Here is a 126,208-nt window from a genome sequence, read left to right on the forward strand (position 1 = left end):
GGGCTCCTTCCCAAGTACCTTAGCTGGGGTTTACCGGTTGCCATCAAGTCAATTCTGATTCATAGTGATCCTATAGGACAGAGTAGAACTGTCCCATAGTGTTTCCAGGAAGCGCCTGGTGAATTTGAACTGCCGACCTTTTGGTTAGCAGCTATAGATCTTAACCACTGTGTCACCAGGGCTCCTAGCCAGGGTTTGTTGACCCCAAATTCCACTGTTCCTATTGCTTTAGGAAATAATTTGGGACACAAATATTCTGTCTCTGGTTCCCAGCCTTTTTAATACCAATGACCTCTTTTAATTCCCCCTCCCAGCCATCCCGTTCCAAATGTTTTTGTTTGTTAAATAAAGTGCATCTATTATTAATCAATAGTATTCGTAGCATTATCTCAGATAAATATATAATTTCTGTTTGAAATATTAAAAATACGTTGAGAACCACCCCCATCACCCCATTTTTCCCTGAGGCCCTTTGAGGGGTCCCAGAACCTAGGCTGAGAACCACTGCTGGTGTGTGTGGGATGGGGAGAGCCCCAGGTGTGGTGGAGGTGGTTGTTGAACTTGTTGGGCACCATTGAGTCGATTTTCGACTTGTAGTGACCCCATGTGACAGAGTAGAACTGCCCCATGGGGTTTTCTTGGTTGAAATCTTTATGGAGGCAAGTTGCCAGGCCTTTTTTCCCACGGAGAGGCTGGGTGAGTTTGAATCACCAACCTTTCAGTTAGCGGCCAAGCGCTTAATCCTGCTGCAGGTTAATGGCTGGTAATAGCACTTTCCAGCCAACATCTGTGGATTAACAGTGATCTTTGATGCCGTAAATTACCTGAAGATATGATTAATGGTGGGGATGCCTGGGCTAGTGAGGGAAACATTTTTAAGCAAATATGAGGCCCTCTCTGAAGCAGTATGAGATAGGACAAAAAATGCTGGGTTCTTTAGCTATGTGATGTTGGGCTATTGCTTAACCTCCCCTGCCTCAGTTTCCTTGGCTGTAATATGATAAAGTTCTGTCCAACTCTAAAATGTTATGACTCAGGGTGATTGAGTTTATCAGATTACTTCCTGAGAGCAAGTTTTCTGATGAAGGAGACAACAATGAGAAGGAGCAATGCAGATCACTGTTAGGCAAGAAGGCAGGCTAGGGGAATCAGTGTCTGGAAATACCATTAAATGCCTTCTTTTTTTTTTTTTAAGGGTGAGGGCACATATCTCCTCAGCTTCCAATAATTTCACACAGTCCGCACCAGCGAGGGTACCCGAACGTCAGGGTGAACTATGCAGAATAAGGAGAAGTGGCTCCAGAGCATTGCGTGCCTATGGTTTTATACAATGCTAGACCTCGCAGGGATCCTGAAAGGAGTAACACCCTGTCCTTTTTCTTAGGAAAGGGCATAGTCGAATAGGGAATGGCACAAAAACAAAACAAAACAAAAAACTACAAGGAAAACATACAAGTTGGGAAGGACTCACAAAGACGCTTAAAAAAGCAAAGTACAACGGAAGCTTGAATGAATGAGAGATTTGCTTGAATTAGGTGGGATCAGGAGAGACACCATGGAGGAGAAAGCATGTTTCTACCCAACCACAATAGAACCAAGGAGTCCTGGCGGTGCAATGGTTAAGAGCTCAGCTGCTAATCAAAAGATCTGTGGTTTGAATCCGCCACCATCTTAAACCCACCAGTGGCTCCACGAGAGAAAAGGCCTGGTAATCTGCTCCCGTAAAGATTACAGCTTAGGAAACCCTATGGGGCAGTTCTACTCTGTTCTGTAGGGTAGCTAAGAGTCAGAATTGACTTGAAGGCACACAACAAGGATAGAGCCAGGGCTGACTTATCTCCGATGACAATCCCGTGCTTCTTTTATTTTTTCAGGCGTGGAGAGAGAACAGCAGTCTATGGGTCTGGCGTCATCAAGATTTGCTTGGCCTTCTCTGGGTGGATACTCTGACTCCTGGAGTGGGTGAAAAAAGTAGAAATCGGGCAACTTGTCTCCACAGTGGGGACCCCCCCTCCTGGTTACCTTCAAGGTGGACAGCCCTTTGACAAATGGTTCCTGAGCATGGAATCCGGTCAGACAGAAGTCTGGGGGTTTTGTCCCTTCTTTGCCATTGAAAAAAATGGCTTGGACAAAGTTTCTGAGCTTCAGCGTCCTACCTACAAATAGGAATAATAATAATATACCTGTGTTACCTTGCTCATGGGTTTGCTATCAAGATAAAACACGTGAAAGTACCTTGAAGAGCCAGTGTTGTGTTCTAGTTAAAAACAAAGACCACGGAGCTAAGTTGCCTGGATTTAAATCCCAGTTCTGTTACATACTTGTTGTGTGACCCTGGGCAAGTTGCTTTACCTCTCTGTGCCTTGGTTTCTTCACCTACAAAATAGAGATAACACTAGGATCTTCAAAGGGTTGTTGAGGATTAAAATGAGTTAAATGTAAAGCACTTACCATAGGACCCAGCCCAAGGTTAATAACATACTATAGGAATTGATAAGGAGCCCTGGTGATGCAGTGGTTAAGTGCTTAGCTGCTAACTGCAAGGTTGGCGGTTTGAACCCACCAGCCGCTCCATGGGAGAAGGATGTGGCAGCCTGCCTTCGCGAAGATTATAGTTCTACCCTGTCCTATAGGGTTGCTATGAGTCAGAACTGGCTTGACAGCAACGGGTATAAATTGATCTATCATTATCATCGCTGTAAGAACTGTCATGATTATTAAGATTTCTGCTGTGTCTATATGGAGAGAAGCAAGCAGGAAGTGTTGAGTTCTGCTCTGAACTCTGAGTCCAAGCTTTTTAAAAGAGCCGTAAAAATGCCATCTAACTGACGAAGGTGTGTAGCGAGGGAGGCACGCCCCTTGACCATCCTAGGAAAACATCATCTCCACCCTGCCAATATGTATATCTTTGTCTTGCTTCTGGCCAAAGGTCCACACGTGGCATGATCCTACTGCATCCAGAGCTTGGCCGTTGACATCCCTGTACTGAGGTGCTCTGGCTGGATGGGATGGGTTATGAGAGGCAGCTGTGATGCTGCCTATTGGCAGAGTGGAACTGGCTTGTAGAGGGCAATACAACAGGCTGGGCTGACTGTAGATATAGACATATCTGACCTTTGTATGAGAAAGTCCCTCGGTGGTGCAAAGGGTTAAGCACTGGGCTACTAACTGAAGGGTTGGTGGTTCGAATCCATGTAGAGGTGCCTTGAAAGAAAGGCCTGGTGACCTGCCTCCAAAAGGACACAGCCTTGAAAACTCTGTGGAACGAATGGGGTCTGCGACGCACTCTGCAATGTATGGGGTTGCCATGAGTCAGAAATGACTCCATGGCAATTTTTTTTTAACCTCTATGTGAAGAATCAGATTCCAGGATCAGGAGGGAAGATTGTAGAACTTTTAAGTAGAATGAGATTCTTTCTTCTTCCACGTTCCCGATATGTTATACCATCTCGTCATATAACAGCCTGAACTATTTCAGTGATTTGAGGTATTAGAGGTTGTCATGAGGTCCTATTGGATCCTTGCCACCACTCTGTGTGGCAGGTATTGGTATCAATGTCCTGTTGTTTCTGTTGTTAGTTGCCATCAATTCCAACTCAAGGCGGCCCCACGTGTTACAGAGTAGAACTGCCTCTATAGGTTTTTTTTTTTCTTGTTCATGTCCTTTCTTTTAAATTATATGTTATTTTTTTATATTGTGCTTTGGGTGAAAATTTACAGCTTAGGTTAATTTCTCATTCAAAAACACTTATTGTTTTGTGACGTTGGTTGCATTCCACAGGGTTTTGTTGGCTGTAATGTTAACTGAAGCAGAACACTAGGACTTTTCTTTGGCAGAGCTGCTAGATGGATTAGAATCCCCAACCTCTAAGTCAACAGTGAGAGTAAACAATTTGTGCCATGTAGAGACCTATATCAATGTCCTCAGAAGAGAAGACTGAGACAGAGAAGTTAGGTGACTTTCTGGAGGCCACACGGCTTAGTCAAAGAGGGAACCAGCATTCTAACCAATGTTTCTGATCTCCTAGCCTAGTGCTAGGAGCCCTGGTGGCACAGTGGTTAAAGCACTTGGTTGCTAACCAGAAAGACCTGGTGACCTGCTCCTGTAAAGATTACAGCTTAGGAAACCCTATGGGGCAGTTCTACTCTGTCATATAGGGTTGCTATAAGTTGTGATCAACTCGATGGCACACAATAACAGTCTGGTGCTCTTCCTGATATAAGACGACTGACTCATTACCCACTCAAAGCAAGCTGAGTAAGGAGATATACTGAGTACACTGCTAAATGGAAGGGTGAAGGCCAAGTTCCAGAGCTTGGGGAGGGTTTGGGGATAGGTCATAATGGGGATACTGGTGTTGCTTGGACTTTACTAGTTTTCCAAAATGAAATGATTCCAACAACACGAATATGAATATGTATAAGGGCCAGGCCTTATACACCTGTGAGAACTGCCTTTATTTCTACTCCTTTTATCTCAAGGATTGGAAAATGAGGGTAGGATAGGTGGTTTCAAAACTTGCATCATGAACCCTGAGTCAGAGAGAAGGTGGCTGGTGAGGTATACCTATCCCTGTTCACTCACTCTCCCATGGAATGAATTCTCTTTTGTTTAGGATTGCTTTGTCTTAGCTTGAGAAATTCTGGATATGTTCAGACAAAGGGGAGGTGGTGGAGTGTCACAGGGTATGTATGTTGAGCAACAGGAAGGCTATGGGATAAAGGTTAAGTGTTGACATAACCACCATGAGGCCTTATAGAGTTGAAAATTGGGTGACTCACAGAAATTGAACATAACCATATTTATATGTGATTTTTAGCTCCTGCAGGTATATCCTCTCCCCTCCCCTCCACCAATCCTATCTTGACCTCATTCTGGCTGCCATACCACAATGTAGGCAAATTTTTCTGGCAAACCTGCTTCTTTCAAGGCTGTACTGCCCTCTCCTGGAAACATTTGAAATAACAAGAAACATTTTAGGGATTAAGAAAGAGGACTTTTCCGGAAAGCAATCACTTGGAGGTGATACTCCTGGAACTGATGTGGTTGTTCCCGTCTCAACTCACCTTGACTTGGTCAGGCCTATTTTCTGCTGCTTCTAGTGCTTCCCTGATTTTTCAGGGTAGACTTCTAAACTCATTTCCAAGAAACAGCTGATATATGTGTATATATATAAATATATAAAATTTTACTTTATTGTTGTTGAGAATATACATGGCAAACTATACACCAATTCAACAGTTTCTACATGTTCTATTTTGTGACATTGATTGCATTTTTTGAGTTGTACAACCATTGTCACTCTCCTCTTCTGAGTTGTTCTTCTCTTATTAGCATAAGCTCACTGCCCCCTAAGGTTCCTATTTAATCTTTCAATTTGCTGTTGTCAGTTTGATCCCATACAGATAGTTCTTAAAAGAGCATAATGCTCAAGACAGACATTTTTTACTAGTTACGCTAAACTGTTGTTTGGTTTTAAGAAGACTTCAGGGAATATTTTTGGTTAAAGTTTTAAAGATTATCTCAGGGCCATAGTTTCAGGGTTTTATCTAAACTTCATGGCTCCGGGAAGTCTGAAGTCCATGAGAATTTGAAATTCTGTTTTGCATTTTTTCCCTTTTGATCAGGATTCTTCTATGAACTCTTTGATTAAAATGTTCAGTAATGGTAGCTGGGCACCATCCAGTTCTTCTGGTCTCATGGCAAAAGAGGCAGTTGTTCATGGAGGTATACAGCCACATATTCCATTTCCTCCTCCTGTTCCTGACTCTCCTTCTTCCTCTGTTGCTCCAGGTGCGTAGAGACCAACTGTTGTGTCTTGGATGGCTGCTTGCAAGCTTTCAAGACCCCAGGCACTATACATTGAACTAGAAGGTACAACAGAGGTACTAAACATTTATTAGGCCAGTTATGACCTATGATCCTAAAACTCCAAACCAAGAAACCAAATGCTATGAAGTTTTTGGTTGTACATTATCAGCCTCAAAAGCTAGTCTTTCTTTTTTTCAGTCGTTGTAGATATATCTATCACACAACTTTTGTCAATTCAACTTTTTACACGTGTACAACTTAATGATAGCAATTACAGCAATCGGCTATGCACCCCATCCTTAATCAATGTGATTATTTCTATCACTACAACTCTCCTGCTTTCCTCCTCTCTCCCACCCCTGGTAACCACTAATAAACTTTGGCCTCTATACATTTGTCTTTTTATATAAGTGAGGTCATACAATATTTGTCCTTTTGTGGCTGACTGATTTCACACAGCATAATGTCTTCTAGTACCATCCATACTAAAGCATGTGTCAAGACTTCATTTCACTTATGGCTAACTAGTATTTTTTTAAATTGATATTTCATTATAAAAAAATTAATTTTATAGGGATCTTAAGGTTTTTTTTTTTGACACAGCTGTTATAAAAATTTTTTATTGTGGTAAAATATACAGAACAAAATCATTTGCCATTTTAGCCATTTTTAAGTGTACATTTCAGTGGCATTAATTACATTCACCATGTTGTGCAACCATCAGCACTATTTCCAAAACTTTTTTTAATTGTACTTTAAGTGAAAGTGTACAGCTCAAGTTAGTTTCTCATACAAAATTTTATATACACATTGTTGTGTAACCCTAGTTGCTCTCTCTATATTGTGACAGCACACTCCTTTCCACCCCAAATTCCCCCTGCCCATTCAACCAGCTCTTATTGCTTTCCGCTTTCACATCTTGCCTCCGGACAGGAGCTGCCCAGGAGCACACTCTTCACAAGTATCGTTTTATGTCTTACAGCCCAGTCTAATCTTTGTCTGAGGAGTTGGCTTTGGGAATCGTTTTAGTTCTGGGTTAACAGAGAGTCCAGGGGCCACGTCTTCCAGGGTTCTTGCAGTCTCAGTCAGACCAGTAAGTCTGGTCTTTTTACTAGAATTTGAGTTCTGCACCCCACTTTTCTCCTGCTCCGTCAAGGACTCTCTGTTGTGTTGCCTGTCAAGGCAGTCATTGGTGATAGCCAGGAACCATCTAGTTCTTCTGGTCTCAGGCTGATGGAGTCCCTGGTTTATGTGGCCCTTTCTGTCTCTTGAGCTAATATTTTCCTCGTGTCTTTGGTGTTCTTCATTCTCCTTTGCTCCACGTGGGTTGGAACCAGTTGATGCATCTTAAATGGCCGCTTGCTAGCTTTTAAGACCCCAGACGCCACTCACCATAGTGGGATGCAGAACATTTTCTTAATAAACTTAATGAACTTTGTCATGCCAATTGACCTAGATGTCCCCTGAAAACTCCAGAACTTTTTAATCACCCTAAACAGAAAATCAGTACCCGTTAAGCAATAACTCCCCATTACCTCCCCCACCTCAGCCCTGGTAACCACAAATTTATTTTCTGTCTTTTTGCACTTGCATTTTCTAGATATTTCACATAAGCGGGATCGTACAATGTTTGTCATCTTGTGTCTGACTTATTTTGCGTAGCATAATTTTTTTTTTTTTTTTAATGTTTTCAAGGTTCATCCATATTGTAACATGTATCAGGACTTCATTTCTCTTTATGGCTGAATAACATTCCATTGTATATATATATATATACTAAATTTTGTTTATCCATTCATCTGTCGAGGTACACTTGGGTTGTTCATTCCTTTTGGCTATTGTGAATAATGCTGCAGTCAACATTGGCATACAAGTGTCTGTTTGAATTCCTGCTTTCAAGTCTTTTGGGTATATACTTAGGAGTGGAATTGCTGAGTCATATGTTAATTCTATGTTTAACTTTCTGAGGAAACACTAAACTGTTTTCCACAGCAACTGTCCCATCTTGCATTCCCACCAGCAGTGCACAAGCATTGTAATTTGTCCATATCCTGGTCAACGCTCTTTTTTTTCCCATTTTTCTGATAATAACCATTCCAATAGGTGTGAAGTGATATCTCATCGTGGTTTCGATTTCCCTAGTGACTAACGAATAGAACCCTGGTAGTGCGGTTGTTAAAGGCTCAGCTACTAACCAAAAGGTCAGTGGTTTGAACCTACTAGCCGCTCTGTGGGAGAAAGATGTAGCAGTCTGCTTCATAAAGATTTGCAGCCCTGGAAACTCTATGGATCCAGTTCTACCCCGTCCTACAGGGTCACTATGAGTTGAATGACAGCAACGGGTCAACGACTAATGATGGTGAGCATGCCTTCATGTACTTATTGACCATTTATATATCTTCTTTGGAGAAATGTAACTGCTGTTTTTTTCTTTCAGTCCGATAATTATATTATTACTGATGATCTTCACTATCTAATGTTAAATCTGAGGCAGAGCTAATTAAACATTTTGGTAACCTTATTCTGAAGACTGACTCATACCTTCTAGGGATCTCTGCTTTGCTCCAGAGTTGCTGTGGGGAATGAGAGTGAAGACAAGGGATGTAGGATGGAGCTCCTCAGGAGTGACCCTGAGAATATGTTAGTCCCAATGGCAATGTTCCAAAATGAATAGTGACCCCATGAACTGGGGCTAGTCCTGAGCACCAGGGCCACGTTTTCTCTCTGCTCTGCCCCAACCCTGAATTTGCTGCTAGAAAACAAAGTTTAACGCCTCCCTCCCTCCATTATTGCCACTTCCAATTTCTGTTCTCTATATAATTTGATTTCTCCTTACCTTTTATCACTATCTGACATGTTATACCTTTTACTTGTTTACTTTTTTTTTCTAACAAAAGCTCTCAGATATTTATTACTGAACCAACCTACTAATGCAGAAGCATAAAAACAAAGGAAAAAACCAGAGTTTTCCCAATGCAACACGTTCACTTGTTCAGATGGTGGAGAAATTTTCAGCTTGATGTGGTATGATAATGTTATGTCAACATGGCTAGCCTGTGATTCTCAGTGTTGTGTAATTATCCTCCATTTTGTGATCTGATGTAAACCTCTAGTTTGTGATATGATGTAATCACTTCCATGATTTGATCTGATGTGATCAGCCGATCAGTTGTGAGAGGAGTTTCCGCAGGGGTTGGGCCTCCATATATATATATATATGGAGTTCTGGCAAAGCTTGGTTGCTTGCTCTGGATCCTGTTTCTGGCTTATCATATCTGACCTCTAGTTCTCGGGACTTGAGCCAGCAGCATGTCGCCTGATCTGCTGACTTTGGGATTTGCCAGCTCTGCAGCCCTATGAGCCAGCAGCCTGTCATCTGAGCAGCTGACTTTGGCATTTGCTGGCTTTTGCAGCCCTGTGAGCCAGCAGCCTGCCATCTGATCTGCTCATTCTGGGTTTGTAAGTATCTGCATCCATGTGAATCAGGAGAAGCTTCCAGCCAACGCCTGACCCACACACAGACTTTGGGACTTGCCAGCCTCCACAGGTGTGAGCGATTTCCTTGAGATAAATCTCTCTCTCTCTAAACATATATACGTATGCTTTACTGGTTTTGCTTCTCTAGAGAACTCAGCCTAAGACATATGGTAAGATGCTAGTAAACTTGATAGTGCAAAAATATGTGTGTAACTCTTTATAAACCTAGCTTGGTTCTTCTCCAATGTCTCCTCTTGTAGTTGTACCTGATTTTATTACTAGTTTTCATCAAATCCATTGAGGAATGAGATGATTCTGCTTTTGTTTCTTGGCTGGAATCTCGATCCCAAAAGTTTTGTGAGAAGACATAGTGAGGGTGGAAGTTGGCTACACAAACTGCGATGGCAGAGAAGGGGAGAGAGAGCTATGTGCTTACTTCTTATTGTCTTGTTTCCCTCCACCAAAATGCAAGCTCCACAAGCGCAGGACTTTTTGCCTCTTTTGTTCACTGTAGAATCCCCAGTGCCTAGAACAGTGCCTGGCACCAAGTAGATGTTTAAAAAGTATTGTGGAATAAGGGAAGTTCAGTCCCGGCTTTATCACCTTCTATCGTTATAGGGCCTATACTTCTCTTTCCTCAGAGCCTGATGGATTTGACGTTTCTGCCTCAGCTTTTCGTGAAGATTTTCTGGAGAGAGCTGAAAGCCTAGCAGATGAGTATGTCTATGCCTGATGTCGGGGAAAGGGGATCTGTGATGTGAGTAGGTACATACCCTTTGCTTGGCCTGTCTAATCGAATCACTAAGGTAGCAAAGGAGTCTAGGGAAGCTTTGGAAAGAGCTCAGAAGGTAGGGAAATGGGGAGAACGTAAAGCTGAGAGGGCCTAGGATAAACTTTGGAAGCAAAGCCTGAGACAAGCACAGGATATAATAATAAATGTAATATATATATGTATGTATCACAGATTGAATTGTGTCCCCCCAAAAATGTTTGAATTAACTTGGTTAGGCCATGATTCCCAGTATTCTGTGGTGGTCCTCCATCTTGTGATCGTAATTTTATGTTAAAAGGATTAGGGTGGGATTGTAAGGCCCTTACCAGGTCACATTCTTGATCCAGTGTAAAGGGAGTTTCCCTGGGGTGTGGCCTGCACCACCTTTTATCTCTCAAGAGATAAAAGGAAAGCAAAGTAAGCAGAGAGTTGGGGACCTCATACCACCAAGAAAGCAGCACCAGAAGTAGAGCGTGTCTTTTGGACACTGGGTCCCGGCACTTGCAAAGTTCCTTGACTAGGGGAAGATTGAGGACAAGGACCTTCCTCCAGAGCCAACACAGAGAGAAAGCCTTCCCCTTGAGCCGATGCACTGAATTTGGACTTGTAACGTACTAGACTGTGAGAAAATAAATTTCTCTTTGTTAAAGTCATCCACTTGTGGTATTTCTGTTATGGCAGCACTAGATAACCAAGACAGTATGTATGTAAAATTAAGTAGTTACTATTATGGTTACAATTTATAGAATACCTAATCTGTTCCAGTACTTTATTAATTGCATTACACACAGCATGACTATTTTTCACCATGTCCCTATTTTATATGAGCCAATGAAGGCTCAATGAGCTTATGTAACTTGCTTTGTGATGATTGTGCATTCCCTGAATGGGAAGCACAGACTTATTCCTGTCCCTGCAAAGCAGTATAGGGATTGAATACATGAGCCTTTGAGCCAAAAACGACTAGGTTTGACTTTGTTTTTGTCATTTACTAGTTGTGTGATCTTCAGCAAATTATTTAAATAAGCCCCATTATTTAAATAAGCTCCAATTTCCTCACCTATAAAATGAGGACAATGCACAGGGCTGAAGATTGCATATGAAGTGCTTAGCACAATGCCAAGCCCTGTAAGAGCCAGCAATCCCAAATGGTTAATACCCTGGGCTGCTACCTGAAGGGTTGGAGGTGCCTTGGAAGAAAGGCCTGGCAATCTACATCCAAAAAATCAGTCGATGAAACCCTATAAAGCACAGTTCTACTCTGGCACACATAGGATCACCATGAGTCAGAACTGACTCCAGAGCAATTGTTATTTTTATTTTTTTAATGTGAGCCAGGTCTAGGAAGGCGGACATACTCAGGAAAAGAGGCCAGCTCTGCTGTTTTCTTTCAGTACCTTTCCTGGTCTGCCCACCTTAAGTCCTAACCGCCACTCCAACAGAAGCTCAGAATTAGAAGTTGCAGGTAGTCCACCCCCATTACTGGAATTTCTTCTGTCTGATCTCTGCTGAAGCCGGTTAGTCAGGGGGCCACCCCATCTCACAAAACAGCCTCGGTTTTGTTAAACGTCCATGTGTTCCTATTTCCCGATTCCGAAGTGGCTGTTCCAGTTTATTTTCTCCCTGAACAGTGAAAATTCCAGGGGCGCGGCATGTTACGGGTCATAGTTTGAAATCCTCCTTCCGCGTCTCGAAGGCAGTTGAGTCGAGTGCCTCGGAACTACAACTCCCAGAGTCCTCTGCGCCTCCAGGAAGCAGCGTGTCTGCGGCGGAAAAGATGGCCGTCCGGCTCCTGCCGTGAAGGGTTGTTGGTCGTGATCGTAAAAAGTAGTCTGGACCTGCACTTAACTGGGTTATGGTGTTCCGGCACATGCACTGGGGCCAGAGAAGCTAGGGCCAGGTATACCAAGGATGCAGCAATTCTGCAGATCCAAGGTGTGAGCTCGTTGCCCAGGTGCCAAGGCATTTTTGAGGCTGGAGCAGCCAGCACGCAAGCCCGGCGTTTGCCTTAGATGTAGCTGTAGCCTTGGAGTCGATTCCGACTCCTAGCGAGCCCTTCCTTTTCCTTCTGCAGGGATCAACCTGGGGAAGTTTGTGGGCTGGGATATGAGGACTCTTCCTCTTCTCCCAAGCCCACTCTGAGTAGACTGTCCTGAGCCCAGGCTGGCTATGAAGACTGACTCCTCGACATCTGCAGCCCCCCTCAGGGGCCTCGGGGGGCCCCTCCGGAGCAGCGAGCCGGTGCACGCCGCCCCAGCCCCGTCGCCTGCTGTGGTTCTACTGGAGGAGGCGGCCGACCTCTTGGTGGTGCACCTGGACTTTCAGGCGGCGTTGGAGACCTGTGAGCGGGCCTGGCGGAGCCTGGCTTCGGATGTCCAGGCCGAGGAGCACGCCGGCACGTACGTGCTAGGCTCTGTTCATTTTGGGGTACTCTTGGGGGTTCTTAGAAATCTCAGGGTTTTTGTCATTCCCATATTGTTCACAGGGACCGTTACATCTTTTATCATTAATGGTTCCTTTCTGAAAGGTGGGTTGCTTGTCATGTACCCATTTCACAGAAGAGGAAACCGAGGCACTGCACAATGAGGAAGAAGTGCTTAAGTCTGTAACAGAGCTTATTGGGACTCCACAGCCAATTCTTTGCTCCCTGGGGAGCTCCATGTTCCAGTGGCAGAATGTGTATTGTTAAGTTATATCAGTAAGCAGGGGTTCAGTTAGCAGGTGACAAAGTCCTCTCCTGGATACCCCCCAAAATGTTCACTCTTGACCTTTGCTGATGATGGGAAATAGGAGTCAGGGCAGGATTGATGTTCTGGTCCCGTTGAAGGACTCGATTAAAGAATTCATCTAGAGAAAACTTTGGGTCCTGCATAGCAGCCTCTTCTGACAGTTGAGGACACCATTTCTCTATGGATGGTAGTGTTGGTTTAGACCACACTGGAGAAGTGGTGGGGAGAATAGTGAAAGATGAACCCAGAGAAGGATGAACTGGGGAGCCCAGACCTGAGTTTGGGGTTTGTGTGCGGAGCTTGTCACAGTGAATGCTAAAGGCTGTGATGCTGAGTGCTGGGAAGTCCCTCACTAGGTGGTGCTAAAAAGCTGCTGTGGAGTTCCACATTCAGCCTTGCTCAGTGCCCATTTCTTCACTAAAGCAAAGCCTTAGCTCCAACTCTCTTTCTACCCACACACTTCTGCTGCATGCTGGATTACCCTGTCTGGTCATTGAAACTCAGTTTTACTTGAATACAAAGATGTGTGTTGAGCAAGTTGATTTGCCCTCGGAAGTTTACAGGAAGCTTTTTTTTTTTTTTAAATTGTGAATGTATGTGTAACAAAATATTTGCCATTTCAACATTCTTCACATGTATAATTCAGTGCAAGAACTTTTAACTCCGTTAGGTCATAAGACCAATAGCGAGGCTCCCCTGAGTACTACTGGAAAGGAGAGAGATGAAGGCTGCTGACCTGGAGGCTGGAAAAGAACAGTCCCAGGGTGGCAGTGTAAACAGACATGGACGGGAACCACTTCTAAACCTTAATTGGTTTTTCTACTGACAGCTCCCTGGAGGTGAAATGCTCGCTGTGTGTTGTGGGGATCCAAGCCCTGGCAGAAATGAACCGGTGGCAGGAAGTTCTCTCCTGGGTCCTTCAGTATTACCAGGTCCCTGAAAAGCTACCCCCCAAAGTCCTGGAGCTGTGGTAGGTCCTTGTTGCTGGCTCATTGGATCAGTTTGGGAACAAGAGAGTTTTCATGTCGTCTCATGGATCAGTGCCTGATATCTCTTCTTTCCCCCTTCCCTACCATTTCTCTCCAGATCTAATTATTTCCCATCTTTTTTAAAGACCTCAAAGCAGCAATAGAGGATGAGGAAAGAGGAATTCAGGGGTAGGGTGGAGGAAAAGCGGACAAGAGGGGCATGGATATAGGATGAGTGAAGTAGGATGACAGAAGTGGGGTATGCCAGAGTTGAGAGAGCTCCTTTTTGTTGTTGTTGTTGTTAAATAATTGTATTTATTTTGTTGTTGAAAATATACACAGCAAAATATACATCAATTCAAGTTTCTACGTATACCATTTAGTGACATTGATTGCATTCTTTGAGTGGTGTAACCATTCTCATCCTTCTTTTCTGAGTTGTTCTTCCCCCATTAACATAAATTCACTGTCCCCTACTTTTTCTGTCTAATCTTTTGAGTTGCTGTTATCAATCTGATCCCATGTAGATAGTCCTTAAGAGCACAAGGCAGACATTTTTTTTTACTAGTTAAGCTAAATTATTGTTTGGTTTTAAGAAGACTTCAGGGGATCTTTTTGGTTTAATGTTTAATAATTATCTCAGGGCCATAGTTTTAGGGATTCATCCAACCTTCATGACTCCAGGAAGTCTGGAGTCCCTGAGAATTTGAAATGTCGTTCTGCATTTTCTCCCTTTTGATCAGGTCTCTTCTGTGGAATCTTTGATCAGAATGTTCAGTAATGGTAGCTGGGCACCATCCAGTTCTTCTGGTCTCATGGCAGAGGAGGGCAATTGTTCATGGAGGCAATTAGCCATATGTTCCATATCCTCCTCCTATTCCTGAGAGAGCTTCTTTTTTTTGTTGGGAGTTTTTTGATTACCTTTTCAACCTCTTCTTTTGTTATGGGTCTATTTAGTTGTTCTCCTTCTGTTTGTGTTAGTTTAGGTAGGTCGTGTGTTTCTAGGAATTCATCCATTTCTTCTAGGTTTTCAAATTTGTTAGAGCACAATTTTTCGTAGTAATCTGATATGATTTCTTTTAATTTCAGTTGGGTCTGTTGTGATATGGGCCCATGTCATTTCTTATTCAGGTTATTTGTTTCCTTTCCTGTATTTCTGTAGTCAGTCTAGCCAACGGTTTATCAATTTTGTTCATTTTTTCAACGAACCAGCTTTTGGTTTTGTTAACTCTTTCAGTTGTTTTTCTGTTATCTAATTCATTCTGCTCTAATTTTTATTATTTGTTTTGGTGCCTGATGGTTTCTTTCGTTGCTCTCTTTCTATTTGTTCAAGTTGTAGGGACAGTTCTTTGATTTTGGCTCTTTCTTCTTTTTGTATGTGTGCATTGATATAAATTGACCTCTGAGCACTGTTTTCGCTGTGTCGCAAAGGTTCTGATAGGAAGTATTTTCATTCTCATTGGATTCTATGAATTTCTTTATTCCCTCCTTAATGTTTTCTATAACCCAGTCTTTTTTGAGCAGGGTATTGTTCAGTTTCCAATTATTTGATTTATTTTTCCTGGTTTTTCTGTTATTGATTTCTACTTTTATGGCTTTATGGTCTGAGAAGATGCTTTGTAATATTTTGATGTTTCGGATTCTGCAAAGGCTTGCTTTATGACCTGATACGTGGTCTATTCTGGAGAATGTTTTGTGCGCACTAGAAAAGAAAGTATACTTTGCAGCTGTCAGGTGGAGTGTTCTGTATAAGCCTATGAGGTCAAGTTGGTTGATTGTGGCAATTAGACTTTCTGTGTCTTTATTGAGCTTATTACTGGATGTCCTGTCCTTCACCGAAAGTGGTGTGTTGAAGTCTCCTACTGTAATTGTGGAGCTGTCTATCTCACTTTTCAATGCTGTTAGAGTTTATGTATCTTACAGCCCTGTCATTGGGTGCATAAGTATTTAATATGATTATATCTTCCTGGTAAATTGTCCCTTTAATCATTATATAGTGTGTTTCTTTATCCTTTGTGGTGGATTTAACTTTAAAGTCTATTTTGTCAGAAATTAATAATGCCACTCCTGCTCTCTTTTGATTGTTGTTTGCTTGATATATTTTTTTCCATCCTTTGAGTTTTAGTTTGTTTGTGTCTCTAAGTCTAAGGTGTGTCACTTGTAGGCAGCATATAGCTGGATTATGTTTTTTTATCCAATCTGCAACTCTCTGTCTCTTTATTGGTGCATTTAGTCCATTTACATTCAGTGTAATTATAGATAAGTATGAGTTTAGTGCTGTCATTTTGATGCCTTTTTTTGTGTGTTGTTGAAAATTTCATTTTTCTACTTACTTTTTTGTGCTCAGAAGTTTTTCTTTGTAAATTGTGTGTTCCTCATTTTCATTGTAGTTGAATTTTTTTTTTTTTTGCTGAGTCGTTAAGTTTATCTTGGTTTTTATTTTGAAGTATGGAATTGTTAGACCTCTTTGTGGTTACCTTAATATTTACCCCTATTTTTTTAAGTAAAAACGTAACTGTAATTGCCCTATATCACCTTGATTTCCTCTCCATATGGAAGATCTGTGCCTCTTGTATTTAGTCCCTCTTTATTGATTATTTTAATCTTTTACATAATGACATAAATGATTCCCTGTTTTGAGCATTTTTTTTTAATTAATCTTATTTTGTTTTTGTCATTTCCCTATCTGAGTTGATATCAGGATGTTCTGTTCTGTGTCCTTGTGTTGATATCTGATATTATTGATTTTCTGACCAAAGAATTTCCTTTAGTAATTCTTGTAGCTTTGGTTCAGTTTTTGCAAATTCCCTAAGCTTGTGTTTATCTGTAAATGACTTAATTTCACCTTCATATTTGAGATAGATATATGATTCTTGGCTGGCAATTTTTCTCCTTCAGTGCTCTATATGTGTCATCCCATTGCCTTCTTGCCTGCATGGTTTCTGCCAAGTAGTCCGAACTTAATTCTTATTGATTCTCCTTTGTAGGTGACTTTTTGTTTATCCCTGGCTGCTTTTAAAATTTTCTCTTTATCTTTGGTTTTGGCAAGTTTGATGATAATATGTCTTGGTGATTTTCTTCTGGGATCTATCTTGTATGGGGTTCGATGAGCATCTTGGATAGATATCCTTTCATCTTTCACGATGCCAGGGAAGTTTTCTGCCCACAGATCTTCAGCCATTCGCTCTGTATTTTCTGTTATCCCTTCCTGTTCTGGAACTCCAATCACATGCAAGTTATTCTTGATAGAGTCCCACATGATTCTTAGAGTTTCTTCATTTTTTTAAATTCTTTTATCTGATTTCTCTTCGAATATATTGGTGTCAATTGTCTTATCCTCCATCTCCCCAATTCTGCATCCCAATTCCTCAATTCTGCTCCTCTGACTTCCTATTGAGTTGTCTAATTCTGTAATTTTATTGTTAATCTTTTGAATTTCTGAATGCTTTCTCTATGGATCCTTGCAGCTTATTAAATTTTTCACTATGTTCTTGAATAATCTTTTTGATTTCTTCAATTGCTTTATCTGTGTGTTCCTTGGCTTTTTCTGTACATTGCCTTATTTCATTTCTGAGGTCATGCCTGATGTCTTGAATCATTCTGTATATTAGTTTTTTATATTCTACATCTGGCAGTCCCATGAATGTATCTTCATCTGGGAAGGGTTTTGATTCTCTGATTTGGGGGTTTGTAGAAGCAATCATGGTCTGCTTCTTCATGTGATTTGATATCAACTGCTGTCTCCGAGCCATCTATAAGTTATTGTAATGATTTATCTGATATTTGCTCACTGAGTCTTATCTTCTTGTTTTGTTCTGTTTCAATACACCCAGCTGGGCTACTAGAGTGTGCTAACTTGATTGTTGGAGCCTTTGAATCACTTATGTTGTGTTACCAGCTGGTTTGAGCTGTTACCAGGTATATGAGCCTATGAGTCCATTCACTATTCTTGAATAGAATCAGCTCAGGTGTCCTGATAGTGGGTCACCTAGTGTGTGGTGTAGGCTCTCACCTACTATCTTAGAGGAGTAGCGGTGATGGTTGTATGCAACGGTTTCTAGTAGCGGCAGGGGGGTCACACTCCGAGGAGGGCAGGCTGCTGATAGCTTTCCCCCAAGTGCCTGTGAAGAAGGAGTGTCTCTGTTCTCTAGAGCGGTCTGGTGGGTGGGCTCTGCAGCTGTACCTTAGGCACCCAGTGCTTGTACCTCTAAAGATTGGTAGGTGTCACTATCCTCAGACCCCTTTAGCAGGTGGCTATGTGGTGTGGATGGAGCCTCAGCCTTCAGTTCCCTGCTGGGGATCAGTGAGGGCTCTGTTTAATAGGTAGAGTGGTATTAGACCTCCAAAACTTGACTCTTCACTGCTCAGCTAAAACAATTACAGTCAGATCTCTAACAGAATTGCCTTTGCATTATAATAGCCACCTGGTTCCACGTAGGGGTGAAAGCCAAAGACTGTGGATCTCTTATGCCTGGATGGAGCTGGTTCTGTACTATTATTCCAGTTTAGGGAAGTCAGGAAAGGATTTTTCCCCTGATTGTTAATTGCTGCTTTTCCCAGGCCGGGAGAATGGGTTAGAGAAAACAAAACAAAACAAAAAATGCAGAGCTCTTCTCTCTCTGGCCCAGGGAATTCCAATGTTAATGAAGCCAGCTGGGGCAGGGAGGGGAGGGAGAGAGCTTCTTGATACTTCCTAAAATTTGTAATTCTTACCAGTGTTGGTGTCCCATAGGGAAGGGTTGAAGGACACAGGGAGGATTTGGGTAGGAGACATGTAGGGGTTATGAGAGATGATGAACCAGCTGTGGAGGACTGACTGTTTTTCTTTGGGGTTGGATTATTTGGGGTTACAGTGTTCTTTTATACAGCAAAATGCAAGAGCCTGGAGCCATGCTGGATGTGGTCAGTGCCTGGCTCAAAGACCCAGATAATCGGAGCCTTCCAGAATACAGAGCCTTGGCAGATCTTCACCTGCAACGTGTGCTGCTGCCCCTGGGCCGCTTGTCGGAGGCTGAGGAGCTAGTGGCAGACTCTGTGGCCTTTTGTGAGGAGCAGTGGCTAGATGCACTCCAGGCCATTCGCATGGCCAGGCAACAGCAGAAACACGAACACCCAGGTTCTGAGGAGGCCCAGAAGCCAAACCAGGCAGGTAGGACATTATCCCTCTGTGGTCTCTGTAAAGGGGAGTTGTGGGCTTTCCCTGGACCTTGGGGTCCATTATGACATTCCTGAGAGCTTGGGAGCCATGAGTAACTATGAGTAACTCCCAAATCACAGAATAAGAAACCTGTCCAGTTGCTCACTCAATCCAAGCCCAGACTCTGAACTTGTCAATGGAAGAAGAATTTCCGTATGGGGAGGTGTTGCTTGGTCTCAGAACCTTGACTCTTATCTCTCCAAAGCCATCTTCCCTTTGGGGTCTTATCAGTTGCCTTTTCCTTGAGGTTCTCTCACTAGATCGCCTGCCTCCACCATGCTGGCTTGGGTGGGATGTTACTCCTCCTTTAAATACTACCCTGAATATAGACCCAGCTGAGATATGGTTGGGGGTAACCAAGGGAAAAATAAGAAACCAAGATGCTGACTTGACTTATGAGATAAAAGTTACTTGTCTTCAGCTTGGGGTCCCTCTGCCCAGCATCCTTTACTTAGTAAAACTCTTCAGTGTCTTCTTCAGTGACTGCTACCTACCACCTTCAGGGGCAGCCCACTCCTGCCCATTAGGATGCAGTTTTACAATATGGATTCTATAGGAAAACCACTTCAAGACTCAACATCATATGCCTAGCAAGCTAGCATTGAACAAGGGGTACGCACACAGGTTTGAGTGTGGGTGTGGGGGTTGGTTTGTTACAGAGGGACTTTAAAGGTCCTCTGCTCTGGACCCCTTTTCTGATTCTTGAATCCTTTTCAGCTCTTTTTCCTCAAGTGATCATGTAGCCTATGCTTGAATACTTACAAGGACAGAAAATTTACTCTTTCTTGAAGCAGTTCCTTTCATCTATGGACAGTTTTTAAGGAAAGTTCTTATTTATGTTGAGTTTACATTTTTCTCCTGGTAGTTTTTACCCTACTGATCCTTGTTTTTTCTCTTGGTAAAATATAAAACCAGACCAAACCAGTTGCCATCAAGTTGATTTTGACTCATGGAGACCCCATGTGCATCAGAGTAGAACTGTGCTCCATAGGGTTTTCAATGGCTGATTTTTTGGAAGTAGATAGCCAGGTCTTTCTTCCAAGGTGCCTCTGGGTGGACTAGAACCTCCAACCGTTTGGTTAGCAGCTGAGTGCATTAACTGTTTGCACCACCCAGGGACTTCTGGTAACATATAGCATTGGCCCAATTCCTTTTTTACATGAAAGTCCTTCAGCTATTAGGAGACTGTAATCCTGTTCAGTACCGTTCAAACCTACCAGCTGCTCCATGGGAGAAAGATGTGGCAGTCTGCTTCTGTAAAACATTACAGCTTTGGAAACCCTACGGGGCACTTCTACTGTGTCCTGTAGGGTCGCTATAAGTTGGAATCGAGTTGATGGCAGCTAGTTTGGTTTTTGCGGCCCAATGGTTAAGCCCTTGGCTGCTAACTAAAAGGTTGGTAGTTCAAACCCACCCAATAGCTCTACGGGCGAAAGACCTGGTGATCTATTCCCATAAAGATTACAGCCTAGAAAACCCTATGGGACATTTCTGTTTTGTCTCATAGGGCTGCTATGAGTCAGAATCAACTTGATGGTGTCTAACAACAACAATGGTGTTCATGTTTATAGTCACAGTTCAAGACTTTTGAATTCTTCCCTATATGTATTAGGTGTCTTTCTCTTCTCTGCATTTGCATGATGGTCTAGAGCTGGTGCTCTGTGTAACTCTATGCATATATCGGACCTTAGGCCAAAGATATAAGAATAAAAAGAATGACTGTCATATAATGAGGCCATTAATATAGAACAAAACCCCACCAAATATGCCAGGTTTACCCCAGCTGAGTAGATGTTATTTGTCAAAGTCATCTCTTAAAGACATGATATTCTAGGAATGTAGTCTGTCCTTAAAACATTTTTGAAGCTTCTGGAATTCCCTTTAGAATTACGTTGTTAGCTACATGAGAAAATGCGTCTCATTACCTTTTTTTTTTCCCCAAGTTTTTAAAAATAATATTGTGTTTTTGGTGAAGGTGTACGCAGCAGTTTAGGTTCCCATTCAACAGTTCCTACAGAAGTTGTTCGATGGTATTGGTTACATTCTTCACAAGACATGAACCTTCTGGTTGTTCCATTTGAGCCTCGTAGGGCTTTCAACTGGTTAGAACTGGTTCAGTCATGGCCAACAAAGCAAAATCAGAACAGATGTGAATTTTAAAAATTTGAGTGATCCAGTACCAGAACCAGAATGGGAAAAATTTTGTGTCAAAGCTCTGGAGTGGGAGACTTGGAAGAGGCATAACGAGACCTTTCAGGGACATGATGTGTGAGATTGGATTTTTGCTGGAACTGAGGAGAGCCACATTCAAACGGTGCTTTCGGCTGCCATCTTTGAGTGGGGCACCACTGTTTCCAATTCTGCACAAAATCCAATGGACTAGAGTTTTGGTTGCTACGCAATGCGTATTTTGCCCTTCTTTTCTAAGAGGGAGATTAAGTTTCTAGCAAGGCTTTGACCTGTACATTTTTCTCATTCAAGTTATGATTCCAGTTCACCCAAATTTTAAAAATTTGGGTCCGTTCAAGCGTCGTTTCCTCGGCCACAACTGAACCAGGAAGAACTGGTTCGAAGCCCTGGTCTCTTTACCTTTTGCACAAATCTTATAATCAGGCTGAAATCTCAGAGTCAGGAGAGCTGATTCTTGTGACTTACCCTGAAATTAAGCTCTATCTTTCTGCCCAGACTCCTTCTCCCCCAAGTTTCTGTCACTACTGATGTTGCTTCGACGGCTTTGGGATTGTGCAGTGAGCCACGTCTTTTCATTGCCCTTCAAAAGAAGCCTCCTGGCTGCCATGATTTTCTGCCTCTTGGTGGTGAGGTTTGACCCAGGTAAGTTATAGTGCCTGTTCCCCTCCTGTGCTTCCTTGGGGAGGGACAGTTAACAGGCGCTGGCCTGTGGGAGCAGGTGCTTTTCAGAGCTCCCATCAGAGAGCCTTACAGGGGATGGAGGTCCTCCTGTGCCACTTCTCTCTGAGTCTCTTCTACAAGGAGGAATTATTGGATCCAGGTGGGAGTCAACTTGACTTGGAAGGGAAGACCAGGCCTAGAACCCGTCAGAGCAGTCCATGAGTCTGAAGAAAATCCACTCTACCCTATTGACCCCTGAACATTGAGTCACTTAGCTGCTTTATCCAGGGGTGAACGCTGACTATCAAACCAGTTGCTGTTGAATCAATTCCGACTCATGACGATCCCATGTGTTGAAGAGTAGAACTGTCCTCCATTGGGTTTTCAATGGCTGTGACTTTTTGGATATAGATTGCGAGGGCTTTCTTCTGAGGTGCCCCGGGTGGATTCAAACTGCTAACTTTTTGGTTAGTAGCCAAGTATTTAACTGTTTGTGTCTAGAACTCTGGAATTAAAAACAAAAAACTTTCATATCATGACGTTTGAGGAACCCCAGTGGTGCAGTGGTTAAGTGCTCAGCTGCTAACCAAAAGGTTGGTGAGTTCAAACTCACCAGCCGCTCTGTGGGAGAAAGATGTGGCAATCTGCTCCCATAAAGATTTACAGCCTTGAAACCTCTATGGGGCAGTTCTGCTCTGTACTATAGGGTTGTTATGAGTTGGAATTCAACTCAGTGGCAGTTGGTTTGGTTTTGGTTTGGGACCATGGTGTTTAAAAGAACTAAGTGCTAATTTAAGATAAAATTTAAATGAAATACTCATACATTCTGAAAGTGTGGAAAATAAGACACATATAAAGAAAAAAACATAAATGACCTGTGAGTCTGTCGCTGTGTTATTGTTGTTAGGTGCCATCGAGTCGGCTCCGGCTCATAGCGACCCTATGCACAACAGAACGAAACACTGCCCAGTCCCGTGCCATCCTTATAATTGTGGTTATGCTTGAGCTCATTGTTGCAGCCACTGTGTCAATCCACCTTGTTGAGGGTCTTCCTCTTTTCTGCTGACCCTGTACTCTGCCAAGCATGATGTCCTTCTCCAGGGACTGATCCCTCCTGACAACATGTCCAAAGTATGTAAGACGCAGTTTCGCCATCCTTGCCTCTAAGGAGCATTCTGGCTGCACTTCTTCCAAGACAGATTTGTTCATTCTTTTGGCGGTCCATGGTATATTCAATATTCTTCGCCAACACCACAATTCAAAAGCGTCAACTCTTCTTCAGTCTTCCTTATTCATTGTCCAGCTTTGACATGCATATGATGTGATTGAAAATACCATGGCTTGGGTCAGGCGCACCTTAGTCCTCAGGGTGATACCTTTGCTCTTCAACACTTTGAAGACGTCCTTTGCAGCAGATTTGCCCAGTGCAACGCGTCTTTTGATTTCTTGACTGCTGCTTCCATGGCTGTTGATTGTGGATCCAAGTAAAATGAAATCCTGGACAACTTTAGTCTTTTCTCCGTTTATCATGATGTTGCTCATTGGTCCAGTTGTGAGGATTTTCCTTTTCTTTATGTTGAGGTGTAATCCATACTGAAGGCTGTGGTCTTTGATCTTCATTAGTAAGTGCTTCAAGTCCTCTTCACTTTTAGCAAGCAAGGTTGTGTTATCTGCATAACACAGGTTGTTAATGAGTCTTCCTCCAATCCTGATGCCCCATTCTTCTTCATATAGTCCAGCTTCTTGGATTATTTGCTCAGCATACAGATTAAATAGGTATGGTGAAAGAATACAACCCTGACGCACACCTTTCCTGACTTTAAACCAATCAGTATCCTCTTGTTTTGTCTGAACAAGTGCCTCTTGTCTGTTGCTGTATTGGTTGTATTTTCACCTATATCCATGGATATAGATATTGTAGCAGTTTTGCATATGATATATATTCTTTAAAACATGGCTTTAAATGACCAAATAATATTCCAGTTTACAGGAACTTCCATGATTGATTTAACAACCCCCTCTGGTTGAAACATCTTGATTATATCTGATTCTGTTTTCTGCCTCACTGTGTAACACTGAAGTGATCTCCCTAAGTGATGTATGAGGGCAACCTGATATTCCTTGAGGGTTAATCCCTAAAGGTAAGCACTGGGCCAAAGGTTAGGAGCTCACACTTTAGATTATTTTTGTATTATACTATGTGGATTATGATCTAATTTCTGTACTTCTTATGAAGTTAGAATTGTATAACTTTCATTTTCTTTTTCTTTCTTCCTCTTTCTTTATGGTTGAGAAGCCTAAGACCAAGGAGGGAAAGTAACTAGCCCGAGGTCACACAATTTGTCTATTTGAAAACTGCTACATTTCTCCCTGATGCCTTAATTAAAAAAAAAAAAAAATTTGTTTTTGTTGTTGTTGCTGAGAATATATAGCGGAACTTGCACCAATTCAATCATTTTTACGTGTACAGTTCAGTGACATTGATTACCTTCTTCGAGTTGTGCAACCATTCTCACCCTCTTCTAAGTTGATCCTCCCCCATTAACGTAAACTCACTGCCCCATAAGGTTCTTATCTAATCTTTCAAGTTGCTGTTGTCAGTTTGATCCCATATAGGTAGATCTTAAAAGAGCATAATGGTCAGAGCAGACGCCAGATACCTATTAGAAGATTCAGAAAAAAGTATCTTTATCTTCATGTGCAAGCAAAGATGGAAACCCTGGTGGGATAGTGGTTAAGTGCTACGGCTGCTAACCAAAGGGTCGACAGTTCAAATCTGCCAGGCGCTCCTTGGAAACTCTATGGGGCAGTTCTTCTCTATCCTGTAGGGTCGCTATGAGTCGGAATTGACTCGACGGCACGGGGTTTTGTTGTGGCAAGCAAAGACGGCAATATTAGGGAGTAAGATTCAAAATATGTGTGTACTTTTCAGATTAAAAAATGGAACTTCAAAGAACCTGCCCAGCTGAGCTGTGCTCCCCTCCAGCAGGGGCTTGGGAAGTCTGAGCAGAGGCAGGAGCACCCTGCTGAGAGGGTAGCAGAGGTCTTTGGTCTCTTTTGGCTCTGGGCAAGTGATCTCTACTTTAGGCCCAAGTCTCCAGGCCCCACTAAAACTGCAATTTCCTGATTTAATCTTTAGATCTTCCATACTTCCCCTATTTTCTTTTATTCAACCGGCTTTTTTTTTTTTTTTTGGCATAGCTGAAAGTTGTCTGTTTAATCCCCTCACTGAACACTGAGGAGGAATTCCCTCTGAACCACTTGGCTTTAAGCAAGAGTCACTAGCTAGCTTTCAGGAAAGCTAAGGATAGTTTGTGTTCATTCTTTTTCACTTCTGACTTTTTACTTTGTTCCAGAGACTTGATAAACATTTAGAAATCTTTTACGGTTCTTATAAGGAACCCCGGTGGTAAAATGGGTAAGTGCTTAGCCGCTAACCAAAAGGTCAGCAGGTTGAGCCCACGAACCTCTCCAAGGGAGAAAGATGTGGCAGTCTACTTTTGTGAAGATTACGGTCTTGCAAATCCTATGGGGGCAGTTCTACTCTGTTCTATAGGGTCTCTATGAGTTGGCGTCAACTTGACGGCAGTGGCCTTGGTATGGTTCCTACAAACGCTTTAGTCTCATAAATACTAGTCTCCTCAGAGGGTAAGGCATGAGACCATTTGAACTTGCTGTTGCCAAGGCTGCTCAGAGCTTCATCAGAAGTGCCCTGGCCTGACAGGTCCTGAGCCTCAATGGTAGTCTTGACTCATCACAGTGGTGGTGTGGTAGAAGAGGATGACCTGCAGCAGGCAGCAATTGGAATTCAGTGGGAAAGATAAATATGATAGATTGTCATTCTCTTTCTTTAAAAATAAAACATTTTTTTTCTTTCTGAGAAAGGATATATGTCCCCAGTTTAAAAAAAAAAAAAATCAGTAATTCAAGTAAGAAAAAACCCAGCTCCAATTTCAGAGAAATTGCTTTATTTTCACTATAACTAATTCATGTTAAAAATGAGGAGCCCTGGTGGCTCAGTGGTTAAGTGCTTGGCTGTTAACCAAAAGGTTAGCATTTGCAACCTACCCAGTGGCTCCAAAGGAGAAAGAAACTGAAAGGAGAATTTATATTCCAGTCCTTTCATTTTCTTTTTCTTCTTTCCCCTTTCTCTTTCTTTTTTGGTTGAGAAACCTAAGACCCAGAGAGGAAAAGTGGCAGTCTACTCCTATAAAGATTATAGCAAAGAAAATGCTACGGGGCAGTAGTACTCCGTTACATGGGGCCACTATGAGTTGAAATCGACTCAATGGCACACAACAACAACATGTCAAAATAGGTAATACGGTCACATGGTTCAAAATTTAAAAGGTGTAAAAAGGAACGTAGTGAAACATCTGTCCCCAAGCTTATCTCCCTAGAGGTTGCCACTGTTAGTAGTTTTTTTTGGCATATCAAAAAGTTAGATTAAAACATAATAAATTTGTATCTTTTTCTCAGCAAATTTAAGGTCACTGCAATTCAAGTGAAGACAGCATACCCCAGAGAATATCCTAGAGAAAGTGAAATTCCTTATTGTTGGGGACAGGAGGAGGAGCAAATAACATTAAGCATAAAAATATCTTTTAAAAAATCATACATAATCCCTGGTTTCCAAGGGATGGAAGATGGGGCTAAGTGAGGAGGAGGGGAGTGAGGGAGGGACATTCACGACAGCCTTCCCTTCTCCTGCAGCTTCTCCTTCTTCCCTGCCCTTCCTCTACAAGCTGGCTCAGATCTTCCATCGGATCCGGGATGCCATGTTTTCTTCTCTCTACCGGCTCCCTGTCCAGGACTGAGTGGTCTGCCGCATTCACCTCAACCCCCCCACCCCCCGTTCCCTGCTCTGCCACAACAAAAGCGGAGTAACTCATCCACGGTGGCCTCTTCCCTGTTGCAGTCCAGACCCCAGTGCAAGTGGGGCCAGCCGAATTCTGGAAAGACCTGATCCCTCAGTTGAGCTGTGGCTTGCTGCCTGAATGTCCTCTCCTGTGCATCCAACTTTGCCTGGCCTTGGTGGGTAATGTGGAAACAAAGTGGGACCAGAAGGCACAAATCCTCCAAAACAGGCCCTCTGACACCCAGAGCGCCCTTGGAAAGAGAGGCTTGGGAAGGGGGAGTGCATCCATGAGAAACATTCCATCCTCTTGGCAAAGTCAAGGAGTGGATTTTTCAGGTCAGGGTGTTAATGAAGTTGGAAGTTCAGAAAAACCCTGATAGAGTAACCTTTTGGCCTTTTACTTCCTTGAAAAACCCATCTCTGAAAATCAGGCCGTTAATTAGCCAGAGTGAGACCTGAGGGGGCCTCTTTTTTCTCCCCTACACTGCTCTCCGCAGATTTGGTCTAGTTATGTATCAGTGCACCATTCCCATGGTCATGCAGCTGCTCGGGCCTCTCAATGTTCAGACCAGGGCATGGCTTCCAGAGCCACCCAGGTGACTGTGGAAAACAAAGTGAGACTGCTCAGCTCTTATCTCTGGGTAAAGTGAGCTGGCTTAGTGCCTCTTGGTCTTCAGTTCAGTGTTCCAGGTTGTCGGTGGCCAAGCCCTGCTCTATTACATTCAGTATCTCTGCCTACGCTTTCCTTCCTGCCAACCCCTTGCCCCACCCAGTAGCAGTGTTTCTGTACTTTGTCCATGGCTGTGTCACAACTTCCACCTGTACTCTTGCCTCCTTAGTACACACCGGTGCATGCTCCTTCTTCTGTGCCCTGTTGTCCTAGTTATATGCTATTGTTTGTATAATGCACACGTTTTTCCACTTGTGTGGCCTTGAGAAGTAGGCCAGCCTCACAGGCTAAGGAGCTGAAAATGGAACTGGGTAATGAGGTGAGCTGGAAGGGATGCCTGGAGGGGGAGGGCTTACTTTGGGCAGAGGGGAGACATGCGATTTAAAGGCAATGAACAACAAAACCTGAGGGGGAAGAGGCATCGGGCCTTTGCATTCGAGCAGCTCAAGGGTTTCTGTGCTTTCTGTCACCTGGCACAGAATCTTACGTGCTTCTGTGCACGTGCATGTGGTAAAGCACCACTGTGCTGTCAGGATGGCGGAAGGCTCCAGCACGGGCTGGCCTTTCTGCAGCTGAAGGCCAAGCCAGCCCCCATCAGGTTGCGACTTCAGTCAGTGCGGATGCCAAGAATATAGAAGGCCTTTTCCTTGGTTACTTTTCAGGGGTAGCAGGTGAACAACTTCTCTTTAGAAAAATGGATAAAGAGTAAATAAACCTTACAGGTCCTTGGGATAATTCGATGCCCAGAAAGTGGTCCAACTCTGCTTTTAGACATGGGCTTTTAAATAGAGCCTAGAACTCTGGGGAGAGAAAGGGAGGCAGTTAAGCTTTTGAGATTCCTTTTAGAATGACTTCTTTAAAATGAAACTCTATTCCTGTTCAGGACCCTAGATAAAACTCTTGAATGTTCGAAATGTTCCACAGGATAAAGTTCAGATCCTGCCTTGTGGGACTTAGGGCCTTGAGGCACAGGTTTCAGCCAACACCTCAACTTTCACCTGAGCCTCCCTTCCTTAATGCATGCTGCCCTCCAGTTGCACAGCTAATTGCAGTTTTCTAAACACCACCTGCCGCCTCACACCTCTGTGCTCTGGGTTGCCCAGCCCCCTTTCTGCCAGATGAGCTCTCAACCTTTAAGATTTTCTCAAGGGTTACCTCTGGGAATCCTTCCCCAATACCCTCAGTTTCCGGGTTCCCGCTTCATGTCCTTTCTGTGGTAGTGACCCCATGGCCTTATCATTGTGAAATTCTTTGTTGCCCCCAGTAACCACGAGCTCTTTGAAGCTGGGGGAGTGTGGCTTATTGTAGTGGCTATGAGCATAGGCTTAAGAGTCAGGCTGGGATATCTGAGTTCAGATCTCTATCACTCATTAGGTGTGTGACTTGGCAAGTGACTAAACCTCTCTTGTCTCAGTGTTCTCATCCATAAATTTGTGCTTATGTCATAGGGATTTTTTGATGAGTAAATGAGATCATGCTTACGAAGTGCTTAGCATGTTACCCCTGCCCCAAGCAAAGCTCTCGTGGATGGTAGCTGCTGCCAGTCAGTCCTAGCTGCATCCCCATGCCCAGAAGAGTGACAGGGAGTTAGGTGTGCAGAGGTGTTTGAATGATCAATACAGTTGACACAAGGTCTGTGCCCTTTTGGTGAGTATGTGCAGATTTGTGTTGTGAAAACCCTGAATATAAAGAAGATTTTAGTTATGCCCAACTTATTTTTCTGTCTCCCCTGAAGTTCTCCAGTATTGTTCCACCTGCAGACCTCTAGGGTCTCAGTTTTCTGTTTGTCTGGAATGACACAGTGCTGTCTGGCAGCCAGGCCAGTGACCTGTCTAGTCAGGTGAGGAACTCAGAACCCAGACTGCTCAGATGATCTTGACCTTTTCTAAGGATGCAGGCTGGTGCTCACATCAGCCTTCAACTCTGGGCCCAACGGGCAGAAGTGAAGGGAGGCTTCCTTAAGTGAGGTTAGACCGGCAAGTGGAGTAGCTGTTAGCCATATGTGGCTTTTAAACACTTGAAATGTGGCCAGTTCAAATTGAGATGTTCTGTAAATATTAGATACACACCGGATTTCAGGCACCTAGTAGTAAACAAAGAATGTAAACTCAGCAATATTTTTATGTTGATTACATGTTGAAATGGTAATATTTTGGATATGTTGGGTTAAATAAAATATACTATTAAACTTAATTTTACCTGTTTCTTTTTACTTTTTTAAATTTGACTACTGGAATAAAATTATACACGTGGCTTGCATCTGTGGCTTGCTTTTCTATCGACAGTGCTATTCAATATATACCCGTTGAATGGCTTCAAAATGGCCCCCAGGATAAAGTCCAGATTCTGCTTCATGGCACTTAAGGCCCTTGAGGCACTGGTCTCAGCCAACACTTCCACTTTGACCTGAGCCTCTGTGCTTTATGCGTGCTGCCCTCCAACTGCACAGCTAATTACAGTTTTACAGCTAATTACACATCAGCATGTTCGGAGGGAGTTGGAAGTCAAGAGAAACCACCCTGCATGGAGAAATTGGGTGAGATGTCAGAGCCAGAAAGGTCATAGATTACAGATCATGTATTAAAAAAAAGCAGTTGCTGTCAAGTCGATTCTGACTCATGGTGACCCCATGTCTCTCAGAGTGGAACTGAGCTCCACTCAGTGGGTTTTCAATGGCTGATTTTTATAGGTAGATTACCAGATCTTTCTTCTGAGGTGCCTCTGGGTAGACTCAAACCTCCAACCTTTCACTTAACAGCCAAGCGTGTTAACTCTACCACCCAGGAACTCCAGAATTGCTATGTGACCCAGCAATTCCACTCCTAGGTGTATACCTGAAAGAAATGAAAACAGGGACTCAAAGAGGTACCTGTACACTAGTGTTCATTGTAGCAATATCCACAGTAGCCAAAAGGTGGAAATAACTTGTGTCCCTCAACAGACGAATGGATAAGCAAAATGTGGTACATACATATAATGGAATACTATCCAGCCATAAGGAGAAATGAAGTTCTGATACATGTTAGACGTGGATGAACCTTGAAAACACGCTAAGTGAAATAAGCCTGAGACAAAAGGCCCCATATTGTATGGTCCCACTGATATGAAATATCTAGAATAGACAATTGCGTAAAGACAGAAAGTAGATTAGAGGTTACCAGGGACTGGGGGGTGGAGGAGGGGAGTGAAAAATTTTTGCTTCATGGGTACAGAGTTTCTGTTTGGGGTGATGAAGAACATCTGGAAATGAATAGTGGTGAAGGTCGCACAGCGTGGTGAATAGAATGTCACTGAGTTATACTCTTAAAATGGCAAATTTTATGTTATACGTATTTTAAAAAACGATAAAATTAAAAACAAACAACCAAAAAAAAAAAAAAAAAAGGGCCAGAAGAAAATGGCAGACAGAGAAAGGCCTGACATGAGTTGCACTTGGGCACCTGTCTACAGCCTGACCCTCTCCTTTCCCTTCTGTGGAAAAGCCGCAGGGTTACTGGTTAATGGCACACACAGGTGGGGCCTGTTGTGATGCTGCAGCTTTGCCTCTGGCTTGGCCAGCAGCTGCAGCCCGGCCAAAGTCTCCCTGCCCCTCCGCCAGAGCACCTCTTTGGAACTTCATAAATGGAGTGTAGAAAATGTAGAGTCATTTTGCTTTTCTCCCCCTGGAAACCTTTGTACCAAAAAACCAGAACCAAACCCGGTGCCGTCAAGTTGATTCCGACTCATAGCGACCCTGTAGGACAGGATAGAACTGCCCCATAGAGTTTCCAAGAAGTGCCTGGCGGATTCGAACTGCCAACCCTTTGGTTCGTAGCCATAGCACTTAACCACTACACCACCAGGGTTTCCCCCTAGACTGTAAGGAAGCTAAATTAAAGGTACTGGGCACAACACTTGGCCTTTAGCAGCCTATGAAACCTCTCCCTTTGCCCTTTGTCCAACCTTAAATAGAAATCTAGATACTGTTTGCCAGCCTCTTAAAAAACAAAACATAACAAGAAGCAAACACAAAAATATTTTTCTTGTCTTAGAGCAATGCATATATATTTTCAAAAATTTAAACATTAAAAATGTAGAAGAAAAGACACGACTCATTATTCCACCACTCAGAGATGTCACTGTTTGCTGCTGTCACTCAACCCTGACTCATGGCAGCTCCACATAGAACAGAACAAAATGCTGCCTGGTCCTGCACCATCCTCATGATCAGTTGTGGACTGGACCTTTGTGATCCACAGGGTTTTCCTTGGCTGATTTTGTGATATAGATCACCAGGCCTTTCTTCCTAGTCTGTCTGAGTCTGGAAGCTCTGCTGAAACCTGTTCAGTATCATAGCAACATGCACGTCTCCACTGACAGATGGCTGGTGGCTGGCTACACATGAGGCACCTTGACCGGGAATTGATCCGAGGCCTCGCTCATGGAAGAGGAGAGCCCTATTACTGAACCACCACTGCCCTGCCCACTCAGAGACAACTGCTGTTAAAAAATTGGTCGATTTTCTTTTTTTTTTTATAATCCACCCTCCCCCCCCTTCCCCGCCCCACCACCCAGGCACTTGAGAACCTGTGAAAATTGCACTTTTCAGAGCGAATCACTTGCAAATGGGGAGGGAGCAAGGGTGCAGCTGGGTGTCCTTCCCTGAAGCAAGTGGAAGTGATCTAGGAAAGTGTGGGCTGAGGGAGAAGGGGTGTGCAGCAAGCCATTCTTCTTCCATGGTGGCTGAACAGCTTAAGGGTACAGATGGGGTCATGGAGTGCCCACTCTCGCCAGCAGAGGGCCAGGTCTGACTAGAGCAATGGTGGAATTGGGATTTTATGATCCACTTCTCATTTTAATGGAAACCCTGGTGCCATAGTGGTTAAATGCTGCAGCTGCTAACCAAGAGGCCAGCAGTTCAAATCTACCAGGCGCTCCTTGGAAACTATATGGGGCAGTTCTCCTTTGTCCTATAGGGTCCCTGTGAGTCAGAATCAACTCGACAGCAATGGGTTTGGTTTTTTTTCCTCATTTTAATAGTAACCCACAGTCATATTTAACACTGTTTCCCAGCTCATGTTTTCCAACATCCTCTTTGAAATTTTTTTAAACTCCCCCTGATACTTTTGCACTATCTGAGGTGGGGTATCAGTGCTTTAGATTAGGTGGCAACTGGCAAGAGAATAAAATGATATTTCAGGTGGTAGTTGTACAATATTGTAAATGTACTAGATGCTACTGGTTTGTTCATTTTAAAGTGGTTAATTTTACGTTATGTGAATTCCACCTTAATAAAGAAAAAAAAATTTGAAAAGATAGGTTGGAGACTTGGTTGAAAAAAAAGATTTTTGTAGAAGTATGTCAGTACAGAAAAAAGCCACTATAACAACATCAACATCATCTATGTGGAAAGGCTTCTTAGGCAGAAAACCGAATTGTATGCTCCTGAGAATGTAACCAATAGGTTCTCACCCTCAGAGATAGTCAGATATTAAACCCCTCCCTTTGGCATTTCTCCAAACATGAAGTACGGATCCGGATATTGTTTGCCAGCCTCTAAGCCTCTTCAAAAACAAAACCAAAACAAAAAACCAACCAACCAACCAAACAAAAAACACAAATATTTCTCTTGTCTTAAAGCAATGCATTATAGATTTTAGAAAAATTAGAAAATATTAAAAATTATATAGAAGAAAATATGTAAAAGACTCATTTTCTAAATACAATAAAACACCATCCCTTTCTTGGCACTTTGCTCCATCTCCAACCTCACTGACTGCTCCTTCTCTTTCCTTAGCTGGTTTCTCTTTTTCTTCTGGCCTCCAGAGTTGGAGTGAGTGTGCTCTCAGGGCTCTGCTTACCACTCTTCTCTTTCTTGGTGAGTTTTTCTATTCTCATGGATTCCACTTTCCTGAATGGCCCCCACTCTTCAGCTTTACCTTTGACCTTTCAGGGTTTGTCTAACTATATTTCCAACTGCAGATAAAACTTGGACCCACATTCCTTCCATCCTCCCTATCCCTGATGGCCCTATCCAGACTCTTAGCCATTGTTCTTATCGCTGGTCGGTCTCATTCCCAAATCCACTCAGGCCCATTGCTCTTCCCTGTACTTCATCTTCTCATAGTCCAGTTATCCTTCAGATCTCAACTTACTACTTAGCCGGATCTTTCCTTCTATGAAGCCTTCACTGACCACGCCCACTAAAAAAAAAAACGTTGCTGACAAGTCAGTTCTGACTCATAATGACCCTATGATGACCACATCCACTAGTATAATAATATCCTCTTTTTGGTCATTCTCTGGCACTTAATAGCCATACCATTCATTCCACCAAGTCAATAAATACTTGTATTGTTCTTTAGCTGTTTTGGGGGTCATATTTTGTCTAAGTGGATGAAAGCCTTGTGTGTGGCAGGGCAATAATAACAGCTAACATTTATATATGAGTCTCTGGGTGGTGCAGATGGTTAAGTGCTCAAATACTAGCCAAAAGCTTGGCAGTTCGAATCCACCAGGAGGCACCTGAGAAGACAGACCTGGCTATCTGCTTCTGAAAGGTCACAGCCTTGAAAACCTTATGGAGTAGTTTTACTCCGCACACATGGGGGCACCATGAGTCAAATTGACTGGATGGAGCTCACAACATTTGTAAGGTACTTATTATCATGGATTGAATTATGTCTCCCCAAAAATGTGTGTATCAACTTGGTTAGGCCTTGATTCCCAGTATTCTGTGGTGGTCCTCCATTTTGTGATTGTAATTTTATGTTAAAAGGATTAGGGTGGGATTGTAACATCCTTACCAGGTCACATCCCAGGAAAGGGAATCTCCCTGGGGGTGTGGACTGCACCAGCTTTTCTCTCAAGAGATAAAAGGAAAGGGAAACAAGCAGAAAATTGGGGACCTCGTACCACCAAGAATGCAGTGCTGGGAGCAGGACGCGTCCTTTGGTCCTGAGGTTCCTTCGCTGAGATGCCCCTGCACCAAGGAAGACCGATGACAAGGACCTTCCTCCAGGGTCGACAGAGAGAAGAAAGCCTTCCCCTGGAGCTGACACCCTGAATTCGGGCTTGTAGCCTACTGGACTCTGAGAGAATAAACTTCTCTTTTTTAAAGCCATCCACTTATGGTATTTCTGTTATAGCAGCACTAGATGACTAAGACACTATGTGCTAGGCACTGTTCTAAGCTCTTTATGTATATTAACTAATTGGACCTCATAGTAACCCAGTGAGGAAGGTATCATCTCTATTTTAGAGATGGCAAAATAAACACAGCAAGGTTAAGTAACTTGCCCAGTATCCCGCAGCTATTAAGTGGTGGAGCTGAGATTTGAACCAGGCAGACTGGCTCTAGAGTTTATGTTCTTATATACCCTGTAGCCCCTAGAATGAGGCCATGCAATAAAGATTTATTGAATAAACTTTGGCCTGGGAATTGGAGGAAGGAAGAAAACAGTAGCAGCAAAAGCTGGAGAGTACTAAAGGAGAGCATTAGGGCTGGAGGGAGGTGGGGGGAGGAGGAAGGACCAAGTGCCTTTGGCACTTGTTTTAGGGGTATCATTGCTTGGTTTGCTGCAAGCAGGAGGTGTTCCTTTTCAAATGTACCAGCAATGACAAAGACAGCCTGGCAGGCGTCCTTCGGTGTAGATATAAATACAAGCTGGTGGTTGTTGCATCAGATGACTCACACGGATAAGCTGAGCTCTTGGTTACCAGCCGCCTCAGCTGGATCCCAAGGTCTGGGTTGTTTTCTCTGAAAGGAAACCACTCTGTCTTTGATCTCCTCTGAAATGTTGTGTGAGAGTTTTGCTCACCCTCCCTAGTCCGTTGCCAAGATGGGAGAAAGTAAAATTGCTTTGTTACCCTACAAGAGCCACCCTTCCATTCCCAATCTCCCTGAGCCTTTGGGTTCTGACTGTGAATGCGACAGCCATTGCTCAAGAACCTTCTGGGGGTCCTACCTCCTCCTCTAATAGTACTCATTAGTGTTCTGTCCCCGGGGGTTTCATGGTTGCCTAGGTGACAGCTGTTTTTAGAGGAGCTAAAAAAGGATCCCTGTTGGTGCAATGGTTAAACGCTTACTGCTAACTAAAAGGCCGGTGGTTTGAACCCACCAGCTGCTCCGCGGGAGAAAAAAGACCTGGTGATCTACTTCCATAAAGACTATTGCCTCAGAAACTCTTTGGGGCAGTTCTATTCTGTCGTATAGGGTCACTATGATTTGAAATCAACTGGACAGTACATAACAACAGAGTGCTAAAGCCCATAGCTACAAAGCATGCCCTGTTAATCCTTCCAGGAAACACACATGAATTTTTACAAGGCTTTTTTTTTTTTTTTTTTGGAGAAACAGCATAAACCCAATGGAATGATTTTGTTGCTGTGTGACTGAGAGGCAGTGTGGGGCAGTGTTTAAGAGTGTGGACCCTGGAATCATAATGTCAGAGCTCATATCTTGGCTCCCTTATCTTGACCTTGGACAAATTAGCTTTCTGTGCCTCAGTTTTTTTTAACAGGGTTTGTTGCCAGGATGAAATGTTAATAAAAGATGTAGACCACGTAAAAAGTGCATGACATGTACTGAGCTAATACTCAAGCAGTGCCAGTCATTATTATTATTGGTGTTAATTAAGTGTGACATGGGCAGCAGGGGAAAGTTGGGACTAATAGCACCGAGTATCACACGTGCATCATACCAAAGATAGGTAGCCTTCATTGATTGCTGGAATAAGCCTGGCAGATGGCTCTAACTACTTAAAGAAGTGCTCAGCCTTTTTTTTTTTTTTTTTAATATGTTCACTTAAGAACACATTTAATTTTCTGAATAGGTAAGTACATTCATATAGTTCAAGTTAAGAAATATGAAAAGGTCTAATGTGAAAAGTCTCCCATCCCTGCCCTCCATCTAGCAAGTTCTCCACACCCCCCAGAGACAGCCACTACTATTAGTTATTTATCCTTCCAGGGTTTCTTTGTACATATACAAAACAAATAAGGATATAGATTCTATTTTCTCCTTTTATTTGTACAATAGTAGCATATTATGCACACTTTTCATACCTTGCTTTCCTTTTCAAAGGAGCGGCATAATTTTGAGGAATATAAAGAAAAACCTATAATTGTAATACGGCATTTTGGAAACAGGACCGGGCTGGTTTTGATTCTGGCTCTGCTACTAACTTGCTGTATAACCCTGTGAAAAATTATTTAATCTTCTTGAGTCTCAATTTTCTCACTTCTAAGATAGGGATAAGGAGCCCTGGTGGTACAGTGGTTAAAGCGCTCAGCTGCTAACAGGTTGGCAGTTTGAAGCCACCAGCTGCTCCACAGGAGAAAGATGTGGCAGTCTGCTTCTGCAAAGATTACAGCCTTGGAAGCCCTATGGGGCCAGTTCTACTCTGTCCTGTAGGGTCTCTGTGAGTCAGAATCGACTGGACAGCGGTGGGTTTGGTTTGGTTTTGGTTTAAGATAAGAGTAACAATTACCTGCCTTGTTTACCTTATAATATTGTTGAGTCAAATGAGAAAAAGTTCTATAAAAAAACTTTGAAAAGTATTAAGTGATACACACACACATACATATGTATATATGAAATGGAGTAATGAAAACATTACACGATACCATAAAATAGGATGTCTAAAGCCTTTTAATCAAAATACACTAATATCTGAAATAGATGCATGAAATAGAAAGTTTAAATAGATTCTGACTTTTGTATACAAGCACATTTAGCTAGATTGTTAAATTTAAATAATCCACTAGACACCTGTGTATACAGTTACCTGGGCAATTGCAAATTAACAATTTCTCTGGGCTGTTTAAAATAATCAGAAATTAGGCCCCAAAATAATTATGCTCTATGACTTATCTTTTAGTTAGGTCTTGTGGGAAGGGCCACCACCTGTCTGTTAGATTGTTGTACTGTGGTGGCTTGTGTGTTACTGTGATGCGGGCAGCTGTGCCACCAGTATTTCCACTGGTATTTCAAATATCAACAGAGTCATCCATGGTGGATAGGTTTCGGTGGAGCTTCCAGACTAAAACAGACTAGGAAGAAAAACCTGGATATCGCCTTCTGAAAATTAGCCAATGAAAACCTTCTGGATCACAACAGAACACTGTCCAACTTGCTTGCTTTGGACACGTTATCATGAGGGATCAATTGCTGGAGAAGGACACCATGTTTGGTGAAGTGGAGGGCCAGTAAGGGCAAGGGAGACCCTGGGGGAGATCAATTGGCACGATAGCCCAAGGATGGCCTTGAACATGCTGTTAATTGTGAGGATGACACAGGACTGGGCAACGTTTTGTTCTGTTGCACGTAAGGTTGCCATGAGTTGGAGTAGACTCAACATCAGATTGATCTATCTATGTATGTATTGGAAGAGGAGGGTGGGGGTTGGTGAGTGGGAGGTAATAGAGTTTGTGAGTGAACATTTGTTTGGCTAAAGGCAAAGGCTGGACATATGTGAACCAGGAAGGTGAATCTATTCTGAAAGGCAGGCAAGAGTCCATGACCTGAAACAGGTACAAGTAAGTCTTTGGCGAGCACTTGGATTTTAAAAATGGATTTGTGAGGCAATATTGTTAGGATCAAACACCAAAACAAAACGAAATCAAATTGACCAGCGTGAAAAATTGCCTGGGTTCTAGCCTGGCTCTACTCCCACATGGCAGGTTGTTGTTGTTGTCAGATGCCGCCATGTCAGCTCCAACTCATGCCACACCATGTCCTACAGAATGAAATGCTGCCTGGTCCTGCGCCATCCTCACAATCATTGTTATGTTTGAGCCTACTGTTGCAGCCACTGTGTCAATCCATCTCACTGAGGGTCTTCCTCTTTTTTGCTGACCTGCTTTACCAACCATGTCCTTCTCCAGGGACTGGTCTCTCCTGATAAGATGTCAAAAGTACATGAGATGAAGTCTCACCATCCTCACTTCTAAGGAGCATTCTGGCTGTACTTCTTCCAAGACATAAGTGTTTGTTCTTCTGGCAGTCCATGGTATACTTAATATTCTTTGACAATACCATAATTCAAATGCATCAATTCTTCTCTGGTCTTCCTTATTAATTGCCCAGCTTTCACATGCATATGAGGTGACTGAAAATACCATGGCCTGGGTCAGGCACATTTTAGTCCTTAAACTGACATCCTTGCTTTTTAACACTTTAAAGAGGTCTTTTGCAGCAGATTTGCTCAATGCAATATGTCACTTGATTTCTTGACTGCTGCTTTCATGAGTGTTGATTGTGGATGCAAGTAAATGAAACCCTTGACAACTCGGACACATGGCATGACTGCACCCTATTTTCAGATTCATTTAACATTCCACATTACTTGTATTTGTAAAACACAAAATGCTTATTCATTGAACCAACCTTACTTAAAAAATCCTATGAAACTAAAATAGCCTACATATCTGATTTCCAATACACATTCATTTTCGTTTATTATCAGCACATATCTACAACTTTGAATTCTGCATTTTTTTCCATTTAACAATATCATCTATTGAGCTTCCAGCATTATCACTTCCTTACAGTATTCGTAGCCATGCACTGGTCCTTCTTATTAGGATGTTGGCCAATATAGTTCTTTCCATCTTTTTGCCAGTATGGATAACACAGCTCTGAATAGCTCTACGCGAACTGCATATGAAAATGCTGTGAAGCCAGTAATTGCTGGATAAACCAATTAAGATGTTGTTGTGTGCTGTCAAGTTGAGTTTTGACTCATAGCGACCCCATGTGACAGAGTAGAACTGTCCCATAGGGTTTCCTAGACTGTAATCTTTATAGGAGCACATTGACAGGTCTTTCTCCCTCAGAGCCACTGGGTGGCTTCAAACTGCCAACCCTTCAGTTAGCATCCAAGTGCTTGAACTGTTGCTCCACCAGCACTCCTGAGAGTACTATTATTTTCCTTTTGAGTCATTTTCTTGGGATAATTTTCCAAAATGAGTTTACAACATCACTGGGCAGAACAACTTCCAGCTCTTGTAACATACTGCCAGGGTGTGATCCAGAAAGATTGGACCATTTTGCAATACCGGTAGCAATATATGAAATAAGTGAAAACATCAGACAATTCAACTAATTGCTGTAGTATCCAATAGGAAGGAAATACACAGCAAGGTGAAGAATTAACTATGTATAGAATACCAAGGCCTCAGTGAGAAAGAGATAATGACCCGACTGCCTTATCTTTTCTGTGGTGCCACTTTATCCCACACAGACCTTTTAGTGCTTTTTTAGGGGCCGGCAGCTGAAGAAGGTGGTTACCTGATCCGTAATAGAGCCTTAGGGCAGTGAGGGTGAGATCTGCGCTGCTTGTCTCTAATCAGGCTTAGAGTCAATTTGCGAAGAAGGTGAATTTTCTCTTAGGCCTCACCTCACTGTTCCCTGCTCTTAGCTAGTCTGTGTTTGACCCTGGCTGCAGGTGCCCAATGCCCTCAAGTTCTCAGGGCTTTCATTCCTGCTGAGTTCTACGTACTGACTGATGTCCACTTGATAAAGGGCTACTTCCTCTTAGCGGAGGTCAGCTTAACGCGGATCAAAAGCTAAAGCTAAAGAGATGCTGCTTTCAAATGTACAGTTTTTTTTTCTTTCTTTTTAATATTTTATTGTGTTTTAGGTGAAAGTTTATACAGCAAATTGAGTTCCTGTTTAACAACTTTTATACAAATTGTTCTGTAACACTGGTTACAATTTTCACAACATCTCAGCTTTCTCCTTTTTTGGATTCTGCTTGTTCTGTTTCCATTGATCTAGCTTCCTCTTCTCTCCTTGCCTTGTCATCTTTGCTTTTGGGTGAATGTTGACTGTTTGGTCTCATACAGTTGATTGTTCAAGGGAGCACATTACTCATGGGTGATATTGTTTGTTTTATAAACTGTCATGGATTGAATTGTGTCCCCCCTAAATATGTATCAACTTTGTTAGGCCATGATTCCCAGTACTGTGTGGTTGTCCTCCATTTTGTGATTTTCCTATGTGTTATAAATCATAATCTCTGCCTGTGGTTAAAGCGGATTAGGGTGGGATGTAACACCCTTGCTCAGGTCACATCCCTGATCCAATGTGAAGGGAGTTTCCCTTGGGGTGTTGCTGTACCACCTTTTATCTTACAAGAGATAAAAGGAAAGGGAAGCAAGCAGAGAGTCGGGGACCACCTACCACCAAAAAAGCAGTGCTGGGAGCAGAGTACGCCCTTTGGACCCAGGGTTCCTCGCGAAGAAGCTCCTAGTCCGGGGGAAGATTGATGACGAGGAGCTTCCTCCAGAGCCGACAGAGAGAGAAAGCCTTTCCCTGGAGCTGGTGCCCTGAATTTGGGCTTCTAGCCTACTAGGCTGTGAGAAAATAAATTTCTATTTGTTAAAGCCACCCATTTGTGGCATTTCTATTATAGCAGCACTAGATGACTAAGACATAAGCCGATCTACTATTTGGCTGAAAGGTGACCTCCGGGAGTAGCTTCAGTTCCAAGTTTAAAGGGTATCTTAGGACAATAGTCTCGGGGGTTCCTCTAGTCTCTATTGGTCCAGTAAGTGTGGCCTTTTTTAGAAATTTGAATTTTGTTCTACATTTTTCTCCCATTCTAACAAAAGTGCAGTTTCTGACACCAGCCAGCTGGGAGGAGTGGGAGAGGTAAAGAATCAGAGCTTTCTTCAATTTAAAACGAAACAGCCCACTCCCTCCAAGGTTGGCTATGGAAAGAGAATTGCCCAAGAAAAGGGGCAGCTGGATTTTGTGGCTTCAAATTTGTCCTGACACTCGCCTTTTCTTTGGCAGTCTCTTGATGGTAAATGGGTCAAGGGAGAAAAAACAAAAACAAACAAACCTGTTGCTGTCCAGTCGCTTCTGACTCATAGTGACCCCATGAGTTACAGAGTAGAACTGCTCCACAGGGTTTTCTTGGCTGTAATCTTTATGGCGGCAGATAGCCAGGCCTTTCTTCCACAGTGCAGCTGTGTGGGTTCTGACCGTTAACCTTTAGGTTAGTAGCTGAGTGCAAACTGTTAAAAGTGATAGGGGGAGGTTGGGGAGATGTACACTGGTAGAGGAGTAGAAACAGGAACCAACATGTATTCAACATGTATTGGACACCTGCTGTGTACCAGGAGCTTTATGCATGTTATTTAATCCTCCAATAACCAAGCAAGCCTTGACGGAGGAAGAAACAGACTTCTAGAGTAGAGGTTCAACAACTTGCCCAAGCACACATATAACATACAGTAGAACTGAGATTGGAACCTGTTCCTTCCACCTGTAAGCCCCCACGACCCCTGACTACTCCTGCCCTCTACTGGGCTGAGGGTGACTCCAGTCAACTAAACCCCCGACCAGGAGCTTGCCCTGCCTGGGCCGTTCTCCCTCACTTCAGCTTGTGTTTGGTAGCAGGAGGAGGATGGAAGTTTCGGGAGAAAGGAACATTTTGCCTAACAGCCCTTTACATTTCTTTCCTAAGCGGCTGGATTATAACGATCGATTTCAAGGAGTGCATATTGAGAATATGTCCACGTGTGCTCTGGTGACAAACAGGACTGCCGCGGGGCGGAGCTGCACTCAGGATCCCAAGGCTGAACCTCCAGGCGGGGCTGCACGGGCGTCCAGAGGGCTGAGCCGCGGGGGGGCAGGGAGGAGCAATTGTGACCCACCCCCTCCCTCCCCTCCTCGGGCACTGTGATGCTGCAGCGCAGCTGCTGGCCAGGCATGTCTGTCCCCGGCCCCCTCCCGCCGAGTGTGTCACAACAGCGGAGGCGGCCGTATCTGGAGCAGTTGGGGTGGGCAGGCCCATCCGCGAGGCGAGCGGGCGAGGAGGACAGCCGCGATGGTGAGCCTTCCCGGTGCCGGGGGGTCTGGAGCCGGGGGCCGGGGCGCGCGGCAGGTGCCCAGCCCCGGAGCCGCGTCTACGCGGAGGCGAACCCTACACCGTGGAGCCATCGCTCTGGGTCTGCAGAGCTCGAAGTCTCCGAGCGGTGGGGTGGGGGAGTCAGTTCAGGGTCAGAGGAGGGTCAGTACCCTCGGGCAGGGGGTACCTACTACCTGTATCCTTTATGGTGGGACTGAGTAGAGACCTGCGGCGAGTCGCTCCTAAAAGGAATATAAGGGAGATTTGTGCACGCAGGTGAGGGAAGGACAGAGGGAGCTCAGTGGAGCACCGGGTGAGAATCTGAGGAATCCTCACTCTGGCAGATCCGGGGCCAGAGTAGGGAGAGAAGAGGAGTCTAGGGATTCCGGATGGGCCGGGGCAGCTGGGGGATGGGGCGCAGTCAGTCCTCCAAACGCAACCATATGTGACAGGACCCCAAAATGTGACGGGAACTTGGTGCGTCACAGCCCCCTGCGCTTGGGACCATTCTCGGTTCTTGTGCCCGGCCATCGGGTTGGGTTTAGGGCACCCACAGCTCGAGCCCGGCCGGGTCCCCCGGCACGCTCAGCTTCCCAGGTTCCTGGCATTCGTGCCAACTCCCCAGTTTTTCTAAGTGGTCAAAGCCACAAAAGTCTCCTTCCTGGAGGCCAGGAGATCTTGGACTCCTCATTTTGCTTTCAATCCTGGTTTTGGAGGCTCAGTGGCAGCTCCTTTGCCCGGCCCCTGGGTCTGCTCCATAAGCAAACATGGCACTTACTTGCTGGCAAGGGACCCTGTAAACTTTATTTACACCTCTCAGACCCCCCCCCCGCCCCCGCGCTCTCCTTTCGGGTGGATGGGTAATAATCACCTTCAATCCCTGAATGCCTCGCAATGCAAAAATCTCATTGCCTGGAGTCTTGGTATTTCAGCAGCTGGAAGGTGGGTTGGAAGTGGGGGTGGGAGGGAATAATAAGCTTGTCTCACAGGCCAAGGTCAGGTTCGCTGGGCACTCTTGCTCCAGGTGTCAGTGACAGAGCAGGCCAGGCGAAAAACCTCCCCTCCTCCCCTGTGCCTTTTGGAAAATGACCAGGGCCTTCTTATTCTGGTCCCGCTCTGCTGCTTCTAGTTCCAGGTCTGTCCAGGGCCCTCCAGGATACACCTGGAAGCTTGAAAAATCTGGGGCTATTGGGGAGAGTAGCCAGAGGAACCCATTCCTGTCTGAAGACCCCTGGTGTGTGGCTATAGAAGGAACCCAGAGTGGGGAGTTTTGAATTTGCCCCTGGCTCTGCAGCCAGCTGTGTGACCTCAAGGAAGTCACTTAACCTCTCTGGGCTGATTTTTCTCATATGGCAAATGAAAAGGGTTGTAGTACAAATGTTTAAGGTTCCACTTAGATAAAAAAGTATGCACATATAAATATATGTAAATATATATTAAACTTTATATAATAATTTCAAACATGTACAAAAGTAGAGAGAATGGTATAATGAATCCCTATATATATATATATATATATATATATATGCAGCACCAATTTCAACAATTATCAACTTATGACCAGTCTTGCTTTACAAATTCCCCTTAACCCCTCTACCCATTATTTTGAAGCAAATCCCAGGCAGCATACTACAGGATTGATATTTGATATTCATATTATTTGGCATGTAGCTAGTGCTTTATAATTTTTCAAGTGCTTTCCCTGGCATGTTTTAATTTTGACCTGAGCCCCATAGTGACTCAGAGCAGAGCATAAAGGAGGCTTGCAGAGGAGGCAAGGATCACCATCCATTCCTCTGAGCAAGCTTGGTTGTGCATTCAATAGGCCAGTTTCTGGAAATATCCGGTAAATCAAAATTTTAAACAGTACAACCTTATGGTAAACATGCTAAAGAATTTGGGTGTTTAAAAAGAAAACCTATGGGTTGGATATTTTAAAAAGAGAATAATCTCTTTTATTTATTTTGAAACATTGGATTTTGCTTGTGTGCTCAGTGTTGTCTCGATGTGCAAACATCTCCTGTTAAACATTTCCCACTCACAGAATCTCTTTTTAAAAATTCCCTGACTCCTTCCTGAAAGGTTAGAGTGACATGTCTATGAACCTAGATCCAAAGAATCTCACCCAGAGAAAGCCTTTACTTCCTACAATGGGTTAAGTTTCAAGCAGCTGTCTCCCACAATCCCCTTCCTGAGCGAGGGTGGGAGAGGCTGCCTCCCTGTTAAATAGAATTAGTGTTGGAATTGCTGTAGATTGTAGGCAAGACATTTTCCTATAACTGACCATTCCCATCTGCATTCACTGTCCCTCTTGTAAGCAGCCCCTCCTGGGAACTGAGACTTTTAATGGGCTGCATTTATTGGGAAGTGGTATGGAGATTCCTGGCCAGGTGACCCAAGCCAAGCCCCTGTCAATGACAGCAGGCCACAGAGAAAGTGTACTTTATGGGGAGGTAAGAACATCTGCAACACAGCTTCCTTAGCTCCATTCCTTTTGGACTGGGGAGCACTAGTTGAGTTTAGATGGGAATAGGCATCCAACAGCACCAAAGAGCCATTCTGGGGGCAAGGTGGATACTGCTTCCTCGCCCTCTGCCTTCTGTCCCTGTGCAGGCAGGCAAGGCTGAGCTCTGCAGGGTTGACACTTACATTCTGATCTTCAGGCAATATACGGGGCTTCCAACGGGCTACAGGACAGACACTGCCACATCCTCCCTTCCCATCACGAAGTGCAGGTTCCCCCAGAGGCCACTGGCTCCCTGCCTGTATGCAGCTCCTCCCCTCCCCACAGGGACCTGGGGGTGAAGACCCTGGGTACCTGAGGATAAACTGATGAGTTTTGATAGGAACCTGCCAGGCTGAGGTCAGATCCATGCAGAGCTGGAGGTTAACGCTATTGCTGAGTGTCCTTTCTGAGGGGGCTGCTGAGCGACAAAGGTGAACATTTTTTTGTCTTCCCGAGGAAGACAAAAGTTAAAAATAAATTTTGAGGAGGCAATAACTGGTGAGTACAGGACCAGTGATAGGGGTTGCGTGGGAGGAAGGGGTGCTCTTGAGGGCAGGAAGTGGATCAACTGCTTTCTTTCCCCCTGGGCCACCAAGAGACCAACAGCACTATCTGTGGCCTTTGTGGCTGGCATTTCCCCTGTGGGTGTCCTCCTGTTAGAACTGCTCCCAGATAATGAGCTGTGGAAGAGAATGGAAAATTGAGTGGCCACTGTATGTATTGGATTAAACTCCTTAATTTATCTCCTGCCCTTGCTCCTGATGTCAGCTAAAGCACAAGGGCTTTTTGACATCATGGGGCCTCTTACACTGGGAGTCTACTTACCAAGCACAACACCCCCGCCATTTCTAAGGCCCATCTCATGTCTGTCAACCCTGTTGTTGCCCTAACTGCTGTGCCTATAAAATGAGCCCTTTTCCTGGGCCATATTCAAGCACCAATGTTAATTTAGGTCGACTCTTTGTTCTTGCTGTTTCTGGCTTACCATCTATTCTTTGTTCTGAGCGATTTTGAATATGCCCTAATTGGAGGGTTCTGAGCAAAGATAATCCAAGCGATCTTTTACGAATCACATTCATTCTTACCTTAATTATCTCTCTGTAACACTGCGGATCTACTTTTTTACTTGCCATCTTGATCTCCGTCCTAAAAATATACGTGATTTATTCTCTCAGCCTGACAACTGGAAATGATTTGCTGTAATAATACGCTTCCCAAAAGCAACCGTGTGGCATTTGGCCTCACAGGTGGTCAGGTGAATACGGATTGGTCTTAGGTTTTCACCTGGCATGCACGGCTGGCCCATATCAGCTCTCTTCCTAGCTAATATGCCAGCGTTACTGTTTTGTGATACTTCAAAATGATTTTTAAGGCTGCAAAGCTTTTTCTAGTGATCAGCTGCTCTTAGTCCTCTGAGAGCAAAGCAAAAAGAAATGACTAATATGAAAAGAGGAAAAATGTAACATTGATAAAGGGAAGGATTTCTTGCAATGGAATTAGAAAAGGGCTGGGAGATGCTAGTATTTCCTTTTTTGATGTTCTGCAAAACAAAGGCTCTCCTCCTCATAGAAGATGGTTGTAGGTGGCACAGATGTCTCATCTGCTCTGTTCTTCATGAGCTTACATTCCAAGCTGAGCAGTTTGTGGGACCTGCCCTATGTTCTCCTGCCTCCAGGCCTTTGTTCATAGTTCTCTTGCCACCTAAAATGCCCCAAGGTCATCTCTGCAGGTCCAAATTCTTCAGGGTCCCCTCAAATACCCCTCCTACAGGAGATTGATCCAGAAGTTGTCTAAAGGAGAAAAGGCAAATTGCACTTGATTAGTATATCTCTTAGGCAATGGCCATCTCCTCCTTGTGAAATAGGCCCTCAGGGTAGGGTCTATTTCATTCCAATTATCCCTATATTTATTGCGCACCTGCTATGGTCAAGCACCGTGCTTGGTGCTGGGGATTCAGTGAGTAAGACAAGTGTTCCCTGCCCTCAAAGACTCACTGTCTACTGGGAAAGTCAGACAGTCTAATATGGTGTGATAAATGCAATGATATGGAAGCAGGGGATTGTGGGAGCACATAGTAGGGACCCCATTCTGGTCCATGGTCTTCCAGACTTCTTTTATTACTATTATTTTTCATTTTGGTGAAAATATACACAGCCAAATGTACACCGTTTCAACAATTTCTACAGGTACAATTCAGTGACACTGATTACATTCTTCAAGTTGTGCCTCATTCTTTTTTTTTCTTCCTTTTTAAAAAAATTTGTTGTTGAGAATATACACAGCAAAACATACACCAATTCAATCATTTCTACATGTACAATTCAGTGACGTTACATTCTTTGAGTTGCGTAGCCATTCTCACCCTCCTTTTCGGAATTGTTCCTCCCCCACTAACGTAAATTCAGTGCACCCTAAGTTTCCTATGTAATCTTTCGAGTTGCTGTTGTCACTTTGATCTCATATAAATGGTTCTTAAAAGAGCACAGTGCTCAAGGCAGACATTTTTTACTAGTTAAGCTAGACTACTGTTTGATTTTAAGAAGACTTCAGGGGATACTTCTGGTTTAATGTTTAAAGATTATCTCAAGGCCATAGTTTCAGACCTTCATCCAGCCTCCGTGGCTCCAGAAAGTCCTTCCAGACTTCTTAAAGGAAGACACATTGAACTTGAGACCTGATGGATGAATAGGAGTTAGCCCAATACCTTCTTGCATTGAAAATATTTGTCATAGGGATGAACAGAGCAGGTAATTTTATAGTCATCCTTGGCTAGGTCTGTGATAGCAAGTGTCATTACTGTTCTTGAGGAAAGGAACTCCTACTGTCTCTCCATCTTTCTCATCTTCACCCTCTGGGTTGCTGGCAGAGAGGCTCCAGCAGCACACAGGAGACCCCGCTCACCTCACAGGGTTCTCATGGCAAAGAAGTGGTCTGAGTTCTACCAGCCCAGATTCAAAATAGAATGGAGAGAGAGAAAAACAGTATGAGAGAAAGCGTGAGCTCTGGTTGGCAAGAGAGGGGAGAGTCTGAAACATGAGTTGGGAACAAACGTGGAACTTAAATATCCTCTACTGGCTCAGCTTACCTTCTGCCTCCTCACTCCCCCACCTACACAGCCAGGAGACATAGATTCCTGGCTCTTTCGGTGAAGGGTGACCCACTTTGAAAGAGGCTACCTACCATAATAGTTTCCCTCTGCACTGGAGCTTTTTACTATTTGGAGTTTTGATATACAAGCCTGGTTTTGTTATATGCTACACTGATGGAGTCTTGCCTTGATGTAGATGTAGACACACTGTAGGGCCCTGCGAGTTGAGAGTACAAGCGAGGCAGGAGGTTTTGTGGTGTAAAGGAAGGGAACTTAGATGTGGGTCAGGAGACCTGGATTCTGGTCCAGGCTCTTCTGTTGCAGAGCTGTGCCATCTTAAATCTATCCTTTACCTCTCTGAACCCCAGCATTTCCATCTATAACATGAGAGGGAATCATATTAGGTGATCTATGAGGCTGTACCATCTCTACCATCCTTAACACTCTGAGTGTCCCTCATGATGACAGATGGATGAAAGTTTTTGGACACGAGGACTGCCTCTCAAGGGCATCCGCACTGGTTCTACTCTCTGCTAATCATGTAGAACTTCCTGGGGGCAGATAAGGGTGATGATCAGGCTGAGTGTGGCTGGAGAAGGCTATCTCGGTGCTGGGAGTCCCAGCTGAGTGTTGAGGGCATGTCTAGACCTCAGATTTCCACAAAGGCTCATGCAACTTTTGATTTCCCTCGTGGATTCTTCACGCAACTTAAAACCTTTGTTTGCCCTCACAGGTTAGGCTCTCAGTAATTGTTAGTTGAATAAATGACTAAGTGAAAACGGAACAGGAAGAGCCTGGGTCCTCAAGATAAAGCAATTGTTGTGTGGGTAGTCCCTATCTCTGCTCTTCTTCTATTTACTTCCTTTTTTGAGGGGTTACATTTTAGCACAAAAATTTCAAACCTTCAGAAAAGCAGGGTAGCATGATGCCGCCTATATGCCTATGATCTAGATTTAATAATTATTAGTGGTTTACAAAAATCATATTTGCTTTACCTGCTGTTTTTGTTGAAGTATTTTAAAGTAAAATACAGACATCCTAAATGCTTCATGATGCAACTCTAAAAGGTGACATTTTCATGCAAAGTTAATCAATTTCTCTATTTGTCCCCCAAATGTTTTGATTTGGAATTCAATCCAAGTCTATGTATTACATGTGGCTGTTACGTTGTTTCTTTTAACATGGAGCAGTCCCTCTCACCACCTTTATTTTTTCATAAATTAAAAAGACTGGCTCTTAAGAGAGCATAATGCTTCCAAAGGGCTGCAGGACAGACACTGCCACATCCTCCCTTCCCATCATAGCATTAGGCTGGTGACAGTCAGATGCTTCCATTATAGTTACCTTCCCCCCTTGTGACCAGCAAGGAACAATGATTCTTCGATGCCATGTGAATTCCGTTCCCCATCAACCTTTTACTTAATGGTTTTAGCATCCTTGCCCGAATCAATTATTTAATTAGAAAGTATAATATGGCAATATTTCTTTTTTTAAAAATTGTACTTTAGATGAAGATTTACGGAACAAAATAGCTTCTCATTAAACAATTCATACACATATTGTTTTGTGACATTGGTTACCAACCACACGACATAGCAACACTTCCCTTCTTGACCTTGGGTTCCCTATTACCAGCTTTCCTGTCCCCTCCTGCCTTCTAGTCCTTACTCCTGGGCTAGTGTGCCCCTTTAGTTTTGTTTTGTTTTATGGGCCTGTCTAATATTTGGCTGAACAGTGAACCTCAAGGAGTGACTGAGCTAAAAGGGTGACCAGGGGCCATACTCTTGAAGTTATTCCGGTCTCTATCAGGCCAGTAAGTCTGGTCTTTTTTTGTGAGTTGGAATTTTGTTCTCCATTTTCTCCAGGACCCTCTATTGTGATCCCTGTCAGAGCAGTCAGTGGTGGTAGCAGGGCACCATCCAGTTGTACTGGACTTGGTGTGGTGGAGGCTGTGATAGTTGTGACAGTCTTTTGGACTAATCTTTCCCTTGTGTCTTTAGTTTTCTTCATTCTCCTTTGCTCCCAATGGAGTGAGACCAGTGGAATAACTTAGATGGACACTCACAAGTTTTAAGACCCCAGACGCTACTCACCAAAGTAGAATGTAGAATATTTTCTTTAGAAAATGTTATGCCAGTTGAGTTAGAGGTTCCTCGAGACCATGGTTCCCACAGCCCTCAGCCCAGTAATTCAGTCCCTCAGGGAGTTTGGATGTGTCTATGGAGCATCTATGACCTTGTAATATGGCAATATTTCTTTTTTTTTTTTATTAACTTTTATTGAGCTTCAAGTGAACGTTTACAAATCAAGTCAGACTGTCACATATAAGTTTATATACACCTTACTCCGTACTCCCACTTGCTCTCCCCCTAATGAGTCAGCCCTTCCAGTCTCTCCTTTCATGACAATTTTGCCAGCTTCCAACCCTCTCTACCCTCCTATCTCCCCTCCAGACAGGAGATGCCAACACAGTCTCAAGTGACCACTTGATATAATTAGCTCACTCTTCATCAGCATCTCTCACCTACCCACTGTCCAGTCCCTTTTATGTCTGATGAGTTGTCTTCGGGGATGGTTCCTGTCCTGTGCCAACAGAAGGTTTGGGGACCATGACTGCCGGGATTCCTCTGGTCTCAGTCAGACCATTAAGTATGGTCTTTTTATGCCAATTTGGGGTCTGCATCCCACTGATCTCCTGCTCCCTCAGGGGTTCTCTGTTGCGCTCCCTGTCAGGGCAGTTGTTGATTGTGGCCGGGCACCAACTAGTTCTTCTGGTCTCAGGATGATATAGGTCTCTGGTTCATGTGGCCCTTTCTGTCTCTTGGGCTCTTGGTTGTCAGGTGGCCTTGGTGTTCTTCATTCTCCTTTGCTCCAGGTGGGTTGAGACCAATTGATGTATCTTAGATGGCCGCTTGTTAGCATTTAAGACCCCAGACGCCACATTTCAAAGTGGGATGCAGAGGCAATATTTCTTAATGTATCATTTTTCCTACATCTATTAGTTGACGTTCTCAGTTAAAAAAAAAAAAAAAAAAAAAAAAAGAGCTTTTCCTTATCCACCGGGCTGTTTGGATGAGGACAAATGCAGTTTCTTCTGGGTGTTCTCTTTTTTAATAACTGTAGGGACTTGTGGATTTTCATATGTCCATTCTGTTTCAGTCAAATACTGTCATTATTATTTTTGATGTTCAAATTGTCTCATCTTTGCAATGGGAGCCTCTTCAAGTTGGTTTCTGTGATCTCTGACATCATCTCAGTCTTGTTAGCTTCCTTGCTTTCAGGCACTATAAGAAGTTCCACGCTCACCTTTACATTCCTTGCCCCAGACCTTGGAACCTCCCTTTTCCTGTTCCTGTTAATGGGGGATGGTATTGAGAAGTCTTCCTTTTCTTTTGATTCATGTCACCACTTTTGGTTTTGGGGAGCACCTAAGAGTCAGCCAGTAATTTCTGAGTCTGTTTTATACTTCAAATTACATTTGTGAATAAGTTTAATGGGGGGGAAAAAAGCTTCTCCTGAGGTGTGTGTGTGTGTGTGAGAGAGAGACAGAGACAGAGAGACATTTTGTTTGTGAAGACTGGCATATTGGTTATTGGTGTGAGATTACAGGGGAGCATCAACAGAAAGTAAAAACATTGATATCACTGTGCTGATGGGTCTCAGGTCCTCAAGATCCTTTACTCTTCCTCTCATGACCTTTGATCTTCTGAGGTAGTCGTGTATCTTCCCTGAAAAGGTTAGAGTATTCTGGAAGGGAGGGCAGACTGGAGACCAAGCACCATAGATGGGGCTGGAGGGTGGCTGGGGTGTGGTGATGGTTGGTAGTGGAGGTGCAGAGACAAGGCTCAAAAGGCTGAGGGTCAGGGTCACAGGGGATGCCATCACCCAGAAGTAGAATATGTGAGATTGGGCTCCTTCCAGTCCTCTCCAATGTCCCCTCAGCTTTGGACGCCTCCCTAGAAAGATACAGCTACATGCTGGCTGTGTGGATGTGGTCTGGATTGGTAATGTGCTGGTTGTGGGGTGGTTCCTGGGTGTAGAACACTGTTTTTCTTAGGTCTGAATTGAGTCCTAAGATGGAAGCAGAGAATTAGACCCTACAATGAAGGTGAGAAGATTGAGGACCCTAGGTCTCTAACTTTCTACATGTGCGTCTTCCAGGTGGAGGATAGAGCTACACAGTAGTACCATAATAAAAATGGTAATAGTAAAGATAACAACAATAATTATGGCTAATATATATCAGCAACTTACTATGTGCCAGGTACTTTGTGCCTTAAATGCAACATCTCATTTAATTCTCACAACCACTCTATGAGGGGGTACCCTGATTTTCAGCCAAGGACAGATTAAGCAACTCAGACAAGGTCATACAACAAGTTAATCAAGAAGGCAGGATTTGAAGCCCTTCCCTGGCCACCAAAGAAACCCAAACCCATTGCCATTGAGTCCATTCTGACTCATGGAGATTCCTGGGTGGCACAAATTTTTGGCACTTGGCTGCTAACCAAAAAGCTGGCAGTTTGACTCCACCCAGCAAAACTGTGAAAGGCCTGGTGATCTACTTTCATAAAGGCTGTTGTTGTGTGCCACTGAGTCAATTCTGACCCACAGCCATCTGATGTGACAGAGTAGAACTGCCCCATAGGGTTTCCTAGGCTGTAATCTTTATGGGAGCAGATTGCTATGTCTTTTCTCCTGTGGAGTGACTGGTGGATTTGAACCACCAACCTTTTAGTTAGCAGAAAGCACTTAACCACTGTGCCACCGGGGCTTCTTCCATAGAGATTACAGCTATTGAAAACCCAATGATGTACAGCTCTACTCTGAAACACATGGGGTCACCATGAGTCAGTATCCACTTGAGGGCAGCTTGTTTGACTTTTGATTTCATCCTCCCCCAAGGCAGGGGCTATGTATTACTTTGTATGAAGGCAGGTACAGAACAGGTGCTCAATTATAAAACTGAATTAGGGACTTACGGGTTCTGACACTTCTGCTGACCTGTGCCCAGACAACCTCCAAGTTCCCAGGATTCCCAGACTCAGATGTGGGCTCTCTTTTCTTCCATTCCCAGCCACGCCCTCTGGAGGCTCTGCTCCTGGCCTGGGCTACACAGAACTGAAATATGCCAGGTCAGGTCATGGGTAAGAATAGAAACCACAGACCAGCCATGTGCTTCCCTGCTGGGTTCTGGCGGGCACTCTGGGCACAGAGCCACCTTGTGTGGGCTACTGCTTCTCCAGAGGTGAGGGTGCAGGTGGGGGTGGTGATCCCATCTTCCCAGCAAAGCTTCACGGTAAATTACTATTCATATGTGGGTGTGCACACGCATGTGCACGCACACACATCATCCTAAGCTGTCAGTACTAGGACCAATCAAGTAATTGTGGCCTCACACCAGAGTAACACAGAGATAAGGACACTCTAAAGGTCAGCTTTATTTAATACTTGGCCTGACATGGGCAAGGAGGAGGGTTGTGGTGTCCACAAAGATCTTCCAGTTTCTCAGAATTCGGGAAGAGCCCAGTTTATATCCTCCCAACTCTCCCATGCTGACGTACCAATCCTTTCTTATTCCTACATTTGTAATTATAACACTAACTACATCCATTATACAGGCTTGCAAAGCATATTCCTCCCATGAGTCTTCAACTGCTCTGATATTCTGAGACCGCGGTGTACATGGTGTCACTGTTGTCTAGGGAAGTTAGGGTCTAGGCATGAAGAAAGGAGCCCTGGTGGCGCCATGGTTAAGTGCTTGGCTGGTAACTGAAAGGTTGGTGGTTTGAATCCACCCAGAGACTCCATGGGAAAAAACCCTGGAAATCTGCTCTCATAAAGATTACAGCCAAGAAAACCCTCTGGGGCTGTTCTACTGAGTCACATTGGGTTGCTATGAGTTCAAATCAACTTGATGGCAACTAACAACAACAGGCATGAAGATGAATGCCAACGGTGTGTGTTGCAGTGAATTATTCCCAAAGTTTCTGCTTTTGTCATTGACTCTTCCTTTGACCTTCTTACTCCGGCCAGGAGTCTTATGGTTTGAAATTAGCCCTTTATTTCACCTGTGCAGCTGCCTGCTTTTTCCTTTTCCTCGAATAAATGATTAACCCTGGAAAGCAACCTTTAGAGGAAACCACAAAATAATTGTGTCTTCTTTGGAGCCAAGTCTTGGTCCAGATGCCATAGAACCCACACACCTGAAAACTTAGACACCACCTGGTTCTGTGGGAGCATGGCTAGAGGAATGAATTTCCTGGAAGTTGAAAGCCAAGGAGAGACAAGTCCTCAGATGTGAGGCATGTAGGGCACAGGCATGGCTGGGGGCCATGAACTCTCTGACCTTGACTCCACACTCTCTTCCTACAGCGGGAATGCATATCAGTCCACGTGGGTCAAGCAGGAGTTCAGATCGGCAATGCCTGCTGGGAGCTCTTCTGCCTGGAACACGGCATCCAGGCTGACGGCACCTTTGGTGCCCAGGCCAGCAAGGTCAACGATGACGACTCCTTCACCACCTTTTTCAGTGAGACTGGCAATGGGAAGCATGTGCCCCGAGCTGTCATGGTAGACCTGGAGCCTACTGTCGTGGGTGAGTATGGGATCAATCTCGTCACAGAAAACACAAAACTGCAGAGGCTTTGGCCCAGCATAACTAAGAAGCAGAATCTCTAAGTGGAAGGTGGGGGTGGTTCAACTGGAGCTCTCTGATTTTGGTCAATGCTTTGTGATCTCCACAGTCTTGGGGAATCTCACAATAGGGATCAGGGATCTCTGCTCTCCCTATTATCTCTAACCTACACAGAACAAAATGCCCTTAACTTAAACCCCTGAGACCCTCAGAGAAAGACTGAAGCTGTCAGGATTTTTACTAAATACTAAGGGCAAACAAAACAATTTTAGAAATTATAAGAAGCTCCCAAGCAGTCAGTTTGCCCAAAGCATAGGTTTCTGATTCTAAAATAACTGGAGTTTGTCCTCACAGGCCTGGTATAACCTTGCAGTCTCTTACACACAAAATGGAATAACAGCAGGCATGTTCTCTCACTGCTAGGGGTTGCTGTAGTTCTAGAATGAACCTCATTTGAAGTTTGAGAAGCAGAGGAATTCCGACTTGTTTGGTTGTTTCTTGCTGTCCCACCCCAGCCCTCCCACTTCCCCACCACTTCCCCTGGGATCTGACCCCTGGGTCAATCCTCAGCTCAACATCAGAATTTCCTCAGCCTCAAGGCTGGCTCACCAAGCAAGGAATGGACAAGTTCCACAGAGACGTCTGGGAAAATGCCTGTAATTAGAACACTAGTTGCTAGGGATGACTAACCATCTCCTGGATGCTTTGTACAAAGCCAAAAAGTGCAGGTTGCCCTTCCGGGCCACTGTGCAAATGGATGCTTTCCCTGGGGTAGTGGAGGGACTCTGAAGAGGCAACAAAGTTGGGGCCTGGAGCATCTTGGCGGCCCACATGTCCAGAACCCCCTTGACAGCCTATCTAGGGCTCCTGTTCCTCTAGAAGCTTGGCAGTGCAGTTTGCTGCAGAGTCACTCCAAAATCTCCCTAAAGCCTGACATATGTTACTGCCGCCTTGGGGAGGCAGGTCCCAGTTCCTGGGAGAGGGTAGGATCTGGGCAGATCACCCTGAATCTCTCTCCTTATCCCTAGAACACTTTTATACATATAAAATTGGGTTAAATTATTGGTATTAAGGGTAACTTTGAAGCATGAAAGAAAAAACAAATGGGAAGCTTTGAGGGGTCAAAGGGAAAGGAGGAAGAGGCAGGCAACCTTGGCATTTGGTGAGCTTTGTAAACCTAAGGTCTTCTGAAGTTCCAGCCCACAGAGCACCTGGCTTCTCAATGCCTGCCCTAGTCACTGGCTTCTGGCTCTGTTAGTGCCTATGTGATCCTGGACATCTCTTAGTCTTCTGAAGATTTATGATAATGGGTCTCTGATTTCACCTCAGTGGAGCTTTGCTGATGGGGGAAATGGAGACAAAGAAGCATGTCATGTGGTATTCCAGTGGGGAGGGAGGCTTCTCCCCTGGAAACCAGGTGGTAAGACCTGAGGGTCCCCCTCTCTTGGCAGATGAGGTTCGGGCAGGAACCTACCGCCAGCTCTTCCATCCAGAGCAACTGATCACAGGAAAGGAAGATGCAGCTAACAACTATGCCCGGGGCCACTATACAGTGGGCAAGGAGAGCATTGACCTGGTGCTGGACCGCATACGGAAGCTGGTAAGTGTCAAAAAGGGCAGGGAACTCATGGGTCAGGAAGGAGCCAACAGGTTTGGCCTCACAACTCTCTGAACCAGCTGTGACCTCTGGCACAAGATTCCCTATGGACTGGGAATTTCTGCTTATGTTTTGTAAGAAGCATTCACAGGGATAGTGCCTTAATTTTTTTTTTATATAGGTTGATCTGGGGAAGGTTCCAAATATAAGGAAGGCAGCATAGGTCAACAAAGCATTTAATTTGTAAGTTAAGGAGAAGAGAGCTGATATGTTGAATACTTACAAATGTCAGGCATTAAATACATCCCTTCATTTAATCCCAGTAAAAATGACATGAAGGAGTTTTTTTCTCTGTATTTTACGATAAAGAAATTGAGGGCCAAAGTGGTTCAATAACGTAGCCTGGGTTATATAGCTAGAAGGTCAGAGTTAGGATTTTGAACCAGGTTAGTCTGACTACAAAGCTCTGAGTTGTAGGGCGGGTCACTTTATTTAGGCCCCCACTTACCTGTTACATGGAAGGGACTGGTCTTGATCAGGAGTACTTTACCTGGGAGCCAAGGATTCCAAATTTATGTATATGTTCGTTTTCCCTGTGTAGAGAAGGGGTCATAGAAGTCATCAGTCCACAAGCGGTCTGTGATCCCCAAAAGTTTAGAACCTTTGAATTGGATAATCACAGATCCTACCCAGTGTGAAAATTCTGTAATTGTATGAATTCTGTCAGTACTTACTACATGTAAGGACTAAAATGTCAGGTCCTTGCTCAGTGCATTATGTTTCTCAATTAATTGTCACAAGAACCCTATGAGATGAGTCTCTTTATTATCGCCATTGGACCAAGAAAAAACGAAGGGTTGGAGAAGTTCAATAACCTCCTTGAGTTTTCACAACTGGGAAATGGAAAATTGAGATTAAAACTCAGGTTCTCCAACCTCCTTTGCATTTCCTGAGATTGGTACCCCAAGCCACCTCCCAAGGTTGGACTGAGATGTGGAGGTCAGTCAGCAGTTCCTACGAAATCAACAAACAAGGGTGGGAGAACTGTGGAGGGGTCTCTCAAGGAACAAAGGCATTAACCACCATGGTTCTCAAACTCACTCCTGGTTTAACCAAGCCACTGCGCTAAAACCTTCGTGCACCTAAGAACCAAAAAACCAAACCTGTTGCTGTAGACTCACTTCTGACTCATAGCAACCCTGTAGGAGAGAGTAGAACTGCCCCATAGGGTTTCCAAGGAGTAGCTGGTGGATTTGAACTGCCAACCTTTTGGTTAGCAGCTGAGCTCTTAACCGCTATGCCACTGGGGCTCCTCATATACCTAGAGGCATGTATACATTGTATGTCATGTGCAATTGTATGCATGTCATATCTAACCCATATTTAGCTAGTCCCCCCAAGATCAGTGCAACTCCTGTGTTTTCTTATTCCTTCAAGGTTGTGTTTATTTCACCCACATAAAAATGTTGAGGGATGGGGTGGGGCAGACAGAGTGGGTTGCTTGGCTTTGTCCATGTGGGGCTATTCCCGGAAACTTGTTTGTCTTCATGCTTTCGTCTCATGTCCTACTTTCCCCAGACAGATGCCTGCTCTGGGTTGCAAGGCTTCCTGATCTTCCACAGTTTTGGTGGGGGCACTGGCTCCGGCTTTACTTCTCTGCTGATGGAACGCCTCTCCCTAGATTACGGCAAGAAGTCCAAGCTAGAGTTTGCTATCTACCCGGCCCCACAGGTGTCCACTGCAGTGGTAGAGCCCTACAACTCCATCCTGACCACCCATACCACACTGGAACATTCAGATTGTGCTTTCATGGTGGACAATGAAGCCATCTATGACATCTGCCGCAGGAACCTAGACATCGAGCGCCCTACCTACACCAACCTCAACCGCCTAATCAGCCAGATTGTGTCCTCCATTACTGCCTCTCTCCGCTTTGATGGGGCCCTCAATGTGGACCTCACTGAGTTCCAGACCAACCTGGTGCCCTACCCCCGCATCCATTTCCCACTGGTCACCTATGCACCTATCATCTCTGCTGAGAAAGCCTATCATGAACAGCTCTCTGTGGCTGAGATAACCAGCTCCTGCTTTGAGCCCAACAGCCAGATGGTGAAGTGTGACCCGAGACATGGCAAGTACATGGCCTGCTGCATGCTCTACCGGGGAGACGTGGTGCCCAAGGATGTGAATGTCGCTATTGCCGCCATCAAGACCAAGAGGACCATCCAGTTTGTAGATTGGTGTCCCACAGGCTTCAAGGTGAGAGACAACTTAGGGAGAAGACAGACACTTAAACATTTCTGGTCATTCTTGCAAAAATAGTCAAGGTGTTTTTTTAAAAACATTTTTTTTAGAATGAAAACAAACAACAAAATAACCTAGTAGGAGAATGTATAGGGGGAAAAGAAGAGAAAAATGAGAGACTTATGAATGTGGTGGTGAAAACTGACAAAAAACAGAAGTCTTCTTTTTTAAGCTGAAGCTCTGGAGTCATGGCCAGAAAGAGAAATAAATAAAATAGAAACAAAGTGCTAGCATCTTTGGGGAAACCCTGGTGGCATAGTGGTTAAGTGCTATGGCTGCTAACCAAAGGGGTGGCAGTTTGAATCTGCCAGGCGCTCCTTGGAAACTCTGTGGGGCAGTTCTATTCTGTCCTATAACGTCGCTATGAGTCAGAATTGACTCAATAGCACTGGGTTTGGTTTTTGGTAGCATCTTTGGCTGCATTTTAGAAAAGCACACGCCATGGGGGGTGGATGTTGCTGAACTTCATCTTCATGCAACCTCCTCAAGGATGTTTGTCCCCACTTGACTCAGGTCAAAGGATGTTACTGTTCGGAAGAGAGGAAAATTGGCTCTAGGCACAGGGTTTATGCTAGTCAGGGCCAAATCTAGCAAAATGTATGATGTGGCAATGTTTATATTCATTGCCCTTCTTTTTCTCAGCCCTTTGCCTCTTTCTCAGCATCACCCTCCTCCACTAAGATGGTCCTATTGTCTGAGCCTTTGCTCTACTGCCTGCTGCTCATCTCATCCATTCAAGAGAATGTGCATTTTAAAGCTGTGAATTTAAGATACTGGCAATTAAAACATAGTGGCTTGGGTAGGAGAGGTATTTTTGGGCAGCACCCTGGTTCTCAGTGTCCCATAATATCATACTTTGTCACCCTAGACTTCTTCTGGTATCCTACCATTCCTGGGGTTGGCTTGTGTTTCAGATATTTTTGTGGGTAGGAAGGAGAGTTCTAGGATAGAGCTCTACTGTTGGACTAGGCTGGGGTTAGCCTGGGGGACCCAGCTATGCTGCCAGAATTTGGGAAGCTGGCTAGTTTAGGCAAGACCTTTAACAAATTTTCAATAAGACTCTTTTTCTTTCAAGAAGTCCCATTCCTCAGAGACATAGGGCCTGGTTAATGTTAATATAATCCCCAGAACCTATTGAATCATTCATGGCTTTGGAATACCCCCAGGACCTTTTAAATAACCCTTCACCCTCGGCAGAGGAACTTCCCTACATTTATTGGCAGTGTAGCTAAGAGGAACTTCAAATGATCCCCTGGGAAAGAATAAACGTTACGATCACTTTAAGTCTAGAAACTAATTTGCCTGAAACAGCATCTATTTTCCTTTTCGACATAAACATATACTGTACACTTCCCCCTTAATAGTAATATCATTCATTACCGTAACTTGTCTACTTGAAGCATCCCACTAACATGTCCACCCATTACCAGTCATATTCTCCTCTTTTTCTTCCCCAGCTTTTCAATTCTCCAGCCCGTCCCTTAAATTTGCTTGAACCCAACCCCACTGACTTGTACTTTTCTTTCGACACTCACCTCTCTTTACCTGCCTGATTTCCTAACCTCCTGATTCCCTCTTTTCACCTGTCCTGTAGTCCCAATCCACACTGTTGACCCTGTCTTGTACCACACCACTGGGACCAAGATGCCCGGGCTTGAGGAGCTGCAACCCAGCTATCCTCTGACTGACTTGCATCTTCCTCTATTGTGCCTCCTCTTTCTCTTCAGGTGGGCATCAACTACCAGCCACCCACTGTGGTGCCAGGAGGGGACCTGGCCAAAGTCCAGCGGGCTGTCTGCATGCTAAGCAACACCACGGCGATTGCAGAGGCCTGGGCCCGTCTGGACCACAAGTTTGACCTCATGTATGCCAAGCGAGCCTTTGTGCATTGGTATGTTGGAGAGGGAATGGAAGAAGGGGAATTTTCTGAGGCCAGGGAGGACCTGGCTGCCCTTGAGAAGGATTATGAAGAAGTGGGGACTGATTCATTTGAAGAAGAAAATGAAGGGGAGGAATTTTAAATATACATGTTCCCCATGGCTGTATCTCTTTATTTATGCTGTTCCTGTCAAGTATACTCAACCATTTCAAGAGTAACAGACCATACTCCCAAAGTCAGGCTGACTTCTGTCTTGCATAAGAGGAGTGCCTGGGCCAAAAATGGAGGCTGGAGGCTGAACTCTGCCATACCCTTCCTTGGTTATAGCAGCTTTGTGCCACCAAAAAAGAAAGAGGGTCACCGTCTCTGGGTTAGAGTGAAGACAAGTTATACTTGTGAGGAGGCCTAATCAGGAGTTTTAATTCCTGCGTGGGCTGGGCCAAACCCCAAACACAGCCTGCTGACTGGAGCACGGTAGAATACTTTGGGAAAGGGAAGATCTGGGTATTGGGAAGATTCTGGGCAGGGAGTTAGCAGAAGTTCACATTAATGGGTCTGTGGCATGGCCCAGGCACCATCTAGACTTATCACATGTTCATTCATTCATCAATTATTTGAGTATGCCCTATGTGCTAGGCGTTGTTCTGAGAGCTAGAGAGGTGGTGATAAATAAGACAGACAAATTTCCTGCCCTTGTAAATGCAACAAAGATCATTTCAGGTAGTAAATGATAGGAAGGGAAAAACCAATGAAGAACCAAAGTGTCTGGGGTGAGGGAAGGCCTCGCAGAGACCTGAATGGCAGGAAAGAGTCATCATGTGAAGCTTGGAGTCAGCGGATTCTGGGCATAGTGAAGAGCAAATGCAAAAGCACAGATGTGGGAACAAGTTTGGAGCGTCTGCAGAACAGAAAGGAGCTCAGTGTGCTGCAAGATGGTGAGAGACGAAGAGATGAGACCCAAGAGTTAGGCAGAGGCTAGAGCATTTCCACCCATATAGACCATGGTAAGGAGTTTAGACCTTTTGTTTAAGTGAAGAGAACCCTTGGGAGGATTTTAAGCAGGGCATCTATTACGAGCTAGGTGGTTTATCTACACTGTTAGGTGCTTTATATGCTTTATCTTGAATCTTCCCAACAGTTTCAAAATGAATATTCTGCTCATTTTATAGATGAAGAAACAGGCATAGAGAATCCAAAGTGCTGGAGATGCTAAGAAGTGGAGCTCAGATAGCAGGGCCTACCAATTCCATTCTGTCATCTACCGTACACTGTTTTTATCCCTTGGCTTTTGTGCCAGGTCCCAACTGTTGCCTCATAAAAGGAGGAATGAGGAGAAGCATCATTTACAAAAGGGAGGATGAGCTAATGCATCTTTTCCCTGAAGTTGGTGGCTCTGGTAGGATTTTAGGAATAACCAAAGGCTGCTCTTAAACTGCTAGTAGATTACACAGGGATGGGCCCATAGTAGGTCCCTATGCATGAAATACACACCTCTTTAGCTGCTGTCTTTCCTTAAATGTTTCTATTCTATATTCCTTGGAAGTCCTGAGAATAACTGAATAAAATGGAAGATCAGGCAAGAAGTGATGCCAGTCCCTCCTAGAGGATTATTTTCAGGGAGATCACACTCTCTTGCTCCTCTTTGAAGGAGATCATGATGTTAAAAAAGAAATGCCCAGGCCTGCTGTCCATTGTGACCTCATTCCTGCACCAGGTTCCATAGGTGTCTCCAAGGAAGAGCCTGGCTTTGGTAGAGACTTAGTGGAAATGAGCTGCTCCTCCCCCAAAGAGTCAGTGGAGACCTAGTGGGGAAACTGAGCTCCCATTCCTGATCAGCAATAACAAAGTAGTAACAAGCAAACTATATGCCTTTTTGTATAGTTTGACTTATAGAGGTTCCCTGGTGGTGCAGTGGTTAAGCACTTGACTGCTAAGCGGAAGGTTGGTGGTTCGAACTCACCAGCTGCTCCACGGGAGAAAGATGTGGGAGTCTGCTTCCCTAAAGATTTACAGCCTTGAAAACCCTATGGGGAAGTTCTACTCTGTCCTACAGGGTTGACATGAGTTGGAATTGACTCAATGGCAACGGGTTTGTTTTTTTTGGTTTGACTTATGGAATCATGTTAATGTTTGACATATTCAAAAATATGCAAAAACAAAACAAAACAAAACAACAACAAAGAATAAGGATCAGGGAGGAAAAACCACGAAATCACATCACACACAAAAAATTGTATATAAAATGGGTAGCATAACCACTTCGGAAAAAAATCTAATCCAAGTAATTTCAAACACAGTTCTTTTACAGAAAGAATCACAAAGAAATCTTGAACTTTATTTAGTAAGTTTGCTGTTGGTAGTATAGGTGTAGCTATTCTCAAGTGTGTGTATATATTGTCAGATTGAGCTAAGGTGCCCACTGGGGAAGTATGGAGCTATAAGTATGGGATGGAATAAAGCAAGGAATAACCCTGTAGTATTGGATTGGAATTGGAGGTATCAGAATGAATGCATTTTTTTTTTTTCTAATAAGAATCTATTTCTCAGCTCTGTCCATTGAAATGAACTAGAAACAATGACACCTTGGTAGTAATGAGAGTTCTTGGTTTCTAAAAACCATTCCCCTTTAAAAGGAACCACGTCTTCTTGGAGAAATGGACAATTTCAGGGCCGAAGCAGGAAAGCTACAGGACGAACTTGGAATACTTTGTGTCAGAAGGGAAGGACATGCCCAAAAAGTGGTGGGGAACATGTCCTACTGGCCAAACTGAGTATCAAAATTCATGACAGGAAGGGGTTAAAACTCACTGAGTTAAAAAAGAATCCTTGAGTCCATGGTGAAACTAAGAAAGAAAAAGAGGAGAGCAGAAGAAAAAGCTCTTTTTTGTAGAATGCCAACTAATAAATGTAGGAGGACCAAAACCAAAATGATACAGATATTAGAATTATCTGATGAGTGTTTTAAGCAGTCTCACAAAAATGCTTCTATATGATTGAAACAAATTTTAAAAATGGAAAGTCGCAGCAAAAAATAAGATATAAAGAAAAACCAAGTGGAAATTTTAGAAATGAAAAATAAAATAATAAGCTCACTGGATTCAGAAAGCAATGAAGTGCTTCAAAAATACAACAATGATAACAAAAAGAAACAAAAAAAAACAAAACCCTGTTGCCATCAAGTCCGACTCATAGCGACCCTATAGGACAGAGCAGAACTGCCCCACAGAGTTTCCAAGGAGCACCTGGTGGATTTGAACTGCCAACCTTTTGGTTAACAGCTGCAGCACTTAACCACTATGCCCCTAGGGTTTCCACAACAATGATAAACAATGATAAAAAAAAAAAAATAGAGCTATGTAAAAGGGACAGGAGCCAATTGAAAGAGCACTCAAGGGCCGAAGCTGAGACAATTTGAGCAACAAAGTAAAAAAAAAGTATTAGATTAAACCCAAAGTATAATATAAATATCCATGAGTTCATATTGATACAAATATTGATTGGATAAATAAATAATTGGAGAGAACAGACAAATCTCCCCTGCAGAAGAGTTCCAAATAATTTATGTAAACTACTCTGCCCTCAACTCAAGGAGATGGAGCATAACATCCCATTCCTTTAATATGGGCTGTACATGTTACTTTCTTCCAAAGAGTATGGCATGGAAAAAAAAGAGGAATTTTATGGTGGAGAAATCCGAAAAACACTACCTTAGCCACGTGACCCAATTAACATCAACAGCAAGTCTTGACACTGTGCACGCTTATTAGTGATGTGATGTGATGAGAACACCACCTTTATCTCTGTGGTCTTCCTCTCAGAAATGCATAGCTCCAGTAATCCCGAGAAAAACATCAGACAAATTCCAGACACCCTACAAAATACCTGACCAGTACCCCACAAAACTGTCAAGCAAAGTCTGAGAAACTGTCACAGCAAAGAGCAGTCTAAGGAAACAAGAGGACTAACTGTAATGTAGATGGGATCCTGGAACAGAAAAAGGACATTAGGTCAAGACCAAGGAAATCTGAATACAGACTTTAGTTAATAATAAGGTATCAGTACTGGTTCATGAATTGTTGTCACAAATGTGCCATACTAATGTAAGATGATAGAGTGGGAGAAGCTGGTTGTGGGAACTCTGTGTACATTGTCTGATGTGGTTCTCAAAGTATGTAGATAATGATAGTTGCATTAATATTAAATTTCCTGAATTTGGTAATAATTGTACTGAGATACATATAGACTATTTTAGGGCTGCAGAATCTTGATCTCTATAATTTACTCTCAGAGAGTCCAGCAAAAAAAAAATTTAATATATATACACAGAGGTAGGGGTGTGTGTGTGCGCGTGCACGCGCGCATACATTCATGTATGAGACAGAAAAGCAATAAACGAAAAATTTTTGTCACAAAAAATTGTGTCAAAATGTTAATAACGAATGAAGAGTATATGAGGTCATTGTAATGTACTTTTAACTTTTCTGTATGTTTAAAGTTTATATTCCAAGATAAAAAAATCATAAAAAAAAAAAATCCTTCTTTACAGCAACAAATTGCAGAGGACAGAGAATGACTGAGAATGTAGTCACGTCCTGAAGAATGACTGAGAAGGTAGTTACATCTTGAAGCCAACGCCAGGAAAATGAAACTTAGAGTTCTTTTTGCTGCTTCAACTTATCAAAACTCTCTCCTTCTTAGGAGAATGTATTTACCCAAAAGAATACTGTGATGGGGATTCAATTTACAGACCTTAAAAGCCAATTTATTGTTTATTTTTGGCAGTATACAAATATATAGTAGAATTAAAAAAAAACTTATCTTGACAAAATGCAGAGGGGAAAATAAGCAGGAGAGACTTGTGGAGAAGGAATGAAAGACAAATCACATGAAGCCATATGTGTCTATAGAGAAATGAACTTTGTAAATAAGCACAAATATTTTATTAATAATTCTTTTTGTTCTTGCCATTACCCCATGCAATAAAACGTGCCCTTTCCCCTGTACAAAAATTAGCATCAGTTTCTATAAACTGTTCCTCACTTTGGAACAGCTTTTTCCTGAAGTAGCTTTTCACTGTGAAGGAGAACTAGATTATTCCATAAAGTCAGCCAGACATCTTTGTGACTGAGTTTTTAGGCAGAACTTTCAAGTGAGGCAGTCAAGTGTAGCTTCTTGCTCCACACTTCAAATTTAAAAAAGAAAAAAAGAGTAAGAAATTCAGCCAGTGAGAGTTCGAGTGACATTGAAACTATCCTAAATAAGCAGAAATACTGTGCAAGCTGCAGAAAATACTTCCAGGGCCCAAGCTTTGTTTTGAAACAAAGTTTATGCAGTTTCAATTTAAACTCTTTGATGCATGGTGTTGAAAACCTTTTTAACCAATGTGTTCAACTAGCATACTCTGTAAAGGATCTCCAGATAAAAAGCATCCATAATATTTTTTTTTACATTAAAGAAATGTAAAACAATATCAAACTTGCAGAAAAGCTGCAAGTACAGCACAAAAACTTTTTTCTTGAATGATTTGAGAGTAAGTTTCCAACATGTCATTACCCCCAGTAGTTTTCGTGTTAAATTACTACCATCTAAAAAAAAAAAAAAAAAAAATTTTTTTTTAACCTTCAGACCCCATTTAAGTTTCACTAACTGTCCTAATATTATCGTTTAGAGCAAAGAATACAGTTCAGAATCTACTACTGTTGCATTTAGTTATCATCTCTTTGATTTCCATCAGTCTGGAACAATTCCTTACCCTTTCTTTGGCTTTCATGACCTGGGCACTTTTGAACATTACAGACCAGCCGACAGTTCCTCAGTCTGAGTTGGTCAGATTCACGACTGGACTCAGGTTATGCTTCTTCGATAGGAATATCACAGAAGCGATGCTATGTTCTTTTCATTGTGTCCTCTCAGGAAGGGTTTCAGTTTGTATTATCACTGATGATGGCCCCTTTGATTACGTGATTAAGGCAGCATCTGCCACTGTGAAGGTGCTCTTCTCCCCTTTGTAATTAACATGGATTTTGCAGGAAAGTACTTTGAAACTGCAAATATTCTATTCCTCCTCAAACTTTCAATTTATTCAATTATTCGTATTGTTAGGGACTATGTTTTCCTAGGAATCCCTGGAGGTACAGTGGTTAAGAGCGACGTCTCCTAACCAGAATATAGGCAGTTCAAATCCACCAGGCCCTCCTTGGAAACTCTGTGGGGCAATTGGTCCTACAGAGTTGCTATGAGTTGGAATTAACTTGGTTTTTTTTTTTTTTTAAATATGTTTTCCTAATTTACTTAATGAATTATAATCTCCTGATTTTAATATCATTATTTATTTTAATGCTTAAATTGTTCTGGATTTGGCCACTGGGAGCCCTTTCAAGCTGGCTTCTGGGTATTTTTGATGCACCCTTATCACGCTTTGAGCATTTCCTTACTTTCTGATAGAACAAGATGTTTTAGGCTCATCTTGTACTTTCCCTTTCCTAACCTTGGAAACAGCCATCTCTCTTAGCAACTCTGGCTCCTTTTACTGTTGTGCTGTTAGTTGCCACTGACTCCAAGTTGTGGCAACCCCATATGAGCAGAATAGAACTGCCACATAGGGTTTTCAAGGCTGTGATCTTCCAGAAGCAGGTCACCAGGTCTGTCTCCTGAGGTGCCTCTTGGTGGGTTCAAACCATCAACTTTTTGGTCAGTAGTTTGTCCTATAGGGTCGCTATGAGTCTGTCGGAATTGACTCGACGGCACTGGGGTTGGGTTAGTTTGTACCACCCCGGAATTCCTTTCCTTTTACTAGAGAATGGTTAATTAGAAGGCAAGATCCGGGTATTGGATGTGCTCACTGCTATTGGGATGTCATTGTTCCCAAGACCTCTCAATGAACAGACCTAGGGAATATATGTACGTATATACATGCTTACCTCTGTATTTCTTTATATGCCTACTGAAAATCACGGATCCACACGAATAGCTCCAATTTTCAGCCCAACACAGGGCTCATTTTCCCTGTCTATATTTGTAAATCCCTCTCTGACAGTGATAAAACCCATTAAAAAAAAACCTGTTGCTGTTGAGTCGATTCTGACTCATAGTGACCCTACAGGACAGAGTAGAACTGCCCCATAGGGTTTCCAAGGAGCGCCTGGTGGATTCGAACTGCTGACCTTCTGGTTAGCAGCTGTAGCTCTCAACCACTATGCCACGAGGGTTTCCCAACAGTGATAAACCTAGCTCCAATTATCCTTAATATATTTGCCTATTTGATCAATCCCTCTGTACATGACCAGTCTCTCATCTCTACTCCCCCCACCTCCCCTCCACGGATGTCCTCCTCACCCTGCCTATGCACCAACACCAAACACTATACCACCTGCCACAAAGAAGCCCTCCTCAAACCACTTTGGCTCTGACACCCCAGGCCATTCTGCCCCTTACATGGACACTCTCCTCATCTCATTTAGGTTCTGATAGCCAATGCTAGGCAGCCCTCCTACTTGGATGCCCTCCTCACCCTGCTTGGGCTCTGACACCGTACTCAGACTTCTGTCCCCTAACCCTCATTTGGATGTTCTCCTTACCTTGCTCAGGCTCCAATACCCTGTGCTGGGCTGCCTTCCCGTGTGGGCACCTTTTTAAGCCCTCATAAAGCTTTGTCTCTGACTACTCACCATTACCACCACATGTGGACACCCTCTGTAACCTGTTTGGGGCCCAAAAACCCTGCTCAGGCAGCCCTTCCATGTAGATGCACTTCTTACCTTGCTTGCTCGCTAACACTCTGCTCTGGGCCACTGGGGAACCCTACGGTGTGGACATTTATTTTGCTTGACCCATTAAATAAATGGCTTTAGCACTGAATGGTTCTGTAAGGTAAGCAAAGGTAAGGGGAAGAGGAAGCGCCCCATAATAATTGTAATGGACCCTCACATTATGTAGTCCAGTCTAAAGCCCAAGGTTGACCCTTGCCCATTCTGAACTGGGGCTGCAATGCCAATTAATTTTCTCCACGGCACTACCAAGATTTAAATAGAATGAATTGATTCATTAGAAATAGCCATATGCTAATAATCACTGAAGAACATCATGTTTGGTAAAGTAGAGGGGCAGAGAATGAAAGAGAAACCCTCAGTGGGATGGATCGATACATTAGCTGCAACAGTGAGCTCAAACATACCAAGGATCATTAACATGGCTCAGGACCAGGCAATGCTTAGTTCTGTTACATATAACGTCACCATTTGGAGCGGCTGGACGGCAACTAACAACAACAGGAATCACTGAGAACAAATACAACTTGTTCCTTTGAATTTTACTGACTTGAAGTATTTAGCAAACTGCATAAAATTTTGCAACATCCTCTTCCCATGCCCCCCACCTGAGTTTTAGAGGTTCCTGCTGGTACAGTGATTATGCACTTGGCTGCTATCTGAAAGTTTGGCAGTTCAAACCCACGAGCTGCTCCATTGGAGAAAGATGTGGCAGTTGGCTTCTGTAAAGATTTACAGCCTTGGAAACCCTATGGGGCAGTTCTACTCTGTCCTATAGGATCGCTAGGAGTCGGAATCGATTCAAGGGCAGTGGGTTTGTTTTTTGGTTTATCAAGAAGGCTTTTAACAATTACATTAAATTGGTTAAAGAAATTCATCCGTCAGCAAATATACTGAGGACTATATAGAAATACAGTCTAGAAATACCACAAGTGGGTGGCTTTAACAAACAGAAATTTGTTTTTTCACAATTTTGGAGGCTAAAAGTCCAAATTCAGAGTGCCGGTCCTAGAAGAAGGCTTTCTCTCTGTAGGAGAAGGCCCTCGGCTCTACTGAGCTTCTGCTCAATCTTTCTACGTGGCTTGGCATCTCCCTTCCCCCATCTGTTTCTCTTGCTTCCTTGTTTAAGCTCTTTTATATCTCAAAAGAGATTGACTCAAGACACACCTACACTAATCCTGTCTCATTAACAGAACAAAGACAACCCATTCCCAAATGGGATTATAACTACAGCCATAGAAATTAGGATTCACAACACGTTTGGGGACACAGTTCAATCCATAACAGTGACCTACTCTATGTACACTGTTGTGTACTGTGTAAATATCATGCTGTGTACTCCCAACCAGCATTCCAGAGAGGATACGCCGTGCTATGCCCTGTACATTATACTGCCTTCTCTTCAGACGGCAAGGAAGGGGGAGCTTTAGTGTATGTGACAGGGTATACATGCACTCACACAGATATATGTGTATAGCATGTATGTATGTGCTTGTGCTCATGATTTTAACACACATGCAGCCACACACATTATGGACACATTTGCCTATCTCTATGTCATTATATTTTGAACAGATTATGTACTTTTCTGCAGACTGTGCTGACACCTTAGTGAGGTTCTGGCAGCTTTGGGTTTCTGAGGCCTCTCATCCCTGCAGCCATCCTCTCACCCTCACATTTGGCCTGTGCTGTGTGTATGGATTTCAGAAAGGATAAGCACTTGTGAGGAGATGTCACTTCACTTTCCTGCACGAATTTACCAATGTTCAGTAGCCGGAATCAGAGCCCCTCTTGAGCTAGACAGAGGCCCTGGCAGATAATCCTGCCACCCCCACCCCAAGAGTCTACATGCCTGAACTACATCTCTACAGAGGTAACAAGCCTTTCATGTGTGCGTGCCACAGATTCTTTAGCCTTATATGTATCTGCATGCCCATCTGGAGAGCTCCTAATGACACAGATCTCTCATTTTCTATTAAGGAGTGAAATCAGAGGTGTAAACAGTGGTTCGGGAGTCAAATCCCTTTTGGAATCTTGGCCCACCGCTTACAATCTTGCATGACCTTGGGCAAGTCATTTAACCTCTTTAAAATTTAATATTCTTTCTTATAAAATTGGAATAAAAATAGGGCCTACATCAAGAGGCTGTTGTATAGATTAAGGTAGGTTTAGAGTTTCATAGAGAGCCTGGCATTTCGCAGGTCACCAGTAAATGTTAGGCCTTCTCATTATAAGTTACATGTTCATCTCTGCATTTATCTCTATATACCTATTGAGAGTCATGAATCCACAAGAATAGCTCCAACTTTCGATCCAAAATCCACTTTTTTTCCCCCTTTTGCTCCACCACTCACCATGTGGACCCACCTCTGTGGGCTCCTGCAGAGCAAGAGAGAAACAGGATAAGGACTTTACACATATGTGGCCTATTTCACTGATTCTACAAGCCACCGGTTTTAAGATACACAATTTAAGAAGTTATAGCATTAAGAAAGAAAGATACGCTGCCATTTATCCTATGAAATGCCAAACGATTGTAAGATTCATCCCAATTGCATAGATCTTACGATAGCAGAAGAGGCATCTATTCTTGGAATTGTCGACAAACGGCAAGTATTCAAAACATAGTACACATCTTTACACGCTAAAACACACAACACAGATGTACCAGATACGCACTGATGACTCGTCTCCGGTGTTCACCTGCGACGCCACTCTCGCCCCTCACTTTCGGCCAGGATCCGGGCCCGCGCGGCCGGCCTCGGGCTGAGTTTCACTTTCCATTCTATGGGAAACGAAAGCCGAGGGGCTGCGGCCCACGGGGCGGCGCGCGGGCGGAGGCAGCACGGGCGGCGCGACGGGGCCCGAGCAGACGAAAGGCAGACTCGGCCAGGAGCGCGGCAGACGAAAGGCGGACTCGGCCAGGGGCGGACGGCGGCGCCCAGCCCGTTCCGGACAAGGGCTCCGCGCTCCTCGCCCTGCTCGGTCCTGCTCTGCCAGAGCTCGTAGGGGACCGGGCAAAGAGAAACCTTCTCTGCGTTGCAAGCATCGAGCTTAACAGCGGAGGCTTGGCGTTTTCGTGGCACTTGAGGCAAGTTTGATAGTAATTTTGGAAGCTTTCTTTCCAGAAAAGACATCCCTTGACACTCAGTTCAGATGCCATCTGGGTAATTAATGAATGTATCTGGGCTCTTTTGTAATAACGGTCTGTGTTTATTACATGGACATATTGAGCCTATGTATTTTTTTCCCCAGACTAATATATTTATTTGGGCTTTTTGCGTGACTTTGTGTTTTACTTAAAAAAAAAAAAAGTTTTGCGTGCTCATAAAAAATTCAAGCAACGCAGACAAAATATAAAGGAGAAACAAAACTTTAAATCTTCAACTCTGTCATGTATGTGTACTTTTCTAGGTATTCTCCTGTGCCCAAGTCTTTAAAAATCAAAGTGAGGTCATTCTGTAACATTGCCTTGTAATTTGTTTTTTCTACTTAACAGTATATTATGGGTATCTTTTCATGGCAGGACATATAGAAAGGCCAACCTCATTTTATTTTAAACTTCTGTATAATATGGGAAGTACATAATCTGTTAAATGGTTGGTAGATTTTTAGGTTGTTTCCAGTTTTTACTGGTATAAGTGATGCAACAGTGAATATCGTTTTATGTACCCAAAACCAAAAACCAAACCCATTGCCGTCAAGTCCATTACGACTCATAGCAGTCCTATAGGACAGAGTAGAATTGCCCTATAGGATTTCCAAGGAGCATCTGGTGGATTTGAACTGCCGACATTTTGGTTAGCGGCTGTAGCACTTAACCACCACGCCACCAGGGCTTCCACGTTTTATGTATACATCCACGCAAATGTACAAATCTATTTGTGGGCAATTCCTAGAAGTGGAATTACTGAGTTCATAGGCATAGTATTGAGAAATTTCAACTATTCTGTCAAATTGTGCAAATCAGAGTAATTTGTCCTTAATTCCTCTGCTCACTCCAATTTTTTTTTTCCTGGAAAAGAGCCAAATTTAGACCTTGAGACAAACATAAGACTCCATTCTATGTCCTCTAAAAATCTAGGGTTCAAAGTGTTTGACAATTAAAACAGAGGCTTTAACTTCTTAACAGCGTTGAGGTAGCTATACTTTGAAATCCTGCAAGAAAATGAGGCAGATATTTGAAAACATTTTTAAAAATTCATGTGATGTTTTCTTTTTGCTATTGTAGTATACGGAGTGGAGCAGAGGATTTAATCGGCCATCTAGGTAATGCAAACATCCTCCCTCCTCACTTTTGCTTCCATTTCTGAGGAAAGTAGTTTTTAATGATTGAATTATTTGAATAATTTATCACATTTTTGCACTTTAATTTTAATGTGTCATCTGGACTTGTAAATCAAAAAACCCATTCCTGTCTAGTCAATTCCAACTCATAGTGACCCTGTAGGACAGAGTAGAATTGCCTCATATGGTTTCCAAGGCTGTAAATCTTTATGGAAGCAGACTGCTACATCTTTTTTCTGTGGAGTGGCTGGTGGATTTGAACCGCGACCTTTTGGTTAGGAGTGACGAGCTTTAACCACTGCACCACCAGGGCCCCTTACCTGGACCTATAAGTAATTAAAAAACCCAACCCAGCCCGCTGCCGTGGAGTCGATTCTGACTCATAGCGACCCTATAGGGCAGAGTAGAACTGCCGCATAGAGTTTCCAAGGAGCGCCTGGCAGATTCAAATTGCTGACCTTTTGGTTAGGAGCTGTAGCACTTAACCACTACACCACCAGGGTTTCCTCATTACATTTTTTTAATATGATATTTTTAGTAGTTCTGGGGTAGCTTTTTAAATTTTTCTTCTTTTCCTGCCTAATTTTCCAGTCACTATGGGATGGTTTTTGTGTGTGTGTGTGTGTGTGGGGGGGGTGGAGACTTTTGGGGGAAGACAAATGAGAAAGGTTTAACTGGGGCACCTCACCCATGAGTGGAAATCCCAAATGCACCCAAGAATCACAGTCCCATTCCATGGAGGGTCCTTCAGAAACACTCCAAGCCAGCCTTCCCATCCAGTCGATCCGGTCCGCTTTTGATTCTTTGAACAGGTGAAATAATCACAGAGACACAAATAGTATTTATTTTCAGGTTACCAAATTAAGAATTGTCCTTCAACTTTGATCACTTTGATTTTAGTTTGAGATAATACTTTAACTCCTTAGACAGTAGTGAATCCAGTTTCTAAATTCCAGAGCCACCGTGATCTTTTTTTAAAAAGCACACCTAATTGTGTGGTATCCCTGTTCAGGAACCTTCAGTGGTCTCCCGCTGCTTTTAGCACAGCATCAGAAATCTGTACTCTGGCCGAAAGCCCTGCAAGGTCTGGTCCTCACCTAACTCTCCAACCCAACCCAGGCTGAAAAACAACCAGATTCTGTATGTTTTCTAATCATTCCAAAGTAACTGGATATGGAATAATGGTCGGAATGAATAATGATAATAGCAAATACAAAATAAAACCAGATGTTGGCATCAGATATTTAACTTTTTTCCCAGAATTTCTTCTCAACTATTTGAGTAGGACACAATTTAAGGAAGCCGTCAGAGGCAATACTAAAATTGAAACAAGGATTCCTTATACAATAAATGAAATATTACAAATGAAAAGCTCAACTCCTTTACTTAAAATGTCGCCATAAAATGCTAATGTAGCAAGGGAAACAGGCAGGCAGACCTCTGATGGTGAGTGAGAACTGGGCACATTTCTGATAAGCTAAAGTGTTCATAACCACTGAGCTCAAAATGGATAGGAGATTAACACAGGGTCTGCATCTCTATCTTGTTTTGAATGGGAAACCCTGGTGGCACCGTGGTTAGGTGATATGCCTGCTAACCAAAAGGTCAGTAATTCAAATCCACCAGCTGCTCCTTGGAAACCCTCTGGAGCAGTTCTACTCTGTCCTATAAAAAAAAAAAATTTTTTTTTTTGGAATCGACTTGATGGCATTGTGTTTGGTTTTGGGTTTGGTTATCAAAGAATAAGGAGTCCCTGGGTAGTACAGTGCACTTGGCTGCTAACTGAAAAGTTGCAGGTTCAAGTCTACCCGGAAGTGCCTTGAAAGAGTGGCCTGGTGATCTACTTCAGAATAATCAGCTGTTGAAAACTATGGGGCACAGTTCTGCTCTGACACACATAGGGTCGCCATGAGTCAAAACTGACTTGATGACAACTGGTGTCAAAGAAATTAGGGGAAAAAAAGGCAAACTTTTTGGTGTTTTTTTTTTTCCACTGTTAGAAAATACCTTGCACAGTCTTGCACTTTTACACAGTGATGGTCTTCAAAGGGGAAAATGTTTAATGTAAACACTCTTAAAGACAGTAAGTCCTAATCTCTTCCAAATGGGCTGTAGCTTCGGGATTCCCTATTATTTTGGGTTTCATCTGGAATATTCTAATCTGTGTGCCCAGCCTATTACCATTACTCAAATGTGAACACATGACTAAGAATCAGGTCAGAGTTTGTTTTTTACGTGATGGGGGTTGGATTTGGAAGACAGCGAGACTGCTGCAAGCATGTTCCTGGCATGTTAATTTTGTTCCTCTTAGGGCATTTAAGGTCGGAGCTGGTTTATCCTGCAGAGAGTCTAGTTGTGAGTGAAGAGTCCAGTTAGAGACTGGGACCACCTCAGTTTTCCTGCATCACATCCCCTGGCCTTTTGCTGTGAAGAGTGATTCTGTAGCTACGATGGTGGTGAGCCTGCCTCAGCTGCTTCCGTCGTTTACATCTCCCCCTGGTTTTAAGGGTAGAAAATTCAGGAAGGTGGGAGCTAAGTCAGTTTAGTATTTTGGGGCCATATTTTTGAGTCAGAGGTTGAGTTTGAAAATTCAACTTCCTTGGAATACATGCAGCCTCTCCTGTGGTGAGGAAACCCTGGTGGCGTAGTGGTTAAGAGCTATGGCTAATAACCTAAAAGGTCAGCAGTTCGAATCCACCACGTGCTCACTGGAGACTGAATGGGGCAGTTCTACTCTGCCCTATAGGGTCTCTGTGAGTTGGACCCGACTTGATGGCAGTGGGTTTTTTGTTCTTCTCTGGTGGGTGCTTGTTCCCACCTGCTTGGCGTAACTGCTTCCTCTCTTGCCCTTCCTGCCTTTCCCTACCCTGTTCAGATTTCTGAGTTTCACTTTCCTTCCCTTGTTGACTCGCCTACCTTTCGCACCCTGTGGTCAGTCCTGCCGGTTGCTGCATTGTGCTCTTGTTGCTTTGGACCTGGCCAGCCAGGCTGCCCAGGTAATACACTGGGTTTTCCTGCCATATTTTGCTGAATGAAGTATTTGTGAGATCTTGGCAGAGTGCAAGACAGTGTCTCTGGATGATGCAGGCTGGTCCATTCTGGCTCATCAGATTTCCCTCAGTGACGGTCTGAACATCCTGCATCTTGCTGATAAAACTGCCTACTGCCATTTTTCCTCTTTCAACTTACTTCTGCTAGGATGTCCTGTAAGGAAACCCTGGTGGTGCAGTAGTTAAGAGCTTGTTTGCTAACCAGAAGGTGGGCAGTTTGAATCCAAACCTATTTAATACCTGTCTTAGTCATCTAGGCTGCTATAACAGAAATACCACAAGTAGATGGCCTGAACAAAGAGAAATTTATTTCCTCACAGTAAAGAAGGCTCAAAGTCCAGCTCCAGGGGAAGGCTCTCTCTCTGTATTGGCTCTGGAGGAAGGTGCTTGTCCTCAATCTTTACCTGGTTGAGGAGCTTCTCAGTGCTGCTTTCAGTGCTCCTGGTGATGCTTTCTTGTTGGTATGAGGTCACCAACTCTCTGCTTGCTTCTTTTTCCTTTTATCTCTTGAGAGATAACAGGGGTGCAGGCAACACACTAGGGAAACTCCCTTTACATTGGATCGGGGATGTGACCTGGTAAGCGTGTTACAATCCCACCCTAATCCTTTTAACATAAAATTACAATCACAAAATGGAAGACCACCACAGAATACTGGAAATCATGGCCTAATCGTATTTTTGGGGGGACATAATTCAATCCATGACATAACCATTGAGGTAAAACTATAACCATTGAAAATAAATATTTACTGGGGAAAAGGAAGAGATTATATGCTATCTTAGCCAATTAACATGATATGTCATACCTATCCTTAACTGTTTCCCAACCTCAGATGTGTTCCTGCCCTCTACATTTAACAAAAGAATTAAGAAAAAAAGAAAAAATTCTGATACTTCTCATCCCTAAGTCATTAAGATTTTTTGAGGGTCTTGGAATAGGAATTCTCTTGCCAAAAAAAGATTTCCTTAAAAGATGGTACATCTCTCCCTTAAATGAACTGTTGCTTATTTTTAAATTACATATTACCTGTTGCCTTCAAGGCGGTTCCAACTCATAGCAACCCTATAGGACAGAGTAGAACTGCCCCACAGAGTTTCCAAGGAGCGCCTGGTAGATTAAAACTGCTGACCTTTTGGTTAGCAGTTGTAGCACTCAACCCCTACGCCACCAGGGTTTCCATTAATCACTGGATATTTGAAAATTAAGAGAAATATCAAGACAAAAGGTAAAAACGATTTGTAATGACACTACTGGGAGTTAGTTAGCTTTTAATACCATTTTTGGTATATTTCCTCCCAGTCATTTATCTCTGTGTGTGTGCGTGTAGTTCTATCTATTGTTTTACAAAATTGGGTGCATACCATATAAATGCTTGATAATTCCTTTTTTTATTCAATGATGTTTCATAATCATTTCCCCTATTTTATTAATCTAAAATGATTTCTATGCCATCATAGTATTCCATTTAATGAATGTGTCTTAATTTACTTACCCCTTGTTATTACACTAGGAAACCCTGGTGGCGTGGTGGTTAAGAGCTACCGCTGCTAGCCAGAAGGCTGGCGCTTCGAATCCACCAGGTGCTCCTTGGAAACCCAAGGAGTGCCTGGCGGATTTGAACTGCCAGCCCTTTGGTTAGCAGCTGTAGCACTTAACAACTATGCCACCAGAGTTTCCCAAAAGGAAGTAGCATGAGGTTTTTAACTAATGACTTCCTTTACTGGAAATAAAGCAACCAGGAAATCATATATATATACCTTTAGGAAGACTAACACTGAAAACCATCTTTGTGAAGATAACTGAAGGTAGTTGCTTTACATTAAAACCTGGTCAGCCCTCCTCAGCCAGAGCTTCCTCAGTACTTGTCTAGAGCAGCGCTTCTCAAACTTTCCTGTGTATGTGCATCACCTAGGAATCTTGTCAAAATGCAGATGCTGATTCAGTAGACCTGCCGCAGGGCCCAGTATTCTGCATTTTTAACAAGCTCAGCATTGCCCAGAATGTTGGGTCCCGTTGTATACCTACTGAATGAGATGATTCATCTCCAAGTTAGTGTTACTGATGCTGCTGGTGGTCCGGGGACCTGCCTCTCAGTAGCAAAATGGTGGACCAGTGGCTCCCAGTCTTTTAACAAAACCAGACATTCAGGACCCCATGCCCCTCGAGGTAATAATTGTACTTCTATTATCCATTAATTGAGACAACACACTGAAAATTACTATGGATTCCGTAAAGTTTTACATGAATTTATGTTTTTATAGAACGGAGCCCTGATGGTGTAATGGTTAAGCGCTTGGATGTTAACTGAAAGGTGGGTGATTCGGACCCACCAGTGGCTCCGTGGGAGAAAAGACCCGGAGATCTGCTCTCATAAAGATTACAGACTAGGAAACCCTATGAGGTGGTTTTACTCTGTCATATGGGGTTGCTACAAATTGGAATCAAGTCTACGGCACACAACAACAGTGTTTTATAATCATGGTACCATCTACCTAGATTTTGGCAACTTTTGGCAGAATACTAAAGGTCTGGGGATTAAAATCAATATTTAGGCACCGTTGAGGCCATCTGCCTCTCACCTTTTCTGAAGTGTACACCGATTTCAGCATCTTCCCTGGAGTTGATGGCTGATAGGAAGAGCTTTACAGAAGGTATCACAGAAATATTTGGATTCTCAAGGCAAAGGCAACCTTCAGTTTGGTGACTTCTTCAGTAGGTTCAAGTCCTGCAAGTTATAGTGTGAAACCTGTTTTGTTTGTTTGTTTGTAGTGGCTGTTACTGTTCAAGTAGCCTCTTAAGTGTGTAATGTCTGCTATCTCATTGCGTTTAAATATCTTGTGTGAACACTGACAAGGTAACTCCAGAAGCTCTTTGGGTGTTAAGTAGTGTGCTATTGACTGATGAGGAAGAATGAAACTGATCCACTACCTTTGGCCAAGATTTCTGGTATGTTCTGTATGAACATATACCTGAAAGGATGTGAAAAAACCTTGCATGCAGGACAGGCTACACAAGTTATTGGTCCCACAGCAAATAAAAATGTGGGGCCCCTTGTTAAAAAATTAAGAATTTCAAGTTGGCAACAGGAGAGCATTAAAGCAAGCTGGGGTGCTCTGAGGGTGGATCCCTGGGCGACTGCCTAGGTTGCACACTCATGTAGGTGGTCCTGGTTGTTTATGAACCTAAGCCATTCATAGTCTTTACCTGTTTATTCCACTGTTGATGACAATTGTATAACATTGTCATTTTTTTAATTGTAAGAACACAGAGAACACAACATTTGCCAATTCAACATTTTTTTCATGTGTACAATTCAATAAACACAATTATATCGGTCATATTGTGCAACCATCGCCAGTATCCCTTGCCAAATATTCCATTCCCATAAACAAAAACTCAGTGCTACCTAAACAATGATTATCCCCATCGTTCTTCCTCCTGCCTTGCCCCCGGAAACCATGATTAAGCTCTAATCACTATACATATGCCTATTCTATTTATCTTAGTAATATCATACAATAATTGTGACATTGACACATTAAAAACTGGTTTTCCAACCTTAAATCTTTCTTCAATTAGATTCATTTAGTAAAAAGGCAAGTTTTTAGAAAGAGACTCCCATTGTTTCTGCTGGTTTTGATGGCCTAATGTATATGGTACAGAAGTAGCACATTTAAAACCATCCCTATTATTTTTCTGCACAGCAGAGTATACTTTAGGAAAATTATTTTTAGGAGCATGTTTTTGAGAAGCAATGTTGTCCTGAGGGTTCATAGCTTGGGGCAACTCTGAAAGTTTCTTCATCTTCAATTATTGACTATTTGGACAATGGTTTTTTAGTTTCTGGAAATAGACTAAACACTCTGACAAGCTGTGTGTTCGATTTGTGTCACATCTGTGATTTTGAAGTTTGATGACAGAGAGCAAACTGTGTTTTGGGTCCCTTGTTTTTTTCTAAAACTTTTTCTTCTTTTATCAGGTTCTTTGTATTCTTTTATTATATATGCGTTGAATGATGATTTATTGTGGATTTTGTAGCACAAATGTTTGAAGGCTTTCCTCCTCGTGATAACTTGAGGTAGTAGAGTTGACACTCTTCAGGGCTGTCATATTATGTCTTTTATCATTTGTCGTTGTTTCATGTGTGTTCATTTTTATTTACTTGGAATACTGATTGGCTTTTAATTCATCCTCACAAGATGTGAAGAGTTCCCCAACAGGACTTTTTCTTGAAAGACTCACAGAAACTAATTTGGAGTTAAATAATTAAAACCTAAATATAATTCTCAAAGATTATCTTGTTTACTATCAGGAATGCTGGTGCACCAAACAATTTTACAAAAAATAAAACTGATGAACGTTAACGGCGTTATTCTCCCCTGAATTAGTATTTAAATTTAATTGGAGTTGTTAGCCCAGAAAGGATATAAGTCTTTATCTACAGTAAAACCAGCAAAAGCTGGAACCTGTGTAAGGTGGAAACCTGTCAGAGAAGGAAAACAAAAATATTTTCCACTAAAACGAGCGATTGAAAAGGTGGAAAGCTTTCGAAACTGGGAAAAACAAGGTAGCTCAATCAAGTTCCTGCGGTCACAGGTTCACTGTAGTTAATTTATTCTCTCTTTAATATATGTATTAATTTTAATTTCTTTTCCATTTTGAGAGTTTTTAAATAATAATTTTGTACATAACGTTAATGACCTTCACAACCATTAATTTTTGCAGCATTTTACTTTTGCTGTAAAAAGTATATTTTTATACCTCAGCATATAAAGAACAGCATATGGGATTCTCCACCCCAAGTCACGTGTAGAATATTTTAAACTAGGTAGTCAGATGTTAATAGTTAATCCAAATGACCTCCCTTATGGTTATGCTAAAAGGAGCCCTGGTGGCACAGTGGTTAAGTGCTCGGCTGCTAACTGAAAGGTCAGAGGTTCGAACCCACCAGCTACTTGGCTGGAGAAAGATGTGGCAGTCTGCTTCCATAAGGATTTACAGCCTGGGAAACCCTATGAGGCAGTTCTACACTGTCCTACAGGGTTGCTATGGGTCGGAATTGACTCGACAGCAATGGGTTTGGTTTTTGGGTTTTTATGGTTTTGCTGATTAAATATGGTGGCAACCAAAGTGATCCCTTGACCAGGTTCAACTTCAGAGACTTCAGAAATGACTTTGAAGTGGGCATTTGGCCATTTGACCTTTGAAAGGTCGAGGTCTAAACTGAAGCCAAGGAGCAGATCTTGGCGAACAATGACATGGAAGCAACACTGTGAGACTTTCTTACTTCAAGTCTTCAACCAATGCTTAGAATGCATTTGGGTCCAGCATCACTTTCAGTAAGTGCCTTGGCCACAGATGGGAACCACGGATATGTCCATACAATTTAGGGTTTTAATATTATACCTTTTATTATTTGTTGTGGTTTAGCGTGTGTTCATTTTTATTCATGTGGTACTCTGCTTTTTTTTTTTTTTGGTTTGTACACTGCTTGTTTATTTCTACCTGGATATTCCTTATACCTTCCACTAGGGGGCAGTGCCTACACACACAGACAAGCAGGGGCTCTACGAACTTGGCTTGGCTTCTGCTTTTTTGCGTTAGAAGACACTAGAGTCCAGCCTTGTGGCTGCATTTCTGCCTTCAACGACTCCCCATAACGGTCAGTCAAAACTGAGTGTTGTAGGGGAAAATTCAGGCCCCAAAGTGATTTGTGATTCAGATTTGCCGTCCACTGTGTTAGTTTTGCTTTAACCGCGTGGGCTGTGCGTGTACTCTGCACGGTGAGGAGAATCATTCCTTCATTACATCTGCTTTCCTCAGACCCTAACCTTTGACTCTAAGTTACTAATAACTAATAATTAATTAGCTAATTAGTAACAAACACCTGTGAAACCCTTTGGTGCCCCCCCACCCCCCTACTAGAACGTCACTAGCAACGACATACTCTCTGCCTATCTCATTTCCCTGCTTCCCCCTCAGAGGTAATTGTGATTTTCACTATCTATTTAAAAAGATATATCACACATATAATGATGCCTAAACAACATAACATTTCATTTTTCTGGAGTTTGAATTTATTTAAAAAAGTATCAAACTGTATGTTGTCTTCTGGGAATTGCTTTTTGGGCTCAACGTTATGCCGATTCCCATGTTGTGACATGTGGCACACCACGTCCGTGTTCGTCGGTGAATAGTATTCCACTGAGTGAATATTTTACCCCTTACATGCCCATTATCCTGTCAGTTAGACCGATCACCTGGACTGTTCACTGACAGACAGTACCGCTATGAACATTCTTGTTTATGTCTCCAGGGATATATGTGCATATATATGTTTCCTTTTGGAATTTTTGGGTTGAAGTTAAGTGAATATTTAACTTTACAAGATGATGCCAAGTTATTTTCCCCAGCGATTGTACCATTTTATACCCTTCCCTTATGGCTGCTAACCAAAATGTCGGAAGTTCAAATCCACCAGGTGCTCCTTGGAAACTCTGTGGGGTAGTTCTACTCTGTCCTGTAGGGTCGCTATGAGTTGGAATCCACTGACAGCAACGGGTTTGGATTTTTTTGTTGTTGTATGCTATTGAGTTGATTCCGACTCATAGCAACCCTATAGGTCAGAGTAGAACTACCCCATATAGTTTCCAAGGCTGGAGTCTTTATGGAAGCTGACTGCCCCATCTTGCTGGTAGTGGGTTCGAACCACTGACCTTTTGGTTAGCAGCTGAGCCCTTAACCACTGTGCCGCGAAGGCTCCTCACCGCCCCCCCCCCCCCGGTAATGTATAAAAGATCCTGTTTACCTACCCTCTAACATTTTGTTAGATCAAAATTTTTTTTTTAACATTTTGTTAGATCAGAATTAATTGTTGCCATTTGAATAGCGTAAAATAGTATCTCATGTGGTCTTGATTTCCGTTTCCCTGATTACTGATGACCAGTTTTGATGCCTAAACTGATTACTTTTTTTAAATAAAAATTAAATTCTGGAACGTTTACATTTTCTTTCAGTTCTAGCTTAGACTTATCTATGCAAACCTGCTTACGCTCCTTTGCGCACACTTCTCTGCATTCTCCTCCCCCACCTACTGACCTTTTGCATATCACCTGCCCCACTTCAAGATGCTGCCTTATTTCAATCCATGCCCTTCTTCTCCTTAATAAACTCAGTTCTAAACTCAGCTTTTCCATGAGGCCTATCCTGGTAAATATCAGCGAACTTATATCACTTGATCACTGGGCCCTGACAGCCTCTCACACCCCACTGATCAGAGCATGTACATTGGTGCAAGGCCTTTAGGAACATGTGCGAAAGGTTGGAGGTGTGAGTCCATCCAGAGGCACCAGCGAGAAAGGTCTGGCAATCTACTTAAAAAAAAAATCAGCCATTGGAAACTTTGGGGGGCACAGTTCTACTCTGACACACATGGAGTCACCATGAGTCGTCAACTTGGGTTAACCGCAGACCTTGAATTTTGACACTTTGACATGGTAATTATATTTTTGAAAATATCTCCTCAGGGTAGTAAGAAAGTCCTAGGTGAATCAAAACTGTTTTCAGTTGGAGTGGCTGGTGGGTTCAAATTGCTGACCTTTGGGTTAGCAGCTCAATGCTTAACTGCTGCACCACCAGGGCTCCTTTGTTTAGGTATTTATGTATGTACACATATATGTATGTGTGTGTATATATACACATGTGTATGTATACGTATGCATATGTATATATGTGTGTGTGTGTGTGTATATGGAGCCCTGGTGGCGCACTGGTTAAGTGGCTGCTAACCAAAAGGTCAGCAGTTTGAATCCACCACCCACTCCTTGGAAACCCTATGTGCAATTCTACCCTGTCCTGTAGGGTCACTGTGAGTCGGAATCGACTTGATGGCAACAGGTTTGGTGAATATACATACAAATGTATGTGTGTGTGTGTATATATATATATATATATATATATAAACCAAAAAACCAAAAGCGTTTGGTGTGTATGTATATGTATACAAATACGTGTGTGTGTGTATATATATGTGTGTGTGTGCATATATATTGGAACCCATTATTTGAATAAACCCAAAACCAAACCCAGTGCTGTCGAGCTGATTCTGACTCATAGTGACCCTATAGGACAGAGTAGAACTGCCCCATAGAGTTTCCAAGGAGCACCTGGATGATTCAAACTGCCGACCCTTTGGTTAGCAGCCGTAGGACTTAACCACTATGCCACCAGGGTGAATAGCTATGTATAAAGTGCAGCGGGTGCGTAGACAACACCCAAGCCAGGACAAGCTTCTCAGAGAGGGGACATTTTCCTGCGACCTGGAGGTCTATAGGAATGTCCCAGGAAGTCAGAGTTGTGGCAGAAGAGTATGGAGGGTGTATAGAGGGTGCCTGTGAGAACCCTTAGGCAGTAGACTTGACAGCTCTTGCTGATTGTTGGGTATGGGAGGGAGGAGCAAGGAGACACCCAGGTTTCTGGCCTGGGCCGTTTGGTGAATGTTGTGCTATTTACCAGGGTGGAGAATCTGGAAGGAAGAGGATGAGTTCAGTTTGAGAATATGGCAGTCCACTTTGAGGTGGTAGCTGGAGAGAGAAGATCAAATGGAAAAGTGTGGGACGAAGGGTAGTGGTGACTAGCCTAGTGGTCACTTCCAGCCCTAGAGCTTTATAAGCCATTCTTCTCAAACATTCGTCTTGCTCTAAGATTTGGCTCTTTGGAATCAGAAATGATGGTGTGAATATGCTTCCCCTCTTCTCTTATCCTTACCTACCTGTGGTTTGTTTTCACAGAGGTCACACCACACTTGGCTGAGGTGAGCTCTCCTGGAGGTGGGGCCGTGCAGTGCTGCAGATGGGCCAGGCAGCTGGTGGCCTGGGGATTTTGGAGTGATCACTGATGGGCAAAGCATTTGGGTTCCTGAGGACAACCTGCCAGTCAGTCCTGGCTGCGTCTCAGCCTTTCGCAGCAGAACCTGTTGAGAAGAAGGAAGAGGACGGCAGCATGAAGAGGGACAGGGAGCAGCCAAAAGAACACCCCAGTGCCTGGAACCGTCCTCACGGTTATTACATCCTCCCCATTTTCCTCATCTTGACTGCTTTGCTCATGTTCTATACTCTGAAGCAGTATAGCTTTGTGGTTAATGGCTTTTAATCTTTCGTGCCTCCATTTCTGAATCTGTAAAATGGGGATGATAATAGTACCCAGCACATAGGGCTATTGAGAAGATTAAATGAGATAATCTGTGGAAACTACCTTGAGGCGTATGGTAGCACCTGGCATTAGTTCCTGTCTTTACTATTACACCTGTGCATGAGTCTGTCTGTAAGCAAGGTGCTCCTGCCGACTCAGGAGCATAAAGTCTGTGATCACCTGCTCTCTTAGGATTTTTCCGTTCTTACTGCCCTTCTCACTTACACCACTATGGTTAGTGGTACTCCCTGTGGGGTCTGCTGAGCCAAAGGCTAGGTAGGGAAGGAGGAGGTTGGTTGATCGTGGGTCAGAGAAATGTTATATTTTGGTTTTCTCATATCCTCATAAGTCCCTCCTGGCTTCCACTCTCAAGGGGTGAGTTTATATTAGCTGGATCTTCCCCAAAGCTTTCTTCTGGTTTCTTCCATCTATGTGAAATCCCTAGGTGATGAGAATGGTTAAGTGCTTAGCAGCTAACCAAAGGGTTGGCAGTTTGAATTCACCCAAAGACACCTTGGAAGAAAAGCCTGGTGATCTACTTCCAAAAAGTAAGCTATTGAAAACCCTGTAGAGCATAGTTCTACTCTGCCATGAGTTTGAATTGACTTGATGGCAGCGAGTTATATGGTGGGATTCAGCTGGGGCAGGCATAGACATAGACTAGCCTGGTCTTATCCCCGACCCCCAGGGATGCCCATTTAGACTCAATCCTGTAGGGAACAATTTGAATGGGATGAACCCATAATTCTCCCACTTATGCTTTTTGTAATATTTCCTTTTTTCTTTGCTCTTGATACAATTGCTTGTACTACTCATTTAAAAAAAAAAAAAAAACAGTGAATAATATACTTCCTTGTGACATCTCTCTTTTTCTAATGAACTACTGAGACCTTTACTGTTATTTAAATTTTCAAAGGTTCCTGCCTTATCTCTCCTTTCTAACTTGTTTACCGTCCCCGTGAGGGAATTCTTTGTCTTCAGACAGTGCTTTATAGAATTTCATATCTTTAAACTCACTGCCGCCCTATGGAAGCAGACTGCCACATCTTTCTCCTGCGGGGCCGCTGGTCGTTCTCAAATCGCTGACCTTTCAATTAGTCCATCGCTTTACCTATGGCACCACCAGGGCTCCTATCTTTAGTAGATTTTAAATGGACATTTGATTTTCGTTAAATCCCTTAGCCAGGCCTTGCCCTCAGTACTTTTTTCTCTTCCCTCTATAGGTCTGGTTGGTTTACATAACCTTGGACAGACCTGCTGCCTTAACTCTCTGATTCAGTTATTCATAATGAATGTGAACTTCACCAAGATACTGAAGAGGTAAGACTATTTTTCAGGCTAATAAACATGCGTATTATTTTACCTTTGCAAATATTAAGTTATTTACAGTGCCTTGGACTTTAAGAGGTCTTCCTTCAAAAATTGTCAGAGAAAATCTTGATTACACATTAGAATCACTTAAGAAGTTAAAAGGAGCCCTGGTGGCACACTGGTTAAGATCAGCAGTTGGAAAACACGAGCTGTTCCTGTCAGCGATGTCTGTCAGCTTGTTGTACTATGGTGACTTGTGTGTTGCTGTGGAAGCTGTGCCACTGGTATATCAAATACTTGGAAGGTCACCTTCAGTGGACAGGTTTCAGAGGAGCTTCCAGACTAAGAAGACTAAGAAGAAGGACACAGCAGTCTACTTCTGAAAAAATTAACCAGTGAAAACCTGATGAATAGCAGCGGAACTTTGATACAGTGTTGGAAGATGAGTGTCTCAGGTTGGAAACACTCAAAATACGACTAGGGAAGAGCTGCCTCTTCAAAGTAGAGTTGAACTTAATGATGTGGATGGAGTCAAGCTTTTGGGACCTTCATTTGCTGATGTGGCACGACTCAAAATGAGAAAAAACAGCTGCAAACACCCATTAATAATTGGAGTGTAGAATCATGAAGTATGAATCTAGGAAAATTGGAAGTCATCAGAAATGGAATGGAGTGCATAAACATTGAGAAGGACCTGGTGGTCTACTTTTGAAAAGAATTAGCTGGTGAAAACCTTATGAATGGCAGTGGAACATTGTCTGATACAGTGCCGGAAGATGAGCCTCTCAAGTTGGAAGGCACTCAAAATACAACTGGGAAAGAGCTGCCTCCTCAAAGTAGAGTTAACCTTAGTGACCTGGATGAAGGCAAGGTTTTGGGACCTTCATTTGCTGATGTGGCATGACTCAAAATAAGAAGAAACAGCTGCAAACATCCACTAATAATTGGAACATAGAGTGTCTGAAGTATGAATATAGGAAAATTGGAAAGTCGTCAAAAATGAAATGGAACACATAAACATCGATATTCTAGGCATTAGTGAGCAGAAATGGGCTGGTACTGGTCATTTTGAATCAGTCAATCATATGGTCTACAATCCCAAGAATGACAACCTGAAGAGGAATGTGTTGCATATATTGTTAAAAAGAACATTTCAAGATATATCCTGAAGTACAGAGTTTTCAGTGATAGGATAATATCCATATGCCTACAAGAAAGAACAGTTAACACGACTATTATTCAAATTTGCGAACCATCCACTAAGGCCAAAGATGAAGAAATTGAAGATTTCACCAACTTCTGCAGTCTGAAGTTGATCAAACAAGCGATCAGGATGCATTGATAATTACTGGTGATTGAAATGAGAAAGTTGGAAACAAAGAAGGATCGGTAGTTGGAAAATATGACCTCAGTGATAGAAATGATGCCAGAGATCACGTGATAGAATTTTGCAAGACCAATGACATCTTCCTTTCAAAAACCTTTTTTCACCAACATAAACAGGGACTATACATGTGGTCCTCGCCAGATGGAATACACAGGAATCAAATCGACTACATCTCTAGAAAGAGACGATGGAAAAGCTCAGTATCATCAGTCAGAATAAGGGCAGGGGCCGACTTCGGAACAGACCATCAATTGCTTGTATGCAAGTTCAAGTAGAAATGAAGAAAATTAGAATAAGCCATGAGAGCCAAAGTACTACCTTGAGTATATCTCAGCTAAATTTAGAGACCATCTCAAGAATAGATTTGACACACTGAATACTAATGACCAAAGACCAGACAAGTTGTGGAATGACATCCAAGGACATCATACATGTAGAAAGTAAGAGATCATTAAAAAGACAGGAAAGAAAAGACCAAAATGGATGTCAGAAGAGACTCTGAAACTTGCTCTTGAATGTCGAGTAGCTAAAGCAAAAGGAAGAAATGGTGAAGTAAAAGAGCTGAACAGAGGATTTCAAAGGGTGGCTAGACAAAGTAAAGTGTTATAATGACATGTGCAAAGACCTGGAGATAGAAAACCAAAAGGAAAGAACACGCTCAGCATTTCTCAAGCTGAAAGAACTGAAGAAAAAATTCAAGCCTTGAGTTGCAATAGTGAAAGATTCTATGGGGGAAAATATTAAACGACTCAGGAAGCATCAAAAGAAGATGGAAAGAATACACAGAGTCATTATACCAAAAAGAATTAGTCGACGTTCAACCATTTCAAGAGGTAGCATATGAACAGGAACTGATGGTACTGAAGGAAGAAGTCCATGCTGCACTGAAGGCATTGCCAAAAATGAGGCTTTAGGAATTGACAATTGAGATATTTCAACAAAAGGATGCAGCACTGAAAGTGCTCCTTCGTCTGTGCCAAGAAATTTGGAAGACAGCTTCCTGGCCAGCGGACCGGAAGAGATACATATTTATGCCTGTTCCCAAGAAAGGTGATCCAACAGAATGCGGAAATTATCAAACAATATCATTAATATCACATGCAGGCCAAATTTTGCTAAAGATCATTCAAAAGCGGCTGCAGCAGTGTATTGACAGGGAACTGCCAGAAATTCAGGCCGAATTCACAAGAGGACGTGGAACCAGGAATATCATTGCTGATGTCCGATGGATCCTGGCTGAAAGCAGAGAACATCAGAAGAATGTTTACCTGTGTTTTATTGACTATGCAAAGGCATTTGACTGTGTGGATCGTAACAAATTATGGATAACATTGCAAAGAATGGGAATTCCAGAACACTTAATTGTGCTCATGACAGAATAAGGGTATATCGAGTGGTTTAAAGTCAGGAAAGGTGTGCGTCAGGGTTGTATCCTTTCACCATACCTGTTCAATCTGTATGCTGAGCAAATAATCCGAGAAAATGGACTATATGAAGATGAATGGGACATCAGGATTGGAAGAAGACTCATTAACAGCCTGCAATATGCAGATGACACAACCTTTCTTGCTGAAAGTAAAGAGAACTCGAAGCACTTACTGATGAAGATCAAACCACAGCCTTCAGTATGGATTATACTTCAACATAAAAGAAGACAAAAATCCTCACAACTCGACCATTAAGCAACATCATGATAAACAGAGAAGAGACTGAAGTTGTCAAGGACTTTATTTTACTTGTATCCACGTTTGATGACCATGGAAGCAGTAGCCGAGAAATGAAAAGATGCATTGCGTTGGGCAAATCTGCTGCAAAAGACCTCTTTAAAGTATTAAAAAACAATACTTTTTAATACTTAGTCACTGTAAGGACTAAGTTTCGCCTGACCCAAGCCGGTGTTTTCAATTGCCTTATATACATGTGAAAGCTGGACAATGAATAAGGAAGACCAAAGAAGAATCGATGCCTTTGAATAACAGTGTTGGTCAAGAATATTATATATACTATCCACTGCCAAAAGAATGAACAAATCTGCCTAGAAAGAAGTATAGTCAGAATGCTCATTAGAGGCAAGGATGGTGAGACTTTGTCTCACATACTTTGGTCAGATTATCAGGAGGGACCAGTTCCTGGAGAAGGACATCATGTTTGGTAAAGTAGAGGATCAGTGAAAAAGAAGAAGACCCTTAAGGAGATAGATTGACACAGCAACTGCAACAATGGGCTCAAGCATAACAATGATTTCGAGGATGGTGCAGGACCGTGCAGTGTTTCGTTCTGTCGTACTCAGGGTTGCTATGAGGTGGAATTGACTCCATGGCACCGAACAACAACAACAGTTGCTCTTTGGGAACCCTGTGGGGCAGTTCTACTCTGACACACATGGGGTCACCGTGAATTGGAATTTTTCCAACTTGATGACAACTGGATTTGGCTAAAAGAGAGTTGGGTCTAGGTCAATGTCAGTGAAAGTGTAAGTCATTGTGTAGGTCTGTGAGTCTCTCTGTTTTTACTCACACCTAATACACATACACATTGAGAAAAATGGAAATTCCAGAACACTTAATTTTGCTCATGAGGAACCTGTACATAGATCAAGAGGCAGTTCGGACAGAACAAGAGGATACTGAGTGGTTTAAAGTCAGGAAAGGTGTGCATCAGGGTTGTATCCTTTCACCATACCTATTCAGTCTGTATGCTGAACACGTAATCCAAGAAGCTGGACTATATGAAGAAGAACAGGGCATCAGGATTGGAGGAAGACTCATTAACAACTTGTGTTATGCAGATGACACAACCTTTCTTGCTGAAAGTAAAGAGGTCTTGAAGCAGTTACTTAGCCTTCAGTATGGATTACACCTCAACATAAAGGAAACAAAAATCCTCGCAACTGGATCAATAAGTCACATCATGATAAATGGAGAAAAGACTGAGGTTGTCAAGGATTTCATTTTACTTGGATCCACAATCAACACCCATGGAAACAGCAGTCAGGAAGTCAAAAGACACATTGCATTGGGCAAATCTGCTGCAAAGGACCTCTTTAAAGTGTTGAAAAGCATGCATGTCACCTTGAAGCCTGACCCAAGCCATCGTATTTTCAGTCGCATCATACATATATGTGAAAGCTGGATGATGCATAAGAAAGACCGAAATAAAATTGACACCTTTAAATTGTGGTATTGGTGAAGGATATTGAATATGCCATGGACTGCCAAAAGAACAAACAGATCTGCCTTGGAAGAAGTACAACCAGAATGCTCCTTAGAAGCAAGAATGGCGAGACTGTGTCTTACATACTTTGGACATGTCGTCAGGAGGGATCAGTCCGTGGAGAAGGACATCATACTTGGTAAAGTACCGGGTCAGTGGAAAAGAGGAAGACCCTCAATGAGGTGGATTGACAGAGTGGCTGCAACAACGGGCTCAAGTGTAACAATGATTGTGAGGCTGGCACAGGACCGGGCAGTGTTTCGTTCTGTGGTACATAGGGTCGCTGTGAGTCAGAACTGGTTTGACAGCACCTAACAACAGCACACATACACACTTTCTGTCACTCATTCTTTTTTGCCCCATGCTTTCTCGTTTACCCACTCCATTGGCCTGGGAAATTGAGAAATGCTTATAATTAATGAATCATTGTCAAAATAACAGTAGCATTCCTTCAGGCTGTTCTTTGAGCTCAGTGTTTGCCTTTCAGTTTGGAGTGCTTTAAGCTGGACATTTTGCTGCATGGCCTAGGCGTGGTCCCAGGACCTAGTACAGCTTCCCTTCATTCTAGTGCAATTGTTGGACAGGGTGGGGAGGGGTGAGGCAGCAGTTGTTTGGTCCCCCTGTCCAGTGGGTACTCTGTGCAGCTGATTTGACAACACAGTGGTTCTCAGCTTTGGCTGTACATTGGAATCATCTGGGGAACGTAAACATTCTGAGAATTGGGCTCCACTCCCAGAAATTCTGATTCAGCTCCTGTTGGGGGTGACCTGGACATGGGGATTTTTAAAAGCTGCCCAAGTGATTCCAATGTGCATTTAATGTTGAGAACCATGGGTATAAGGAGGTTCCTAGCCTGTTTTCCCATACTGTTTTTTACTGTGGCAAAACTGTATCTAACAAGACATTTGGTATTTCAGCATTTTTATTGTGTACAGTTCAGTGACATTGATTCGGTTCATCATGTTGTACAACCATCATCACTACCCATTTTCAAATTTTTCCATCACCCTTACCGGAAGCTCAGTGCCTAAACAATGACTTCCTCCTTTGCCCTTCCTTCCACCTCTGATACCACTAATAACTGGCTGTTTTGTTTGTCAGGATAACGGTGCCCAGGGGAGTTGAAGAGCAGAAGAGAAGTGTCCCCTTCCAATTGCTTTTGCTGCTAGAGAAAATGCAGGACAGCCGGTGGAAAGCAGTGCAGCCCCTGGAGCTCGCCTACTGCCTCCAGAAGTACAGAGTGCCCTGTAAGACTGTCCAAGTGCACTAGATGGGGCAGGGGCTTGAGAGAGAGAGAGCAAAGAGGAGGGGGGCTCACGGGCAGTGAGTGAACAAGAATGAACAAGAAGGGCGTTAGGTAGACTTTGAACCTTTGTATTGGAGGACCTGATCTGAAAAAAAATTGAAGAACCACACATTTTCACAAAATGCAGAATGATATTATTTATGCAGTTGCTACTCTCACACTCACCCTTTTTCTGCCTCTCAGTAGAGTAGGTAAGCATGAGAGTTTTCTGAAAGGTGATTCAGCCACAGGTAAAGAATCCCAGGAAAATAGAATAAAGGAATAGAAAGGAGAAACCATGCTCTACAAAAAGAATTTATAAATAGATTAGTTTTTTTTAAAAAAAACTTTGAGGTATAACCTATAATTGTTTTGTATAATCCATTTAAGGTGTACAATTCAGAGGATTTTCGTATGTACAGAGAGTTGTGCACCCATCATCTCGATCTAATTTTACAACATTTTCATCACCTGCAAAAGAAGCCTCATACCCATTAGCAGTCACTTCCCATCCTTTTTTACTTTCTTTTAAATTTTGTACTTCTAGCTCTTATATCTTTTTTCCATGTTGAATTAATTTTGGGGTATGGTGTGAGGTAGGGGTCCAACTTCAGTCTCTTGCATGCGGACATCCATTTGTTCTAGCACTATCTGGTGAGAAGACTATTCTTTCCCCGTTGAATTGTTTTGGCACCCTTATTTAAAATCAGTTGACCATAAACTTGAGTTTACTTTTGGATCCTTAATTCTAGCCATTGATTTTTATGTCTATCTTTATGCCAGTACAAGACTGTCTTGAGGTTTGAAACCAGGAAGTGTGAACCCTCCAACTTTCTTTTTATTTTTAGGATTGTTTTGTCTGTTCTGGGTCCTTTGCCTTTCCACACAAATTTTAGAATTCTCTTGTCAATTTCTTCAAAAAAATACAGCTGAGATTTTGATAGGGAGTGCATTGAATAAGTGGATCATTTTCTTTTCTTTTTTTTAATTGTGCTTTAGATGAAGGTTTACAGAGCAAATTAGTTTCTCATTAAACAGTTAATGCACATATTGTTTTGTGACATTGGCTGCCAACCCCTCGACATGTCAACACTCTTCCCTTCTTGACCTTGGGTTCCCCATTTCCATTTGTCTAGCATTCCTGTCCTCCTGCCTTCTCGTCATTGCCTCTCGGCTGGTGTGCCCATTTAGTCTTATTTTGTTTTATGGGTCTGTCTAATCTTTGGCTGAAAGGTGAATCTCAGGAGTAATTTCACTACTGAGCTGGCTGGGGGCCATATACTGTTGGGGTTTCTCCAGTCTCTGTCAGGCCAGTAAATCTGGCCTTTTTTTTTGTGAGTTAGAATTTTGTTCTGCAGTTTTCTCCAGTCTGAACGGGGCCCTCTCCTGTGGTCCCTATCAGAGCAGTCAGTGGTGGTAGCTGAGCACCATCTAGTTGTGCTAGACTGAATCTGGTAGAGGCTGTGGTAGTTGTGGTCCATTAGTCCTTTGGACTAATCTTTTCCTTGTGTCTTTGGTTTTCTTCATTCTCCCTTGCTCCAGATGGGGTGATACCAGTGGAGAATCTTAGATGGCTGGCCACAAGCTTTTTTAAGACCCCAGATGCTACTCACCAACGTGGGATGTAGAACATTTTCTTTATAAACTATGTTATGCAAATTGAGCTAGATGTTCCCCAAGACCATGATCCCCACAGCCCTCAGCCCCATGATTCAGTCCCTTGGGGAGTTTGGATGTGTCTATGAAGCCTGTATGACTTCGCCTTGGTCAAGTTATGCTGACTTCCCCAGTATTGTATACTGTCTTACCCTTCACCAAAGTTACCAGTTATCTATCAGAATGTGTGGATCATTTTGGGGAATATGCTATCTTAACAATATTAAATCTTGTGAACTATTAACAGTCCATGTCTTTCCATTTAGATAGGTCTTTAATTCCTTTCAAAAAGTGTTTGTAGCTTTCATTGCACAAGTCTAGTGCTTCCTTTGTTAAACCTATTCCCAAGTATTCTTTTTGATGCTGTAGTAAATGGAGTTGTGTCCTTAGTTCATTACTAGTTATAAAAATATATAACATACATAGAATTCATGGCTACATGATCCTTCTCTTAGCCAGCATCATCTGACACTGAGCAACACTGAACAACACCCAGATAATAACACCATTATCTTTGGGGAAGATATGGGTCAGATATCAGCATTGGGAAACTGCTAAATTTTTAGGGAGGTGGCGAATAAAGAAATATATAAAGAGTGGATATATAAGTGGCCAATTAGGGTTACAATTAAGAGTATTGGCTCAGATTAGATATGGAGAAAATCCACTATTGGCTATTGGTTCCATGTAGTGGGGTGCCCCAATGGAGGCCAGCAGGGTTGGGTGGTACATGAAAGGAGAAGGAACTTGTGCCATGTGGTTAGAAGTTATGTGAGACTGGAGCTCAGGTTTTAAGAGGAGTCTTTAAAAATCAATACCAAGCTTGTTTTTCATTTATTGAGCCCTTAACTTGTGGTAGAAACTTAGCCCTTACAAGGTGTGGAAAAGACAAAGTGATGAGTGTTCCTGTGTATCTGGGTGGCAGGGGCACAGGCATGTGAGCAGTGTCCCTGGTGGCCTTCCTTATTAGGCTGTGTGGCTGGGGCACAGGATGTGTCTGGTGGCCTCCCTCACGAGGCTGTGACTTTCTCTTTGGCCAGTGTTTGTCCAGCATGATGCTGCTCAACTCTATCTCATAGTGTGGAACCTGATTAAGGACCAAATCACCGATGTGGACTTGGTAAGAGCCCTGAACCAGAGAACTCAGAAGTTTAAGATGCTGCGCATTTAACTCATTCAGCTAACATTTATGTCGTGTGTAGGGAGGTTTAAAAGAGGCCGTCCATATCAAATGCTTATCATAGTTCCATAATATTGTTACTGTGATGATTTTGCACCTGTATGGGTAGGGCAGAGATCATAGTGGCTGCGATGTCAGGAGCCTGTGTGGTGGCTCCAGCTTCCAGAAGCTGGCTGAACCTGTTTTGTGGCTGTGGTAGCTGCCTTAACCCTCCGCACCTCCCTCTTGCAGGTGGAGAGGCTGCAGGCCTTGTATACTATCCAGATGAAAGAGACCTTGGTTTGCCTTGACTGTTCCATGGAGAGTAGCAGAAACAGTAAAATGCTAACCCTTCCTCTTTCTCTTTTTGATATAGACTCAAAGCCTCTGAAAAAACTGGTAAGAGTTTTCTCTTGGTGAATTTGCATTCCCATGCAACCCAATGTGACCAATGCCCCCTTGCTTCTTTTAACCACCCACTGCTTTTAAAAAGGCTCTTGGGTGGCACAAACAGTTTGCACTCGACAACTAACCTAAAGGTTGGCAGTTCACACCCACCCAGCAGTGCCGAGGAAGAAAGGCCTGACGATCTGCTTCAGTAAAATTACAGTCGAGAAGACCCTATGGAGCAGTTCTACTCTGTAACACGTGGGGTTGCCATGAGTTGGAATTGACTGGACAGCAGTGGGTTTGGTTTGGGGGTTTTTTTGGCTTAAAAAAGAAAAAATCACTGTTTCATTTGCATGGCTCTGGCCAAGCTCTTCTTTGATTTGGGGTGGGGGGAATATATATATATTTTTTTTTTTTTCTCCCTCTTGCCTTCCCTTTCCTCACACTGCTTCCTTAACAAGTGCCCCCTGATGTTTTTCCACCTCTAATCAGTAAGAACTTTTTGAGATCCTGCCAAACTGGGCCAGACGTTAAGGGGGAAGTGGAGAGAACCAGAAGAAAAGCTTTAATCCCCATTCACAAGGGTGGGGGCTGTACTCTAGAAGGGAAATACCAACTCTATTTTTTTCCTTTTTTTCCTGGGCCAGGAGGATGCCCTGCAGTGTTTCTTCCAGCCCAAGGAGTTATCAGCCCAAAGCAAGTGCTTCTGTCAGAACTGTGGGAAGAAGACCTGTGGGAAACAGGTACTCACTCCCTTAAACCAGATACTTCCCTAGTCTGGGGCTGCCCTGTGGACTTCTCAGTCCTTGGAGTCTGACATCTGGCTTCTATAGCTTTACAGAGTCCCGAGGGCACCTCCTGATGGCTGAGGGAGAGAATAGGGGCAGGCTAGAACCTGGGATCCTGGGGCTTCCAAGTTCAAGAACTGTGGTCATGGTTGCTCAGATCAAATGACTGAAATGGACAGTACACCATGCCTTTTAAGAACAAGTAGAGAAGATCTGAGACCAATACTAGTAAACCAGTGGCCGTTGAGTCGAGCTTGACTCATGGTGACCCATGTGTGTCAGAGTAGAACTGTGCTCCACAGAGTTTTCAGTGGCTGATTTTGGGGATGTATATTGCCAGGACTTCCTTCCAAGGTACCTCTGGATAGACTGGAGCCTCCAACCTTTTGGTTAGCAGCCGAACACGTTTGCATCACCTAGGGACTTCCAAGAGCAATGGGCAGTTTTTTGTTTTTTTCCTTTAGGGTTAAATTACCTCCCTCAGATCCCAGGGTAGGAGGCCCTGTGCAGACCCCTGGGGCTGCACACGCCTTATGTGGGAGACTGCAATGACATAAAAGCCAGTCATCGCATCGTCCTTGGAGGAGTCCCACCGAGTCACCAAATGGTGCCCTTGGTCTGCATTTTATCAGCCAGCTCCCCTCCTTTTGGGAAGAAGAGCATACCACCGGCCCTGGTATGTCTCTGAACTTATCTACTTCAAGTGCCTTCAGACTTCACCTCCACAGTGATTTTGCTTTCCAGGTCTTGAAGCTGAACCATTTGCCCCAGACCTTGACAATCCATCTGTTACGGTTCTCTATCAGAAACTCGAAGACAGAAAAGATCTGCCATTCACTGTGTTTCCCCCAAAGCTTGGACTTCAGTCAGGTTGTTCCGATTGAGCAAGACCTCTGCAATGCTGAGGACCGGGTGAGATGCTCCCAACCTTCCTTCTATCCTCCATCTCAGCAGACATGATGTCGTCTCAATTCTGCCTCCTCTGGAAGTCACTGCTCATCAGAGATCCACCTTAGGTGTCTCCTTGCTGTCTTCCCCTCATTTCAGAAATAAGGCTCCCTGCTGGCCATACAGAAACAGAGAGAGGAAAACTCATCCACTCTTGGCGTGATTCATAGAAGCATATTCATAAAGTCAGCAAACCTGATTTTTGAAGAAATATTTTAAATGATGAAAACCTGCGTGTGCTGAATAACTATGATGGGTTGTTATCACCAAACTACTATCACCAGCATTTGCTGCCTATAGTTGCCTTTCTTTTCTTTTAAGATTCAAAAGATTTTCTTATAAGTATTGGGTTTGCACTCATGCCTCACAGCACTGAGGCACCCATAATTCAGTACCTTCCTTCTGTGATCACGTGTGCAGTGCTTACAGATACACAGGTAAACACAACATTTTGGGTTCTAAGTGGAGTGCCAACCAAAATTTCATATTAAAATAGCCTGTGCCCACTCTGGGAATAATAAGAAAGTAGCCAGTTCATTGGGCCAGGTTCAATCAGAGTGAAGATGAATTAACTTGTCCTGAGCTGGTAACTTATTAGAAGACACTGAGAAAAAATTACTTAAGTATCTTTTCTCCATAGGTTTGAAAAGCTACATTTAGAGAATTCTGTGTTCCCGTATGTCTGTGGGTCTGTTTTTGGAATGTCTGTTCTGCGTCATTGGTTTGTTTGATGACTTCCTAGTCTATACGCGTTGTCTAGGCCTTTCTCTTGAGCTCCAAACCAGTCTACCCACCCCTCTTACTGAATATTACCACATAGATTTTACAGTCCCCAAATGAATACATTATTTTCATTCTCAAACTATTCCTCCTGCCAGCTCTATTCCATATTTAACTTTGTAGTATCACCATCTTCTTAATTTCTAAGCCAGAAATCTGGGATTTACCCTTAACTTCTCCTATTCTCACCGCCACATCAATCAGTTATAAGGTACCTTTAGTTATTTCTACCTAATTTTGCACAAATCCGTCCCCTCCTTTCAGATTCCCTTCTAACTTTCTCAGTATAGCACAGGTGTTAAGAGCCTGGGTTATGAAGCCTGACAGGCCTGGGTTTAAATCCTGCCTCTTTTGCTTCTAAGCTCTGACCGTGGGTAAATTACCTTACCTCCCTGAGCTCAGATTCTGCCTCTATAAAATAGGATTTATTATAGCACCTACCCCATAGGGTTGTTGTAGTAAATGAAATAATTCATGTGAAGAATTTAGTCAAGTGCATAGTAAATGCTAACCGTTAGGTTATGATTCATATGTTAGTAATTATTATCATTATAATGACTACTTCTGATTGTGATTATTCAGGCTATCACCATTTCTTCCTTGTACCATGTGGTACCTTAATTTATCTGGCTTCTGGCTCACCTCAACTTCCTACCCTCTCCTCAAGCCACATTATTTAAGTGTGTTTCTAAAACACAAATCTGATGATGTTACTTCCTCACTTAAAACCTTCTCCTATGGCTCCCCAACACTCAGAGGACAAAGTTCTAATTTCTCATTTGGCCATTGTAGCCTCATCTCTTGGGACGTCTCAGCACCTTCCCTGCCTCCCATTCTCTCGATACGCTCTGCTCTATTAGCTGCTGAGTCTTTGCAAATTCTAGATCGACATTCAAGGATACTCCCTCCTCATAACTGGTTTGTCAGTTTTGTTTATCCTGCAGGATCAATTCCAGCATGTCTTCTCTGGGGAGGCTTCCTCTGTTTCTCAGGCCTTCCTCAGCTAGTTGCTCCTTTGACATTTTTTGTAGTGGGGAGGGGCAGGTATTGAGTCTTCCTGAAATAATCTGTAAATACATCTGATATAAAACCAAGGTTTTGAACTGGTTCTTCCCTGTTCAGTCATGGCTGATGAAGCAACACTGAACAGACCAAGATTTATAAAATGTGGGTATGCCAGAACAATGATAGGATCAAGAAAAATTACTGGTTGACGCCCTGTGCACATTGCTTAGCAGCCAAATCTCTTGACCAGCAGAGCCAGAAACAATGGTGCCCAGCTGAAAGATGGTGGCCAGCCTTGCTGCTTTGAGTGTGTGTCGCTCTCCACAAGCCTAGCAATAATCTAATCTCCCGTATCAGGCTCCTGAAAGGGCTCACTACACCTCTTCTGAGTCTCCCATTCCAGGGTTTTGACCCATAGTTTTTCACCTTCGAAGTACATCCACATTTTACAAATTCAGGTCTGTTTTGATTCAACTGCGTTGGTCTTGACTGAACTGAAAAGAACTGGTTCGAAGCCCTGTGTAAAACATGGTATTATAATTCAGCTTTATAGATTTGCCCTTTAATTATCTGTGAGTTTATTGAGGTCAGGTACTTTCCAAGCACCAGTGTCTGGCATACAGTAGAGATTGATTAAATGCGTGATGAAATAATGTCTCCTCATTCTAGGCTGGAGCCCTGATGGCTCAGTGGTTAAAATCTTGGCTGCTAACCAGAAGGTTGGCAGTTAAAATTCACCAGCTGCTCCTTGGAAACCCTTTGGGGTAGTTCTACTCTGCCCTGTAGGGTCACCATAAGTCAGAACCCACTCAACAGCAACAGGTTTGGTTTTATTCTAGGCTAGGGTGAGAAAAGGAAGTGTGATGGGTGAATCATTTTGTTCCTTGTTTCCTTTCAGCCTGAAGGCCAGTATGAACTCTTTGCTGTGATTGCCCATGTGGGAATGGCTGACTTTGGTCATTACTGTGCCTATATCCGGAATTCAGTGGATGGGAAATGGTTTTGCTTCAACGATTCCAGTGTCTGTTTGGTGAGAAACATCCATCCAAATCTACATCTTGCCCTGGTTTAGCCACCTCTAATAAATTCTGAGAGTCTCTGGATGGTATAAAAGGTTATCGCGCTTGGCTGCTAACCCAAAAGTTGGAGTTTTGAGTCCATCCAGAAGTGTGATTACCCAGAGGTCAGAGTTGACTCTATGCCAACTGGTTTATGGTTTAATAAACTCTGAGCCCAGGACTGGGTGGGTCCTTGAGGTCAAGATACATTGTCATCTTGTTCTTTGTGTGTTGGGGCCTGTTGTGGGGCTTAAAATCCTATTTTGTATAGCTCTGTCGGAGTTCACTTACCTCAGTGTCTGGGTTTTTCGTGCCATAAGCTCAGTGCCCTTCATGCTCTGTGGGAAACTTCCGGAAAGCAAGAAGAGTTAGAAGTATGGAAGTTAGAACTGTAGGCTGAGCACAACCAAGTTTAAACAGAGAGACAAGGGTAATAAAATGGACCTCATATACATGGCATTTTATCACTAGATGGGGAGTCCCTAGGTAGGTTTGTCTGGAGGAATGAAGGAGGACAAATGGTAGCACCCTGTACTCTCTGGATAGATGTTGGCTGGCTGCTTGACTTCATCTATTTATGTACTTTCAGGTATCCTGGGACGACATCCGCTGTACGTATGGGAATCGTAACTACCGCTGGTAAGAGAAGTATTTAGGTGGTGGAAAGCTGCTGAGCTCACACAGGGTTGCTGGAGACAGATGAAACTCTCCTGAGTTCAGCTATCACTTATACGCTGATGACTCCCCAGTGACTAACTGTTCAGCCTCATCTTTCAGCATCCATCCCACTCCACCATGCTTTTCTTACAATTTAGACTACAGCACAAGTAGCTCCCCAAATATCATATATTCTTTTACTTTGCACATGCAGTTCCTGGCCTGAATTGCCCTCTCCTAACTTACCATCCAGGCAGACTCCTACTCATGCTTCCATACCTCTGCTCATGGCCTTTTCCTACTCTGTAAAGCTTTCAGTGACTCACCCAGGCAGAGTTGTAGGGACTGCTTGTATGGGTTCAGTGCATTTTGAACATACCCTCCTTTTTAACAAGGATCCTACTGTATTATAATTGTTTGCTTATAGAAATTTATTTCACATTAGACCATGAGCTATTTGATGTGCAGACCAAACCCAACCAAACCCATTGCCATCAGGTCAATTTCAGCTCATAGCAGCCCTATAGAACAGAGTAGAACTGCCTCATAGAGTTTCCAAGGCTGTAATCTTTACAGAAGCAGCCTGCCATATCTTTCTCCTGTAGAATGGCTGGTGGGTTCAAACTGCCAACCCTTTGGTTAGCAGCTGAGTGCTTTAACCACTGTACCACCAAATCTCCTTTTGGAAGCAAGAATCACTCTTTTCAACTTTCTATTCCCTTTGTGTGGTACAGTGGTTTACATTTAATAAGTACTATTTATATATATTAAAATCAGTAGCTACAGAGGGGATGGGAGCAATGGTGGTTCAATGGTAGAGTTACTGCCTTCCACATGGGAGACCTGGGTTTGATTCTTAGTTAATGCACCTCATGTGTAGCCACCACCCACCTGTCACTGGAGCTTGTGTGTTGCTATGATGCTGAACAGGTTTTATAGGGAGCTTCTAGACCAAGACAGACTAGGAAGGAAGGCCTGGCCATCTACTCCTGAAAATCAGCCAGTGAAAACCCAATGGGTCACAATGGTCCAGTCTACAACCAGTCATGGGGATGGTGCAGAACCTGGCAGTTTTTTGTCTCATTGTGCGTGTAGTCACCGTGAGTGAGGGGCAACCCCATGGCAGCTAACAAGAACAGAGGGGAATCTGGAGAGAAAAAAGCTGTATGGTGTTAAAGCAAAGAAGATTTTTTAAGTTTCTCTGGTTGAATTTCTGGGGTAGGGGTGATTATATACCAAAGGGTATATTTGAGATAATTTTCAGTTGCAGAAGTAGGCCTGATAATTTGCAAATAATGAATTAGGTTAAGTTTGTGTTTGGAATCCTCTTCTGACCTTCCACTTTTTTTTCTTTAGATTCATATTTTATTATTTTTTATTGTACTTTAGGTGAAAGTTTACAGAGCAAATTAGTTTCTCATTAAACAGTTAATACACATATTGTTTTGTGACATTGGTTAACAACCCCACATGTCAACACTGCCCTTCTCAACCTTTGGTTCCCCATTATCAGCTTCTCTCTCCCCTCCTGCCTTCTAGTCCTTGCCCTTGGGCTGCTGTGCCCCTTTAGTCTTGCTTTGTTTTATGGGCCTGTCTAATCTTTGGCTGAAATGTGAACTTCAGTACTGAGTTAAAAGGGTGTCTGGAGGGCATACTCTGAGGGTTTCTCCAGTCTGTGTCAGACCAGTAAGCCTGGTCTTTTTTTATGTTAAAATTTTGTTCCACATTTTTCTCCAGCTCTGCCCAAGACCCTCCACTGTGATCCCTGTCAGAGCAAATCCCTGGCACCATCTAGATGTGCTGAACTGAGTCTGTGGTAGTTGTGGTCCATTGTTCCTTTGGACTAATTTTTGCCTTGCGTCTTTGGTTTTCTTCATTCTCCCATATAACCTTCCACTTTTCATCTTTCTCTTCCCTTTCTTCCAAGCATCTCCCTTAGATGCCCAGTCTTTGTCACTTTCTGGTTGTTGGTTATTCCCCCATGATTTAGATCAGTGGTTGGCGAGCCTTCTCCACAGAGGGCCAGAGAGCAAATATTTTGGGCTACTCTCTTCTCCCCTTGGACCACAATAGCAGCCATAGGCAGTATGTAAACTGATGAGCATGGCTTTGTTCCAATACAATTTTTTTTTACAAAAACAGGTGGCAGTCCAGATTTGGCTCATGGGCCCATGGTTTGTCAACCCATGAGTTAGATGTTAAATAATAGCAGCTTAAGGGTTATTGTCTCAGGTTACTCTCTGAGGTGATATATAGATGAAGACTTGACCCAACAACCCAGAAGTTTGCTGATGCTTGTCCTATCATGAATTGATGCATCCTTTGACTCTAAATGTTTTATTTCTGCTATTGCTGATGTATATTTTTCTTTATAGGAACGAAACTGCATATATTCTGGTTTATATGAAGTTGGAGTCCTAATGGGTGTACTCTAAACCTTCACAGACAAACCATCATTTTCCTTTACTATCTCTGGATCTGCTGACTCTTCTAAGAAATTTTGCAATGAGGAAAAATAAAGATTTCAAACTGTATCATTAAACTTTATTTATAATCTAGGGTGGCTATCCAAATATGTAACAATGAAACGGTACAGTTCCTAATTGGAATGGATACTCCTACCCTGGCTGGAGGAGGGTCCTGGGTGCTCCTTGCTGTTCAAGGTATTAACCCCTTAGTTGGGAAATTGTGGAAGTCCGGGTGCTCCCAGGTGAGGAGAGACCAGGTCAGCAGTGGTAGTGGAAGGCATTCGGATGGCAAGGGGCAGTGGTTGTGAAGTTATTTCCAGGGGCAGTAGTGGTATGGCCATCCTGGTGTGTACTGGCTGAATATCAGTCCCGTTTATAATGTTCTATCTTTAGAACCTATATTAATTTCTTAAAACTCAATTGCTGTGATATTGTTATTCATTTATTTAACAAGTGTTTATTGATCACTCACTCTCCATATGACTGTGCCAGATAATGATGAATAAAGTTCTTTCCTTCAAAAGACGTTTTCAGTTTAATTGGGGTAATAAAATACTGAGGGTTTGTGCTATCAGAGTTCAAAGAAAGTGAAATCACTTTTATTGGGGTGGGGTATGGGAGAAGCTTTGGGCTGGAAAGAGGGTTGGGGGGAGAACAATCTATGGGAAGAGCAAATGCAAAAGCATGACTGAAAAAGGCAAGGGTCAAGGTTCAGAGATCATCCACAGTCTGGCTTTCACTGGTGTAGGGAAGCCAGTGGTAAGGGATATAAATGGTAGGCTCAGATTGTGGAGGGCCTTGAACTGGGTTAAGAAGATTGCATCTAATTTGATAGGCAGTGAGGAACCATTGAAGAGGTTTGAAAGGAGAGAAGCATTTAGCTGATCTCCTGGGGGCTGGCAATATGGATTAGATAAAGATGGTAGTGGGAATGGAAACATTTCCAGTTAATAGAGCCTTTATGGAGGAAGAATAGATGGGGAGCGTGAGAGAAGACGAATCCAAAGAGACTCCAGAAACAATCTAGGAGTTAAACAGGGCAGATGTCATCCCATTTTACAGATGAAAAGATTAAGACATTCAGATGTTTAATGACTTAAGATTTCGTACTTGGTAAGTGGCAGACCAGAAAATTCCAAAATAAAGTGTGGGTAATTTCTCTATTATTTTATCTTCATTTGCTGAAAAAAAAAAAATGTGTCATACAAGAATATATTCTCATTGTAAAACATTCAAACAATACAGAAATACATAGAGTTCCCTCTTTAGAGCTAGTCATTGTTAAAAAACTGTGTATCTTTCTAGGCCTTTTTCTATGCACTTGTATTCATATATAATGCAGATAAAAATAATTTTAACACATAAAGTATACTGTACAAATTATTCTTCTCATTGCTGTTTTTCACTTAATGTCTTAGAAAATTTTCCAAGTCTATACATATAGGTGCACAGTATTCTTTTAAATTGCTGCACTTAATTCCATAGATATACCGTAATTTATCTGTTGCTATCTTGGTAAAAATTTAGGACAGTTCCATTTTTTCACTATTGTAAAAAATTCAGAGTGAGCACTCAGAGCTATTTTTATGCACGTGTGTAAATGTTTCTGTAGGTAACGAGAAGTGAAATTATTGGGTCAAAAGGTGTTTGTGTTAAATGAACAATTTCTTTTAGAAGGATCAGCACAAAGCTGGTTCCTGTGATGTGGAGGTTAAAGATGCCCCAAATGCCCGACTTTTCCAGACTTATGTACCACTTCATCATCTCTAACATTAAGTACTCCTCCTCCCCTCAGTACTCTCCCTCCTGTTTTTAGGTTCTATAATTCACTGCAAGTCTCACAGAACTCATGAATTGTCAAGAAAATGGCTCTTGAGATTGTGGAGGCTAGCAAGTCCCAAATATGTGGGTAAGGTGTCAGGCTAGAGGCTTTTCCTGACTGTGTAGTTGCAGGAGCTGACTTTCCCAAATTGGAAGGTCAGATGACAGGCTGCTGGCTCACCAGGCTGTGGAAGCTGGCAAATCAGGTCAGACGATGGGCTAGTGGCTCATGAACTGGGGGCCAGATGATGATGAGCCAGATTCAGGGTCCAGAGCAAGAGAGGGAACTTTGCCAGAGCACTCATATATATATTGGGTGCAGACCATACCCTCAAGGAAACTCTCCCTACTTGAGCAAGGCAGTGCAAGGGTGTGACTTGAATAAGGGTGGTGACTGGGGTAAGGGTGGTAACTTGTCACACCCTCTAGCAAGGTGGTGACTCAAGATACATCCCACCCTTATGCTGCCTCGTTAACAGAAAACTCAAATGGAACCAGAACCACAGGCATAGAGGCTAGAATTTACAACATATCACAAAACAGGATAATTACATCAGACCACAAAATGGAAGATAACTACATCATTACATAACTGCCAAAGTACATCATTACATAATGGCCAAATCACTGAAAATCATGGCCCAGCCAAGTTGACACATAAACTTCATCACAGGCTCCCCACACCATATTTGCCTTAGCAGCAAACTTTCCAATCCTCTTGATGGGCCATAAGCACCTGATTTGCATAGTCCCACCCTATCACTGTGTAGGAATTACAAAACTGTGCCTAGAAGGGCCATATTAAGTAATTCACTGCACCGCAGGCCATCACCTGGCTCTTCTAGCCATTGGCTCTTTCATACCGGAAGGATTAACTTCCCCCTCCCAATCACCTTACCAGTCCAAAACAGTTATTAACAGTCCTTCAGTAAGGCAAAAGAGTTCTCAGGGTGAAGTTACTTAGGTACCAGCCCTTCAGGTCTGCTACAGGTATCCACCTGATCTCATTAGGTTCTCCAAACGTCTGGGCTTCACCCTTTCTGGCCCCTCATAAAATTTAGCTGAGAGATTATTCCTTTGCTCTGAGTCTCTTTCGAGGTATCAACAAAATGTTAGATTTCCCCTGCTGCATAACCCATTTATTCATTCCTTTTCCTTCAGCTGTTATTTCTCCTTCCTTCCATTTGTCATTTATTTTTACCCAAACTTTCCCACCTTGGAAAGGGACATCAGGTTAAGCTGCTGTGCCAGTCCAGATTGTTGATAGCAAGACCAGTCAAGTAAGTGCTTCCGCCTCACTCCATTACCATTCATGTTGGGTAGGGTTACATAGGTACAATACTAGCAGGCTATCTCAACCAGTAGGCAATATGGCAGTATTCACTGTCAACTACAATTTTTCCAGATAGGGGAAGGTACAATCCATCCTACCAGGCCCTTGTGAATTCTGGGGTATATTTAGAGTCTCTTGCCTAATAATCACCCCTGCTTCCAGCACCCACAGCTGCATCCCTGTTCCTGAGACTGCATCATCTGACAGGAAAAAAAGCAATTTCAGATGATGTGGGGGGAAAACTGTAAAGTGTTACCAGCATCCTCCCCCACCCGCTCTTGCCCAGATCCCCCATTAACAACAGTTGTCTGTCCAGTGCTGATGCTCATTTTGCCTCCCTCATGATGAGTGTGAGCACACACTCATGAAGGCATGTAAGCCAGTCCTTCGTGTCTTTATCTCCCCCCATGTGAGAAAAAAATGTTTCAGCTGCCCATTCCAATTCTCCATCAAACCATTAATCAAGGGTGGTATGCAATATGGTATGTCCATTTAATATGATGTTTCTTGGCTCATTGCTGCACCCTGTAGGCTGTAAAGTGTGTCCCTTGGTCTGATGAAATATAACTTGGTGGCCCAAATTGGTACAGAATCTTTCGTTCCAATCCCTTAATGGTGTTTTTGACATTAGCATCCGTCATGGGATATGCAAAGCCAAGTCCAGAGTAAGTATATATTCCTGTGAGGACCCATTCATAGCCACCTGGTGCCACGGACATCATTGGTCCAATATAATCAACTTCCTAGCTGTGTGCAGGGTTTTCCCGCTTCTGAATCTACGCTATAGCCATATGCAACCTCTGTCTTTCTTGCTGGTAGACAGAACAGTCCTTATTGGCATTTCATGCCTCAGAGAGTGCAAGAAGAATGTGTCTAGATTCAGCTTAATTGGCCACTTCAAGTGAGCATACCAACAAGTCCACTTGCTCATTCCAATCACCTTCCAGTCCAGGAAGGCAGTTCTAATGGGCATCAACATGTCCTACTCTAATGTGCTTTCTAAATTCCCTCAGTGCTTTCCACAGGACCATGCTCCACACAGGTGTCCCCGTAATAGTCCAATTTTACATCACCCATTTGCTTGACCATATAGCCAGGCCATTGGCCACTGCCCATGCATTGGTGAAAATCCAAACATATGGGTTCTCACCATTGCACAGTTCTTCTATCACAGCTATGAAGAAAGAATGCAGTTTAGCTCATTGAGCTGATCTGTTCTTACGTTCTTCAATCAGGGTCTTTCCATATGCTGGTCTTAATGCACAGCTTTCCACATCAAATGTGGCCCATGTATCCTGGAACTGTCATCCATGAACCAAACATCCTTCTTCTGGTCATTAGAAAGTTGTTCATAGGGCACTGTCCATGAAACAATGGACCCTGGCAGCTTCTCATGTGGTTCCAGGGTAGGACCTATGGGAAAAGAAGCTATTTGCTCGTGGATACGATGGGTGCCTCCTTGCATTCCCCCAGTAGCATGTTCTTGTATGAAGCATTTCCATTTTATTATGGAAATATATTGGGTGCTGCCCTCCTTATTAAAGTGTTTCTCTGACATCACCCAAGACATTATGGATATTTCAGGTCTCATGATGATTTTATGTCCTTCTGTCATTGAGGCACTCTCAATCAATGCCCTATTGCAGGTAAGTAATTGCCTTTCAAATGGCATGTATTGTGCTGCAGCATCTGGAAACATTCTAGTCCAGAATCCCATCAGTTGCCATAGGGCAGCGTTCTCAGGTTTTTGCCATAAGCTCTGGTCTGCATAAGCATTAAGCATGTGTTGCAGACACCTTCAAAATCATGTCTGAATGTGTATCATAAGGGCCTAAAGGTAAAGAAAGTGAGCTTGCTTTCTGTAAATCAGACACAGCCTGCTGTTGCTCTGGCCCCCATTTGAATGTAGTTTTCTTCTGAGTGGTTTTATGGATGCGAGCCAGCAATATTCCCAGATGTAGAAAATGAATTCCTCTAAATTCAAATAGACCAACCCACGTCGGGCCTCCTGCTTAGTCTTGGAGGTAGGTAGCGGCATCAACTTATTCTTGATTGCGTGCAGAATGCCATGGGTGTTTCCTGCCCAAGTTATTCTCAAGAATTCCACTGTTTGGGCAGGGCCCTGGAGTTTTGCTGGGTTTATTAACCAGCCTCTGTTGGTCATGTGGGCCACCACTGTTTTCAAATCAGCCCTAAACTGTTCTTCAGTGTTTGATATTAACATATCATCAATGTAATGTATCATTACACTTGCAATCCGCACCAAGTCCAAGTCTCTTCTAACCAAACTATGATGGTAAGCCAGTGAATTAAGGTAACCCTGTGGCAATACAGTGAAAGTAAACTAAGATCCTTCCCACATGAAAGCAAACTGGCTGGCCTTTTCTGAGACTGGGATCGAGAAAAAGGTATTTGCAAGATCAATCACTGAGAACCAGTCTCCTTTAACCTGCTGTATTTTCTCCACTGTTGATAAAATGTCCAGAAGAGCTGAAGCCACAGATGGCACTACTTTATTTAGGCATCCATAGTCTACTGTCAACCCCCATGAGCGATCTGCCTTTCTCATGGGCCATACAGGGCTGCTAAACAGAATTTGCTGGCACCAACCATCCAGCCTTTAGCATGTGTTTAATTAAAGCAGTAATCTCCTTTTGTCCATGAGGTATCCTACACTGTTATAAATTAACAACCTGAGTGGGTTCAGGCAATTGTAAGGATTCCCATTTAGCATGTCCAGTCAATACCGGCCTCAGGGCAGAATTACATGTCTTCAGTTTTACAATATAGAGGAAGTGTTCCCCAATTAGACATAATATCCATACCAATAATACATTCAGGTAAGGGAGATGCAACTACTTCATACAAGATCTGTTTAAATCTTCCAGTTCTCATCCAAATTTTCACCTTAGTTCAATCAACTGTTGCAGCCCCATATTCCCCCCTTCTAACCCTAGGCCTCTTCAAGATTTTATTGACAGGTTTTGGGATTACAGTATATTGGGTTTCCTGTTTCCAGGAGCCCCAAGAAAACCCTTCCCTGCCCCCAAGACACTTCACCCACACGTACATATGGCCTTAGTTCTCCTGCTGGGTGCTGGACCAGAAGACTCTAGTCCCCTTGTCAATCTTTATCTTGATTGACTAGCTGAGCCTCTGCTTCAAATGGTCCCAGCTGGGACTTCCCATCATTAAATTACTCCTGACTGGGGTGAATAGGATGAGCTCGTCTAGGCCTCTTTAACATTGGGGGACCAGCAGGAGTTCCCATTGGTCCACCCAACCTTCTGTAGTGCTGCATTAGAACCTTTATCTCAACTCCATCAATGTCTGCTATATTCATCCCATTTCTTAGTAAACATTTAAAAATCTCAGCCCTGTTGGAGTAAGTTGTTTCCCCACTGACTCTTCCCATTCTCCTATGAACCACCTTTATGTTTCTTGCATCCATAAGACCCATGTGGGGAAGTTGTGCCAACAGATCTGACAAGGCTTCTTGGATTGTTGCTTTGTTTTTCTGTACCGAGGTTACATGGGGTTCTCATGTAGAAGGGGCTCCTTTGATTACCATATATATCATGATCTATGTAAGGGGCATACTCGTTGGATGAATATCCTGATCACCATAAAGCCATTCCAGCATGGCTTGCATTATTATCAGCATATCAGCTGCTTCCTCTGGAGTGTTCCATTGGGTATTTAGGGGAGGAGAGGGCAGTTTCCCCTCTCAGGGTAAACAAATCTCACTGCACATTTTATCCAGCCCACCAAGCTGGCTATCCCCTCTGGGTTAACCTGCTGTGTAACTGGATCTTGTATCATCATTTGTGGCTATTCCATAGTGAATTGTGTGCCTTGCATCAATCTAAACATACTCTTCCATTCTGCAGCATTCAAAACTAAAGAAAACCAAAACACAGAAACAAAACAAAACAAACAAACAAACAAACAAACAAACAAACAAACAAACAAACAAAAAAACCCCAACTCACTGCTGTCAAGTTGATTCTCACACACAGCAACCCTATAGGACAGAGTAGAAGTGCCCCATAGGATTTCCAAGGCTGTAATCTTTACAGAAGGAGACTGCCACATCTTTCTCCTGTGGAGCGGCTGGTGGGTTTGAATTGCTGACCTTTTGGTAAACAGCTGAGCACTTAACCACTGCACCATAAAGACTTCTAAAACTAAAGACACTCCCTAAATTAGTCATTCTTACAATTCATTTTCGTATTGGTTCCTCAGGAAGTTGATAATATCGATCGACAAACTGCAACAACTCCTTTACACTATACCCCCTGGTTTCAATAGTTTCTTGGTTTTGCCCATTCCCCTCCTGGACTACCTTCTTGGTGACCGGTGGCATTGGGCTACTTCCTGTTGTTCTGACTCGATTTTTCCTTTCTGGGTTGGCCCTGAGACTAGTGGTCATAGCTCTGACAAGACCGGATCTGGGCTTGGTTCTGTGCTACAGTCTGCCCCTACATTCTTTTTCCCTGGCATTGCAACTATTACTGATAACAGCAACCAAGGAATTGTATGTCTTTCCCTTTCTTTATCATTCTGTATTTCTTTATGCATGCAGCTAGCCCATTCCTCAGGAGTTAGATCCACCACAATGGGGTCGCTAGAAGGGTTTAGGGGTGTGGACTGCACTGAGTGACAATGTCAGATGGGTGATACCAAAATGATTGTCTATAAATTTATGTGCAGCGTTGCCGTAGAAATTTACTATTTTTTATAAAAGTATCCCCATAGTTAGTTATAACAACAAAAACATTTTTTATAAGCTCAGCTTACACGTATCAATATACTTACAAGGCTAAAACTCTATGCTAATTTACTTTGTGAACCTTCCAATGCGCTCCAGTCAGAGCAGTTATTATTACTCAATTACAGTGATGCTTTGAATCACGTGGTTTCATCTTTGTTGTGGCTGGTGTTTTTACAGTCACCGATTTTGTTAAATTTTCTGCTGTTTTAGTGACAATAATGTGGTAATTAGCATTTGTGAACTTATACCAATAATTTTTTTTGAGAATGAAGTAATAATTTAAGGAAAAGGAGAAAAATAAAAAAAGTCTTCCACTCAGTTACTAATAATGTTGTATTTCAATGTAGAAAGATTTTACAAAACAATTTTGTTGTTAGTATTCATATAATCTAAGATATATTACTTTTAAGCAATTTACAGCTATTTTTATCACATGTTACTCTGTGATTAAAATTGATAATAAACATTACTAAGGATTCTATATGGTCTGATATAGGAGGAGGTCCACGGAGGCTGACACCATGAGTTGCTGCACTGGGTGATACCAACCCTAGTGATGCCACTGATTCACCACTCCTTTTTCCCATGAATAGCTTTTGCCTCGGCTAACTGACTGCAACATAACAGCTACTTCAGTCCATGGATTTTTTTTTTATCCCATCCAGAAACCAAAGATTTCTCATTCTTCCATTTATCCCCTTTTTTCCCAAAACCACTTATTCCAGTGAGTTTGGGCCATTGCAGCAAATCCCACCATTCTGACACCAACTGAATGAATAAATTCTTTAGGAAGAATTAGCACAAAGCTGGTTTCCATGAGGCAGTTAAAGATGTCCCAAATGTTCAACCTTTCCAAACTTATGCATCACTCCATCATCTCTGACATCAACTACTCCTCCTCCTCTCAGTACTCTCCCTTCTGTGTTTGGGTTCCATAATTTGATGCAAGTCTCAGAACTCATGCACCATCAAGGAAATGGCTCATGAAGTTGTGGAGGCTAGCAAGTCCCAAATTTGTGGGTCAGGCATCAGGCTAGAGGCTTCTCCTGACTCAATGGTTACAGGAGCTGAAGAACCCAAATCAGCAGGTCAGATGATAGGCTGCTGGATCAAATACTGGAGGTCAGATGATGATGGGTTTTGTGCAGGATCCAGAGTTAGAGAGAACTTAGCCAGAGTATTCATATATGTATTGGATGCAGACTGTATCCTCAAGGAAACTCCCTTTACTTGAGCGAGGCAGTGCAAGGGCATGACTTGAATAAGGTTGGTAAGGGTGGTGACCTGAGTCACACCAACTAGTAAGGTGATGACTCAAGGTCTATCCCACCCTAATCTTGCCTCATTAGCATAACAGACAACTCACTCCCAAATGGGATGAGAACCACAGGCATAGAGGCTAGGGTTTACAACATATCACAAAATAGAGGATAATTACATCAGACCACAAAAAGGAGGATGACTATATCATTACAAAATCACGAAATTACATCATAACTGCCAAACCACCAAAAATCATGGCCCAGCGAAGTTAGCACATAACATTAACCATCACAGGCTCCACACACCTTATCTACATTAGCAGCAGGCTGTCTAATTCCCTTGGTGGGCCACAAACACCTTATTTTCATAGTCCCACCCAGTCACTATGTGGGGGTCACAAAGACTATGGCTAGAAGGGTCATGATAAGTACTTCACTGTACCACAGGTGTCTAAAAATTTTGGTAGCCACTGTCATATTGACTCCATAATGACTATACATTTAATACTTTTTTTTTTTTTTTTGGAGTTTTAACTTTTTCCTAGACTGATGGATAATACTGATTAAATTTGATCTTCACAGATTATTAATGAGGTTTGACATCTTCCCATGTGTTTAATGACCATTTACATTTCTTTTTGTGTGAATATCACTTTATGACTCTTGTCTGTGTTGTGGTATTTGAATTATTCTTATCAAATTGTAGGAGTTTTAATATATTTTAGATAACAATCCTTAGATTTATTTATTATTATTATTTTTGAGTTTCATAAATTAAAAATTTTAGCTAGTCACATCTGCTAGTGAGTTTAGTAACTATGAAAAAATTAACCATGGGAAGTTAAAAATTGGTGAGCATGTGAATATGGTCCTTTTGGACAATACCATGGCATGTTAAGATGGTATTGGAGGCAGCCCTCACTTGATAGTTCTCTCCCTCCTTCCAACCTGGTTTTGAGCTAACTTGCTCGGTTTCTCTCTCCCTCTTTCATTTGGCTCTGGTAGATAGACAACAGCTCAGACTGGACTTCAGGGTAGAAATAACAGAGCAGCCTTTGTCCTCCTTTGCACAGAGGATCCAGAGGCATGTTTGGTATTGGGTAAATTAGTCCTCCATGTAGTTAGACTTGGTTCCATGGAGTTCTATATTGGAGTTTGGAGTCAAAGCTCCAGCTAATAGTGAAATGTAACCTTGCTTTGTTCATTTTGCATAAATCTCTTTTGGAGTCATTGAAGAGAGAAGTGGCTGGATTTAAGTATTCTTCAGTCCTTGGTCAAACACCATCAAAATATCACCTTCACCCTTCAAGAGCATCCTGTTTTTTCTAGTACATTCAATGGATAACAAGGTGAAAAGAATAATTTTATAGTAGGGGATGTCAGAGCATTTTTATAGCAGAGTAAGGATCCCTTAAAAGGGAGAAATAGAGGAAGGAAGAAAATGCACTGTAATCATTTGAACAAGGGACTTGAAGAAGGCAGGAAAAAAGAGATTAAGAGCACAGATATACGTAATTATCTTGGAATGGAGGCAAGCAGGGGTTGTGAGACAGAGATAAAAGGGAAGCAGAAGATGGGAGAAGGTGCATAGAGATTCTGAATTAATGAGGAAGGGTAGTAACAGATATTGTACCATGCACTGGGTGGAAGGAGAAGGACCACAAGTCAACTGACTTTGATTTTCAAGATGAAGCTGATTTTTGGCTACTTATTTTCTTCTCTAAAGTGCTCACACATCCACCCATACATTCATATGTCCAACAATCAACTGAGAATTCACCATGATGCCTGGTGTCCAGTCCTGATGTAACCTTGGCTGTGTTTTTGTTTTGAGGTCTCCAAGAGCTATTGGTGTTTCATCCCCAAGTGCTCTGCTGTCCTTTGTCCAGATGATTTCAGCACTAACACTTAGTACCTTCATCCGCTGGTTTTCTTTTCAGAAGGTCTATCTTAAAAAATGGGTGGAAGCTAGTGGCATGAGAAGTTGCCTAAGTCCTGGAGGGAGGAGGAGAATAAAGATCAGCCCAAGGCTGGTTCCTGTGAGGTGGAGGTTAGACATACTTTCAGTCTCCAATCTTTTACCAATTCTGACACCAAACGTCTTCACCACAGCACTCTACTTCTCTGCTGCGTTTGATAATTCGTTGCAATGGCCACACAGAACTCAGAGAGCATACTCATGATTATGTGGTTTATTTGGGAAGTAACAGGCTACAATTTGGGATTAGGATTAACTTGGAGGTAAAAGGAACAACTCAGGACACAGAATACAGTTTGTTAGTCAGAACATCTTCCAAATAAGACAGCTCTCAGCTCCTTGTCCGTGCCCTCAGGCAGGCCCTGCGTCTCAGCTGTGCCTGCAGGCTGAGCCCTGATGGGGCCTCTGATGTCAGTCCTTGCTTGAGCCTCTGCTGCTAACTGTAACTCAGGCCTGGCCTCTTCAGCTGGGGCCCACTCGGGCAAGCGTTACGGCTCTTTTGGCTCTGTCATCAAGTACCTGCAGGCACCCCACTCTGCCAACAAGCCTCCTGCCCAAAGACACTCAGCTCTCTTGCTCCATGGGTTGGTGTGCTCACTGTAGACTCCTCACTCCATGGGCTGGGAAGCCCACCGCAGCCTTCTCATGCTGGTCTGTTTCTTACCACTCATACCGTCTTGTGTCATCTTGTGCTTTCTCCAGTGTTACAGCTCTCTCTGTCTCCAGGGTCTAGAAGGTTCTCAGCAGAGAGATGCTGGGTCCAAAGGACTTGCTCTGCTCCTGGCTTTTCTTGATGACAGTGAGTTCCTCCTCAACCTCTGTGTGATTGGCCTTTTCACGCCTAGCAAGATGGCAAAACCCACCAATCCCCTAGGTAGGCCACAGTCACCTAGTTTGCATAGTAATTGAACAATCCATGTGTCTTAGTTATATAGTGCTGCTATAACAGAAATACGACAAGTGGATGGCTTCAACAAACAGAAGTTTATTCTCTCACAGTCAATCAGGCTAGAAGTCCAAATTTAGGGCGACAGTTCCAGGGGAAGCCTTTCTCCCTCTGTTGGCTCTGACAGAAGGTCCTTGTCATCTATCTTCCCCTGGACTATGATCTTCTCAGCGCAGGGACCCCAGCTCTTCTCCTGGCACTACTTTCTTGGTGGTATGTGGTTCCCCTGTCTCTCTGTTTGCTTCTCTCTTTTATATCTCAAAAGAGTTTGCCTTAAGGCATAATCTAATTTTATAGATTGAGTCCTGCCTCATTAACATAACTGCCACTAATCCCATTTCATTAACATCATATAGGTAAGACTTACAACACATACGAAAATCACATCAGATATCACATGACAAAATGGTGGAAAATCACAGAATACTGGGAATCATGGCCTATCCAAATTGATACGTGTATTTTTTGGGATATAATTCAATCCATGACACCCTGCAAGCATTTTACTACCCACCTTATTTACATAGTAAACTGATCAATCCCTGTAAGCAGCGTAAATAGACCAATCACAGGGCAGGCTGTGGATCAATGAATTATTTTTGGTAGAACTATAAACATAAGGCCAGAAAAGCCATATATAAAGAGAAACCCATTGCACCGCAAAGGGATAGAGAGAATAGCTCAAATCATTTGTTTTTGATCAAATCACAATTATAACTAGTAATATTCTTTGGGAAAGTATCTGGCCTTCTCAGGATACTTTCTCTATGGCACTATTTCACTGGTGCACTTTTTGCTTTGCTGCAGTTTATTAATACTGAGGTAGATTCTGTTGTATCTTAAAAAGTCTACTTAGCTTGGAATTATAGTTACCCACAATTTCTTGTGCCTACTTCTTTCTTTGCTTCAACTTTAGCTCTACTTCCTAAGAGTATGTTCCAGGTTGAGAGTGTTCAGGAATATGTCAATTATCTCACCTGAAACCTACAAACGTATAGCTTCCAGCCCCTGCTCTGCTTCTGTTTATGCCCCTCTTTCCAATCGACTCTTTATCATTATTTATTAGTTGCCATTCGGTTGGCTCCAACTCATGGTGACCCCATCCATGTACAACAGAACAAAAAGTTGCCTGGTCCTGCACCATCTTCACGACCTCTTGCAGCACTATACTGGATAATATTCTGCTGTTATCCATAGGGCTTTCATTGGGTAATTTTTGGAAGTAGATCACCAGGCCTTTCTTCCCAGTCAGTCTTAGTCTGGAAAGTCCACTGAAAATTGTTCACCACGGGTGACCCTGTTGGTATTTGAAATACTGGTTTCATAGCTTCCAGCATCATAGCAACATGCAAGCCACCACAGCATGACAAACTGACAGAAGGGTGGTGGTGATCAATTCTACCTCCTAACAATTCAACATCCTTAACAGTCTTCATCCTCTGGAGCCAACTGCTGAACACCTTGGCCAAGATTTCCCCTACAACTTCCTGGTTGTAAATCTCCAAAGGTTACAAGGTTTTTGAGGTCACACACTGGCAACCCAAGTTCACTTGTTCCAAATAACTTATTCAGACATGAATGACTTGGTAATTAAAGTAGATAATCTGTGAAAGTACCAATGGATCAAGTCTAAAGAGCAAGGTGAAGTTATTAATTTACTAATTCCTTCTCGTCAGCATGGTAACCTCATGCAATTAAATCTAACTATTGTGGTAGGCACAAGTTTTTAAGTCACAGATTCACATATGAAACAATGTCATGTTATTTATTTTTTTTTTTTATTGTGGTAGGCACAAGTTTTTAAGTCACAGATTCACATATGAAACAATGTCATGTTATTTATTTTCTTGTAATTTAATTTAGTAATTTTAATTTCTAGCCTCCATTAGTATTATTAATCCTAAAAAATCTAAATTTGGTCCATTTCAGGTAAACTCAGTCACTTCAGTGATTTCATAGTTGTTCCAAGTTTAAACCCATTCAAATCAGGACCCTCCTTCACTTTTCTACTTTTACCTAGGATTTATTCTAAGCTTGGTGTTAAGTGAGGTCAAAGCTTGGAAGGATGAGTTGTCCACTTTCGGTCTTTATGTGTCCTACGCTGGCATCCTATGACATGTTTACTCTACCATTATGGTCCTGGTGGTGATTCTGGTTCTAAGGTATGGGAACCTTGCTTGCTGGTATCAATGGAGACAAAAGGGTGCTTCTCCATCTTGCTATCCATGGAGACAGGCTAGTTTCCATCTCAGAGGGTCTCTGGCACTCTTCAACTAACTTCTGTATCCTTTTGGGGGCACAGGAAACGTTTGTTGTTCTTGTGGGTCTTTCTAAGGCAACAGGGGACTCTAGGCTGTCATTAGCTCTCTGTCACTGAAAATCCCTTTTAGCCATCACTACTTATTGCTGTTGAGGTATGGGCATATCTGTCTGTGGGGCTTGCCACCTTCCAAGTCCTGCAGAAGGAAAAGGAAAACTATATCTACTCTTGGATCCTACACTTAAGGGGGCTGTGTGGGGTGAAGTGGAAGTGGGGAAATAGGGCACAGGTATCTCCCATTCGAGTCTTTCAGCTCTCTCCCCTCCAACCCTTTTTTTTCTCCAGTAGGAGGATTTTTATTTGGGCTTCATTGTGGGTGGTGGAATAGAATTTACTTGGCGAGAATTATCTTCTTGTCTTAGAGGCAGACTGTGGCTTATTTTTTTAAATGGAAAAGGCGGGGTCTTTATTTTGTATGCAAGACATTGTGCTAAGAAACAACCCTATCAGTTTATTATTCTCATCCTCATTTTATAGATGAGGAAACAGAAGCTCAGAGAAGTCAGGTAGCTTACTCAAAGTCCCACAGCTATGGATGGTATACCAGGGACTTGAATCCAGCTGGTCTGACTCCAAAATCTGTGCTCTTAAGCATCATGCCATTCTATCTCCTCTCCACATTGTTTGAAATCTTTCTGTTTCCAGCAGAGTTGGTATAAGTTCTAGTTGCCTTTTTTTCCCTCTAGTTGTCTTTTTTTTTTTTTTTAATAGAATTATTTTGCCAATTGACTTAGAAGTCCCCGCAAACCATGTTCCCCAGACCCCCGCGCTTGCTCCGCTGACCTTTGCAGCATTCATTTTATCCCGGAAACTTCTTTGCTTTTGGTCCAGTCCAATTGAGCTGACCGTCCATGTATTGAGTGTTGTCCTTCCCTTCACCTAAAGCAGTTCTTATCTACTAATTAATCAGTAAAAAACCCTCTCCCACTCTCCCTCCCTCCCCCCCTCGTAACCACAAAAGTATGTGTTCTTCTCAGTTTATACTATTTCTCAAGATCTTATAATAGTGGTCTTATACAATATTTGTCCTTTTGCCTCTGAATCATTTCGCTCAGCATAATGTCTTCCAGATTCCTCCATGTTATGAAATGTTTCAGAGATTCGTCACTGTTCTTTATCGATGCGTAGTATTCCATTGTGTGAATATACCACAATTTATTTACCCATTCATCCGTTGACGGACACCTTGGTTGCTTCCAGCTTTTTGCTATTGTAAACAGAGCTGCAATAAACATGGGTGTGCATATATCTGTTTGTGTGAAGGCTCTTGTTTCTCTAGGGTATATTCTGAGGAGTGGGATTTCTGGGTTGTATGGTAGTTCTATTTCTAACTTTTTAAGAAAATGCCAGATAGATTTCCAAAGTGGTTGTACCATTTTACATTCCCACCAGCAGTGTATGAGAGTTCCAATCTCTCCGCAGCCTCTCCAACATTTATTATTTTGTGTTTTTTGGATTAATGCCAGCCTTGTTGGTGTGAGATGGAATCTCATCGTAGTTTTAATTTGCATTTCTCTAATGGCTAATGATCGAGAGCATTTTCTCATGTATCTGTTGGCTGCTGAATATCTTCTTTAGTGAAATGTGTGTTCATATCCTTTGCCCACTTCTTGATTGGGTTGTTTGTCTTTTTGTGGTTGAGTTTTGACAGAATCATGCAGATTTTAGAGATCAGGCGCTGGTCGGAGATGTCATAGCTGAAAATTCTTTCCCAATCTGTAGGTGGTCTTTTTACTCTTTTGGAGAAGTCTTTAGATGAGTATAGGTGTTTGATTTTTAGGAGCTCCCAGTTATCTGGTTTCTCTTTGTCATTTTTGGTAATGTTTTGTATTCTGTTTATGCCTTGTATTAGGGCTCCTAGGGTTGTCCCTATTTTTTCTTCCATGATCTTTATCGTTTTAGTCTTTATGTTTAGGTCTTTGATCCACTTGGAGTTAGTTTTTGTGCATGGTGTAAGGTATGGGTCCTGTTTCATTTTTTTGCAAATGGATATCCAGTTATGCCAGCACCATTTGTTAAAAAGGCTATCTTTTCCCCAATTAACTGACTCTGATCCTTTGTCAAATATCAGCTGCTCATACATGGATGGATTTATATCTGGGTTCTCAATTCTGTTCCATTGGTCTATGTGCCTGTTGTTGTACCAGTACCAGGCTGTTTTGACTACTGTGGCTGTATAATAGCTTCTGAAATCAGGTAGAGTGAGACCTCCCACTTTCTTCTTCTTTTTCAGTAATGCTTTACTTATCTGAGGCTTCTTTCCCTTCCATATGAAGCTGGTGATTTGTTTCTCCAACACATTAAAAAATGACATTGGAATTTGGATCGGAAGTGCGTTATATGTATAGATGGCTTTTGGTAGAATAGACATTTTTACTATGTTAAGTCTTCCTATCCATGAGCAAGGTATGTTTTTCCACTTAAGTATGTCCTTTTGAATTTCTTGTAGTAGAGCTTTGTAGTTTTCTTTGTATAGGTCTTTTACATCCTTGGTAAGATTTATTCCTAAGTATCTTATCTTCTTGGGGGCTACTGTGAATGGTATTGATTTGGTTATTTCCTCTTCGGTGTTCTTTTTGTTGATGTAGAGGAATCCAAGTGATTTTTGTATGTTTATTTTATAACCTGAGACTCTGCCAAACTCTTCTATTAGTTTCAGTAGTTTTCTGGAGGATTCCTTAGGGTTTTCTGTGTATAAGATCATGTCATCTGCAAATAGAGATAATTTTACTTCCTCCTTGCCGATCCGGATGCCCTTTATTTCTTTGTCTAGCCTAATTGCTCTGGCTGGGACCTCTAGCACGATGTTGAATAAGAGCGGTGATAAAGGGCATCCTTGTCTGGTTCCCGTTCTCAAGGGAAATGCTTTCAAGTTCTCTCCATTTAGAGTGATATTGGCTGTTGGCTTTGCATAGATACCCTTTATTATGTTGAGGAATTTTCCTTCAATTCCTATTTTGGTAAGAGTTTTTATCATAAATGGGTGTTGGACTTTGTCAAATGCCTTTTCTGCATCAATTGATAAGATCATGTGGTTTTTGTCTTTTGTTTTATTTATGTGATGGATTACATTAATGGTTTTTCTGATATTAAACCAGCCTTGCATACCTGGTATAAATCCCACTTGATCAGGGTGAATTATTTTTTTGATGTGTTGTTGGATTCTATTGGCTAGAATTTTGTTGAGGATTTTTGCATCTATGTTCATGAGGGATATAGGTCTATAATTTTCTTTTTTTGTAATGTCTTTACCTGGTTTTGGTATCAGGGAGATGGTGGCTTCATAGAATGAGCTGGGTAGTATTCTGTCATTTTCTATGCTTTGGAATACCTTCAGAAGTAGTGGTGTTAACTCTTCTCTGAAAGTTTGGTAGAACTCTGCAGTGAAGCCGTCTGGGCCAGGGCTTTTTTTTCTTGGGAGTTTTTTGATTACCGTTTCAATCTCTTTTTTTGTTATGGGTCTATTTAGTTGTTCTACTTCTGAATGTGTTAGTTTAGGAAGGTAGTGTTTTTCCAGGAATTCATCCATTTCTTCTAGGTTTTCAAATTTGTTAGAGTACAATTTTTCATAATAATCTGAAATGATTCTTTTAATTTCGTTTGGTTCTGTTGTGATGTGGTCCTTCTCGTTTCTTATTCGGGTTATTTGTTTCCTTTCCTGTATTTCTTTAGTCAGTCTAGCCAATGGTTTATCAATTTTGTTAATTTTTTCAAAGAACCAGCTTTTGGCTTTGTTAATTCTTTCAATTGTTTTTCTGTTCTCTAATTCATTTAGTTCAGCTCTAATTTTTATTATTTGTTTTCTTCTGGTGCCTGATGGATTCTTTTGTTGCTCACTTTCTATTTGTTCAAGTTGTCGGGACAGTTCTCTGATTTTGGCTCTTTCTTCTTTTTGTATGTGTGCATTTATCGATATAAATTGGCCTCTGAGCACTGCTTTTGCTGTGTCCCAGAGGTTTTGATAGGAAGTATTTTCATTCTCGTTGCTTTCTAAGAATTTCCTTTTTCCCTCCTTGATGTCTTCTATAACTCAGTCTTTTTTCAGGAGGGTATTGTTCCGTTTCCAAGTATTTGATTTCTTTTCCCTAGTTTTTCTGTTATTGATTTCTAGTTTTATTGCCTTGTGGTCTGAGAAGATGCTTTGTAATATTTTGATGTTTTGGATTCTGCAAAGGTTTGTTTTATGATCTAATATGTGTTCTATTCTAGAGAATGTTCCATGTGCGCTAGAAAAAAAAGTATACTTTGCAGCAGTTGGGTGGAGAGTTCTGTATAAGTCAATGAGGTCAAGTTGGTTGATTGTTGTAAGTAGATCTTCTGTGTCTCTATTGAACTTCTTACTGGATGTCCTGTCCTTCTCCGAAAGTGGTGTGTTGAAGTCTCCTACTATAATTGTGGAGGTATCTATTTCACTTTTCAAATCTGTTAAAATTTGATTTATGTATCTTGCAGCCCTGTCATTGGGTGCATAAATATTTAATATGGTTATGTCTTCCTGATCAATTGTCCCTTTTATCATTATATAGTGTCCTTGTTTATCCTTTGTGGTGGATTTAAGTCTAAAGTCTATTTTGTCAGATATTAATATTGCTACTCCTCTTCTTTTTTGCTTATTGTTTGCTTGATATATTTTTTTCCATCCTTTGAGTTTTAGTTTGTTTGTGTCTCTAAGTCTAAGGTGTGTCTCTTGCAGGCAGCATATAGATGGATCGTGTTTCTTTATCCAGTCTGTGACTCTCTGTCTCTTTATTGGTGCATTTAGTCCATTTACATTCAGCGTAATTATAGATAAATAAGTTTTTAGTGCTGTCATTTTGATACCTTTTTATGTGTGTTGTTGACAATTTCATTTTTCCACATACTTTTTTGTGCTGAGACTTTTTCTTAGTAAATTGTGAGATCCTCATTTTCATAGTGTTTGACTTTATGTTTGTTGAGTCGTTACGTTTTTCTTGGCTTTTATCTTGAGTTTTAGAGTTGTTATACCTTTTTGTGGTTACCTTATTATTTACCCCTATTTTTCTAAGTAAAAACCTAACTTGTATCATTCTATATCGCCTTGTATCACTCTCCATCTGGCAGTTCAATGCCTCCTGTATTTAGTCCCTCTTTTTGATTATTGTGATCTTTTACCTATTGACTTCCATGATTCCCTGTTATGTGTATTTTTTTTTAATTAATCTTAATTTGTTTGTTTTTGTGATTTCCCTATTTGAGTTGATATCAGGACGTTCTGTTTTGTGTCCTTGTGTTGTGCTGATATCTGATATTATTGGTTTTCTGACCAAACAATATCCTTTAGTATTTCTTTTAGCTTTGGTTTGGTTTTTGCAAATTCTCTAAACTTGTGTTTATCTGTAAATATCTTAATTTCGCCTTCATATTTCAGAGAGAGTTTTGCTGGATATATGATCCTTGGCTGGCAGTTTTTCTCCTTCAGTGCTCTGTATATGTCGTCCCACTCCCTTCTTGCCTGCATGGTTTCTGCTGAGTAGTCTGAACTTATTCTTATTGATTCTCCCCTGAAGGAAACCTTTCTTTTCTCCCTGCCTGCTTTTAAAATTTTCTCTTTATCTTTGGTTTTGGCGAGTTTGATGATAATATGTCTTGGTGTTTTTCTTTTTGGATCAATCTTAAATGGGGTTCGATGAGCATCTTGGATAGATATCCTTTCGTCTTTCACGATGTCAGGGAAGTTTTCTGTCAGGAGTTCTTCAGCTATTTTCTCTGTGTTTTCTGTCCCCCCTCCCTGTTCTGGGACTCCAATCACCTGCAGGTTATCCTTCTTGATAGAGTCCCACATGATTCTTAGGGTTTCTTCATTTTTTTAAATTCTTTTATCTGATTTTTTTTCAGCTATGTTGGTGTTAATTCCCTGGTCCTCCAGATGTCCCAGTCTGCATTCTAATTGCTCGAGTCTGCTCCTCTGACTTCCTATTGTGTTGTCTAATTCTGTGATTTTATTGTTAATCTTTTGGATTTCTACATGCTGTCTCTCTATGGATTCTTGCAACTTATTAGTTTTTCCACTATGTTCTTGAATAATCTTTTTGAGTTCTTCAACAGTTTTATCAGTGTGTTCCTTGGCTTTTTCTGCAGTTTGCCTTATTTCATTTGTGATGTCTTGAAGCATTCTGTAAATTAGTTTTTTATATTCTGTATCTGATAATTCCAGAATCGTATCTTCATTTGGGAAAGATTTTGATTCTTTGGTTTGGGGGGTTGTAGAAGCTGTCGTGGTCTGCTTCTTTATGTGGTTTGATATGGACTGCTGTCTCCGAGCCATCACTGGGAAGCTAGTTTTTCCAGAAAATCCGCTAAAAAAAAAAATGCAGTCAGATCCCTATCAGAGTTCTCCATCTGGCTTAGGCTATTCGGATGTTAATGAAGCCGCCTGGGGAGGGTGGGGGAGGGAACAGAGAGATAGGAGAGTAGCACCTCAGAATATAGCCAGAGTTGAATGACTATTATATCTGAGATTCCCACAGGGCGCGTCACATATGTGTGCTGGTTGTGTGGAGATTGCCCCCGGGGGGTCTGGGCCGCTGGAGTCACGGTCAGATCCTCCGCTTCCAGCCCCACGCCCAGGGTCAAGGCTCCCCTGCTGGGACGGCGCACTCTCGACTCCAAAATCAGTCGCTGCCTCCCGGGGACTTCTCGTCCTGCCAGCCGCATCGCCATGCCGCCTCCGCGAACCGGCTGGGCCCCCTCCTGGAGTTAGTTCAGGTGAGTGGAGCAGCTCCCCGTGCTTGTGCCGTGACCGAGTGTCCCGGCTGGGATGCTGCTGTCCCCGCTCCAATACCAGTCGCTGCCTCCCGGAGACTTCTCCTACCAGCTTCTTCCCACGCCGCCCGAGCGAACCGGCTGGGCCCCCTCCCGGGGTTAGTTCAGGGAGGTGGAGCAGCTCTCCGTGTTTATGCCGTACCTGCGTCCAGTCCAAATCCCGGCGGGACGGTTCCCCGGCTGGGACGCTGCTCTCCCCACTCCAAGACCAGTCACTGCCTCCCGAGGAGTTCTCCTACTGGCTTCGTCCCACGCCGCCTGAGTGAACCGGCTGGGCCCCCTCCCGGGGTTAGTTCAGGGGGGTGGAGCAGCTCTACGTGTTTATGCCGTACCTGCGTCCAGTCCATATCCCGGCGGGACGGTTCCCTGGCTGGGACGCTGCTCTCCCCACTCCAAGACCAGGCACTGCCTCCCGGGGACTTCTCCCACTGGCTGCGTCGCCACGCCGCCTGCACAAAAGGCTGGGCCCCCTCCCGGTGTTAGTTCAGGGGGGTGGAGCAGCTCTCTGTGCTTTTGCTGTACCTGACTGGTACGCTGGCTCCAGGCTCTGAAAACAATTGCTGCTTCCCCGTATTAGTTCGTTCTCCGTCTCTAAATCTGTGTTTGTTGTTCAGGGTTCGTAGATTGTTTTGTATGTGATCGATTCACTTGTTTTTCTGTGTCTTTCTTGCAAGAGGTATCCGAGGTAGCATCTGCCTAGTCCGCCATCTTCTCTAGTTGTCTTTTGAGGAATGTTTTGAAGTATTAAATTTGAAGCACAAAAACTGCAGTACTTATTTGATTATTCTGATCCAAAGTTTACCTTCAGCAGTCTTTTTTAACTAGGTATAATAGTCATTAAATTGTGTGGCAAAAATGGTTAAGTGCTCAGTTGCTAACCTAAAGATTGGTGGTTCAAGCCCACCCAGCGGCTACATGGGAGAAGGACTTGGTTATCTGCTTCTGTGAAGATTACAGCCAAGAACAATCTATGGAGCAGTTCTACTCTGTCACATGGGGTCACAATGAGTTGGAATTGACTTGACAGCACCTAACAACAGCAACATTTAAACTGAACAACTTTCACCTACTGGTTACTGTGGACATACAGCTATGGTTCCTGACATCAATATTCAGACTCACTCATAAGTAATTTAGAAACTAAATAACTCTATCAACAATAAGAATTCAGATGTCAACAGCCTTGAGGAACTTGTTATACATGATGTCTTTCGAAAACTGCTAAGACTGTCTTAAAGTGCTTCTGGCATGAGGGAAAAAGCATTCTGATTATGGAAGAGAGAGCACAGAACCTCACCTATTTATCTTAATATTTAAAATTCAGATTAGAAATGTTGCTTAGATAAGAACAAAGTTTAAATGCAAATCAACAACAAACAATTTTGAGGTCTGAATGTTAAGATGCCCTGTTATATTTCTGGTGATCAGAGAAGCAAGAAACAAGTCTCATGTGTAGTTTTTGCCTTTTTCCTTCAGATTACAAAAATAACACATGGTCATTGCAAAAAACTCAAACATCATAGAAATATATTCAGAAAGTGATACTGCTATATAAATTTAACCCCTTAAGATAACCACTGTTAATAGCTGGGTGCCTGTGCTTCTAGACTTTTTCCATCCTAACATATGTACATAAATATACTAATTATTACGTCAGAGATTACAGTATACTACCCATGATATTCTGCAATATGCTTTCACTTTCTTTTTGTGTTTAATAACAACTGTCATTGAAAACCTGTTATGTAGCAAGTACTGTGCTAGGATTCCATATAAACAAGTTCTGGTAGGCCTGACCAAAGCCATGGTCTTTTCAGTCACCTGAGATGCATGTGAAAGCTGAACAACGAAAAAGGAAGACAGAAGAAGGGTTAATGTATTCGAATTGTAGTGTTGGCAAAGAATACTGACTATACTGTGGGTTGCCAGAAGAATGAACAAAATCAGTCTTAGAAGAAACACAACCAGAATGCTTCTTAGAAGTGAGGATGGTGAGACTTCATTCACTTACACATCATCAGGAAAGACCAATCATCAGAAAAAGACTTCATGGCTGGTAAAGTAAAGGGTCAGCAAAAACAAGGGACACCTTCGATGAGATGGATTTACACAATAGCCACAACAACGGACTCAAACATACGAACAATCATGAAGATGGCACAGAATTGGGAAACATTTTTTTAATTTACTTTAGGTAAAACTTTAGAGCACAAATTAGTTTCTCATTCAAAAATTTATACACAAATTGTTTTGTGACATTGGTTGCAATCCCTGCAATGGGTCAACACTCTCACCCTTTCCACCCGGGGTTCCACATGTCCATTCGTCCAGTTTTCCTGTCCCTTCCTGCCCTCTTGTCTTTGTGTTTGGGCTTAGTGTCGCCCATTTGGTCTTGTACACTTGATTG

At 42.7% G+C, this 126,208-nt stretch overlaps 3 protein-coding genes, 1 long non-coding RNA gene and 1 pseudogene across 12 annotated transcripts; 3 read left to right on the forward strand and 2 right to left on the reverse strand.

The window, feature by feature from the left end:
• Window positions 1-9,379: 9,379 nt before the first annotated feature.
• Window positions 9,380-11,882, reverse strand: LOC135231264 (large ribosomal subunit protein eL39-like; annotated as a pseudogene).
• PEX26 (peroxisomal biogenesis factor 26) lies at window positions 11,773-26,731 on the forward strand. 3 transcript variants are annotated; one of them, XM_064284811.1, is made up of 6 exons: window positions 11,773-11,996; window positions 12,136-12,460; window positions 13,620-13,760; window positions 18,612-18,907; window positions 21,641-21,787; window positions 21,966-26,504. In XM_064284811.1, the coding sequence occupies exons 2-6, from the start codon at window positions 12,231-12,233 to the stop codon at window positions 22,025-22,027; spliced, it is 876 nt and encodes a 291-aa protein (XP_064140881.1). In that variant the 5' UTR covers window positions 11,773-11,996; window positions 12,136-12,230; the 3' UTR covers window positions 22,028-26,504. The 3 variants fall into 3 exon arrangements, with proteins under 3 accessions (XP_064140881.1, XP_064140880.1, XP_064140879.1); XM_064284810.1 differs by lacking the exon at window positions 21,966-26,504 and adding an exon at window positions 26,519-26,731 and having other exon boundaries at window positions 11,774-11,996; window positions 18,627-18,907; XM_064284809.1 differs by lacking the exon at window positions 21,966-26,504 and adding an exon at window positions 26,519-26,731 and having other exon boundaries at window positions 11,784-11,996.
• Window positions 26,732-42,021: 15,290 nt separating this feature from the next.
• On the forward strand, window positions 42,022-66,874 carry TUBA8 (tubulin alpha 8). 2 transcript variants are annotated; one of them, XM_064284812.1, is made up of 6 exons: window positions 42,022-42,155; window positions 54,143-54,365; window positions 55,856-56,004; window positions 57,580-58,260; window positions 60,033-60,196; window positions 64,731-66,874. In XM_064284812.1, exons 1-6 carry the CDS (start codon window positions 42,153-42,155, stop codon window positions 64,759-64,761), a joined length of 1,251 nt encoding a protein of 416 aa, XP_064140882.1. In that variant the 5' UTR covers window positions 42,022-42,152; the 3' UTR covers window positions 64,762-66,874. The 2 variants fall into 2 exon arrangements, with proteins under 2 accessions (XP_064140882.1, XP_010589075.1); XM_010590773.3 differs by having other exon boundaries at window positions 60,033-66,794.
• LOC111750856 (uncharacterized) lies at window positions 45,158-70,752 on the reverse strand. Of its 2 annotated transcripts, none has more exons than XR_010321945.1 (3): window positions 70,220-70,752; window positions 56,510-56,594; window positions 45,158-46,469 (listed from the first exon to the last, which is right to left on the reverse strand). It is a non-coding gene; the product is annotated as an uncharacterized LOC111750856 (long non-coding RNA). The 2 variants fall into 2 exon arrangements; XR_002785905.2 differs by having other exon boundaries at window positions 70,630-70,747.
• Window positions 70,753-70,833: 81 nt separating this feature from the next.
• Window positions 70,834-103,128, forward strand: USP18 (ubiquitin specific peptidase 18). 5 transcript variants are annotated; one of them, XM_023548966.2, is made up of 12 exons: window positions 70,835-71,041; window positions 72,182-72,219; window positions 84,080-84,348; window positions 85,703-85,799; window positions 91,492-91,637; window positions 94,372-94,451; window positions 94,743-94,889; window positions 95,528-95,623; window positions 96,413-96,580; window positions 99,300-99,431; window positions 100,049-100,098; window positions 102,492-103,124. In XM_023548966.2, the coding sequence occupies exons 3-12, from the start codon at window positions 84,186-84,188 to the stop codon at window positions 102,535-102,537; spliced, it is 1,125 nt and encodes a 374-aa protein (XP_023404734.1). In that variant the 5' UTR covers window positions 70,835-71,041; window positions 72,182-72,219; window positions 84,080-84,185; the 3' UTR covers window positions 102,538-103,124. The 5 variants fall into 5 exon arrangements, with proteins under 5 accessions (XP_064140884.1, XP_023404734.1, XP_003410800.1 ...); XM_003410752.4 differs by lacking the exon at window positions 72,182-72,219 and adding an exon at window positions 74,549-74,693; XM_064284813.1 differs by lacking the exon at window positions 72,182-72,219.
• Window positions 103,129-126,208: the final 23,080 nt, after the last annotated feature.

Source organism: Loxodonta africana, chromosome 4 (assembly GCF_030014295.1).
Source record: "Loxodonta africana isolate mLoxAfr1 chromosome 4, mLoxAfr1.hap2, whole genome shotgun sequence".
Classification (NCBI taxonomy): Eukaryota; Metazoa; Chordata; class Mammalia; order Proboscidea; family Elephantidae; genus Loxodonta; species Loxodonta africana.

Excerpts from the sequence above, each read along its gene's own strand:
- PEX26 (XM_064284809.1), top strand. The coding sequence starts at position 12,231 with ATGAAGACTGACTCCTCGACATCTGCAGCCCCCCTCAGGGGCCTCGGG. Across the intron at positions 13,761-18,611 it reads CCCAAAGTCCTGGAGCTGTG|TGTTCTTTTATACAGCAAAA; the intron begins GTAGGTCCTTGT and ends TTGGGGTTACAG. Across the intron at positions 21,788-26,518 it reads GGTGGTGAGGTTTGACCCAG|CTTCTCCTTCTTCCCTGCCC; the intron begins GTAAGTTATAGT and ends CTTCTCCTGCAG.
- TUBA8 (XM_010590773.3), top strand. Across the intron at positions 54,366-55,855 it reads CCTGGAGCCTACTGTCGTGG|ATGAGGTTCGGGCAGGAACC; the intron begins GTGAGTATGGGA and ends CTCTCTTGGCAG. Across the intron at positions 58,261-60,032 it reads GGTGTCCCACAGGCTTCAAG|GTGGGCATCAACTACCAGCC; the intron begins GTGAGAGACAAC and ends CTTTCTCTTCAG.
- USP18 (XM_023548966.2), top strand. The coding sequence starts at position 84,186 with ATGGGCAAAGCATTTGGGTTCCTGAGGACAACCTGCCAGTCAGTCCTG. Across the intron at positions 94,890-95,527 it reads CAAAGCCTCTGAAAAAACTG|GAGGATGCCCTGCAGTGTTT; the intron begins GTAAGAGTTTTC and ends TTCCTGGGCCAG. Across the intron at positions 100,099-102,491 it reads GGGAATCGTAACTACCGCTG|GAACGAAACTGCATATATTC; the intron begins GTAAGAGAAGTA and ends TTTTCTTTATAG.